This window comes from Camelus dromedarius, chromosome 31, assembly GCF_036321535.1.
Source record: "Camelus dromedarius isolate mCamDro1 chromosome 31, mCamDro1.pat, whole genome shotgun sequence".
In the NCBI taxonomy this organism is placed as follows: domain Eukaryota; kingdom Metazoa; phylum Chordata; class Mammalia; order Artiodactyla; family Camelidae; genus Camelus; species Camelus dromedarius.
In genome coordinates, this window is record NC_087466.1 from 2414569 (window position 1) to 2521348 (window position 106780).

Here is a 106780-nt window from a genome sequence, read left to right on the forward strand (position 1 = left end):
CCTGTGCCAGCTTCTCTTCCAGCAGGGATGCTGAGGTGAGAAGAGGCGTGGCCATGGTGACCGTGTAGGTAGAGAAGCAGGAAGTGAGCTTACCTACTGACTTGATCGGGTCAGAGGTTCTCAGATGCTGCCTCCGCAGGGACTGGTTGACCTGTTCAGTTTCTACTACATCTGCGAGCCCCATCCTCGGAGACCTTTCCCTCTGCTGCAGTTAATTTCCCTCTCACTCCACACTTCTCACTCTCGCCCCACGTTTTACATCTATTTCCAACTTTATCTCCCTAAAACAAAGAAGGTGCTCACTGAAGATTTTGTTTCCCTCCTATTAGTTTGCTACTACAATACTAATAAAATAATGTTCACATCTCCATTATAATTTTCTATACCAAACTCTTTAAAATATCAACTTAACTACTTACTTCTGTCATTGGGTGACCTCTCTGACCCAGGCTCCACTTTGGTGTCCAGAAGCTCTAGTGACGGCTGCGGAGAACGCTGGCCGACCCTGTCTCACTGTGTCTCAGTATTTTAAAGTGTGGTCACGTTCCTAGTGACATTTTCTAATGTAGTTTTCATTCTTTGGCCACCTCTTTTGTAAAATGGCTGCTTTCTTGTCACTTGGGCTGCAAAGCAAATTTCCTTGTTTCCCCTGGATTTCAGAGCATTCTGGAATGCCTTTAGTAAAATTCTGAGTATGATGATCCTTCACTCGGTGGACACTGGTTTCCTCTTACACTTATCTCAGATAAGTCAGTACTATGCAACCCTCTAGACGAGGAGTCACCAAATTTTTCTGTAAAGGTTCAGATAGTAAATATTTTAGGCTTTATAGGACAAGTGAAAAATCAAGAAACATATAAATACTTATCTAACAAGAGAAAATATTTTTTCTGCGTGTTTTTCAAAATAGCGCTGCTGTGAACACTGGGATGCGTGTATCTTTTCAAATTAGAGTTCCTTCCAGATACATGCCCAGGAGTGGGTTTGGTGGGTCATAGGGTAAGTCTATGTTTAGTTTTTTGAGGAATCGCCATACTGTTTTCCATAATGGTGCACCAAACTACAGTCCCACCAACAGAGTAGGAAGGTTCTCTTTCACGAACAAGATTTTAATTTGAGTATACCCATCGTGGGATGGCAGGTAGAATTCTGTTAGATTCTTCTCCTGATGTTTGCCTTTTAGCTGTTGTTACATTGCAGATTCTGTTTTGTTTTGTTTTTGGCAGGGGGAAGGTAATTAGGTTTATTTTTTTTTTAAATGGAGGTTCTGGGATTGAACCCAGGACCTCGACCTCGTATATGCTAGGCATGCCCTCTACCCACTACGCTTTACCCTCCCCCCCCACTCTTAAATGACTACACAAGGGGCAGAGTTTGATTAAAAAACAACTTCACATTTTATTTTATGGAATATGGTCACTTGTGGAGTTGAAGGCGTGAAGTCTAAGAATTGTTCTGACACAGGCTCTGAACAGAAAGCCCTCCTGTGCCCATGTTTAACGTCTAGTTCGTCAGTTTGTACACAAGACATCTTATCCCTCTGAAGATGCTTAATGACATTGGTAACTTGGAAAATTCTGCTGAAAAGCCCTATCTAGACAAAGTATAAGAATTTTACTAAATTGGTGTAGTGTACGCTTAAAAATCACATATTCACAAGAAGAAGTTAGAGAAAGCGAAATTAAAATGCACTTACATACATCTTTTTTGGCCACCTGAGTTCAATTCAGGCGTCCTTTCCCATAGAACGCAGAGAAGACACCCATGAAGCCACCCACTGCTGTTAAACTACTCGATGTCAGAATGTTTCCTCCGAAGGAGAATGCACTTAAGTTAGTAACATGCATAACATGTAAACAACCTTGAGTTAGAAAAGTCACTTTTTGGAAGGCACGGTTTGTCTGCAGCTCGACTGTAGAAATACTGATGTCTTAAGGACCCCACATGGCAAAGCCAAGTTTGTTGGTGTTGTCTTGTCTGGGAGCCCGTCCTATAGCCAAACCCAGCCCCGGCACCTTGGGGTCTCCCCGAGACATGCATCTGGAGGGCAGAGTGTTTTCTCTGACCACGATCATCACAGGCAGATTCTGGAGGGCCCTCAGGTGTTCCTTTGTTCTCTGAGGATGCGAGCAACTTCTGCATGAAGCAGCATCTGTAAGGGGCCCTCCCTGGGAGTGGGAGCAGGGCGAGGACCCAGCGCAAGGTTAGCACAGGCCCCCTGCCCAGGCCTTAGGATAAGGGACATGAGCAGGAACAGAACAAAGCATATGGGGCCCTGTCACAGGCCCGAGATGTGTCTAGAAAAGTGAGGGTCGCGTGGGGAAAAAAAGAGCAGTGACTGGCTCCATCAATCCAACAAAGGACGGGCAGGTACAGAAAATACAGTGCTACTTTGCTTGAAGTCAGTTAAATCACCGATCCCATCTCCCATCATGCGAGAGGAAGGGGACTTTGTGTATTTACCTGAGAATAAACTCAGGTCTGAGGTCTATGGACTAATCTCCACGCCTGCTGATGCTGGAGGGAGGTCAGACAGAACTCAGGCTGCATGGCCTCACCCTTCTGAGCAGCCTTTCTGCTGAAAGCCCCGTGGACTCTAGTGTGGGCTGGGCGTGTGTCTGGAAGTTTTCCTTCTTCTAGTTACTAAGGGAATCATCAGGACGAGGTCATGATTAGCGGATGTGGGCTCCAGTGACCTTCCATCGTGTCTCAGGGATGTGGCTCAGACCCCGAAGCGGCCAGAACTTGACAGAGCTGTGTCTGCCTGGGGAGGCCGTCAGTGTTTACAGGAAGGCCATTCATGCACTGTGGGATGGAACTTTATACCTGAGCTGCTACATACACACTGATGCATTCCTGCAGCCCTTTCAAGGCTTTGCTTCACTGTTAAGGGACTTTGTTTATATGCTACTGAACCAGAGCAGTAAGGCCACGGTGCCAGTGCCAGGTTTCAAGGTGAAAGGCATCGTGACTTCAGTTTCTGACCTAACCTGTCTTATTAAAATCAGTCTTGCTTTCACCATCTGCAAAATATATTAATTTGCTTTTAAAAAAGACTAGGGCCTTGTGGCTTCAACTACACAGTTGGTGGTACCAACACAAAGAAATTCATTTAAGTACAGAAATCAATTTTAATTAGTGCTTTTAAATGATTCTCTTTTTGTAAATTGGGAGGAAAGAACAAGCTGGGCCAGTGGAAATGATAAGGTCTGGGCTTTTTAAAAAAAAAAAAAAGCCAAATCCTCCTACGCAGTCAGCATCTTTTGTGGAGTCCCAGCCCTAGAACTGGGTACCAGAGAACCGAGTGGGGAGTCAAAGCTTGTTGCTAGAAGTGCGAGAGAGAGTGGGTGGGAGTCCGGGACGGGGCCGACCCCAGGCGCTGAATAAACGCTGCCAGACCAGGGGGCCTGGTCACGGTGACCTGAGAGTGGAGAGCTTGGTGGACCATGTCCATGTGATGCTCCAGCCCCACGCACTGCAGGCCCTGGTCCTCAGTCCCCAGTCCTTGGTCTCTGGTCGGCAGCCAGGCAGCCTCAGGCCAGGGGAAAGCCCGTTCCGGACCGTGGACCGAGTCCTGGGTGAGAGTGCAGGGGCCACAGAGCATACCCAGCTCCCTCCACCTTTCCAGGCATCACAGTGACCAGTGCGGGTCTGCACCCCTCCTGCTAAAATAAAGCACGTGCCAAGGACAGAGGCCGGGCACAGAAGAGGTGACCTCTGTCCATGAAATAGCCAAGAATGCCAGCACACTCCATCCTGAACCTAACGCTGTCCTTTCCCAAGGGCTTAGAGAATCACAATGTGCTCAGGGGTAGGGGGGCGGTGGGGAGGAAGGACCTCCACAAACAATCGGTCACATGGCCCTTAGTGCTCTGACCCTGGAAGGCCTGGGGACCAGAAGTAGGGCCGACAGGGAAACGGGCTGGTGGTTCCTGACAACTTCCACCCCTATCCTTCTATCTGCTCCCTCTCCCTCTCCAAGTGAGAAATGCAGGTCCTCTCTCCCACTCCAGCAGGCCATCAGACGCCGGGGCAGGCACATGGGCCAGGCCGCTGGGCTCAGGCTGAAACTCCATGCACTCAGCTCAGAGGACTGAGAAACTGTCGGCCCTGAGAAAAGTGGGACGCGCGTCCTCTCACAACAAAAGCTCTCGAGACCCACTCCACGGTACTGTTTGCAAACACGTGTTAAATCACATACTAAAGTAAGAAACGAAATTCCTCGTGAATCTGGAAGATCTTCCGCATCTTTTCATCACAATGGAGTGGAATCCTCCTCTGTCTTCAAAGCTGCCGAACTTTTTTCTCTGTGCTTTTTATGTTGACATCTAGCTTGTCCACTTTGGTGGTGAGGCGGTCGAGAATGTCGTCCTGCTCCTCGATTTCCGTCTGCATTCCCAGGGCTATGTCCTTCAGCCGGCCCAGGCCCACGGACAGCTCATCTGCAGGAGAGGGGCGCACACATGGGCTGAGCGCTCAGTCACAGCAATGGGACCCGCACCCTCCCCCCCGACAAGGGGCTCCCCAGCACGAGGCTCCTGACTCCTCTTTCTCATATGACAAGCCAGACCCCAGGGCTTTGGTGACTTGTCCCAAAATATGTGCAAATGAAAAGAAAGTAGTAAGGGCTTCATGTGTGAGCCGCTCCTCCTGTTGCCCCCCAACAGTAACCACTTATGGTGGTTTGTCCTTCCAGTATTTTTAAAAATTCAGAAGTCTATATCATTTTCAGTTGCCTTTGAACCTTCAAGTAAGCTCCTGCACACTGCAAAGGCAGGTGGTACCCAGGAAAACAGTACAAAGGGGCCTGGAACACATGTTCTCTTCCTAGACTCCACAGTAAACTCTGGTCATGAACAGCCAGACTGCTGGCCTGTGCTTCCAGAGGGAAAGCCCCGCCAGTGGGCAGAACTCAGCAATGCCTGCTCTCCAGCCTCCCGGCTCCAGCTTCCCTAAGGCTGGATGAATCCCAGGTCCACAGTGGTGAGGATCCCCATCTGGAAACACCTGAGACAGACCTGGAAGCTCTGTCTAACAGGAGCCCCCAGAACAGGCTGCCACCCACCCACCTCTACTCTGCAAGCAGCATGAGAAATGGGGGCTCCGTCCCTGTCTTGTCACCGGGGGTGCCCTCCCAGAAAACACAAGAACTACAGATGCTACCACTGAACCCAGAAGCCATGAAGTCCCCCAGCCTCTGTTATGAAAATTCACACTTTCCCACACTCGTGCATGCCTGGCTACCACTCCCTAGGTGTGCAGACGCATAGATGCTGTGGGTGTTATAGGGGATGATAGACAGCCCCGACCGCCCAAACCAGGCTGGACCATTTCCTTGGTTTACTTTGTGGTTGGGAAGATGGTGGCCTCTGTGCAAGCCGGGGGCACTGGCCCAGCAGCCCAGAGTCACGTCAGGAGAAATAAAGGACAGAAGGTGCTGCCGCCTCGGCTGAGTCCCAGGTAACTGAGTATGCTACTGCGGCAAAGGTCATGTGACTGTCACTGAACTTCAAGTCCAAACGTGAGGAGTGAGAGCCCTCCCTGCACCCAGGGGAGGCGGGAGGGGCAGGCGGGTATACATTTTGACCCCACTCTCAGGTGTGCTCTGCCCGCCCAGGATGGGACCACGGCCACGCTGCGTTCTGCCCATACCACTCAGACCACCTGGGCTGTGGGTCTCAGCCCCACCGAACACCCTCAGCCCTGGGTCAGCAGGACGCATTCTTCTTCCCGCCTCCCGCAAATCCTGGCCCCTCCCCCAGCAGCATGGGGACAGCCTTTCTCTGTGGTGGGGAAACCTCTGGTGGGGATGGATGGCTCCGTAAGCCTGTTTCTCTGTGGTGGTCAGATCCGGCAGTCGCACCTCTGCCTGAGGTCTTTGGCTCCAGAGTCCAGAGGACAGAAGTGAGAGGTGGCCTTTGGGGTTTCCCTGGGCTCTGAGGGCAAAGGCCTGTCAAGTGTGGGGAGGGCTGGGGTGGCCCCCTCCCCGGGGGCTGGGGGCCCTGGCCACACAGGTCTTGTGCTAATGTTTGCCCCAAGGGCGGTGACGGTCACTGTGGGTGGCGGAATACCAATACTATATACATGGTCTTGTTTGTGCCTACTCTCCAAAACCAATGTCTTATTTCTGTGAAGATTTCTTCCAGGGCTCAAAAGGAGACTCTTTTTCCTGACCTTATAATTCCACTTCTAGCAACCTATCCACAAAACATGGCCAGAGGCTTCCTTGCGGGAAACCACCTGAGTGTCTAACAGCAGGGCGTGGAGTTGCAAAGTGGGCTTTTCAGATACATTTTAGGAAAAAAGATTTAGGAAAAGTGGTATAAGTGAAGATACAACAAAAGTGAAAATATAGAAGTGATATACAGTGAAATGATAAAAGATGTAAGTGAAAAAGCAGAATCCAGAAAACTTGACGTCCTGCACACACATCCACGAGACACGGAAGGAGTGACACCAAATCAGTGGTTGCTGTTGGGCAGCAGGATTTTGGTGTCTGTTTCAGAGGCAGGTTCTGTCCCTGTGCCCAGCTCCCAGAGGGGAAGTGGGGGCTCTGTGAGGCCAGGCTGCAGTGTGTGGCTCCCTAGCGATCCCTGTCACCACCCAGATGAGAGGTGAGGGTGGAGACAAGGGGACAGACTCCGGAGAGTGTTGGGGGTGGCGGGGGGGAGCAGGCAGACACTGGGTTTCGTAGTGGCTGGGCTGGGGCGGGGCCTCCCCAGGCTTACCGAGGTTGCTGTCGATCTTCTGGTGGTAGGCCCGAAGGTGCGGGTTCTTTGGGTAAGCCTCGGTACTCATGGCAGAACCAGCCCCACCGGGGACAGAGTCTGCGTTACAAAGAAACACCAGGAGACATGTTCACTGACATCCCTTGAAATGCTGCTTCACAAAATTAACCTTATTCTGATATGAGAGATCCAAATTCTAATTGTACTCCTTTGGTACATTGGCTTTGTAACGGATTGAAGAAAAGGATCTATTGATATTCCTTTATTTGGGTTTATTTAGGCAAATGTAGATATGTGAACACAAAATAGTTAACAAAGCTTTTACCTATAGCTTTAAAATGAAATTAACTTCTCAATATTTTAAATAAAACAACATGTATCCTATCAAATTTATCATTTGAATAAGCTGTAATCATGTTTCTAAATAAATAATCACCTCCTAAAAAAGCCAAACCAACAGAAACCCTTAATCTGGAAAACGGGTGGAAGAGATAAAGCGGTACATCTGAAGCTACCCTGAGAGATGGGTGTGGGAGTGAGGAGCTCCGGGCAGGCTGGTGGGAGAGGGAGGGGCAGCCCCTCGGAGATCAAAGCCCCCCAGTCTGCAGGTCATCTGGGCATACCTGGGCACACAAGCTGGGTTAAGAGACACACGCACCCCTGTACTGGTACTGGTATGGAAGTGGAGCTGCAGCCACGCAGAGCTACACAGGCTCAGGGAAAAGAAATGTTAAATAAGGCGCATTTGCCCCAAGAAACCTTCCTGGAACTTCGGTTTCGAAATGCACACAGAGAAGCCGTGTCGTCCAGCTCACGTCTTCTGGGGAGCATCTCTTTTTCAACCTGGTGTGTTTCCTCCAGCATGACTTACACAAGCCCATACGGTGTCTCGTTTTGTTTTTGTATTTTTCTGAGTTTCTTAAGCTAATACAAGTTAAAACTCCCGTAGTTCCTAAAACTGCCCTTCAGGTGCAGGGCTCCTGCCCCACTTCCTCAGGGGAAGATAAGCTGGGCTGTCTGGCAGGCCTTGTACACTTTAGTTCTCACTTCCCTGGAGGCTTTCGCCTTTGCAGACTGAACTCTGTCCCTCTCTGGTTCCCCGTCCATCAGGCTGGCCCCCCTTGGCCGTGCCAACCAGCAGCAGTGGGCTCCGTGCTCCCCCAGGGCGGCACGATAACCACCTGGTTACTTCTGACATGCCTGGCCTTCTAGGGGGTCTGTCTATATGAGCCCAAGGAGGCCTCAGTTTCTTCCCAGATACAGGATGCGTCTGGGCCTGTCATGTGACAGGAATGGGGTGATGTGACACAAAACACAGTCTGTCCCACCCTCCTGGCCCACGGCCTGTCCGCCCACTTGGGCTCAGCCTGCATCAGCTGCCCCTGTAGCTGGAACAAACTACCACAGATCACCCTTCAGTTCTGCAGGCCAGAAGTCCAACCCGGCCTCCCTGGGCTTTGACCCGGGTGTCTTCCTCCCGGAGGCTCTTAGGGAGAATCCGATTCCCACCTCTCCTGACTCCTGGAGGTCCAGCCTCCGTAGGTGGTCCTCCTCTGTCTCAGGGCGCGCAGGGCAGCACCTTCAGGTCTCTCACTCGGACACTCTCTCCTCTGCCCCCTTTCCACTCACAGTGACTTCACTGGGTCCATGTGCAGGCCCGGGATAATCTCCCCGTCCCAGGTCAGCTGGTCGCCAACTGTAATTCCCTATGACCACGGTTCCCCCGTGCCACATAACCTGATGTATTTCTGGGGTCTGGGATTGGGATGGGGACGTCTCTGGGGGTCATCACCCTACTTATCATAGGTGCTTCCCTGCAAGTGGCTTCTCTCGGCTGGAAGAGCTCAGAGCTGCATGAAGCAGGCTCCCACCCCCTTATCCCTTTCTCCTCGGGGGAAGGAGGGCTGACACCACCATAAAGCATAGCTCTGGCTCCCTGAGAGGTGCTGCGCACCACTCCCGTGGCCAAGTGTCCCCACAGAGCCCCAGTGTGGGCAGGAGCCAGGTCCCCACCGACCTGAGTCGTGCAGCCTCCTGAGGTTTGGGTGGTTGGCCTGGTACTGTGCCTCCTGGTCTTTACTCGAACTTATGGCTTCTTTCAATCTTTGGATAAAAGGCAAGGGAAAAAGAAAACTTTTAGACAGGAGGAACCCTTGCGATGGTGCAGTCAGCCTTCTCCAGCGGTGCCCATGTGAGAAAGTCAAAGGCCTCCTGACCACATGGGGGTCTCACCAGTGCCTCCCAGGAGTCCTGTGGGCCCCCATGAGCTTCTGGGTTAAATAAAAGAAGCAGGCTACAAAGCCAAATGAATACTCGGATTGCAATTATGAAAACACTGAATAAGAGGAACAACCAGAATTTTAAGTTTTCCTGGTACGGCAGGTAAGGTGTGGATTTTCTATAATACGGCTACATTGTTTTTACAGTAAAAACCAGACACTCTGATCTGAGATGAACAGCAGTCATCCATTTCAGCAGAAACTCAATTCTTATCTTTGAACACATAACACCCAAATACCCACAAAATTGCACGTGTGATTTTGTTACTTCTCTAGCCATAACTTGAGGAAAATAATCTCTACCTTTAAAATGATGATCAATGGCTAAACTGGATTAGATATGGAAAAGTTGGACACAGACTTTAAGGCAAAAAGTCTGTGAGGTGAGTTACACCTGTACTGATTTTCAGATCAGCAGAACGTGGAGACTGGAAAGCGACCACACCAACACAACCCAGAGCAGCGGAGAACATTTCTTGTTTCAAATGTTTAAAGACAAACCCCCCCCAGTGAGTAACTTTCAGGGTCCCTGGGTCCCTTCAAGGCCTGAGAGTCTGAGTCACTTGCCCCCAGCCCCACTTTCTGCTCTTCCACATCCGGACGGCTGGGGGCCCGCTCACCTGCTGTTGGGCTGGGGAGCGAGGGTGCCGTTCTGTTGGGGCGGGGTCTCTGCAGGCTTGGCTCTGAAGTAATTGACGAGCCCCCCGAACACGCTCTTGATGCTGCTGATGTGCTTCTGGCTGGCCTTCAGGTCCTGTTCCATCTTGTCCACCATCTTCTCCGTGCGCTCCAGGGCTCCTCGCTGCCGGATGAGCTCCTGGGGAGGAGAGGACGGCATGACTCTTCCGTAATTCCCCACCCAACTGAGGACACCGGCAGGCTCCTGTGAGCCTTCAGCTGGCACACATGCGGACGACGCTGTCACCGGTGAACACGCATCCCTCTGTCTCTCCCTCTCTGCACTACCTGCCTGCTTTCTTTCCTATTTATTCTGGAGTCCCTCTCCCTCTGGCCCATAGAGGCTGGCTCTCCGGACCACGCTAAGATGGATGGGGTCAGAGTGCAGGCCTGGACTGGTGGCAGACTCCCTCCAGCTCCACCCCCCCCTTGTCTCCCCAGCACTGGTGACCCTCCAGTGCTCTGACTTGGGCTGTGGTTCTTGGACTCTCTCTTTCAGATACGAGACTACCACTGGGCCACCTGAGTCACTGGCCCTGGTCAGGTCTTCAAACTCAGAGACTACATTCTGGTGTCCTTTCTGGGCCCTGTTAGTGTGTGATTCCGGCCAATCCACAGTTTCAGCTTTAAAACTGGTCACAAGGGCGACTCTGGCACAGGGCCTTTGCACATCCTACTTGCTCTGCCTGTAAAGCTCCTCACAGTTCTGCTCCTCCCTCATTTGATCTGGGTTTCTGTTCAGAGGTCACTTCCTCAGAGAAGCCTTCCCTGAGCACCTGTCCCAACGGAGAACTCCTCCCTCCCCCTTGCCTGCAGCACATGCTCCCTCAGGCAGGGAAGGACCGGCTCAGCTGGCTAGGCTACCTCCTCCAGTGTCCCCAGGGCGGCCTGGACCTGACTCTTCAAGAGCTGAGGCTTCTGGGTGTGGATGTGAACCCCCCACTACGGCAGTGCGAACGCCTTACTTTATTTGGGCCAAACCTGGTCCAATCCCAATTTCATGCCATTCCAGCCATGTCCCCTCCCTGTGACCCCCCTATTCAGCCACGAGACCCCCAAGCTTCTCTTCTTCTACTCCAAGAGGCTGCTTTCTTTGCATCTCCGAAACCTGAATCTCCCTATGGCTCATCATTACACTAACGATGCAGACAGTCATTAGAGACGCTCAACAAAGTCACAAACAATCTTGAACCAACAGCCTGGATGGAGATTTGAGGATAAACGAATCTACACATAGTGGGTTTGCTGGAGCCCATTTTAGATATAAATGTGTTAACAGAAGGCTTTTAGGGCACTTAGGAACTCAATATATAACTTTAATTCTGAATGTTTAGTGAGTGAAGTTTAAAAATATAACATACAGACACATAGCTACAACGTTGGCTGCACTCTGGTTGGACATACACTTAGGACTGCCAAGCTTTACAGCTTTGGATGTTTAAATGTTTTTCACCAGCTCATGACACAGGTCTGAAGAAACCATCAGGCTTTTCTGAGCAAAAAAGAAAAAAAATTGTCCTTCAATATGTCAAGCAAATCTTGCAAGGGCTAATTTTGAGGAGGGGGAGTAAGAGTTGCTAATTGATCAGAGTTCCAGGTACACGGGTCAACCCCAAGTCTCCGCCCTGAGGGCGTCGCCAGCCTGGCAGGGCAGACGAGGGTGAGAGGACAGGAGATGGCTGAGGCCGGTCTGATTTCTCCCGTGCTGACACCTGGCGGCACTGGGAACCCAGGGGAGGCAGAGGGCCCTTGTGGCACTGAGCCCACGGCCCTGTGGGGAGACAAACACAAGCATCTCACACACACACACACACACACACACACACACAGGCCACACCCCCTGCCAAAGCCAGCCCCCCAGGGATTTCATGTCTGCCTGGGGCAGGGGTCGGGGACTCCCCGATGGGGTGAGAAACTGAAAGTGGAACAGTCAGGAGTCACAGGCCAGGTGGGGCCAGAGCATCCAGGCAGACGGAGCAGCGGGCCAGGGGCAGTGGGTGAGAGGAACTGCGTGGAGAGCAGGATGGGGAGTGGGTGAGGATGCCAGGCGGCAGGGCCACCGGCCCCAACCCACTGCAGAGCCTGGTGTCTCCCAGGGCGTGTGCAGGCTGACCGGCACGGCTGACTCAGCAGGCCTGGGCTGCCCATACCCCGTGTTCCCAGGAAAGGCCTTGTCCAGCTCCTTGCCCTTGGATTATCCTGATAAGAGTGACTTTGCTTCTCTGAATCCTGAGGCCAGCCTGACAGTCTACGTCAGCCATGTGACTTATGATGGGGCCTTGGGCCACATGGCATGACCTCTGCAGGGGCTGGAGAGGACTCGGGTCAGCTGGGCGGGTAGCTGTGCCTCGTGGCTGACCCCCTACTTGGGCGAGCTTCTCTGGTGGACAAGTCCCTGTGTGCTGTCACACATCACCACTGGGAGAAGTATGCATGGCCCACACAACTCCCCGGGAGAGGACGATGGGAGGTCTGTGCTGCTCCCCTGTGCCCTGCCCACCATCCCTGCACCTCGGATGACAAAAATCTGTATCCTTTCACTGTAACAAACCATAACCATGAGTGTAACAGCCCTATCCGGTTCTATAACTCCTTCTAGAATCATTAAACCTGAGGGTGGTCTTGGGGACTCCCGAACATGACCTTTAAACAGCACTCTCACTCTCAGAACCACCGCCTGGAGGCAGATGCTGGAGAACAGACAGCCCCTTGGCCTCCCCAGCACATCATCTGGTCAGGAGAGCATGGTCCCCCTGGACACCATGGTAGCCACGGGTGGACATTTCAGGAAGGAGCAGCAGACGTGGCCAGATGCCACAGGGCCAGGGTGGGATGTCTGACCTGCCTGGACAGTAACAACCCAACCTTGAAAGGCGCCTTGTTACAGCTACAGGGCCAGCAAATGTGATCCCGGAACTTCTCAATAGTTGAATTCAATCACTGATGGTTTACAAAAAACCAAAAAGAATAAATCCAGAGTAGACCTATATCATCCAGAGCCACAAAGCTTGATTCCTTCTCCCACCACATCCCCTGTCCATTTCCAATCAATCCTCTCCTCAACCCCTTCCCTTCCCATGCTGGGTCACTCAGTCACTTGACTCTCCCCATCCCTTCCCTTCCCATCCCAGGTCAGTCAGTCACTTGCCAGCCACTAGAGGAGCACTGTGCTGAGAAGCGCCAGGGCAGAAGGCTGAGCAGGAGACGGCTCCTCCTGCAAAGCTGACTTTTAGAAATCCACCGGGAGTTACTTTATCAAGCAGAGGTCTGCCCACTTCCATCAGCCTTTGCTTCAGGAGAGGTGTGTGCTGAGAACTCTGGCTGCAGCAAACCCAGTGGGCTGCCTTGGAGGGGAGGCTCTGGTCAGTACAGCTGCCACTGGAAAGGGGAAGGCTCTGCCCCAAGACCAGCTGCGCAGAGGACGTCCTCACTGCCCTAACCATGGGGACACCCTACAAAGACGGCTGTGATGGCCTTTGTTCCTGGGTTGGAAAAGGCTCCTCTGAACTGAATGCCCAGAAAGGCTTCAGTGACTGCTGAGTGCTGGAAAGACACCAACGAGGTGAGAGGCCCTGCACGAGGCCACGTGCACGCAAGGCCGAGTCCCTGAGATTCTTTCTGGAGGTGCTGCCGCGCCGGCCGTGCAGGGGCCGGGGCCTGACATTTATTGTCAGCCTCCCTGAACTGAGATCCCAGGCCTCCCAAGACATCCCTGGTGCATGCTCAGCGGCCAGAGGGGATGAGGGGTGCCCTGGGCAGGCAGTCTCTCTGGTTAAGGCAGTGAACGGGGGGCACAAAGACCACATCCTAGTGGGGCACAAACAGGCTCGCCCAGTACATGGGGCCTGGCTGCAGAAATGGAAGCCATCCACTCAGGGAAATGAGATGCAACCATAGAAAAAGAAACAGCGGCACCCTTGCCCCCCCACCCATGTGTTGCTGTGGGATGCTCTCCAATCCCAGCAAGCAACGTGTGTCTGGGAGGTACAGGATGCTTTTGCTTAAGTTAAAGTTAAAAAAGAAAGACTGTCAGTATGTCTTTACACACAGCGGATCTCCACGATGACACTGAAGGAAGGGACGCAGCAGGCTGCAGGGGGTGGGTGGAAGGCCCAAAAAGCCCATGGGGTGGGGGGAGCCTGTACAGCCTGGGGGCGGGGCTGGGGGAGCCTGCACAGCCTTCTGATGTTCTGAATTTTCAACCCTGTGACTGGAGTATCGCTTCACAAAAACTAAACTTTGTGAAAAAGAAGTAACAAGTCACCTGGGAAACAGAAACGGCCAGGCGTGACCTGCTCTGCCCTGACCACCTCTCCTCTGGGCTCTGGGGACAGGACTTGAGGCGAGAGCCTTCCTGAGATGTGAACCTTGCAAGTTTCACTGGAGAAGGGCAGCTCTCGAGTGCTAGAGATGAGGAGACTAAGTAAGACTGCTGCCAAGCTGGGATTTATGGTGACCTTTACGACCTAGTGTTACCTGGGAAGTCCTAATCCTCTATAAAAGCAGGTCCTGTTTTGACACATCTCAGCGCTGGGTATCTGGCGGGCACCTGTCTAGGTTGGGAGGTTAGTTTAGTGGGCGACTTGGGCCTGTCAGGTCCGAACTCACCTGCCCCCACCCCCCAACTCTGAGGGGTGGAGCCAGATGGGTGGGTGTGATGAGATGGATTCAGACAATTTGGAGAGCACAGGGTGGGGTGAGTTGCTGACCATTCCTGCCTTCCCAGGGCCATGGATAATTGAGAAGTGATTCAACCCTGGAAAAATCCAGTGCGTAATTGTGCTGATGACAGTCTGTCACCTGCTCAGCCATAATCATCCCGCACCTTTTAGAGCAACACCTGGCACAGCCATGTCAAGCCTCACGGCCTGAGGTGTCCCTCTGTCTCTGCTCTCCCAGTCCCCACTGCATAGAAGAAGGACTTTTGGGGGCAGCGTGGGGCTTTCACCACAATTTGTATGAAACAATTCCATCTGCCGTGTCTCTGGTGCTCCTGACCATGCTGCGTCCTCCTTCAGGCCCTTTCTGGGAAGGCTTCCTGGGCATCACTTCCTGCTCAGAAGTCTAGGAGCTGTGGCGCTGGGCCAGTGCCTCTGTGTGCCTCCTTTCTTGCCTAGGAACATACCTCCTCCTCCTCTTCCTCACACTTATCTACACCTTAGCCTTAAAAGCCAGATCCCAGTTTCTCCTCTGCCATGATATCCTACTCTATCATTCTCATTTCCTTCTTCGTTTGTTCTGTTTCCAAAGATGTCTTTTCGAAACATTTTTAGTGGGCTTCCTTGGGCCTAGGACCCTTAGCCAAATGAACCCTCCACCTTGGCCCTAAGACCACAGGCAATCCTCCCAAATCTAAGTCAACACCTTCCACTGGGACTCGTAGGAATCTGACAGACACAAGCTAAACTTCCTCAATGAGGCTAAAGACAGAAGATGGGCCAATGATGGATGTTGTAACAGGGAGAGGTGGGGAGGGGGGACAACCCAAGAAAGTGGCAACGGGCAGTACTGAGATCGTCTAAGGATGAAAAGAAGACTAGACAAAGGTGAGCCGGAAAAACAGACTGTCACAGACCGCAGACTTTCTGTCTTGGACATTTTCGTTTGGATTTGGGAAGGAAAGGGAAGGCCCTGGGCCCGACCAGACTCCAGCTCTGGCTCACTCAGCAGCCCTTCAGGCAGACAAGACTTCAACACCCCTTCTGCCGAGGGGGAGAAGCGGTCAATGCCGGGGAAGAACTCAGGGCCCACTTACTTGGAGGCACGCAGTCCCCGCTGGGTCACTCCAGGTGGAGCGGCTGAAGCCCTGGGGCCAGGCTTCCGGCCACTTGATCGTGTAAAATAAACTGACTCTCCACTTCCCAAGTCCGGGTTCTGCTGTCCACAATCTTCACTTACCTGGATAGCACACGGCGTGGGGATGACCTCTGAACCAGGAGTATAAGAAACAACCAGGCAAAGGGACTAACGGCTCGGAGACGGCCGGGGGCAGACGGCCTGTTTCGAGTACTGAAGACCACACTTCTACGTAGCTGACAAAGTATTACAAGCCTTGAAGTCATTAAAGCAAGAGACCCCATCCCGGATTACCGGACGACCCCCCAGGAACCTCGGGGGACGGGCGCGCTCACCTCGGAAGAGGCGACCCCGATCCTCTCGGACTCGTACATGAGGGACAGGGACCTGTCGGTGCTGGAGGCCGTGGCCTCGGCGCGGCGCAGCACCTCCTGCCGCAGGGCCTGCTGCCGGTCGGCGGGCGCGCAGTCGCGGGCGTCAGTCCACGGCGCCGGCCCGGTACCCTCGTCCTCCGCGTCATCGTCGAACGGGTTGAAGCTCCTGGGGTAGGCCGACATGGCGCCGGCGTTCGCCGCGCGCGGGCAGGAGCGTCAGGGGCGCTCTCGGGGCCGCAGGGGAGCCACAGCCGCCGCGCCGAGGCCCTGAGGAAGCGCCCTTCCACCTCTTTCAGTGCCTCGCCGCGCGAGCTCCTTCCGCCCGACGCGCGCCGCGGCCCCGCCCCCGGACCCGACCATCGTGCCCTGCGGCGGGGGGACGCCGGCCCGGGCGCGACCACGGCCGGCCGCACGCCTCCCGGGCCCCCTCCTGCTGTGGAGCCGCCCGCGGCCACGCCCCGTAGCGGAGCGGTCACGTGGCGCGAAGGCTGGCCGCAGCCGCGCCTGCGCCGTGGGCTCCAGCGCCCGCGGGCCGGTTCGGGAAGCCGGCGGGCGGCGCCGCGGCGCGCGATGATGGCGGCGGCGGCGGCCCGGGGAGGAGGAGGAGGAGGCGGCGGCGGCGGCGGCGGCGGCGGCTCTGGCTCGGGCTCCGGCGCCGGCGTCTCGCGCGGCTTCTATTTCAACACGGTCCTGTCGCTGGCCCGCTCGCTGGCCGTACAGAGACCGGCATCCTTGGAGAAGGTAGCTCGGCGGCCAGGCGCGGGCTTACAGGAGGAGGGGCCCGGGGCGCGGCGGCTCGGGAGGGAGGGAGCGGAGCGGCGGGGTCGGGGGCCGGGGTCGGGGCTGAGGGCGGACGTGTGGCGGGAGAGCGCCGGCGGGCGCCTCCCAGCCGCGGGGCCGCCCTGTGACACCGCCCGGTGGGGGCGGCAGCTCGGGGCGTGGGAAGGGCCGGGCAGCGGCGTCGAACCTGCAGTCGGTGCCCCGCGTGCCCTGCCTTTTATTCCGTGACCTTGCAGCGGTGCCTTGCTCGGGAAAGGGGCGCGTTTACGTGCTTTGCTCTTCGAGGTGAAGGCCCGAGGGAGTAGTGTGGAAGCGCTTCTGAAACGCAGATGTGCTGCGCAGCATTTTCTCGAGAGACTCGAGGGGGCGGTAGGCCGCGTAGAGGCAGACGTTTGAAGAAAGTGAGGTGGGCAGGGAATTGACCTCTGGGTCTTCGGAGGAGAAAGGAGAACTCAACGCCGAAGGATTCCTTATCTCGGGCGAAAGGCGAAAGGTAGCTCCATGGCTCTCCGGGGCGGACGGTGGAGACAACAAGGCTTTTAAAGTCAGAGCTATGCTTGGTCTCTGCACTGCCAGTGTGTGTCGTCTTGGACAGGATCCTTCAACCGTCAGAGCCTCTGTTTCCTTAGCTGTGAAATGAAGTGGGTCTTGAGTATTAAATGAGTTGGAGCATAAAGCTCTTGACTCAGAGTTAGGCACAGAGCAGGTGAACAGTAGAGGCCAGCTTGCTTCCCCCGCCAGTGTGCGGGGAGACTGGTTGCAGTGTTAGCCCTGAAGAGTTAGGATTATTTAGGACTATTCTTCTCCACAGCTGGTGGGTGGAAAGAGAACGTGGTCTGATAGGAGCAGAGCAGTTGGAAGTGATTTTGTGGCTCTGGTGAGGGGTGAAGCCAACAGGCTGTGTCACTTTGGCAGAGTGACCTAGGCCTTCTGTGGCTTCATAGGTTCTCAAACTTGCAGGGTGAGTAGGCCCTGGAGACTTCTAATCAAAGGAGTACAATCATCTGGAAAGAATACGGGTTGTAGAGATAGGAACACCTGAATTTAAATCCTGTGTCACTCGCTTATTAGTGTAATTCTTGGCAGATCAGTTCCCCAATCTCCTCCTCTACCTTCTCCTGCAGAATTCAAGGACAGTACTTGATAAGAGTATGTTGACAGATAGAATGACAGGAATAAAAGCAGTCACGTGGGTGCCTAATGAACGATCACGGTTATTACTGGATGAGCCTGATAATGGACCACAGCGCCGGTTTATGAAATCAAATCCACGCCCACTAGTCAGCACATTCCCTTCCTTATAGGAGAACTGAAAAGCCTAGCGGAAGTTTACTTGTTGGACTTGGAGAAGAGGGAGGAGAGTGTAGGGAATTGGATGATCTTTTAGAAGAGGGTCCCAGGCTCTGGCCGTAGTGGGGCCCTTTCCCTCTCAGTAACTGAAAAATGCACCTTAAGCTCAACTTGCTTTCTTTGGCCTGCTTCTCTAATCACAGGACCACTCTTAACTGCAACGTTGTTAGCTTTGCATTTTGTGGTAACTGCTTTGTTGGGGAGGTTACAATATGTTTCACAGTTAACTAATGCGGCTCCCTAACAACATCTTTCACTTTTCTACTTCAGTCCCACTGACCTCACTTACAGAGCACTTCAGGAAAGAGTTAATTGAGCAAGCCTGAGGCTGCTGTCTGCAGAAGGGCTTGCCTGCAAGGTTGGCCCTGCACTTGTGTCAGGAACTTCGTGCTTGAACTGTTCCCTCCATTCCCTGACTGATTGGGGGGGGGGGTCCACTATGTCTAGCCTCTTTGTGCAAACAAGATGGTTTTGTGTTGAACACCTGCTTTCCTTCTGGGAATCAGAGATTTTGATGGTTGCTAGGCAGACAATGCCTGAGTGACCAGCTCTGGGTAAAAGCCGTGGGTGCCGTGTCTCTGATGGACTTCCTGAGGCACAAACATCATTCTCTGTGTTCCTGCTTGTTTGCTGCTGTAAAGAGGAGCGCACACCCTCCCAGGAGGGGCAGATGAGAGGAAGCCCGTGCGTGGATTTCTCTGGATCCCCCCTGTCTTTCTCCCTTGCTCACACCCTTCATTGTCATATCAGTCAGCCGAGGACGACTGTGTCTGTGTGTGTGGTCTTGGGGACCCTGAAACTTTCTCAGAGGAGGCTTCTGTAGGTGGCTGATTCCATCCAACGTATGTAAATTTGTCCTGTCTTCATCTGTGATCTTGAGACGTGATTAGACCAGGGATCGTTGTTACCATTTAATCTGTAATACTGTCTGCTTTCTACATGCCCCTATTTTAAAACAATTGTTGAGAAGCTCTTAGCATTCCTAAGGAAAAGATTTTTGAGATTGTTAAGAGTAAAGGAATTTCTGGGGACCCACCTGAGATAAGAGGTGTGGAGACTTAATCTGGAGAGATGCATGTTGAGCCCCTCCCACCTGCCGCCATTTCTTTGTTTTCGTTTTTTTCTCTTTCCTTTTTTCCAGAGAGAAGGCAGAGGCCGAGTGGGGCCTGGTGCAGATGAGGCTGGCCTGAGGAAGGCTGTTTCTGAACTAGACCTGACACCTTGGCTCCGACACTGGAAGCTCGGGCAGCCTGCCATGCCTCAGTGGCTCGTGGGCATGTTAATGACCTCGCTTTCTCTAGCCGGGCCCTCTGCCACCACAGCTGGGTTGACTTACTCCATGCACCCACTCTGACCCCAGGCTGTGAGGCCAAGTCTGTCACTACTCAGGGCATTTCACTTGTTCTTTAATTCCCTCTTTCATTCAGAAACGTGTATGGAACACCGACCATTAAGTGGCACATGCTAGGTCAGGTGAATAAGAAACAGTCCTGATCTGGTTGCTCAGGTGACTAGTAGTCACATCTGCTGCAGGTCCCCCGTTTACTCTGTTATCCCGCGTCTGGTGGCCAGAGTCCTGCTGTGTTCAGACAGCCATACTCAGAACCCCTGGGCGTCTGTTCTCAGATCCATGTCTGAGCTCTGAACTTTTTCTGCTAGGCTACCCCTAAGACTGGCATCCCAGCCCTGAGGCCCAACCCTGGGATTGCAGCCCACCTCTGAGGACGCCCTCTGGAAGGCCCACTCAGCCCTCAGCCCTCCTCCTGTGGGAGAAAGATGAGAGGAGACAAACTGAGAAGAAAGAGAGCCCTGTCTACCCCGGAATCTCTGCAAATGGTCTGCTCCAGACTGCCTCTCCCTGGTTTCCCTCTGCCCGCCCACCTCTCCCTGTGCTTTTCTGGCTCTTCATGGTCTTCAGAATGTGGCTGAGCTGTCCTTGCTGGGCCTCCTCCTGACTCTGCCTGAGCACCCTCCTCTGTACCCAGGAAATCCGGGGATGGCCCCTGCCTCCTTGGGAGGCTTTGATCAGAGTCCTTTCCCACGTACTTACAACCCTCTTTTCTTCATTTCAAATAGCAGAACCTCCAGGTGTCTTAGCTAGCTGTTGATCCCTTGTTTAAGCAGTGCTGTGGCATTTGGGCTGGCTGGACCCTCCCTGGTAGATGTGCTCTGGAAGAGGAGCTGGGGAACTCTTACCTGTAATCCAGAGGGTGTGTGGCCAGATGCTGGGCAGTGGGCTTTCTGGAGTTCGTGGTGATCCAGCCTGTGCTTCAGAGTGGAAACCATGATACTGGCATTTTTTTCAGCATCAGAAAACTGAAAATTTCCTATCCTGCTCCCATTCTTTTGTGAGGCCATGTGAAAAAAGAAAAAAAAAAAAAACAGAGTGGGAGGAGAGAGAATGAGCTTTGGCATAGGGTAGTCATGTTGCTAGAACCAGTGTTGTTAAATCAAGGCTAAAATATTTCAGGAAGAAACCGGAGAAAGAAAAAAATCTTTACATGTAATCACGCCACATTAACTGAGTTGGTCTGCTAGGGCTGTCATAACAGTGCCAGAGGGCTTTAAATGACAGAAACGTATTTTCTCACAATTTCTCACCAAGAGAACGGTGTCTGCAGGGTTGGTTTCTCTCGAAGCCTCTCTTTGGCTTGTAGATGGTGGTCTTCTCCCTCCTTGTGTCTTCAGTTAGCCTTCCCTCTGTGTCTGTGTCTTAATCACTTCTTCTTAGAAGAACACCAGTCAGTGTAATCCTCTGATTTTAACTTGGTTACCTCTTTAAGGACCCTCTGTCCAAATACAGTCACATTCTGAGGTACCTGGGCGTTAGGACTTCAATAATGAATTTGGGAGGGAGGGACATAATTCAGCCCAGAACATTAACCCGTCAGCACTTTCATTTCTTAGAGCTTCTTTGTAGTTTGTAACCATATATAGCTTATTCACTTGATTGCTTTTTGCAAAAGTAGCCCCTATTTTTACTGTCTGCATGTCATTTTTTTGCATTGACAGACCTTACTGAAGCACTTCTGTTTCCACTTTCTAGTTTTTTCCTTATAAAACGGCATGTTTGTACATCTAGCAATTTGTCTTCTGAATTACATCCTTGTGTTACATTGTCGATGGGTCTTGGTGTTTACTGCCCACCTGTTTCTAAAAGACTACTTAGTCGTGGTCGTCTCAGCAAGTGCCTCGTGCGCATTTATAGCTTCACCACTGTTGGGTTTTGTTTTTTTCTTGCCAACTCAGTAGGCATAAAAGGGTACCTTATTCTTTTGAGCCGAAGATAATATTTGACCATGGTTGGCTGTGTTATATTGTGAGTTAAGGAAATGGCCCACAAAGCAGAAGTGCCAGGATCGTGCGATATTGCCATGTTCTTGTTTTCTGTTATATGGAAACTTCAGTTCGGGGTTCTCATCAAATTTGCAGTCCTGTTGCTTGAGTACTGACTCCTAGCTGTGCCACTCTGAGTAGCTTATTTCGACAGCTGGTTGTACTAGGTGTGCACAGTCCTGACCCCCCGCTAACTCACAAATCAGTAGCTGCAGTAACAGGTGAAGGACTGGCCGGTGTCTGTCCAGAAGGGAGCCGGTCCTGAACTATGTGGCTTTTCAGTAAAACTCCCAGGAAGATATTTAGCTGTTTTGTGCTTTACTGGGGTAGGGGTGGGAAGTGCAGATAATTTTTACTTTGGACCCCAAAGCTGTTCTCGGTGGCTCCTGATAGGTTTGTGGGAAATGTAGTGGAAGGGAAAAAAGTGAAATATGCTGTAAGAAAGTGAAAGTGTCATGGGCACTTGCCGGGAGGTTCTTTTCAGTGGAGATCTTAAATCAGGCCTGCTTGGAAGTAATACAAAGGGTGTTTGCAAGGACTGAGCGTTGGCGATGGGCAAGGGAACAGAGTGGAGCACAGAGGAGAGGCAGTCTGGCGGAAACATAATCTATTTAAAGGCAAGAGTGGCAGTGAGACTGGAGCAGATAGCAAGGGCCCCCTGTGTGGTCGGAGCCTCGGGTCTGGGTTTTATCCGCAAGACCAGGAAGAGCCCTGGAGTGTTCGCGGCCTGGGAGTGATGTACGTAGGGAGGTTACTCGGCTGCAGTGTTTGTATCGCCGCCCAGGGAGTCTCAGTGGACATGTCACTCACTGTTTGCTCCCCAGAGGGCAGAAATGTTCTTTTTCTGGCTCCTTCCTGCAGTCCTCTCTCCTGCTGTCAGTGTTGCCGCTTGCCTCCGTCCCTCCCCAGCAGCTCTTCACTTGCTGCGGTGCTTCCACGTGCTGCACTTTCCCGGTTACTTATCTATATGCTCATTTTTATGTTTGCTTCTCTCATTGGCATTTTGGAAAAAAGCTTGGCCTTTTGTGAACATTGCCAAGCCAGCCAGAACCCTACCTTCACAGGCTTGAGGCAGAACCCCTCAGGTCTCACTTGCATTTATTTGTTGAATCTCGGAGGCTCTATCTCTGCTGCGAAAGCTTCTGTGTGGAGCGTGTCTGGAAGCCTGGATTCGGGACAGCCAAGGGTGTATATACCGTCCTGAGAGCAAGTGGTGGTGACATCCATCCATCCATCCATTCTGTGCTAAACCTTTGAATACCTGCTGTGTGCCAGGCCCTGCAGTGCCCCTTAGGGGGTGAATAAAGAGACATGGCCTTGTTGTCATGGAGTTTACCCTGGAGAGAGACAGACAAGTGTTACACAGAAAACAAGCAAATATGATTTAGAATGGTAACAAGTGCCATGAAGTAAAAGTAAATGGTGTTGGTGAATTTTTATTTCAATTAAAAAAACAGGAGGGGAAACTAAATTCAATACCTTGTAATAGTATGTAGTGAAAAAGAATAGGAAAAAATATGTATACACACATACATGTGTATATATAACTGAATCACTATGCTGTGCACCAAAAATTAACCAATTTAGCATTGTAAATCAACTGTACTTCCAATTTTAAAAAAGGTTAATGAACTTAAATAAATAAATAAATAAAGGTAAGTGAGGAGGAGGGTATAGCCAGTGGTAGAGCACGTGCTTAGCGTGCATGGAGTCCTGTGTTTAATCCCTAGTACCTCCATTAAAAATAATAAATAAATAAACCTATCCCCACAATAAAATTTTTTTTTAAGTTTTGCTTTGAAACATCAATATGAAAAAAAGACTTTAAGAACACATATTAAATCTTTGGTTTGTTATATTTAGTTTGTTGATCTGTTACACTCTGGAGGTGAATTGCAATTTCATATATATGTTTGAAATAAATTTGAGTAGCATCTACTTTAAAAACAAAAAGGTAAAGGGGGAGGGTATAGTTCAAGTGGCAGAGTGCATGCCTAGCATACACGAGATCCTGGGTTCAATCCCCAGTACCTCCTCTAAAAATAAATAAATAAATAAATAAACCTAATTACCTACCCCCTCAAAAAAAATTTTTTTAAAAGGTAAATGATACGAGAAGAGATTAAAAATAGAGTCTCCAGTTACATGGGATCCTCATTCATGCAGGGATCAGGAAAAACCTTAAAACAGCTAAAGGAGGTAGCCAATGATGTATGTACAAAAGAATACTCCTAACAGGGGGTACAGCTTGTGCAAAGGCCTAGAGGTAGGAAAATTGTTGACTCATTTGATGACGTTATAAAGAAGGCTATAGTGGTTACAGCTTAGGGAGATGGGAGGGCACAAAATAGGGTGGGGAGGTGGGCGGGGCATGATCACCCATGACAGGTCATCCAAATGATTGTCAACTTTGTCTTAAGAGCAGTTTAGCAGTTTAATAGCCTTTAGGGGATTGGTGAAGAATTTAAAATATAAATAATAAGTAAAATAAAATACCATTTATGATTAGCATATAAAAGGGGATATTTAAGACCAGTTTAAATAGATTTGTGAAAATTCCATTTAGTATAAATATTAAGTGTTGGTTTTCTAGATGTCTCTTACAAACTAGGAAAATAGTGTGTTAAATCTTTTGGGGGATCTTATTATTACTATAATTGTAATAATATAAGTATAGGATTGTAAGATTTTGACCTTTCTTTTCTAACATAAGCATTTAAAGATATGAATTTCTCTGTAAGTGCTGCTTTAACAGCATTACACAAATTTTATTATGTTGTGTTTTCCTTCATTATGTTCAAAATATTTTATAATTTCCTTATGATTTCTTCTTTGACTCAGAGGTACTTAGAAGCATGTTGTTTAATTTCCAAAAAATTGAGGAATTTTATAATTTTTTTCTGATACTGATTTCTAATTTAGTTCTGTTGCAGTAAGGAAACATACTTTGTTGGATTTCAGTTAAGTGTACTGATCTGTTTAAAGACCCAGTATATGTGAGATGTGTCTTGATGAACTTCCCAGGTGTACAAGAAAAAAATTCTGCTTTTGTTGAGTGGTGTCTCCTATAAATATCTGTAAGGTCAAATACGTTTTTTAGCTCTCCAGTATCTTCACTTATTTCCTATTTGTTCTGTCAGTTCCTGAGAGAGGAATGTTGAGGTCCCCAACCATAATTGTGAATCTGTTGATTTCTCCTTTGAGTTCTGTTGGTTAGTTTTTTTTTTTTTTTTAACATTTTTTGATTGAGTTATAGTCATTTTACAATGTTGTGTCAAATTCCAGTGTAGAGTACAATTTTTCAGTTATACATGAACATATATATATTCATTGTCACATTTTTTTTCGCTGTGAGCTACCACAAGATCTTGTATATATTTCCCTGTGCTATACAGTATAATCTTTTAATCTATTCTACATTTTGAAATACCAGTCTGTCCCTTCCCACCCCCTGCCCCCGAGTTCTCTTAGTTTTTGCTTCATGTATTTTGAAACTTGATTCTGGGGATCATAGGTATTTATATTTATGATAGTTATGTCTTCATCATCAATTGACTGACCTCTTTTTCATCATGAATAGTAATATTCCTTGTTCTGAAATCCACTTTGATATTAACATAGCCACTCCAGCTTTCTTGCTAATGGTGTTTGCATAATATGTATTTTTGCATCCTTTTATTTTTAACCTACGTCTTTACATTTAAAGTGATTTTCTGGTAGATGGCATGTAGCATGCTCTTTTATAATCTGAAAATCTCTGTCTTGTAGTTGGAGTTTTTAGACCATTTACATTTAATGTAATTATTAATATGGTTGGATTTAAATCTACCATCTTGATACTTGTTTATTTGTTCCATTTGGTTTTTGTTCTTTTTTTCTTTTCTTGCCTTCCTTTGGATTAATTCATCATTTCTTAATATTCCATTTTATCTCCACTACTGGCTTATCAGTTATAGTGCTCTCTCTCTTTTTAAGTGGCTGTTCTAGGATTGAAATATGCCTCTCTTTAATGTATCATAGTCTACCTTCAAGTAACGTTATACCACTTTACTGTAGTGTAATAACCTTACAACTGTAATTTCATCTGACCCCTTCCTTTTTTGGTGATTGCTGTTACAGATTTTTAATTCTGTATTATAAACTCCATAATACATTGTTATAACATTTAAATAATGATAAAAGTATGAAAACATAAACATTTGTATGTACATGGTTTTTGGTTCTCTTCATTCCTTTATGTAAATTTATGTTTACACCTTACTGATTGTAACATTTCTCATAGTGCAGGTCTGCTAGTGTGATTAATTCTCTTAGCTTTGGTTTGTCTGAAAAAAATTTTTTTCAGCTTCATTTCTGCTGACTCTAGAATTCTGGAGTGACAGGTGTTTTTATTCTAGCATTGGTTTCTGTCTTTCCTTATCCTAGTACACTGTCTTGATTACTGGAGCTTTGTAGGAAGTTTTAAAATTGGGAAGAGTGAGTCCCCTGACTTTATTCTTACTTTTCAAGATTGCCTTGGCTATTTCTGGGTCCCTTGAATTTCCCTGTGAATTTACAATCAGCTTGTCAATCTCTGCAAAGACATCCCCTGGGACTTTCATGGGGATTGTGTTGAATTTGTAAGTCAATTTAGAATGTAATTGCCATTTTAATATTAAGTTTTAATTATACATGAATATGGGATGTCTTTCCATTTATGTTTAGGTCTTTACTTCTTCAACAATGTTTTGTAGTTTTTAAGAGCATGAGTTTTGTACTTCCTTTGTTAAATTTTTTCCTAATTATTTTGTTCTTTTGATGTTACTGTAAGTTGAATTATTTTTTAAATTAAGGTCAAATTCACATGATGTTATATTCACTGTAGAATAGTTTCTGAATATCATTTTTAGTTTGTTCATTGCTGCTGTACAGAAATACAAGTGATTTTTCCCCCAATTTTTTTTATTGTGGTAAAATATACATAACCTAAAATCTGCTATTTTAATCATTTTAAGTGTACAGTTTGTGACATTAAATACAATCATAATAGTTTACTCTGGTCACCGCCATCCATCTCCAGAATTCTTTTCGTCTTGTAAAGCTGAAACTCTTAATTACAGTTGATTTTTGAATATTGATCTTGTATTTTGCAACCTTGTTGAACTTATTTGTTAAGTCTAGTGCTTTTTTGGCAGATTCTTCAGGATTTTCTATAAAAAAGATTATGTCACCTGTAAATAGGGATAGTTTTGCCTCTTTCCAATCTGGATGGTTTTTATTTCATTTTCTTGTCGAATTGCCCTGGCCCTCTAGTAAAGTACTGGCTATAAGTGGTGAGAATGAAGACTCTTCTCTTGTTCCTGTTCCATGTCCAGGATGTGTCTCGGGCAGAAAGCCAGGGCAGTTGTAGGGCTCACCTTGTTTCCTCTTCCCCAGGTGTCACTGTCCTGTGCTCCGGGTCCAGTGTAGAAACCAGTGGTTTCTTGTATTTATCCACTTTTCTGTTGTTTTATGGCAGGAAGATAAATCCAGACCTTGCTATTCCCTCATGGCTGTAGATGGAAGTTCAGGATTTTGTTGTTACAACAGACATTGCGAAAATCTATCTGATCGTCCTTTTATATATGACAAAGCTGACATTTAAGGGAGGTGATTTGCCGATTTGCCAAAATTGGCATCGTTCTAAGACACACGCATCATGTCACAATCACCTTGGTTTATTGTGATAGCTCTGGGTCACTTCGAAAATGTTGACTTATGTTCAGTATTGTCCAAGGGGGGCAGTAAATTAGAGGAAAACAATTGAAAAATGGAGTTAACAAACAAACAAAAAAATACCCTGGTACTTAAAGCTTAGTCTTCAGTTCTCAGGGAATTTTGTTTCTCCAGAAAGAGTATTCTCAGAGGTTTCAGATAACAAAGTTGTATTCTTTTAGAAAAACGTCTGGCCTGCCAGCTTACAATGCTATTAATGTAGCTTTATTTTGACCTAAATACCTGACCTGTATTCCCTCTCAGGGTGGGTTCTCTTCTGCAGTTTTCTGCCCAGTCACGCAGACTTGAGAGTGCATCTTATTTTCTCAGACTTGGTTTGGCGTTTCCTTACTTTGGCAGCAAGTCTGCCTCACGGCCTCTCTCCTGTCTCTGCCGTCTTTGTGCTGACCCATCTCCCTACTTTCACTCTCGTCCTCCAAAATCCATTCTTCATGCTGCAACCAGAGGGATTCTTTTAAACCCGTTCTAAACTCCAGTCATGGAGGCCTCCGCATGTGCCCCAGCGGTGCTAGCTTCCCGTGGCCATTAGAGTCTAGCTCTGCACCTGCCTGTGGGGCCCTGTGGGGTCCTTCCTGCCTTCACGTGGACTTCTGGGCATCCCTGCTTCCCCTTTCCCGCTGGGCTGCTGCTCCGCTGGCCTCTCCCGGAGTGATCTTTCCTGGTTTGTCCTGGCTGGCTCCTTCTCAGTCATATTCCAATTAACTGGTGCCTTCTTAGAGAGGCCTTCTCTGATTACCCCTCCTAAGTAGTCCTGCAGGCACTATTGCTGGGGAAATATAATTTGAAAAGATCTCTCAACCCAGAAACCCTCTCCGCAGAGGTGGAAGAGAGAGAAAACACATTTCTTACTGAATAAACATTCAACAGGAATGTGGTATCCCAGGTAGTCGGTTAAGGGATTATAAAGACAGAAAGAAGTTGCACCCTTTTATAGAGCCAAGCAGACACAACCCGTTACAAGGTTAACCATAACTAGGCCTTGGGTAAGAGGGCTCACCAGCACCATTTGTCATGCATTTGTAGTTCTTCCTGACTTTATTGGTGATTGGAGTGACAGCTGTGTCAGCTAATTGGTTTTATCCAGAGGAGAAACGGGTGCGTCCTGTCTGTCAGGACGTTGCTCTGCAGCTTGGAGCCCGGGGCTGGGCGACAGGACGCCCTCCCTCCACGTGCCGTCCCATTCCTCTCGTGAGCTTACAGAACATTTCGAGCGTTGTTCGTTGTCGTTGCTTAGTCTTAGAAACACCACTTTTTAAGCCTGCACCATTAGGCTGAACTTCACGAAGCGCTGTTTTCATAGGTCTAAAGTGGTTGAAGATTGGCAGATTCTTGGGGTCGACCCAGTAGTTGATCAAGTGGTTGAATCATGATTCCGCTCCTAATGTTACGTCTTTGGGTTGTTTCAGATCTCCCATTACCATACACAACACTGGGATGAGGATGTTTTTTGTAATCTTTGCCCATTTCTGATTATTCCTTTACAATCATTCCTGAAGGAAATTTGCTGGGACAAAGATTGTTGCCGCCTTCGGGTTAGAAGGCATTTCTCTCAGGTCTGTGTTTGCCCTTTTAAATCTAAGCAAACAACAGCAATTTTGCTCTCTTCTAAAAATTTCAGTGGTAATTGGTGCATTTCAGGGCAAATGCCAAGCGCTTATTCGATTTCCTTTGTCATCAAACCACCCGCCCGACCACATGAGTGTCAGTGAGTGCCCTCCCACAGGGCCACGGACAGCGGGGTCGGGGCCTCCTGGTTGTCTTACCTGAGGCTCCGTTCAGAACGTCCCCTGTAGAGACTTTCAAGATTGGCATCCACCTGTTTCCTGCTCATACAAAATCTTGATGTTTGGTTCCTTTATGACAGTCACTTACTAGTGTTTCCATCACTTAGTAAACTGCTGCCTTTGGCCTGCCTGCCCTCTGCTGGCCACCACGGCGTGTCTGATAACAGTAGGTGTTTTTTTGAGCACAGACTGGGTGCTCTGCACAGTCCTAAGTGCTCTACACGCGTTTCGTGTTTAAGGGAGAGGCCTGGTGACTGTAAGGGGTTTGCATAACCTGCTCATAGGCACCCCTGGGAAGTGGAGCCTCTGTCCTGTCCTGACACGAATGTGCAGATGGGAGGCTTCATGGACACGGCGTTGCAGCCCTTGGGCCAGATTCCTCAGGGGGCACAGTCCCCTCATTTCAGAGGCTGGAGACATCCTTTCCATGATCTTTTGATTGAAAAAAAATGACTCATTGGTTGTATAGACTCACTGGGCTTTTATGGTACTGATGCATTCTGAATGGGGTGTCTATGTTTTTAATCTATGGGTTTGGGCTTTTTGTCTCATTTATAGGTCCAGAAGCTGCTCTGTATGTGCCCCGTGGATTTCCACGGGGTCTTCCAGTTAGATGAAAGGCGGAGAGATGCGGTGATTGCGTTGGGCATTTTCCTCATTGAATCTGACCTACAGGTAAGACTTCCCTAGATTGAAAGTTTCTTCAGGCGCAGGAGGGCACGGTTAGGGTTTACATGTGCGCCTGTTTTATTTACCTCAGTCAGCACCCCAGGAATGCGCACGACCTGGTCCAGTGCTCAGCTGTGGGCGAGAAGGGGTTGGGGCGGGAGGGATGAGGCTTCTTTCCGGGCCCCTCCTCGGGACAATGTGTTCTCTGGACCATGTGAATATACTGTGTTACTTTTTAGAAGTTTGGGGGTTTTTTGGTTTGTTTTTTGCCTTTGTTTTTGCCAGGAAGTTAGTTACCATGCTTTGTGAAGTCATTGTGTGGCTTCCAGAGTAGACTTGATTTTCAACCTCAGGTAACACACTTGTTAATCAGACTCAGAATAACCATTTCTTTTCCTTCTGAAATGATAGTACTCTTTGAGATAATTTTGTAATACTGTCTTTTTCAAAACCATGTTTGATGTAAGTTAAGTTTTAGAGCCCACGGCCACGGAGGGTGGCCAGTGCACCAGAAGCAGGTCACCAAGGTGGCCCAGTGCCCAGGGCAGGTGGATTCCACACCACCTTTCAGTGAAAGTAGTGTCATAGAATTTGCAGCCCTGTTTTCAAAACTACCGAGGTTTTTTCAGCATTTCCGAGCATCAGGTAGCAACCCCGTCTCAGCACAGGCTCATCTGGTCCTTCTTGGAGCAGCAGCTAGGTGGGGAAACTCACGAAAGAGGCGGGTGGTGTGCCTTATGTGCCAGCTGGCTGGTTTGGAAGGAGATGACAGTCATGTTGCTGTTGGCTAACACTGGCTGTGAGCCTAGTGTCCTAGCAGCGCCGGGCGCGGGGAGAAGAAGTAGACGTGAGGAAGGACCCGTGGGGAAAGGAGGGAGAGCTCAGGGCCGTGGATGACGGGGCACTGCCGAGTGTGGGAGCCCGGGGCCAGGAGCTTCTGTCCAGTCCTGAGAGTCTGGGGACTTGAACCCCTCTCAGTAGGCAGCCCTGAGAGTGTGCAAGTGCCTTCTCGTGGAGGCCGGAGCCCGGCCAGACACTCAGCGGCGGGAGGGCAGGCATCTGCCGTCTGGTTATGCAGCCTCTGCCGCCCGCCCGCCGTGTGGAGCCGGGAGGGTGCGACACCGGGCGAGCTCCCTTCTCCAAGGTGAGGCGGCTCAGTCTGTGCTGAAAGGCCACCAGTCATGTATTTCATCAAGTGTCTTTTTTTTTTTTTTTTAGCACAAAGGCTCTGTGGTTCCTTACCTTCTTCGACTTCTTAAAGGTCTCCCGAAAGTGTATTGGGTAGAAGAAAGCACAGCTCGGAAAGGCAGAGGTAACTTTGCGCACTGTTTTCCCAGAACGTGGGGAATCGCACGTGTGTGCGTTGACCGCGTGTGAGCATTGGGGTTCGGTTGCCCTGACACCCCAGTTGCAGCACTTCTGCCAGATCTGCCCCAGCTGTGCTCTCACTGTGGTCCTGAGCCCTGTGGGGCCGGCGCGGCTGAGCAGGGACCTCTGCTCATGTCTCCTTGGCCGGAACTGGGTCCCCTGCTGTCCCTGAACCAGTGTATGGCCCTGGGGTGGAGAGGCTCAGCCTGCAGTGAGCTCAGTTCTCCAGCTGTGTTGCTGCTGCTCAGAAACTGGGGGGAGATCTGGGTGTTTGGGACTCAACTGCGAGGTTCGTTGTGAATAGTTCCACGGCTTCATTGATGTTCCTGAGTTTCCATTGAACTTTGCACCTTAAGAAATGGAATAAATTCATGTGTAACTTTTTAACTTGTATTTTATTTAGGTCTCTCTAAGGTCAAAGGGAAGGTTAGATCATCTTCTCCCTTCTTCCCTCCTCTGCCCGCCCCTCCTTGCTTCCTTCCTCCCCACCCTTCGAATGTATTCACGTAGGTCCACCGTACACCAGGCACTGTGCTAAGCACTTACAACGCTGATGATCTTGTGTACGGGTTTCCCAAGACTCCGCAATCTGCTTGGAAGACCACTGACATCTCAGAGTCCATGACCCATGAGACTGAGGCCTGAGGCTCCCTTCCTGTCACGTGGGGGTTGGTGCCTCGAAGGAGGCCCTTGTCCTTTCCATGGGTGGCACGATCTTAATTTGTTAGATGGGCTCAGTCTGCTGGAGAGTTTGCTTTTCCCATGAATGGCCCACTTGGGCCTGTCTGTGTTTTCATCATTTCTGCTGACTTACTGTGCTTAAAATGACAGACCCCAAATTATGCGTGGATGCTGGAATTTGAAGGACTACAGACTAAATAGAGCAGAACTAAAAAGTCTGACATCTGTGTCCACCGTTGTTACCTAATTTGGGGGGAAGTGGAATACTAGAAGATGTTGGTCCTATCTTATTTAATTTTGTTTCAAAACAAGTGTTACTCTGTATGCATGGACTCATCAGAATAAAAGTTTCAGCATTATTAAACACTGTTAGAGGTCTATAAATTTCCAGTGTTGGGTGACACTTCAGTCCCCTCTATTTTATTGAGGCAGTACCACCTACGCCTTTACACTCTAGAGCGGTAGTGCCACCCCTGGACCGGCCCCTCAGCACCCCTGGGAACTTGTTGTGAGGCAGATTCCCAGCCCCACGTTGGAGCTACTGAATTAGAAACTCAGGGGCTGGGAAGCAGGCAGTCCCGGAGGACCTGGAGCTGCGCCGTAGAATCACAGGCGTGGATGTAGAAATGCACGGTCATCTGCTGCTACTCTGTGTGTGTCTTTGACTGCATATTCAGTGTTGGAAGTGAATTAAATACTAGTGGTGATTGGACACACCCAGCAGCATTCTATGTTCTGAAGGTGCACACGGTAGGAGTGCTGGGTCCCTTTTGCTCTTGGGTGCAAGTGCTCCCTCCACCCGGAGGCCGTGCTCCTGAGAACCTCCCTGCTGGCAGGCTGAGTCAGAGAAGGGCTAAAAAAACTAGGAGGGATAGAGCAGACCTCTAGCAGCTCTTATTAGGATTGTTTCCCTTGTAAAAAGGAAGCAGAGAAGGAAATAGAAATGTTAATTCAGTTTAAAGTGGTAGCAGTTGGCATTTGACGCATGGCTTCCATGTAGAGTCTCTCACTCTCTCATCGAGATTGACTTCTCACTTTTGTTCAGATCAGGATAAAAAATGGAATCTAGCATGTTGTGAAGCCACGTAACCTCAAACTATAAGTTGGCTCAAGAAGCATTTAAATTTCTTGAACCAAAACATTTGATTAAAAGAAAGGTGGGGGTATGTCTCAGCGGACACGTGGGGCCCCCCTCTGGAAGAGGGCAGCCTTCACGAGACGGGCCGTGTGCGGGCCTAGCTGGTGGGGTGGCCGATCTGGTTTGTGACTCTACTTCTGTCTCTTGGCCTCCAGGCTCCCTTCCTGTCGCCGAGAGCTTCAGCTTCTGCCTTGTGACCCTGCTGTCTGACGTGGCTCACAGGGACCCTTCACTCCGGGATGAGGTCAGTGCGTGGTGAGCCAACTGCGTGTCTGTGAGATCACAGGGTCCCAAAGCGGTGACAAGAGTTAAACAACCCAGTCACTTCAATTTTTTTATGTTGACTTTCTTCACACCATTAACAACACTCCCAGGAGAGGCTTGCGTCCTGCGCACAGACCTGAGCTTGCCCACTGGGCGCTGGCATCCCCCTCACTCCGCTTCCCCATCTGCCCCACGAGGTGCAGCGCACGCAGACACGGCTCATCTTCCTGCCTCTCTGCTGGGGAGAGGATTTTCTAGAAAGCTGGAACTATTCTTTTCAGTGCTCCACAGTTATTTTAGTTTTAGTTTGTTTTGTTGGAAATGTTACTAAATGCATTTCATGCTTCCCTTAAATGAAGAATAGGATCATAATTTAAGCTTTTTCTTAACCAGATTTATTATTTTGAAAATCAGTTCTCACACGCTTCTAACATCAGGTCTGTCCCGGGCGTGCCTGGTTTCTGGCCTGATGCTAAATGCCCCCAGCTGGCTACACTTTTTGAGTTCTTGATTCTGTTTTAAAACTTTAAATCTCTTCCCTTAATGTCAAACTGTCAGTTCTGTTGTGACTGTTTCTTCTTAGCTTAGGTTCTTTATTTCCTTGGAGGCTGGCTAAAGAGACAACTAGATACGTTAGCGTCACGTGTTATTATTTAAAAGGTTAACAGGGCTTTTCTGTCAATAACATCTGTCCAAACGGAGAGAGAGGTCGCCGCGAAAGATAGTGCTTTAGCACACTGGGGAGAAATGTCGCTTTTCAAGTCCTCACAGTGCCCTCAGCATCAGTGACAAAGTGTGAGAATTTCAGCTTGGGGGCGAGCAGGTCGTGTCAGGCCAGCCCTGGTCCTCTGCCTGGACCCCAGAGACTGGAAGCCAGGGAACAGAGAGGCATTCGGTCCAGCCACTCTTCCTCGGCGCCGGGCCCACACCACTCCTGACGTCCAGAATCGCTGACGGGGCCGAGGGCAGGTCAGTTGGGAGGGTCTGTAGAGTCCCCTGAAGGACCCCCAAGGGGGCCTGGCCCGAGCCTGCGGGAAACAGAGCCATGGGACAGCGGGACCACGAGTGAAGACCCGGAGAGCCAGCTGACCTCATCTGCAGATGGAACTCAAGCTAACACCATGGGCTTTTGCAGGGACCACTAGAGGCAGAAAACACCAGCCACACGGTGTGGCAGGGGTGGGGCACGGCCGAGGCAGGCGGGTGGAAATATTCTGTGTGCTGTTTACCTGTGAGCTCGTTAGGCCAGTGGCAGGAAGTGCTGCTGCAAAGCTTATGCCATGGACGTGGAGAACCTGTGCTGAGGGTGGAGACTGCTCAGGGTGGGTCCCCACATCCCTGGAATACTGGTGTATTTTGTCCTGAGCAGCACAGTCGGAGGCGGTTTCTGATGCCTGGACTGTGGCCAAGTCATGGGGGCTGTCAGTGTCTGAAGGACTAAACCACGGGGAGTGGAGGAAACAGGGTGTTGAGCTGTGAAGAGAGCTTGGGGGCCGATCCCTGTTTCCAGAAGATGAAGGAAGCAGTGCCTGAGGGTCAGGGGTCTCTGAACCAGCCACAGTGGGAAGGAAGGTCATCTGCCTGGCCCCTCGGCAAGGCCAGCCCACGGGAGTCATGTGTCAAGTCTGAGGTTGCACAGAGAACGTCTGAAGCTCCTCTGGTTCTGAGTCGTTTTGTGGTGATTTTCTGACTTTGTTGATAAATTTGTGTCCTGTTTCTTTGGTTATTCCAGATTTTAGAAGCACTCCTGCAGGTTTTACATGTTCTTTTGGGAATGTGCCAGGCCTTGGAGATTCAAGAAAAAGGTAATTATTCTGAACGGTTTTGTGATCGTTCTTTCCCTTGCTTTTCCCAGCCTTCAGTTTCTATTCCTTGTGACTCTGTGCCCGGTGGGTGGCGCCCTCTGCTGCGTGGGGCGTGGGCCCAGACCTGCTGCCTGAAAGCTGGGCTGCTCTCCCTGCAGGGTGTGGGTCTGAGCACAGGGCTGCCGGTTGCCCCCAGAGGGGATAGGTGTGTTGTGGACGCGCATGACTTGCTGAGTGAGTGACTTGGAAGCGACCGGAGGTGGGTAAGACCTCCGGCAAGAGTGGAATGTGTGTCAGAGGACAGATGGGAAGTACTGTGGGTCAGTGCTTGGGGTTGGGCCTGCCTAGCCCTCAGATCTGGGGGTGAGGTCACAGGTCCCTGTCTGGTCTGTCACGGCCTCTCTGTCTTCCAGAATACCTCTGCAAGTACGCAGTTCCCTGCCTGATAGGGATCTCGCGGGCATTCGGCCGTTGCAGCAACACGGAGGAGTCGCTCCTGTCCAGGCTCTTCCCCAGAGCCCCACCTCGTTCCCTGCGGGTCCCTGAGGAGCTGGCGGGCGTGCGGAGACGCTCCTTCAATGACTTCCGCTCCATCCTCCCCAGCAGCCTGCTAACCGTGTGTCCGGAGGGCGCCCTGAAGAGGAAGACCAGCAGCGTGTCCAGCCTCTCCCAGGTGGGGCCGGGCTCCCGGGCAGCGCAGGGCGCGGGGGCTTGTCTGATGCCTGGGCCGAGGAAAGCCCAGGCCTGCCGTGTACTCCAGGGAAACTTAGGAAACGTGAAAGTTCTCAGAGCACGCTCCTTAGTACAGAGGCTCGCCTTGTCCTTTTTGAGCTTTATAAGTGATTTCCCCCACTCCTCCCGGGCATGACACATTTCTCCGAGCTGCCAGGTGCTGGCCCTGCTCTGAGCAAGAGACGGTTAGTGCCAGTGGGAAATGAAACTGACTTGTGGACAAAGACAGACACACAAAAACCCAGTAGTCAAGTGTAGGATATGCGGCCAGACATGGAGAACTTGACGTTCTGGAGCGTAGTGGAGAACCCAGAGTGTGGTGGGCTTCAGGGAGGAGGTGGGGCAGAGAGAGCCTTGTCTGAGGCAGTCTGACCTGCCTGTGTGGTTGTGTGTTTCAGGTCAGCCCTGAGCGAGGGGCACCCCCTCCCAGCTCCCCTGGAGGATCCGCCTTGCACTACTTCGAAGGTGGGCTTCCCTTTCTGCTGGGAACCTGACCTTGCGCTCACCTGCCAGCCCGCCCATCCAGTTTCTGGGACGTCCTGTGCATGAGGACGCTCACAGGCTCTCTTTTGTCCTGCATCGAGGGTCAAGCTTTTAGAAAACATTTCTTTTCTATTTTTGTTTAAACTTCTTAACCTAAGAATATTTCAAACTTAGAGAAAAGCGCAGGAAATTACCTGCAGGATGCCAGGCGCCTGCCCTCAGTTTTAGCGTGTGAACCTGGGAAAGCATTGGTTTTCAGGTGGAGAGTCTAATGAAGGGTACTTCCCTTGTTTCTTTTTTCTAAGGTCACTAAGTGTGTAGATGAAGTAGTCACATTACTGTGAGCAATACCTTTTATAGCGCTTTGCTGGTCACAGAGGACTTTCCCATAATTTACGAATTTGATTCACATGGCAGCCCTGTGTGGTGTCTGACACGTGTGAGAATAGCCCACCTTCTCCTTGAGGGAGGTGAGTTGTGGGTTAGGTGATGGGGAATAGAGAAGCCAGAATCCCGTGCCCCACAACGCCCTCTGCTCCGTTACTGGATGACACTGATTCTCAGGGAGCCTTTCTCCAGAGGATCTTAAAGATGTGAGGAAATTAAAAAAAACAAAAAAAACCCAAAAAACAAAGGAGAGGTATCTCTGTCCTCAAGTCAGTGTGGACGGCTTGGGTACAGTACCTCTTGGCTGTGCAAGAACATACCGTGTGACAGTCTATGTGTGTTCGAATGCAAGGCTAAGTCCACCCCCACATAATCCCAGTGTGTTACTCCAGGCCTCATACCCCGTCCCCGCCCCAGGGGCACCCAGGAGCTGAGCCGTGTCCTGGAGGGCTCACTCTCCCTGGTGGCGGCACCTCTGCGCCTGCACTTATGGTGCGTACCCAGGGTCAGTGCACTGTGCGGGCTGAGCCTCCCCTCAACCCACGGCGCCTCCCACCCCCAACTTTCCTTACTCGCCCTTTGCTCCTTCCAGTCCCTCCACAGGACTGCATGAATCTAGTTTTAGGAATGATTTTTTAAAAGCACAGATCTGATCATCTCCTGCTCAGAAATTTTCAGTGGCAAACCCTGCGTAAACCCCAAATCTTAGATCCGTGGTCCCTGCAGTTGCTGCCTTTTGCCCCCATCAGCGCCCACCACACGTGGGGCTTCGTCCTCGTTTCAGGGTGACTGTCCAGGAGATGCCCGCTGACCACAGACGTGCTCTGTGACTGACAGCGTGATGTTTGGTGCATGTGTGCGTGGTGAGGTGATTGCTCCAGTCACGCCGTTAACCTGTCCTCCTCCTCCCGTGGGTACTGGGGTGTGTGTGGTTGGAGCACCTGAAATCTCAGCGTGTTTTCAGTGTCTAGTGGGGGTGTAATTAACATGGTCGTCAGGTTGTAACCAGCTGTCTGGACTCAGCCTTCAGAACCGCTGCTGTATGCCCTGAGACGGCACCTCCCCATCCCCTGACCCCACCACCCACCTCGTGATGACACCGCCCTGGCCCCTGGCCCATCCCCCCAACCTGTGCCCCGCCTTTGACTTCTTTAGATTCCGTGTATAAGTGAGTTCATGCAGCTTTTAATTTCTGTGACTGGCTTGCTGCATTCAGCATATGCCCTCCAGGAATAGTGCTCAGCCTGAAAAAGGGAGAGCCTACTGTCTATGGCAATGTGGACGAACCTGGACTTGGTGCTGAGTGGAATTAGCCAGTTACATGTGTCCGTACGGTGGAGTGAATGCGTGTGGTACCTGTGGGTTCACACGCATGCACCCTCCCCGCCGCTCCCTGTGAACCAGCCTCGTCCCCTCCCTCCTCACTGGGTGGGCTTCCAGCACCTCTGCCCCTCCTGGTGTTACCGCCCCCTCCCCTCTGTTATAAGTGGCCTCAGACTTTCACATCTCTGTTTCTAAAAAGGTGTCATTCTTTTTTTTCTTTATTCTTCTCATTTGTTAAATTTATCCTGTTTGGGTTGAAAATCCTAGGAATGATTCTCTCCAGCTTTTCCCCAACCACCCGAGTGATAGGCGCCCCTCCCTGAGGGTCTGCAGTCCAGCCTTTGCTTGCTGATCACAGAACGGACTTGGAGTATCAGCAAGAGCTGAATGTGTGGGTGTATTGGGAGCGCCCTGTCCCGTGTGCCTGGGGCTGACCGCCTGGCCTTCCTCCTGGCAGCCTCCTGCTTGCCCGATGGGGGCGCCCCAGAGCCCGAGTACTACTTCTCCACTGTCAGCTCCAGCTTCTCCGTGTCTCCTCTCTTCAGCGGCGTCACCTGTAAGGAGTTCACCGTCCCCCTGGAGTTGCTCCGGGAGCTCTTAAACCTGGTAAGCGGAGTGCTGGCGGGTGAGTGGACATGCGTGTATCCAGCAGGACTGCTGTGATTTAAAGGGAAGCTGGGCGTCTGGGCATTGCAGAGCACAGCTTAGTAGTCGTAAGGTTGCAGGTTGAAGAAGGAAGGAAGGGGACGCTCTCATTTCGTCCTTGCAGCAGCCGTGTGGGAGAGGTGGCCACGCATCTCCACACCTGAGGGGAGGAGGTCCGTCTGAGTCCACAGTGGGTGGAGGGCAGGGCCCAGGCTCGGCCCAGGAATCTGACCCCAAGCCCCATTTCTCTTGCATCTGACACCCACTCAGGGGCTGCCCTGTTTGGATGAATACAAAGTGGACTTTTCATACTTGGATACCTTTGCCTGACCTCTGAGGTCATGTCAGAGACCCGATTGTCTGAGTCTGAGTGGACAGGCCTGTGGCCCTGACTCTCAAGTGGCTGTGATTGAGCTGGGATGCCACACGGGGGCTTCAGGGGGTTGGATGGACTCTGAAGGTGGAAGAGAGACGGGGAAGGCCGGGGGGGAGGCTTGTGCTGGAGGAGCAGCCCTCTGCCTGCGAGGGGCCAGGGCAGAAGTCGCTCTGTGCGGCTTTGGGTGAAGGTGCAAGGACACGTCGTGGCATCCCCCCACAGGGTGCAGCTGCCGTGAACTGCTTGGTGGCCGTGGATGTTCTAGAAGTGCCCTGAAACTGCCCCCACCTTCAGTGTCCTGGCAGGGTCCCGGCTCAGACATCCCCACAGAAGGCTCAGTGTTTTGGGTCCTTTAAGGGAATTTTTTTCCCCAGTATATTTTAACTTCTGAAGATTAGATTTTTTTTTCTCAGCCGTTTTTCAATTTCTTCTTCTGGCATGTGGTTTATCATGATCTATACATTTTGAAACTGATCTTCTTGCAGCACTATAATGGGGGTGGGGGCAGCAGTGTCAGGTGGTCCTGCCATGGATAGAACAGTGCAACCCTGTCCTGAGTGCTGGTACAGGGAGCAGCTGGGAAGAAAGGCGTCTGTGAGAAAGTTCAGGTGTGCCCTGTGGTTTGAGTGTGCCCCGGGCGGGGGCGGGGGCGGGGGTTGTCGGTGCTGAGGACCAGCTGGGAGGGGTTTGGGCACACAGTCAGTGACGCCTGGAGTCCGGATGCTTCCTCTTCCTGGAAATGGAAACCTGCATCCCAGGATTTGAGGCTCTTTTTGTTTTCATTCTTGTCTGGGATAAGGTGAGAAATTGCAGGGATGGCGGAATGCGGGGCGGTGTGTCCACCGGAGCTGCAGCCACGTGTGTGTGTGTGTGGTGTGTGTATGTGTTTATGTGTGTGTTGCTGGCCTCTTTCCCTCACGTTTTCTCCTCCAGCCTGTGATGTGGTTTATGCGTCAGCGTGCTGTGTTCCTCAGGAGCTGGGCCCCATCTTGCCATCTGTCAGGCACTCATGGGGTCTGACTTCCCCTCAGGTGAAGAAGATCGTTGAGGAGCCCGTTCTCAAATCCTTGGACGCAGTTGTCGCCAGCGTGACAGAGGTATGTCCTCTGAGGGTGTCATGCTGGGGTCACCTGCCGGGCACACCTGCATGGGTAAGACTAGGGGCGAGTGGAAGGATGGCCCTGGGGCCTTGGCCCAGGCTCCCTGGTCCAGTGATGACAGCACACCTGCCCCTGAGGGCTTGTGTTACCTGCGTCCCCTCCTGGGGCCTCCGAGCAGTGGTCGGACAGGTCTGGGGGTCTGACACGTGCTCACAGCCCATGGTCAGTGCAGAGCCAGCTCCTATCCAGGCCCGTGGCTCTGCATCCAAGCTCCTTCCTCGTCCTTGCCCCCGAGGCGCTCCCAGAGCCACTGCTGAGGCTTGGCACACACCCTCCGTCTTCCAGGCTCAGGCAGTCCCTGACTTAGGAGTGTGAGGGGCACATACTAGGCAGCGGCCGCTTTAGCATGATTGCAACCAAGGCCCAACTGCGTTATTTATAAAATCATTGAGTGTCAGTGCTGAGAGGTCTGAAAGTCCCAGGAATGTTTGGGCTGTCCCCTTCCAAAGGTTGCTGTGGCCGAGTGCTGGGCCCAGGTTCCTCATTAGGATTATAAGACACACAGCACCTGTTACCCCTGAGCTCAGTTACAAAGCAGGGAGGGACCACTGGAGCCCCTCCTGAGCTGCGGCTGCATCTCGCCCTGCGCTGTCCGGCTGTCTGCGGGCGTTGGGTGCATGTGCCAGTGTCTGCCCTGCGGGGGCTTGGTCTCAGTGTCGCGCACTTCCTGGCTCGTCTGCAGGGCATTGTCCTGCTGAGGGCCTGAGCTCTCGCTGTGTACTCTCAGGGGCCCTTGGTGTCCGTCATGGGTGCGGGGTCGTTGGCCCAGGGCAGACCAGGACCCAGGGTGGGGAGCCGGCCCACACTCCATCTGGGATGAGGAGTCAGCCTGCTTCCAGAGTTGAGGCTCTCTTGTCTCCTCTTTCAGGGCTTGTCTTCCAGGTGGAGGTGGGGCTGGGGATGTGGGCTCTGTGACCCTTCTCCCTATGGAACTGAACAGAGCAGTTTCTCAGGTTTTTGTTTTATAATTTGGATTTTAGTATAAATTTCCATTTGAAGAAATGGTTTTGTATATAAAAAAAAAAAGAGCTTGAAACCCTAGACTCACTGCAGTGGTACTACCGTCATTGGCCGTCACTGGCTATCACTGCGTGCTTATCCCATGCCAGACGCTGCAGTGGGGCAAGATGTGTGGCGTGGGAGCTGCAGCACTCTGCTCATGGGTGATGGAGCCGGGCTGTGCACCTGGACCCCTCCTCCAACTCCCCACTCCTCATGCCCCCCGTTCAAGGACGGCCAGAGGGGGTGGGCTTTCAGCAGGAGCAGGTGGTCCTTCGTTTAGGCGCCCCTGGGGCCCCCCCCCCCCGCAGGTGTCTGGGCAGCGTGAGTGCCTGTGTCCTGCTGTTGCATCAGGAGCAGAGTGATCACACAGGTGGACGGTTCCCCTGCTGGGACGGTTCTTTGGGGTCATGAGCCTCTGTCTGCAGGTCAACCCCAGCGCCGACCTCTACTACAGCACGTTCAGCGACCCCCTCTATGTGGCCATGTTCAAGATGCTGCGGGACACCCTGCACTACATGAAAGGTGAGGACAGGGCCGGCCCGCACAACCTCGGGCTTCCCTGCTGCCGCTTCCTAGCACTACGGGTGACATGGCCCGGTCCTGGGAAAAGCAGTAATAGAGGACCCTGCCTGTGGCCCTGCCTGCAGCCCTACTCCTGCCAATGGGCCTCTTTGGTGGGTGTGTTTCCTCAGAAGTTTTCTAAAGTGGACATGTTGTCTTGTATTGATCAGCTTGTCACGAATACAGTTCCACGTATCTATCTGAGACATCTTAAAACATTGAAAATGAGGAAACGAGGCACTTGCAATTTTCCCCGGCTGGTCACGGCTCAGGCTCTCCTGAGCTGTCCAGGCCCCGAGGACGAGAGCTTGAAAAGGCTATGAGCACTGGGCACTGCCGTGGGGGAGGTCCTCTTCCTCGGGTGCCTACGGCTTTGCCCTTTGTCTGATCACCGACCCCCTTTGTAGAGAATATCACAGGGGTATTTCTTGCTAAATGGACTGTTCCCATGCAGACACACCCTATACAGTGCAATGGGCCACACGTGTGCTGGGGCCACATGTACAGGGGGCCAGCCATGCAGGCCCATCCCTGCTCTTCCCAGTGGGCCTTCTCAGAGGCAGGTTTGCCAGCAGCGGATGCCCTCTTCCTGGCGTCAGCCATTCGCAGCCTGGCTCTGGCCTCCCCACAGACCTCCCCACCTCCTTTGTGAAGGAGGTCCATGACTTTGTGCTGGAGCAGTTCAACACCAGCCAGGGGGAGCTCCAGAAGATTCTGCACGATGCAGACCGGACCCACAGCGAGCTGAGCCCCCTGAAGCTGCGCTGCCAGGCGAGCGCGGCCTGTGTGGACCTGATGGTGTGGGCCGTGAAGGATGAGCAGGGTGAGCGGGGAGCTCGGGCAGAGAGGAGGGCTGTGCGCAGGACTCGGGGGTTGGGGCTCGGGCGGCAGTGGGGAAAGCCACCTGTGGGACGGTGTCGTCACAGCAGCAGGAGACGACCGGATGCGGGTCCGGCTGACAACGCCTGCACTGCCATGTTCCCGTGGAAAGTCAGTCCCCAGGGTTTAGTGATGTCGTTGAGCAAGTCTCGTGGCTGCTGGCCTTTTTAAAGATTCACAGCCTCCTCTGGTTCTGACTCAGGCGCAGAAAACCTGTGTGCCAGGCTGTCTGAGAAGCTGCAATCCAAGACGTCCAGCAAAGTCATCATCGCGCACTTGCCCCTGCTCATCTGCTGCCTGCAGGTCAGTCTTGGGACCTGGGTGCTCTTGTCGTCTGGGCTGTGGTTGGCACCAGCAGCGGGTCTGAGCTGCTGTCTCTCGGAAGTTGATGAGAGCCACTATTGACAGCCAACCGGCTTTCTCTCAGGGGGCTTCACGTATGGCTGGGTCCTGGTTTGTGGACCCTGCCCCTTGTCTGCCGGGTGTCCCCACGGCTGTGGACGTGTCATCTCTGGTGTCAGCTCTGCCAAGACCTTGTCATGACCCAGAGACTCCACACCCACCCTTGTCTAAAAATCGTGTTTTGGGGGAGGGTACAGCTCAGTGGTAGCGTGCATGCCTAGCATGCACAAAGTCCCGGGTTCAATCCCCAATGCCTCCGTTAAAGGTAAATAAATAAAAACCCAATTACTCCCCCCCCCCCAAAAAATTGTGTTTTGAGCCCTTTTCTTTTGGAAGCAAAAAAAAGGGGCGCACTTAAACAGTGACCCTCCCCTTTGGGTGGGAGAGTCCCGACCACCTCTTTCCTGTCTTTTTGCCCCGTGGCCAGGTGGCCCTGGGAGCTTTGCTCCTGGACATCTCCAGTGGGCGCCTCCCCTGAGGCTGCCTGACGGCTCCGCTGTGCATTGCAGGGTCTGGGCCGCCTATGCGAGAGGTTCCCGGTGGTGGTGCACTCCGTGACACCGTCTCTGCGCGACTTCCTGGTGGTCCCATCCCCTGTGCTGGTGAAGCTGTACAAGTGCCACAGTCAGTACCACACAGGTAACACCTGTCCTGGGCTCGTCCTGCCTGCTGTTTCCCCAGCTTTCCCTGCACGAGCCCCTCGGGGCGCCAGGCCTTCCTCTCTCCGCTGTCCTGGCGTGTGCTCCCGCCACCACTCAAGGCCCTGCTCCCCTCCTCCCTTTTTGGTACTTCCTGTCCCTGGGGAGCTCTCCCCGCACCCTGACTGTCCAGCCCCACCCCATGAGGGTGTCCTTACCTGACTCCAGGTGAGGATGCGGCCGTGAGCACGTCTGGTGACCTGCAATGACTGACGTTGATTAAAACACTTGCTGTGGGCCCGGGTGCTAGTGTAGACCCACCTCACTGCCTGTAGTCCCACCAAGGTGGGCATTTTAGCCTCTCCCGTCAGGTGCAGAGACCCAGACTCCTGCCTTCCCAAGTGAGGAGGGTCTGCCTCTGAGGCCCCCAGGCTTCCCAGCTTCTTGCACGTTAGCTGCATGCTCTCGGGGCCGGGGCCTTGCCTGAGTGCCTGGGCGTCCTGACTCCTGAACCATTCCTTGAAGGGTTGCTGTTTTACATGTTCGTCACCTTGTGACCAAGGTGACCTTCCTTTTGGTTTATACATTTGTTTCCTTCTTTCTGTCCTCAGACACCTTGTGTTCTGAAATGCCTGGTGAAATCTTTTTGGAGTGATTGCTTTTATAGCTGAAAGTGATCATGTTGTTTTGGTTTTGAGTTTCGGACAAGGGTGTGGAAAGTGTAGACTTAACCAGACACATATTTGAATTTTTCCATTCAGTTGCTGGGAATGATATAAAAATCAGTGTCACAAATGAACATTCTGAGTCGACCCTGAATGTCATGTCAGGAAAGAAGAGCCAGCCTTCCATGTACGAGCAGCTGCGGGATGTGGCCATCGACAACATCTGCAGGTGTGGAGGAGGGGGAGGGAGAGAGGAGGGGAGGGTGGGGGAGGGGAGGGAGGGGGAGGAGGGGAGGGAGAGAGGAAGGGGTTAGGGGCTTCAGACAGAGTCAGAGACCTTGATTCAGCAAGGCTTCTTTCTGATTATTCTAACTCTATGCTTGATCTGAAAAGAAAAATTATCACATACTTAAAAAAATAAAGCGTCCTGCTTTTCCTTATCATAAACACGATAAAAACTAGAAAAAACCTGTGATGTATAAAATAGTAGAAAGTAAAGAATTGTCTGTTATTCCCTCACCAGAGTAATGATGCATTGTCATGTTTTATCTTCTTTTATTTCTGTGTAATTTCTGGTGTAAATGAGCGGTTTTCCAGGCCCGTGTCCCTTCTGCGCAGGCTTCTGCTGTGTGAACCGTTGTTCTGCAAACTCGGAAACTAAATACATTCTGATTTCAAGGAGCGTCTCTCTCTTTCTCTGTCCTGGCTCTGTGCTCTGGGGGCCACAGTGGGACATACCTGGCCCCTCTTTGTCATTCTCTTCTCTGACCTTGTGGCCCGGAAGCCAGGCATGTGGGGAGTGGAGACACCTGTAAAGGTTGATGTACTTTGGGGCTTTTAAGTCTCCCTTTTTCTCTAGAACATGAGCATTTCTCTGTACTACTGAAATCTCAATAGTAATTTTAATATTCCCTCAGCCCCCTTGGGACCCTCAGTCTTGTAAATCAGTTACTGTGACTTTTGTTCAGGAACCGGGAATTTAAATTTGGTGTTAGGATGAGTATGATGTTCTGAAGGAGAATGTTTTGGGCAAGGTAACGAAGCTCCTGTTTCCCAATGAGATGCTTATTGGGTGGGTGGGTCTGCGGCAGTCTTCTGCTTTCATCCTGTGTGACGACGTCCTTTCCCATTTCTGGGCAAAGAGTACCTGGCAGTTCTTTAAACCTTGTCCCCCCGAGACCGGAAGACTATAGCACAGGCCAACACCAAAGGCTCACCTGGTGGTTCTGATGCTGGGTGCTGTGTGGCTTTCTCCCTGCTCAGGTGCCTGAAGGCCGGCTTGACAGTGGACGCGGTCATCGTGGAGGCCTTCCTGGCCAGCCTCTCCAACCGGCTCTACATCTCCCAGGAGAGCGACAAGTGCGTCCCGCCCCACCCCACCCTGGCCCCGAGGGGCCGCCCGCTCTGCACAGGCTCATGGGGACATGTGCAGGTCTGGCGAAGCCCACCTTGGAACGTGCCCGAGACACCACCTGGGAGTAGAGACCTCTGCCTTCCCACGTGGTGCCGGGGACTTTGTGTTTCTGCCGGTGGTCAGAGGACGTTTCCTCGAGAGACTGGTGGTGCTGGGGTCCGGGTCCCTACCTCTGTGTGCTGAGCTCTGTTCTTCCTTCCCTAGGGACGCTCACCTGATTCCCGACCACACCATCCGTGCCCTGGGACACATCGCGGTGGCCTTGAGGGACACCCCAAAGGTCATGGAGCCCATTCTGCAGATCCTGCAGCAGAAATTCTGCCAGCCCCCCTCGCCCCTGGACGTGCTCATCATCGACCAGCTGGGCTGTCTGGTCATCACTGGGAATGTAAGGAGGCGGGCGGGCCCTCTTCAGCCCCTCTGACCACCAAGGGCGTGAAAATACAGATTAAACTTGTCCTGCACTTCAGTGACGTGCTCCCTGCACGTGAGTGACGTGCTCCCAGCTGGCTCAGCGCTGAGCGCTGCTGAGGTTTTTTCCAGATGAAGGCAAATGTTTCTGAGAGTGTTCGGGGGAAGGAGGTTTAAACTGGTTTCTCACTGATGTTAAAGGAATTGAAATCCAAACTGTTTCTGAGTTGGTGCTGAAGTTGAGGTTTGTCTGAAGCCTTAGGAAGGGGCGGCCTTGATGCTCTTCTGGCCCTTGTGGTCCGTGGTTCCGGGAGCGTCCCCACTGGGTGCTGTGCTGACTGTGTCCCTCACTCTCCCACAGCAATACATCTACCAGGAGGTGTGGAACCTCTTCCAGCAGATCAGCGTGAAGGCCAGCTCCGTTGTGTACTCAGCCACCAAAGACTACAAAGACCACGGCTACAGGTAGTTCTTCCCAAACTCACCGTCGTTGTACGTCCTGACCGTCTCGTCGAACTCCTTGTGAAAATGTCACATTTGGGGAGTTGTCTTTTAAATAAACGTCTCTTCTTGCAAAAGTACTACGTGCTAGAAATCCGCACCCTGGGAGGGAGTGAGCACCTCCCCGCGGCCGCCCCCACTGGCACCGTCCCACGGGCCCAGCGCCCACGGTGACACTTTCTTACAGACTAGCCCCCCCCAACACGTCTGCAGATCTCCTTGGGTGTCTGTGTGTGTCTGTCGGGGGCAGCGCTGTGGTCTTTCTGACCAGCGCTTGCTTGCATGTTAGGTAGTTGTCCGGTTTTTCTGCTGCTCGGTGCTGCGTGTCTGTGAGGTCTCTGATGCTCTCCCTGGGATGGATTCAGAGACAGGTCAGGGGGTCAAGGGGAGGAGGTGGTTACAGTCTCCAGTGGTCGGTGTTCATGTCAGTCTTGCTTCCTGTGTGATCCTCGCCCTCCCCGGGGAGGCCCTGGGACCAGGACACACTCTGTGTTTGGAGCTCCCCTAGGACTGGGCAGATCCGGGGAACGGGAGGGATGGGAGTGAAGTCAGGAGGATGGGATGGGCAGGCAGGACTGTCTCTCTCCTCTCCTGAGCACTCCATCCAGGGGACTCTCCTGCCTCGAGGCCATTTCTGGCGTTGCCCCCAGGATGACTTGTCCCCTCCCGCTGGGGGAGGCACCCTGCTATGTGTGTGCCCTTCCCTCTGGGGTTTTTGGGAAGGGTGCTGTGATTTCTGGGACCAATGTGCTCAGTGCTTCATGGGGAGTGTTCGGTTCCTCCCACACCTCACTGGGAGGAAATTGTTACCATTATTTGATGCAAGAAGAAACTGGGGCTTAAAGACCTGAGCTGCTCAGTGCGGGGTCCAATGGCCCCGGAGCCTGGAGCCCGGCCGCCCTGTGGGTTCGTGGCGTCAGCTTCTATTCAGGTGTACTTGGGGCAGCAAGACCCCTGAGCGCTCCCTGCATGTGTGACATGAGCTGACCCTAGCCTCGGCCCCCAGGGGAGGAAGTGGGGTGTTAGGCAGAAGTGGGGTGGTAAAGACCAAGCGTGACTATTGTGGGAGGGACCAGAGTCCCCTGGAAGCCAGCACGTCTGTCCTCAGCCCTGGTTGTTCTGGGCCCTTGGAAGGAAAAGTCCTGAGACCTTCCCAGTCCTTGCATGCAGGCTCCTGTAAGCTGTGCAGCCCCTGGCCGCCAGCTCGTCTCAGGGGTGTGTTTGTTCACAGCTCCTGGGCCCGGGGAGGCAGAGAGGCCCTGCGCTGTGGCCGCGTCCCTTCTCTCCCACAGGCACTGCTCGTTGGCGGTGATCAACGCCCTGGCCAACATCGCAGCCAACATCCAGGACGAGCACCTGGTGGACGAGCTGCTCATGAACCTGCTGGAGCTATTTGTGCAGCTGGGGCTGGAGGGCAAGCGGGCCAGCGAGCGGGCCAGTGAGAAGGGGCCTGCCCTGAAGGTAGGGCTGTCTCCACGCCTCCTGGTTCCTTCCCAGCGTGCTGGCGGGGTCAGGGGAGGGGGCGGCTTCCCCATCAGACCTTACCGGCCACCTCCGCCAGGCCCCTCCCTGTGTGGCTATCACGAAGCTGGGGGAGTGGGTGGCGCGGCTGTCATCACAGCATATTGACAGCAGGAGAGGGGCCTCATCTCTGGCCATCCAAGAGAGACGTATCCACGGGGACAGACAGAATGTCAGGTCTTGAACTCCAAAGGGATAGATTGGGGAGGTTGAGGCAGGTTCAGCCTCACCCCATCGCCTCCCCTTGGACATGTCGTGTGGGTCCATGTCTCTGCCTCCTTCCTGTCTTCCCCTCACACTCCCCCACCCCAGACTTGCAGCTTCCCTACTACATGAACACCAGGGGCTCTGTGGGCCTGCTCAGCTCTGCCTGGGAATAAACAAGCAGGTGGTGGTCGGACCTGCCCCGGCCCTGACCCCAGCTTCCACAGTCTTCCTCCAGGGCTAAGAACAAAAGCTCAGGGAGGTGACCAGAGACAAGGCGCAGCCCCTGCAGACTCGGTGGGAGGGGGCAGTGGGCATAGAACAGGGCAGTGTGGCAAGGGGCATCCGGTGGTCCAGAGGCCTCTGGGGAGGTGACATGTAAGGTGGAACCATCAGCGTGGAGGACTCCGTGGCGAGGGTGTGGCTGGTGCAGGCAGGGCCCGAAGACCCTTGGCCCCACTTCAGCCCTGGTCTGCCAGCCCTTACCGCCCTCTGGGCGACTGGCTTCTCACAGTCTGGCCTTCCTGGCACAGTGGATAAGGGGCTCCAGCCTCAGGAGAGGGCTCTTAGCGCCAAAGGAAGCAGAGGCTGTATCTGTCTGAGGGTCCCAGGAGCTGTGGCAAGGACACCTCCGGGCCCCAGGGCCACTCCCTCTGCCACTCTCTGTACCTCCCATCCCGTCTCAGCCCCGCGTGGCCACATCTGTGTGTCTGGACTACGGTTTACTTAGCGATTTTTAAGTAGCCATCAGATTTTCCTAAACTTGGAAAGAATCTGTGTATGTTGTAGGAAAGGTACGGAAACGTATAAATGATTAAGTGAAAAGCACCCAAATCGCTCCCCTCAGGTATGATCATCGTTAACATCTTTGCAGACTTCCTCCTAGACGTTTAGCGTAAACGTCTCTGTTTCGCGTGGTGGGTTCTGTGTGGGAGCGGACGCTCAGGCCGTCTTCTTCCGCTTACCGCCGGCGGTGGGCGCCTTCCCAGGAGACGCCGTGCGGCGTCCACGCAGAGATGCCGGGTCTGTGCCGTCACCTGCTGCTGGGCGTTCTCTCCCTGCCGCTACACACCCGACTCGTCGTTTCTTTCAGAGGAAGGCGTCCAGTTCTCGTAACTGCGCCAGGCGGCCTTCTCGTGCGGACGCACACGCCCGCGGGTGACCCTGTCCTGCTCTCTTCCAGGCCTCCAGCAGCGCGGGAAACCTGGGCGTCCTCATCCCGGTGATCGCTGTGGTGAGTGTCTCCGGTCAGCGTGTCGGAGCCCAGGGCACTGCCCGGTGTTATCAGCAGGCCATGGGGACCCGGCTGTCGGGACTGTCCAGTGGGCCTGTGCCTGCTGTGGCCCCGCCACCTCGTGCCTTCCTGTGTCCTCCGTGCCCGTCCCAACCCCCTCGGCCGGCTGACCGGGGCTTCACGTCCCTCGGGCGTGGCTCCCAGGTTCGTGGTCGGACTCGGGCTCACCATGCTCCTCCCGCCCACCCTGGGGCCTCTGACTCGGGCCGGGCGGCACCACATCCCTCCCCTCCCTGCACCCCGCCTTGGTGGCCGAGAGCCTGTCTCCATCTTGTCCTGTCTCGGCCTGCGCCTCTCCTCCCGGGGCTGCCTGCCACTTCTCCCTGGCCTGGCGTCCCCGGCTGCCAGTCCTGAGCCAGGCCGTGTCATGTTTAGTTTTCTTCCACGATCCTCAAACATCCACTTAACTTGCCTTCTGGTTGAGCCTCCAGTGCCCACCTCGTCGGCTTCCCAAACACTTTCGTGTGTCCCACACGTAGAGCTTTAGAGCAGCTGATCCCCAGGCCGCAGGTTGACCCAGGGGCGGGGAGGCCGGGCAGGTGGATGGAGAGCCCTCTCCTGTCCCAGCAGTGGTTTTGGCACCCACTCTGGTGGGCATTCATCACCTGAATCTGGGCACTGATGGGGCCCTGGTATAGCCGGCCGAGGCCAGGGGAAAGAGGTAGCTGACTGGCTCCTCATTGAGACGTTGTGTGCTATGTCGGGGGAGTGTTCCACCTCTGGCCTGCCCGCACCTGGGAGTGCCTGACCCTGACCAGGCGTCGGACAGCGTCCTCTTCCTGAGTGTGTATGGGGGTGGGCCTGCCACGTGCCCCCCACGCTTCCCTGGGAGCCCCCCACCTTGCCCCTGTGGTAAGGGCCCCCACAGTCCTTGGAGAGTCTGAGGGCTCCTGGGACTCTGAGGGTTCTTGTCAACACCCTGCTGGGTGATTTATAAACACGCAGATGTTTCCATGTCACGGTTGATGTTGGTTCTTGCACAGTGGGCTTGAGATGCGCTGTCGCACGCAGACCCTGTGTTGGCCTGGAGGAAGGGTGGGGGGCACAGAATCCTCAGCCCGGGGCGGGCTCCACAGAGAGCAGGTTCTGGGAGATGGGAGCATACTTGAGGGGCACTCAAGGTCGTGAGTTTCAGTATCTTTGAACTTGGGTTTTAGGGTCACGGGGTGGGTTGAGCCTCTCCACACCTGCTCCACCGGCAAAGCTTTTGGAAAAGTGGGGGTGACCCTGAGACGCCAGCTGGGTGGGGCAGGGGCATTGTTAGCAGCAATAGGCCGGAAGGTACTTAAAACACGGTGTTCCCCCCCCCCCCCCGCGGCGACCTTTTTTACAGAACGGGGTGAGTGTGTCATGTCAGCAAAAGTTAATGGTTAAGTCGTAGGGGAGGAAGCAAACATTTGACCCTGTTGCCCAACCGAGAGCAGAGATCATGGGTTCCATCCCATCCTCCTCGGACCTCCTGGAAGGGACCAACTGCTGGGGCTCTTTGCTTGTTTGTTTTAATGTTTTACACTTTGTTCTTTTTCGTACTTTTTTTTTTTTCCTTCTAAAAGAAGAGGGATCTGTTTTGGATCTTTTGATGACATGGTGTCTCGAATTACTTTGTTTTGGGTACATGCCAGTGGGTCTGGGGTAGGAGCTTGGGTTCCTTTATCAGTGACCTTGGGGCCCTTCCTGAGCGAGGGGTTAGGGGCTGGGTCACGTGACCCAGTGGCTCCTTCCTGCCTAGGCTGGGTGGTCTTTGTCAGAGACTGTGGCTGACTCTGTTGCTTCTCTGGGTGTCCACCCACTGGTTCACTAAGCTTCTTAGAGATGCAGTTGCCCCACCATCACCGAGTGCAGGGAGTGCCCACACGGTCCGCTCAGAGCCGCTCACCTGGGCCACTCGCAGCTTTTGTGCCCCTGGACAGGCTGCTTGTTCCCTCCGTGCCTGTAAAGGAGGCTTGTGGACTAACACTCGTAGGTCCTAGACCCCTTTGGAGCTGTGTCCTCTTCTTTGTGGGGGTGGCATCTGATCACAAGTGTGTAAGGAAGAGAGACGGGAGAAAGCCAGCCCGCCCCCGTTAGGAGCCCTTGGCTGGATGCGCTTGCAGGGGGAGGTGGCCACAAGAAGCCTCTCCCCAGCTCTTGGTGAGCCCCAGGCCGTGATCTGAACCCTTCCAGGCAGCAACTCGCTTAGCCCTTAGCACAGCCCTGCGAGGTGGGTACTGTTCTCCTCGCTTTACAGGCAGGGAGACTGAGGCACAGACTTGCCTCCAAGTGTCAGAACCTGGCATGGAACCCTGGCAGCCAGCTCAGGCCTGGGCTCCGAGAGGACACTGTGCTGCCCGGGGCCAGGGGTTGGCTGTTTCTGAAGAGACCGAGGGCAGGCTGAGTGGACCAGGTGGATGTCAGGGTGGAGGGCCTGGCTGGCTGCGCACGGGGCCACGTGCCTTCTGCATGGGAGACGTGGGAAGGGCTGAGGGCAGAACTCTGAGGTGTGCGTGGAGGGGTGGAGGGGCCTGGAAAGCAGCGGCAGGACCAGACCCTACCAGCACAGTGCTGACGATGTGGAGGAGGGCTTCCGAGGGGGTCGGCAAGCCCAGGACTCCCGGGAGCTCGAGGCGGGTGACCTGGTGCAAGAAGCAGGGGGTGGGGGAAAGGGTTAGCGGTGGACTCGGGCCTGGGAAGACCTCGTTCCCTACACGTTCTCCTTGTTTCTCCAGCTGTGAGAAGGAGGTGGTAACAGTTGACTGCCTGGGGTTGGCATGAGGCCCAGTGATGACCTGCAGGCACCCCCGGCCCCCACTTTGGGGATCACTCAGTGCGCCCCTTGGGGGCCCTGTGACTGAGCAGGTCTCACCGGGTCAGCAGCCCTCTGTGGGGTCAGGCCGGCCTGCACTTGGACCCTGGAGTCAGGGCCGCGGGGTCACAGTCAGATGGCGTGTACGCAGAGCTTGTGGTGTCCCTGGCCTGCGGCCCCCGTGCTCCTCTGTCCTGAGCAGCCTCTTTGAACTCCACTGGTCTTACCCTGGAATTAGGGTCTAAAAATACAGGCCTCGGTGTCGCCTTTCTCCTCGAACCAGACCTATCACAGTATGTCAGAGGGTCTCCCCGCATCCAGGGTGGACGCTGAAGCACGTGCCCTGCGTGGAGACTGGCATTCCCAGGGCCACCCCAGACCCAGCGACACTCGCACATCCGATGCCAAAAACCTGTCTGCTGTGGGTCACTCTGTCAGCCTCCATCACCCCTGGGTTGCCTGCTGTTTTGAATTTGGCCTTTCTTAGTTATTTGAGCTTGAAAAAGATAGAATCGTACACAGTGAAAGTGGCCACATTTATCTCTAGGGTGGAAGGCATGGCTACATGTGCATGTTGTCCCCGGGGGGCTGCTAGGTGACAGCAGGTGCAGAGACATTTTAGCATCAGTTCAGGAAGCTGGGCCTCAACAGGACTGAGCGCGCGGCCCAGGGCTCCCCTTCAGTGTCAGGGGCCCCTTCCCTCCGGACAGCGGGGAGGGGCTCAGTCACCCCTCTGATCTGTGTTCCGTGTTCAGCCAAGGAGCCCTGGCTGAGAAGGGCTTTGAGTAGCGGAGCCAGACGTGCAGGGTTGGGGCCCTGGGGATGGGCTTTGCTGAGAGAGTCGGTCAGAGCGGGCTGTGTTGCCAACACCGTCCAGGTGCACCCACTCCCAGGAGCTGCTAGCACTGGGCACGGAGCAGAACTGACCCCAATCCCAGCAAGCTGCCTGGTCTCTGTCAGAGTTGCCTCTGGGAAGGGGAGCAGCAGCCCAGGGTGACGGCGCCAGAGCACATCTCCTCGTCGGGGGGCAGCCATGGGCCCAGACCCCACCTTTAGGACTTGGCAGGGTTGGCAACCCTGCCCATGAAGAGCAGGCAGCCGGTGCGCTGCTCATAGACGAGGAACAGGAAGGGCCGGTCGACACTGAAGCGGGCCTGGGTGGACAGCGGCATGAAGCCCACAGTGGTCACGGCTGCAGCCTGTGTGCCCTCCTCGTTCACTGTGATGGTGCCCTGGTGCTTGAACTGTGCCATGGGGAGAGGGGAGCGTCAGGTCGAGCACAGAGGGACAGAGGGGCAGCGGGGACAGTGATATCTCAACTCCTTCAGGGAAAGGGTGGGGAGACCCTCTGGGAGGCACAGGCCGCAGCTCGTCAGAGGACCCTTGAAACCCTGTGCTCACCCGGCAGCTAAGGGGAGGCTGTGCTGTGTGAACAGCTGTCTTTCCCCTGCTCCATGGCCCCCAGGGGCTGTGCACCGTGCATGTCTTGTGAGCAAGACCGTGGCCAGGGACCCCCCACCTGCTCACGCTCTGGGGCTGCTGCCAGAGAAACACAGGCCAGAGTCTGCATGTCCCTGGGCCAGGCTGCTCTCCCGTGTGCTGGGTGCCATCGCCAGCCAGGCTGGGAGTGGCTATGTCACAGACTGGGGCACCTGCTCTCCCTCTGGTGTCACCAGGAGGGACGGACCCCAAGGCTGCACGCTCGGCCGGGGCGGGGGGCCCTACTGGGGGCAGACCCAGGACAGGGTAGGGGGCAGGGATGGGTGCAGAGGGCAGGCCTTACCAGGTCAATGGTGACCCTCTGGTCCGAGATCCCCGTCATGTTGCTGTTCCTGTCAAATAGCGCTGTGACCCCTGCGGACCGCAGGGCCTCCACCAGGTTGTAGTCCTTCTCCAGCTTGAACTTGGGCAGGAGCACCTCTCGCGTCCTGGTCAGGGAAGGAATGGGCCTGGCTGACTGAAGTACAGGTTCTGGAGGCATCATTCTGCCCTCCGGGAGTGGCAGAGCTTTCATTGGCTCATAGGTCAAAGGCATCTGATGTGATTCGCTAGTTCGGGTCCCTGCTTTCAGGCATTTCTTATTTTATCAGTTATGGAGTTGGAGTGCAGGTCAGTGCACTTATTAAAGAACGCTCCATTCCCTGGACAGCGCTGAGCACTGTCAGAGCCTGCCTGCACAGACAGCAGCTGTAGCGCCCAGCAGCCCCGGGGTAAAGATGCCGAACGCACCTCCTTCCCAAGAGTTTGCTCTCCCTCTGGGGAGTCAAGATGCCCAAGTGTGAAGCAGCAAGATGAAAAGACGGTCCTTTAACGCCTAAGTGATGAACCGTCCAGGAGGAGGGGTTCATGTGCCTGGGGGACAAGGCCGGGGTAGGGGGCTGAGGCTGTGGGCTGGCTGGAGCGCAGGGGCTCCAGGGAAGGGAGGCAAGGAGGGGGAGCAGAGCAGGACTGCACCCTGTAGGCCGGGGTCCACAGTCCACAGGCAGAGGGAGCTTGAGGCGCTGTCCGGCGGAGCAGGTGGGCTGAGCAGTGGGTAGGTGGGCTGGGTAGGCCCCTGAGTCAGGGCTAAGGTTGTGGGCAGTGAGGTTGGGAGGGAGGCAGGTACAGAGGGACATTTTTAGGGACAGAGTGACAGGGCTTGATGGCTGAGTGTCTACTGGGCTGACCTGCATCCTGGAGCCTGTTTCTGTCTTGGTCACATTTCTCTGTGTTCTTGCCCCAGAATGAGACCTAAGCCTGCTTCACTTGCTAACCCGGGCCTGGCCAGATCTGGTCAGACCTGCCCCGGCCCAGCCACGACCTTGGTACACGGGAACACCTGCGGTTCTCACACCGGTGTGAGAACTAACGGGGACACCATGAATGTCACGCCTGTCCCCTCGGGGTTGAGAGGATGGGGCGGTGAGGGGTTCTGTTTCTTCCCACAGTGAGCGGCCCTGGGGAGCCCGGGCAGGTGGGCAGGTGTGTGGCGGAGCTGGGGGTCCCTGCCCCTCTTCTGAGCTGTCTCGGAGAGCAGGCGTGGGGAGTCTGGGCAGAGTTAGTCCCTTTCCCTAGAGTGACCGGCCACCCCCAGGTACCTGTTTGTCATGCTCTTCTGCCATCTCTCCACCACCTGGGGCGTCAGCTGGGCCTCGAGGGCCTTCATCCCAGACAGCTTGTGCGGGACCACGACCAGCATGCTTATGCCCCCCACATACTCCAGCCGCAGGATGTCACAGTCCAGCTCCTGGTCGCTAGCCACCAGGAAGGCCCCCTTGGTCTGCATCATAGGCACCTTGACCACCTCTCGCTCATTCAGGCGAAAGTTGTGGTTGTGTGTCATCTCCACGGGGAATTTATTCACCCAGGATCCTGTAAAGTCAGCAGGAACGGGCTTTTATTCACACACTCTCCTGGAGGGCTAGCAGCCTGCACGGCCCACCCCCACAGTCTGGTCCCTCAGGTGGGGTTTAGACCAGGACTTTGTGTTTCTAACCAGTTCCCTGGTGCTACTGAGGCTGCCGTCCAAGAGCCACACGTTGAGAACACATTTTTAGAGGCTTGTAGGAAGAGTGTGGACAGACCGGCACAAGTTCTGAGTTAGATCCTGACACTAGCACGTTGATGCTGGCAGGTCACTGCCCTGCCTGGGCCTCTCCTTCCCCACTGTGGGACGAGTGGCTTTGCACTCCTGCTGGCCTGGACTGGGTTTAGTCCCTCACTCTGTGACTCTAGGGTGACGGGCGGGATGCTGCCCTCACCACCTTCACTCTGGATTCGGGGGCAGCGCTTTGTCCACGGAAGCAGGTGCGTCTGACGAGGGATGAGAACGCCACCTGTGAGGACTGGATTTGTCGGTGGTTGGGATGGATTTGTCTTTGTGGGGGTGTCCTGTGCCTGTGGGGTGTCCCTCAACCCTGGCCTACCCGTCCCCCAGGTCACAATGACCCCGAATGTCTCCTGATGCCCGCCCAGGGCAGAGGGGCAGACGCCCCCTTCCCTCCTTCCCCACGCACTCTGGGCTCTCCCCTTCTGACGTCTTCTGTTTCCCTGTGCTTTACAGGGTTGTCGTAACATCTGAAATTAAAATGAAAGTGATGACAAATTTGGGAGCTAGAGCTTAAAATTGCATCTCTTTTGATGAGTGTCTGGGCTTGCCCGGCTGCTGCTGGCTGTTCATCCCCGACTGCTGGCACCACTCCAGTGCCCCTCCCCTCTGGTGTGGCCCTGGCTCCCGGATTATAAACTGCACAGGTGGCTTGCTGCCAGGTCCCTGCCTGCTCTGAACACCCAACCTGAGGCAGAGGCCCTTGGAGTTGGGGTGTCCCCAGGCTGGTAGGGCTAAGGGCTTCAGTGCTGCCCAGATGTCTTCCCTGACCGTCATGGTCATCCCTGAACGGGGCTTAATTGCTCATAAGTGCCACCGGCCACATCAGACCTACTTAGCCTGTAGCATCTGGCCTTGTGCCATGCTGCACCGAGCGATGCACCGCCCTGGGTGGTGGTGCTGCCCAGCCCCGTCAGGGCAGCTGCTGTTGCCCCACAACAGAGGTGAGAACCCGGGTCAGACTGATGAGGCCAGTTCTCAACCCAGTTTTCATTCCCACACTTGTCTCACCAGCCAGTGATAAAGGACACGTGTGTGTTGACCGAGTACTTCACGTGTGTCTGGCACAGGCCTGTTGGAGCCTCCGCCTTGGGCCTGCCCACGGCTGGCCTTCTGCCTGGTGTTGGGGGGACCCTGGGGTCCAGCTCAGCCTGCACCCTACTCTAGCCTTCTTGCCTTCTAACCCTGCATTGACTAGAGGCAGCATTATGGCACCAGGGCCCTCGGCTAAGGCACAGAGTGGTGTTCTGGCAGATGGAGGCTGTGGCCCAGAGCAGGTGTCCTGGCAGGTGGGGGCTCTGGCCTCGCCACCCCACAGCCACCTCCAGGAACTGGCCTCTAGGCCACTGTACATGGCACTGGAGCGGACCTGCAGGGAAGTGTGGCCTCCCAGGCCTCAGGACTGACCTGGTCAGTGCCCAGTAGTGCTTGGTGGCAGAGGACAGTGGTTGCCCGTCACCAGGCCTGGTGTGCTGTGACCCACTCCTCGTGGCTGCCCTCAACGGTCTGGGCATGTAGAGTGAGGTGAAGATCTCTCCTAGCTCAGGTCCCGCTGAGGGCTCCTTAAAAGTGAGGTCTGGTTTCTACAAATCCACATCTGTTTATTTCTGGCATCCTAGGGGCCCTGCATGCATGTGTGTTGTTGCAGGGAAGTCCTCCTTAAGATGTGCCATGGTGCCTGGCCCAGAACAGTTGCTCTAGAAGTAGGAGTTGGTTTCCCCACCCCCACCTGCAGAGACAGGATGGGGTGGGGTTGGTGCCAGTTCCTTGAGCTGAGCTTGTTTCTAGCCTTTTGTTCTTACTCCAGCGATCAGTAAAGTCACTGGGAAAGAAAACGAAAAAACCTCAACTCCAAGCTGGCCCAACGCTGAGACGGATTCTGAGTTATCCTAAGTCACCAGGGTGCTGGACACGCCTGCCTGGGCGAGCTTGGCCCTGCCCCTTCCCAGCATCTCCGTTTCCCTGGTGTTTGCAGGACGTGGTACGGATGACACTGCTTGCCTCACAAGGCTGTGCTGAAGACTCATATGAGTGAAAAGTGCGGAATTTTTGAGTGTCAGCTTCTCCTGTCCCCTCACCGAGATCTTCCCTGTCCCTGTGAGCTGACCCGGTATCTTGGTTTCCTGAGTAAATTGAGGTAGAATGTTGGGTGTGCCTGTGTGCCGAGAGCGGTGCCGCGAGCTCGCGCTGAGGCCGTGACGTCGGTTCTTACCTTTGAAGTAGATGCAGTTTAGGACCATCATCTGGGTGGCGGGGTCTATGTTCTCCAGGGCATCTCTGATGAGGCCTTTGGTGAGCTTGGAAATGTGGTGGTTGGTCTTCGAGATGAAGGCCGGATCCGAGAAGTCGGCCACCTGTACCTCGGCAAAGTAGTACTGCCTGACTTGGGTTCTGAAGTCGTCCCGGACGGGAAACTGCCGCTGGACGTACAGATCGTTGACAGAGCGCAGCGTGTACCCGAAGTTCCTCCTGAAGAGGCGGTGGGTCAGCTTCCGGAAGAGGTTGTGGACGGTGGCCGGCTCGTACTTGCTGCTGGCGTTGACGAAGTCAGTGAAGTGCAGGGCAGCGTGCACCTGCTCGTGGGTCTGCCCCCGCAGGCCCAGGGAGATCATGCCCATGGCCACCGAGATGCCCACAGGCGCCAGGAAGACGTTGTCTGCGGCACTGGTCTGCTCCTTCAGTGCCCGGTACAGGTCGAAGGCAAACTGGGCGTTGAGGACGTTCAGCCTCTGGATGCGGCTCTTGCCTGGGAAGAGCAGGAGGGCGCTGGCAGCGCTGGCGGCGGGGTCAGTGGGTGGGGCTGCGTCCACGATGTCGATGTAGTCGTCGTCCTCCCCCAGGATCTTCTCCAGGTCCAGGTAGTCCTCATCCTCCTCCCCGTCCGCGATCCAGTCATTGGTGACTGTGTTCTCCCTGTGGAAGTCAGCGGGGAGGACGGGCTGGCTCAAGTTTTTGCCCTTCAGCTGCCCCCACTGGGGGGCCTCTCCTCCGTCATCAAGCTGGTGCCCCAGGCTGTGGCTCCTGTACACGGATGCCAGGAGGAGAGACACAAAGAGGGGGTGCAGCAGGCGCAGCATTTCAGCAGAGCTGGAGTGGAGGGAGGACAGGACATGGTGAGAGGCAGCCTGGCAGACCCCCTACCTCTGCCAGGTCCCCAGCGGTGGCCCAGGAGGGTGCCTCAGGCACCAGTCCCTCACCACTTCAGGATCTGGTGAAGAGAAACGGGCGCCTGCCTGAAGGACCCTGGGCCCCAGCTCAGAACCCTTTCTTGAAAGCTGTGCAGAACTGTAGCCATCCGGAATCCCGAGGCTCAGGGGTCCTGGGGAGTCTTTTCAGTCATTCACCCAACCCTGTCTCTCTTCTGCACACAGCATACTAGGCCTGGAGGCACTCGGGGCCCTCCAGCTGTCTGGGGGCTGGTGTGCAGTGAAGCGTGGCTTGTGAGGACACTGGCCAGGCGGGTGGGGCCTGAAACTGGGCTGGGCTCGCCTTCTGTGCTGGGAGCAGCCCCTTCTGATCACCCCCCAAAGAGGAGAGTGTCTTGTTGAGTTTTTTGTTTGTGTGACCCTCTCCTGTTAGACCTTTGAGGCCCAGAATACCTGCTTCCCTTCCAGGCCAGGTCAGAGTTCCTGGCCCCTGTTAGGTAAATATTTGACTTGTTCGGCCTGAAGGTGGGCTGACTGCACAGATACCCCCTGGAACTGCTCTCAGTGGCTGTTGACGGCAGTGACTCGGCAGGGCCTCTGCTGAGCACCAGGCGCTGGACGAGGAATTTTTTGCAACTTAACTTCCTCCTCCCAGTGTTTTTACACCCCAGGCGCTGTGCCCGTGGCTGGATGGGAACTGGGTGAGCCCCTCCCCACGTGAGGGCTCTGCCTGTTTGCCCCGGAGCACCAGCCCCTGCTGTACCCGTAAGACACTCAGCTCTAACATGGCCCTCATCACCGAGAGAGACTTGTGCGCATTTTGGAGAAAGTCATGTGGCTCCTGACTTTGAAGTGTCTGTTGTCTTGTCCTGCCCCGTTCCCCCTGCTCCCCCAGCATGTGACTGAGACAGGTTCTCAGGTGCGTGGCTGCAAGTGGAAGTGGGCAGGTTCCTAGTGAACTGGGCTCAGGAGCTTCGGGAAGACAGCTGAGGAAGCCAGGCAGGAGGAAAGCAGGCAGCTTGATGCGAGTGTCCCTCTCAGAGAAAAGGAGGTTGCGAACCCCCAACCTGAGTGAGTGAGTGTCAGGAGAAGGGAGTCTGGGACCAGGTCGGGAGGCGGAGGGGACACTTTGATGCTTTTTTTCTGTGTTCAGACGGTGAATTTGAAGCTTCTAGTACCCTGTTCCTTCATTAGATGATGAAAAGCCCAAAATAGTTTTCATTTTACCCTCATCAGGGGAAGCTGAATGCACTCCCCATATTTCCTGTGGTTTAAAATTAGGGATCCGAGCAGTGACTCTTCCTGTGGTTCTGTCACTTAGTATGGCAGGAATCAAGTGAGACTTTAAAATTACTGCTAGGCTGTTTAAGTCCACACTGCTGTCTTTGCAGAGAAGCAGCAATTCTTAAAGGTAAACGGTTCAGGGTTTTGTTTTCCTGGTTGTTTGCCGTGGCACTTTGTCGTGCTGGTTGCACGGAGCAGGGCTGGGCCGTTAGGCCCCTCCTGCCTGCTGTCTCTAGGCCCAGACAGAGCAGGTGTGACAAGAGAGAAGCTGGGAGAGCTTTTTAGGTAGAAGTAACTTCAAACTCGCAGAAGAGTTGACAGAGGAGCATGGAGAGCAGCCCCCAACCCGCTTCTCCAGGTTCACCAGGTCCCTGCACGTGTACATATGCATGTGTGTGGTCTTCCCAAGCCATATGAGTTCCCCCAGAAAAGGATATCCTCACACTCATCCGGCACTGTTGTCCCGTCCACATCCTGTACCGGAGCCTGGCGCTTCTCTCCCGGGTCTGCCTCCTGCCCCACCCGTGTAGCCAACAGAACACTACTACCAGCAGGTTAAAAAGAAAACCATGTTCCCTTTCTAACATAACACAGAAAGCATTTGAATGTGCAGTCTGATGGAGATACAAACCAGTCACCCACCCCTAACCACTGCAAATAGGAATTCTCAATCAGCAGAAACGTTAGAAACCGACTCACCTCTGGGCTCCTGAGAAGCGGTTTTGCAGGGCTGGAATCGGCTGAGGTCGTGGGGGCTGCAGCGTGAACTTTGGTGCTGGACTGTGTTTTCCAAAGTAAATACGTCCCAGATCAAACAGCGCTCAGCCAGTTTCGTCAGCACAAAGCCCTGCTGTGTCTTTGATCACTGCTGGGTGACTTGTGTTGGAGTCATGTTGTTGTCAGTCATGTTGGTACTGGAGGCGTGACCATCCCCCCCGTCAGCTCTGGGGCCCAACTATATCGGGGTGGCGGCTCTCATGCTCCCCTGGGAGTGGAGTCCTCTCTTCCCCTAAGTGGTCGCAGCTTCTGACCTGGCCCAGGGCATCATCCCGTGAGCCTGTTCCTCTGTGGGCAGAGGCAGAGACAGCACGGGGGTCACTGTGTCCCGGGTGGTGCTTCCCACCCTCACATCCACCCCAGCAGGTCTTCACGGGGGCCCAGGCCCGGGCCGTCCACACGCGGGGGTCATCATGTCCTGGGCGGTGCTTCCCACCCTCACGTCTGCTCCGACAGGTCTTCTTGGGGGCCAAGGCCTGGGCTGCCCGCATGGGGGGTGTCTCTGTGTCCCGGACAGTGCTTCCCACCCACACGTCTGCCCCAGCAGGTCTTCACAGGGGCCTGGGGGCTGGAATCATTTTCAGTTTCAGTTTGTTTTTGGCCTCATGATTTAAGCATTGCTATCAGAACACCCTGGCTTGTGGGGGAGCACTGCATCGCACAGCTGCCTCCTGACCTCTATTCCTCAGCATGTCTGGCAGGGTTGTCCCCAGAGACCTTCTGAAATGAGAGCGGGCCTTGGGGGGGGGTCTGCAGGTGTGTCACATGGAGGGGCCTGGGGAGTCTGGCATGTCAGGGCGGTCATCGTGTTCAGGGAAGCGTGGCTGTGGGGCTGGTTTAGCACCCAGGAGCTCTGGTCGTGGGTATGCAGTCTTCAGCGCTGATGCCCTTGTGCCCGTGTGACCTCCCTGCATCCTGGCTTCTGGGGGCACTGCCCACCGCTCCCCGATCTCCATCTTGTTCCCTCGGACCTGGGTGCCCCGACCCCTCTCCCCGCATCCGCTCGTGTTCTTCCTGGATGGAGGGCAGGGCTACACCCCTGGCAGAGGTGCCTGTGACAGTTACAGAGACCCAGCCAGTGAGAGGCAGTGACCTGGCGCCTGCACCCCAGAGCCGGGCCCCTAGCCCTTCTCCCCAGCCCCGCTGTCCTGGGCCCACTGACAGGCCGGGAGCTCCGGGCTTCTCCCCCGCCCCGCGCTCCTCCCCGTCCTCGGCACCTGCCCACGGCTCCCTGCGCCCCAGCCTCCACTGGCCTCCCTGTGATCGCAGGTCTGCAGCAGGACCCTCGAATGCGCAGACAGCCTCCAGGAAGAAGCTGGAAAGTCCTGCCACCCCAGCCACCCAGAAATAATCGTGAACACGTGGCAGTTTTTCCTCCTCCTTTTTCTATGTGTGTGTAAATCTATATGGTATTCATATATTTTACATTTTTTTCACTTAACACGTTATGAACTTTACTTGTGTTACCAAATATTCTTTAAAGAAATGATTTTTAATATGCTTTATTTAAATGTCCTTTTCAGGTAGACTTACAGTGTTTTCTGTTTATATTGCTATTATCACAGATGTTATATTTTTGTGCCTAAATCAGGTACTTTTCTGATAGATTCCTGGAGATGGCACTTTAGGTAAAATGTTGGGGATATTTAGTTTTTGGATGCACATTTCCAAACTGCTCTCCAGAAAGCATTGTATTGATTTATAGCCCTACCTGCCCACCCGGCTCTGCCCGCCCCTCCCGCAGCCATAGGCATCCCCTGGCCCCCTGGCCCTAGCCAGACATGCTTGGCACTCATGGATCCTAAGTGTCTGAACTGCAAAGCCCGTCACACAGGTTGGTTATCACTGTGGGGCTTGACTTCCACCAGGGGCTCTAGTGAGGGTCCACTCGTCCTGCCGGGTCTCCCCTGTCACACGGGCGGGACATGGTCCGGGCAGGGACGCAGGGACTCCAGCCCTTACCCCCACCCCCAGGTGACACTGTTTTCACCTGCTTCACACTTTAGGGTCCCGCCCAAGGTCACTGCAGCCACTTCTCCACTCGCACGTTCCTCAGACCTCCTGTCTCTTCCTGCCTCAGCCTTTGCCCCACAGTCCTGGGGAACATCCAGACCAGGGAGCCCTGGGATGGTGGCCTGCCTGCCTCCTGCCCTGACGAGGCAGCCAGGCTTCTCCCCCCAGCACGGCGCCTGCTGTGCACACTGGACGCTCAATGGACTTTTCCTTCTGAAGGAGTGTGAACGGGAAGCTTGCCCGAGGGCTGGTCCCTGCGCAGCCGGCCCAACGGCTTCCTTGAGAGGCAACTTGGAGAAGCCTCGGTCTCACGGCTCCAGGTTTCAGAGTTTCATATACAAATAAGGTCCTTTTTTCCACCTCTCCTCGGCTGGTCAGCTCACCCGACGGTTGCCGCCCATCAAGGAGGCGAAGCCGCGGCTGCAGAAGCTCTTCCGGGACTTCTGGCTGTACTCTGTGCTGATGGGGTTCGCCGTGGAGGGATCAGGTAGGGGAAGACTGGGCAGAGTGCGATGGAGGTGACTGGTGGTAGCTGTGCCCAGGTGTCTGCAGTGTTCCTGGAGTGGGTTAGGGCTCTGAGGACACCACCTGCCTTAGGAAATCCTGCCTAGGGTAGGAGACAGGATGATGTCTGCACCCCATTCTGGGGACAGTTACCTCAAGCAAAGGGCCCCCGACTCCAGAACCTGTGAGCTGGAGGCAGCCCACGAGCTGTGCTCTCTTGCAGGACTCTGGCCAGAGGAGTGGTACGAGGGTGTCTGTGAAATAGCCACCAAGTCCCCCCTGCTCACCTTTCCCAGCAAAGAGCCTCTGCGGTCTGTCCTCCAGTACAACTCGGCCATGAAGAATGACACAGTCACCCCTGTAAGGACCTCGTCTGCCGGGACGGGTGGTGCAGGGCAGGGTCTCCTGAGCAGTGAGAGCCAGGCCTGCCAAGTGCTTGCTCACGCGCCTGGCCCTGGGGTTCGTGTCCCAGGGGGCTGCCCCTGCCCTGGCCCATGTGAGCCCCACGTTCGCCCTGCAGGCCGAGCTGAGCGAGCTCCGTGCCACCGTGGTCAACCTGCTGGACCCAGCCCCCGAGGTGACCGCCCTCATCAGCAAGCTGGACTTCGCCATGTCCACCTACCTGCTGTCCGTGTACCGACTGGAGTGCATGAGGTGGTGGCCCCTCCTCCCCTGCGCTCGGGCTTCTCTTACAGCTGCGCACCTTGCACGGGTGGGGCCCTGCTCAGGTCCTCCCCAGACACGCACACTGGGCACAGGGAGCACTGCCTCTCAGGTTGGCGGCTGCCTGTTGTAGGCTCCCGTCGCTGGACACTCAGCTGATGCTGTTGGAACCCGCGAGACCTGTGGTCAGCGGGGGACGGCTGGGATGTAGGCGTAGGACCGTCTGTCCTCGTGGCCTCGCCAGCCTGCCTGGGCAGGAGCATGTCTGGTGGGAGGGCCTGGGGCCTCACCTTTCCTCGGGGCTGTTTTCTTGCCAGGGTTCTGCGCTCCACAGATCCCGATCGCTTCCAGGTGATGTTCTGCTATTTTGAGGATAAAGCCATTCAGAAGGACAAGTCTGGTGAGTGGACGGCGTGCGCCCTTGTGAGCGAGCTTTCCCACTGTGGGAAGGGCTGCTGCTCCCGATTTTCTCTCTCTGTGGACACAGCACTGTTATGAAGCTTTGTCCCACCCTGGGAAGATCAGGATAAAAACGCATAATCTTAAAAAGTCCTCTTTCTGGCTCTACCTCTGCTGCGGGGGGCCCTGCATCTGTGCACAGATTCCCTGTAGCCCCTGATTTCAGTCCCTTGTGCTGTTCTCTGCTGGACAGGCCCTGGGCGTCTTCATGACCAAGGCCCTGCCCTTCTTTTCCAATGTCTACAGCTGGGGAACTGAGAACCAGGCTTCAGGGCTCCCAGCAGACAGATGGCCATAATACGCACATGGGCGCAGTATTTTTTATTATTTTGCTTAAAAGAAGGGAAAATATCTTAGAACATATATATCTAAATACACTGGGAGATACATTTCTGTATCTCATATGTGCGTTTTATGTTTATACACGCACACACGTATGCAGTGTTTTCTCCTGTATTTGTGGAGATGTGTAGCTGTTTCTCTCATGTAAAGAGGGAACAGCAGGAAAGAGCCATACGTCCAGGGAGAGGCCAGGTGCCCACCATTAGGTCTCAGCGCCCAGGCAGGAAGGGCACCCAGCAGGTGCAGAGGTGTCTGTGCAGCAGCCAGTGGTGCTGGTTAGCCGAGAGCAGAGAGCTCGCTGTGGGGCACCGCCCCGTTCCTCATTGTGGGGGCTCCCTCCTGCTGGCCACGAGGAGACCCCACCTCCTTCCCACCCACATTTCCATCAGGCCAGGCCAGCAGGTCAGGACCTGGGGGCCACATCCTCCTTTTCTGGGAAAGTTTCGAAATACAAAAAAAGTCTGTGTGAAACACAAAGACTCGCAAGTCCCCAGCTGCAAATGTCCTCAGACCCTGAGCTCACAGGGCCTCTGGGGGACCTGTCACAAGGACCACGCTCAGGACAGAAAGACCATTAAACTCTCATATGGTTTCAAAATGTTACTGTTACAGTAACCCTAGTGAGGCAAACCCAAGATAAGATTTGGAATAAAAACATGCAGGAATGTTAAAATGGAGGCAGTGAAAAAGGAACGTTAAATGCACTGTGCAGGCACCATTTGCCCATTTTAGCACAAGGACACTGGTGAGGTTCGGTGTCATTGTGTCGGGGTGTGTGCTGATTTATAAGGTACTTAAAAACTGAAGAGACTCTGAAATGTTAGGCCTATGCTTTAATTAAATGCTTAGAAGACTTGTGACTAAGTTTATAATTGTGCTTAAATATTTGAGGAAATTTAGTGTGCTTGATCCACAGATTTTTAAATGTATTTCACTTTAATAATGCATTTATTCCAACAAACAGTATTAGCAATCATTTCAGGTTTTCTTACGGTAGAGGGGGAGGGTATAGCTCAGTGGTAGAGCACATGCCTAGCATGCACGAGGTCATGGGTTCTATCCCCAGTACCTCCATTAAATAAAACATAATAATAATAAATAAACTTAATTACCTCCCGCCCCCCCCCCCAAAAACTTAAGAAACTAGTTCCTAAAATGTTAAGGGAATTATTCACAAAATTGTTACTCTTTTTAAACAAATAACTGTTTTTATTGATGGCAAAAAGAGTTGGCTTTTCAGATTCAGCGGGACAGTGTGTTTACTGTTCTTGAAGGCATGTTTTGGAGTCACGCCTTCTGGAATGTCCTGGCCTTGATGCACTTGTTCCTACAGACACTCCCCGTCTGAACAGCTTTGTTGTTTTTACACAGTTCGCTCATCTGTCCTCTAAGGGCCTGTGGATGAAGGGTTTTTTTTTGTTTTTTTTTTTTTAACAAACTTTGCTGATTTGCTGGGTCCGTGAATGCTGATTAGCGGTGTGGGTAAATATTTCGAGGACTGCTGCGTGCTAATTCCGAGATGAGTACGTTCAGATGAATATAAGCGCTGTGGGCCGCGGGGAGTCCGTCCTCGCCAGAGAAGCTCGTCCCCGCCAGCGAGGGACCAACCCCCAGATCCTTATTGGACTCTCTTCCCCTTCAGTGGAAAAATCAATTCTTGGAGAAGCCATTTGAGAAATCAGCTGAGGGACTGTGAGCGGCTGCTTCCCTAGAGGCCTGCCCGGGTTCCTGGGCTCTCCTGCGGGGAGATTCCCGCGGGGCCGGGCAGGCCGACCACGGGCGGGGGCTCCGGAGCGCCCTCTGCTGGTCACTCGCCACCCTCGCTGAGGACGTGTTTCTTTCGGTTCTTTCGACCGCACCGAGGTTCTCACTGTGCTGTGGCTTCTTCAAGTTGGCTCTGTGCCCCGGGGGCCGCGCGTATGCCCCGTTCCTAGATCTTATTTCCAGAGAGAGTACAGGATGAGTGCGGGGCACCCTCAGTGCTGGACAGTAGGGTCGTGCCAGTCAGACGAGGAAAGAGCATACGTGGTTGTCACAGGTCACAGGAGCCAGCCTGAGAACAGCCAAGTAAATAGTGAGGATTTACAAACCCTACTCACCCGACTGTCGGCCTCAGGGACAGACCCTCCTTGCAGGACTCCGCTTGCCACACCAGAGCCCATTGCCCCAGCTCAGTGAATTTTAGGAGATGGGGTATCTGCACAACCTCCGAGGGTCTACTGGTCACGGTTGGTTTCCACCTGCGTCCGCAGATTCTCTCCAGGAGGTGCTGCTCCCGGCCTCTGCCTGGAGCTGGGGCTGGACTCGAGGCCTGGCTTCTAAGGGTGGAGTCAGGGAGGGGACAGCAGGAACTTGGGAGGTATCCCGGCACTGCGTGCCCAGGGCCGGGAGGTACTGACTGCACTCCGACAACGTGCGACTGGAAGGGCATGTTGCTGAAATACCGCGAGCTTGGTCCACACAGGAGCCAGCACCACACAGGCCCCAGTGGGGGACTTCGGTACAAAGTGCCTGTGCTCCTCAGAAGAGGCCGGAAAGACCAGAACAGCTGGAGACATCAATGCAGACCTGGCAGGGGGGTGGCGAGGAGGCGCTGAGCCAATGCCACCTGGTGTCCTGGGCTGGGTCCTGGGACAGAAGGGGACTTAGTGGGAGACGGGGGATCCAGAGAAAGGCTGGAGTCCAGGTGGCAGTGCAGTGTCACTGCAGATGACATGTGACGTTGGGGAGGCTGGGGCGACATGTGGGACCCCGTGCTCACTCTGTAAACCTAGAGAGCAGCCAGGGTGGGTCCCTGCCCGCTGACAGCCGGCCTCCCATTTCAGGGATGATGCAGTGTGTGATCGCTGTTGCGGACAAAGTGTTCGACGCCTTCCTGAACATGATGGCAGATAAAGTAAGCCTTGTGGGAGCCCTGCGTGTCTGCCAGCACCTCGGGGTGCCTGCTACCTGTCTCTTCCCAATGCAGGCCAAGACCAAGGAGAACGAGGAGGAGCTGGAGCGGCATGCCCAGTTCCTGCTGGTGAACTTCAACCACATCCACAAGAGGATCCGGAGGGTAGCTGACAAGTACCTGTCTGGTCTGGTAGACAAGTGAGCCCTCTTCCCTGCTGCTGCTGCTATGTGTGTGCGCATGTGTGCACATGTGCATATGTAGACCTGGGCCGCAGGGGTTGTGTCCTCCTTGCGTTCTCAGTACAGAGAAAAGTGGAGCCAGTTACGGCCCTCCAAGGGCAGTGCAGCCTCCACAGGGTGCCAGCCAGTGAGGGTTCAGTGGCCCAAAATGTTCCCTGTTCTGAGCCGTCAGTGTTACTTACATTGGGTGTTGAGTCTCCCACTGTCCCAGCCCAGAGCCTGGCCAGAGGCCCCCAGGGGAACGGGTATCTCCCAGGCCCCTCGGGAGGAGGCGAGCCCACCCTGAGCCAGCTCCACACTGGCTCTCCTTGCTGCACCGGAGCAACGGCAGACTCACGGGATGTCCCCCACGGATGCCGGCCCTCAAAGTGGGCTGGGCAGCCTCCTGGCAGCGTGAAAGCCAGAGGCTGTTGGGCCTACCCACAGCTCTCCAGGGTGTCCCTGGAGCTGCAGACACACACACAGCGTGTCTGAGCTGCGCCTCCGAGCTGGGGCCACAGCGTGTCCCAGCCATGCGGCCTGCTCCCCTTGGCCTGGGGCCACCATGCTCCGAGCAGCTTCTTCTCTGTACCCCAGGTGTCCTGCAGATATAGGTGACCCTTGAACAATGTGGGGTGTTATCAGTGGTAAATACTGCAGTGGTTCCCGACCCGCGGGTGTGGAACCGCAGAAACGGCGGCCAACTGTAAGTTATACTTGGGCTGTATGAGCGGGGGTTGGTGCCCCCACCCGTGTTGTTCAGGGGTCACCTGTACTGCTGTTTTCCTCAGGAGCTTTGATGTGAGGGCCGGAGAAGCCCTGCTTGGGGATGAGGGAGGGGCCTGGCCCGTGTGTGACCAGGACAGCAGGGTTGGGCTGGAGTGGTCACTTGGGGCTGTGTCTGCCATGAGGAGGGCCTGGCAGGGCCTGGGGAGCGCTTCCCACTGGGCACCCACCTGGGGGCCTCCTGGCTTCCGACCCTTGCTGGGCAGCGGGAGGCGGGGTTTAAGGAGCACAGTTCCTCGGGGAACGGGCTCCTGGGCCCTAAGTAGGGGCTCTGGGTGCAGGTTCCCCCACTTGCTCTGGAGTGGGACGGTGCTGAAGACCATGCTGGACATCCTGCAGACACTGTCCCTGTCACTGAATGCCGTGAGTGTCAGGCTAATTCCTGCCACAAGCAGGGGTGGGGGTGGGGGTACAGGTCCCCGTGGGGCATTTCCCAGTCAGCGTCTGCAGCGGGTTTGGGAGGCAGGCCCTGCTCACAGAACGGCTCCAGGAGGGCAGTTGGAAGATGGACTTGTGCTTGCAGGACATTCACAAGGACCAGCCCTACTACGACATCCCCGATGCCCCGTACCGCATCACCGTCCCTGACACCTACGAGGCCCGGGAGGTAGGCAACCCCCCCACCGCCACTTGGTCTGTCCGCTCGCTTCCTGGTTTGGCTGCCAGGCAGTTCTCAGCTGCCTTGCGGTTTATGGTGTCTCAAAGTTGTGTGAGTGTCCAGTGCTTGGCCGCTCAGAGGTGCTCTGGCTGCTGCTGTGCTGGGCAGGCCCCACGACTTGGGCTTTGTGCTGCATGTGGGTCTCAGCCAAGCAGACAGCCCCAGGGAAGGAGGATGTGCTGAGTGGGTCTGACACAGAGCCCTCACTGTGGCAGATTGAATCTAGGCTCAGACCACAGCCTAGGGCTGGCCCACATCCCAGCCTTGGCACCTCCCCTCCCCACAGGAGCCCTGGTGACAACGGTCACAATGTTAGCCTGCTGGGCCACTGTGGCCAAGGTCCTCAGCGTGATGGATGAAACAGCAAAGGTCTAGCCCCTCCTCGTCCTGAAGGCTGGAGGTCTGAGGTCAAGGTGTTGGCAGGGCTGGTTCCTCCAGAGGCCCCTCTCTGTGGTCTGTTGATGGCGCCCTGTCCTGTACCCCCATGTGGTGGTCCCTCTGTGCAGGACTGTGTCCTAATCACGTCCTCTTGTAAGGCTACCTGTCACGTTGATCAGGGCCACTCTCACGACCCCACTTGACCGTAATCACGTCTTTAAAGATTCTTTGTTCTTTAAACACAGTCATGATTTGAGATGCTGGGGTTAGAGCTTCAGCACGGCTCCAGGGACACAACTCAGCCCTCGGGGTAACTGACCCCAGGGGTAGCTGGCTGGTGGCAGTTGGGAGGCACTGACAGGTAGGCCATGTCTCTTGCAGAGCATCGTCAAGGACTTCGCTGCCCGCTGTGGAATGATCCTCCAGGAGGCCATGAAGTGGGCGCCCACGGCCACCAAGTCCCACCTCCAGGTATCTGCCTAACGTCACCCAGGGGCAGCCTCAGTGAGCTCCTCCCAGAGGGCTTCACACAGACAGCCTGCTCGAAACACACACCACACTGCCATGGGAGAACAAACCAGAAACGTGGGTCCAGGGCCTGCGGGGTAATAGCACCTGTGAGTGAGCAGTGAGCGTGCAGGTCGGGGCAGGAGAGCAGGTGCCGGGGTCCAGGGTGGGTGGCCTGGGGAGCTGACCACCACAGCAGATGAGGTGCCGGGTTTGGGGCAGTGCCAGGTTTGGGGCAGGGCCTGGGGCTGCCTGCAGGCTGGGTGCCCAGGGGCTCACATGCCAGCGGGAGCGGTGTTTCCAAGGGGTGCCCTGCAGCCCCTAAGCCCAGGGCTGAGGGAGGCCAGCACAGTGGGGGCAGAGTCCAGGAGACGTGTAGCTGCGTGTGAGGCCTTCCAGACTGGCCGTAAGTTCACATGACTGCCCAGTGAGCCATCATTGAGGTGGTCAAGCAGACACACAAAAATGCCGCCATGTGGGAGAGCAGGGGGGTCCCTTCGAAGGGATCAAAGACGAGAAAGGCCACTAGGAGCAATGTGGTTGGACCACAGCAGGTGTGTTGAGGGGGCTTGTAAAATTGACCTCGGGAACTGGTCAGGATAGAGCTGGTGTGAATCTGGGATGGGCAGGGCCGGGGCTCCCAGCGCCTGCAAGGACCTGGGGTGTGCCCAGGGGACCCGAGGCTGCCCCTCCACAAAGACGTAGGAGCTGGGAGGATGCAGCCCTTGGGGACAAGCAGCTGTGACTTGGTGGTGGCCATCCACCACACAAGGTGGCATTCTCCCGAGTGCTTGCTTTTCAGACGGTCCATGTTCCTTAGGCTCATGTGGAGGACAGGGCCCAGCTCTGTGGCTATGGTCTCAGGCGGGAAGCCCCCTTTCATTCCTAGACGGGGTCAGCGGGAGGCCTGGCCCAAGAGGGAAGAGCATGATGCGCTTGAAAGAGCCTTGCCACTCCCCCAGACACCCCCATGTGGCCCAGGCCCTCCGTCCCCCACCCCCTGGGGTCAGAGGGGCTTCAACCCAGCCAGGCAGCAGGGCTGACCCCATGTTGGAGCCAGGGTGTACTTTGGTATCCCGCACCTATTTCATGGAGGCTTGTTTTCACCTTTAAAATCAAATGGCATGTCCCCTGTCTCAGGAATATCTGAACAAGCACCAGAACTGGGTGTCTGGACTGTCGCAGCACACGGGGCTAGCCATGGCCACCGAGAGCATCCTGCACTATGCTGGCTACAACAAGCAGAACACGACTCTCGGGGTACGTCATCCTAGGAGCCCCGCACAGGGAGACCAGGGCAGAAACAGAGATTTTCTCAAGAGCCCGGGCCTCTGTCTGCAGCAGACCCTAGACCCAGAGGGGAGCGCACGCGGGGACGGGTGTTCCTGCACAGAGTGTGTGACGAGGGCTAAGCTTGGTTTGTTAGCGAGGTCAGGTGTGGGTTTTTGTGTGTCCATGAGAAGTGTTCTGTGGGACATGGTCAGGCTGACCTGGATGCCTGAGGACCCCCTCGTCGCCTTCAGCTACATCCCCCTATCCTCAGCTTCATCTCGAGGTTAATTTAGGGGCCTGCACTGGGTGGTCCTTTCAGGGCCAGATCAGAGCTTTACCTCGAAGCCGGTGGTTGATAATGGTGACCGACCGGACGGGCAGTGCTGTGTTGGCATCTCCCAGCCTGGGATCCGTCGGAGCTGAGGTGGCTGTGTGCACGCCTCTGCTGCCCACTCTGGGGTGGGTGGCGGCTGGCCCCCCAGTCAGGAAGGGAGGAGCCCATTAGGCAGGCTGGGCGCATCAGGGCCTATGCGGTCACCTGGGGTCACTGTGCTTTCTTTGAGGACACAGGCATCCTGCACACGGCCCACAGGGCCAGGCTCAGGCAGGGTCTGTGGATTGACGCTGCCCCATCTTTGGGCTCTGCGGGGCCAGGCAGTTCACCCTGGGTCTCTCCAGATTCTGAGGACACAGGCAGAGATGGGGCAGGGTTCAGATAAGCTGGTGTGTAGGAAGTGTGCTGGAGGGACATGAGGCAGGTGGAGTGGGTGGGTCCTACCGGGGTGGGGACAGGAGCACCAAGGCCCCGAGTCTTGGGGGACAGGAGGCAGGCATGAGGCTGAAGCGGAGGAACAGGGCTGGTGTGATCCTTTGGCCCGTCTGTCCCCCATGGTCTGCCTTCTCACTCGGGAGTGTGGGCAGCCAGGGGTGTGCCAGCCCCACTGGCCACCGCACTCGCCTTGGCCACCTTCCCCGTCTTTGGGCACGGTTACCAGCACGTGCCACCTTGGAGGCCAGGGCTCCCCAGGACCCCATGCAGTTTCTGTGGGAAGAGCTGTTCTCCTGTCACTGGGCAACAGCAGCCAGGATGCACTGGGGGCTGCAGTCAGCCTGCCTTCTGGAGGGATGCTTGGAATAGAACCTTGAAAATCCTCCGTGCAGCCTGCAGAGCAGAGGGCGTTCAGAAGTGTTTTATTTTAACAACCGGGTCTGGACTTGATGTCCTACCTGGGGCTTAGACCTCAGAGTAGCCCGGCAGACATGCCTGGGTGCCCGGTAACCGTCAGTGTCTGTCTGCAGGCAACCCAGCTGACGGAGCGGCCAGCCTGCGTGAAGAAGGACTACTCCAACTTCATGGCATCCCTCAACCTGCGCAACCGCTATGCTGGCGAGGTACCCCGCCTGGCGGGAACGGCTGGTGTCTAAAGGACAGGCTGTAGGGAGGCTGTGTGCAGGGGGGCGAGCCTGTCACTCTGTGGAGATGGGATGGGGGTGCCTGCATAGGTGGGGCGGCCAAGCCTGGCCCAGGGCCCCTCCGCTGATGGCACGCTCCCTGCAGGTATGTGGGATGATTCGGTTCTCAGACGCCACTGGCCAGACATCCGACCTGAACAAGATGATGGTTCAGGAGCTGAACGCAGCGCTGGACCGGGGTGACCCCCAGCACTACACACAGGCCATGTTCAAACTGACGGCCATGCTCATCAGCAGCAAAGGTAACCCTGGGCTGGTCCGTAAACGGCAATGCCCCGCCAGCCCAGGGAGCCAGCGCTCCCCAGCCTAGGGAGCCGGCGCCCCCCAGGGCAAGATCTCTGGGCATCTCGCTCGGTGGGAGCAAACAGAAGGCTGTTGCCCCGCTGGTGCCGACTACTCTGCTGACTCGGGGAGGCCGTGGGCTGGGCCACAGACGGAACCTCTGAAGGGCGTGTATTTGGTTGCAGACTGTGACCCACAGCTGCTTCGTCATCTGTGCTGGGGCCCACTCCGGATGTTCAACGAGCATGGCATGGAGACTGCCCTGGCCTGCTGGGAGTGGCTGCTGGCCGGCAAGGACGGGGTGGAGGTGCCGGTAAGGCCCTGGTGTGGCCAGCTCAGCTCTAGGGGGTGGGCTGAACAGACAGAGAGCAGACCCTGGCCCTCAGCGGACAAGCTTGGAGACCCTGGGCAAGCCCCTCCCCTGCAGGGCCTGGAGTCAGACCAGGACAGTGACACCTAGCTGCAGGACTGTGGGGACAGAGGGCATGTGTGTGAAAGGACCAGTGGTGCTGGGGGCTGTCGTTTGTCTGGAGCACGGCAGGGGGAGCCATTTCTCTGAGAGCGGATGTGGTCGCGGTGCTGTTGGTCCGCAGGACGGTGTCTCAGCCTGCTACCTCAGGGAGGGGGGCCTCCTGGGTCTGTATTTCTAGAGTTGCTCGGGGGACCACAGGGAAGGTCACAGACGCCCTTTCAGCTGATTGGGTGAACACCAAAGGACTGAATTATTTTTCAAAGATCCTGTTAATTTCCAAGGTAACAGGAAATTTGACACTTTTTTGACTTGTTTCTTAAGATAAGTTGAGATAAGTGGTCAAAGGGGGCATTTTATGTGTTTTGCCCCCCGAGGGACATTGGATAAGTTCCAAGGAAGAAATTGGGGTGCCCCAGGCAGTGTGGTGGCAGCAGTCTTGATACCCCTCGTTTGCCAGGCATGTTACGACTGCCCCTAGTTTGTGTCTGGCACACCCTGCAGAGCCTGAGGCGATGGGAGAGGCCCCTCTCAGGAGGGGAGTCGTCTGGGCCCCGGGCTCTGGGCGCGGCCAGCTCTGCAGTTGCCAGGGGCACAGGGCTCTGGTCTGCAGGGTGTGGTGATGACGGGCTCCCCGCAGTCTTAGTGCGGAGACCACAAGCTGGTCTGGCGCCTGGCAGGCTTGGTGCTGGCTCACTGGGCTGCAGGGCGTGCTGCCGCGTGGCCATCGTCACTGTGGGGAGGGGGCCCCCTCCTGGCCCCACAGTCATGGCTGGACCCCCTTCGAGCTCTGTTCTTGCCTGTTTCACGCTGCGTGAGTCACTCTCCTCGTAATGGGGCTGTGTGTGTCCTTAAGGGGAAAACCTTTCAGCGAAGTCAGGAGGATGCTTTAAGCTGTGTTCACGTAGCAGCTAGTTGTCTCCATCCCTCACGCGCTTCTGTAAACTCCCCGTGTCCCCACCCCACCAGGAGCGCCCCAGCAGACTCCCGCCCAGCCCGCCTCCATCTCACGCAGGAGGCGCTTCTCCTGGGTCCGCCATCCTGGGGCCTGAGTGGACGGTTCTGTGGGTTGGTTGCCTTTGGCACCTTACATATGTCTGTTGTCTGCTGGCTTGTGTTGTTTCCGGGAAAAAATCAGCAAATTATCATCATTTCTCAATATGTGCCATAATTGGGGTTTTTTAAAGCTACTTTTAGGGTATTTCTCTTTGACTTTTAATAGTTTTAAGTATGATGTGCCTGGGTGCAGTTTTCTGCGTATTTTATGTTTGCATTCACTGAACTTCTTAAATTTAGAGATTTCAGGTTTGTCATCAAACTTGGAAAATTTCACGCTACTAGTTTATAAAAGACACTTTTTGCCCCATTCACCTTTTTTTCTCACTTGGGTTCCAGGGACACTTGTGTTGGTGACCTTGTGACAGCAGCATTGTCCACAGGTCACAACCTTCAGTTGTTTTGGCTCATTTTAACTGGCCTGCCTTCCACGTCCCTGGTACATTCTCCTGCCTTAGTCATTCTGTTATCAAACCATATTTTATTTATTTCATTTGAGATAACAATTCTCAGATAAAGGATTTGTTTTTTCACACTTCATATTTCTTTGCTGAGACTCTGTGTCTCCACTTTTTCTATCTTTTTCAATAAATCTTAGGACATATTTATAATAATTACTTAAAATGCTCATCTAGTCAGTCACTTCCAGTATCAGGGTCATCAGTGAGTCAGTTTCTGTTCATTTTTTCTTTACTGTGTTGATGTCTGTGCCGGTGGACCTGCCACTGTGTGGGGCCGAGCGCGGAGGCGCAGGACCCTGCGCTTTGTTTTCTTGGGGAGGAGGGTCTTCTCGTGTCTGGCAGCTGAAATGAGGCTCACACCCCGAGGGACTAGTCTTGGCCAGAAGGGTGTGTTCCTCCTGCCGCACCCCGACCTTCGCATCCCTTTTATCTTTTTTCCAGCAAAATTAGGAGAGGGGTCGTGGAAGGATTTTTATGCCAAGCAAATTGCTCTCATTTGGGGTCTTCCAGATTGTCCCCCGCCCCTGCCGTCAGCCGTTGCTCAGCCCTCAGCAGTCCTGCCCACCTACTCGTCCAGACCCAGCGTGCCCCTAGCCCTGAGCTGCTGGCTCCCTGCTCCCCAGGGAGAGATCTCTGGAAGCCGGTCCTGGTGGCTCTCCTCCCCTGCCACAGACACGTGTGGGTCTTACGTTACCTACGTCTCACTTCCTCTGACCCCCCACCTCTGTGAGGACCCGCTGTCCAGGCCCAGCTGCGCGCAGCCCTAGAGTGAGGCTGTTCCACCTCTGTGTCTTCAAAATCTCTGGATTTGGGTTTCTTCTTTCTTTGTTATGTGGTAACACGTGCTTGTCAGGGAGAAGGCAGAAGGCACGAGTTCATTGAGAACAGCAGCCACCCAGGGCCCTGATTTCAGCGGCAGGCTTGCTGCGTCCTGTGGGGAGTCAAAGCGTGAGCAAGCCTACCGATCTGGTCCAGGGAAGGCCTGGGCTGTGGTTCCACGGAGATCCCTGGTTCGGGGCTCAAGTCTGTGCCCTGAAACAAATGAACCAGGCTGCTGGCTCTGTGACACCCACAGTCCCCATGGCATCTCTTAGCCCCTTTCATATGCCCCGCAGTGATCCTCACAGATGGTTTAAAGTATGTCCAGAGTCTGTCCCCAGCCCAGCCTCCCGTCTCCCCTCTCCTGGCCCCTCCACCTTCCCCACACGTGGAGGGAGTCCAGAAAACACAGGTCTGATAGGGGCCCTCCAGCGCCCACCCCTTCCAAATTGCTGCACAGCACACTCACTCTTCCCAGTCCCTACGGCTGCTCGCCCTGGCAGACAGCAGCGTCCACTCTGTGGGTGGCTTCTCACCGCCGTGGACGGGGTTGTGTGGGGGGCCTCATTCACACTCGTGCCTGGAGCCGGAGGGCAGTCTGGGGTCGAGGTGGCGACCAGGTCATGGGAGGAAGGGCGGGTGAGCAACCTCTGCGGGTTGTCCCTTGCCCTCCACACGTGACACGTGTGGCTGCAGGGCCTTGACCTCCTCTGAGCATGAACTGTCCTCCCTTCAGGGCCCCCCGGTGGCCTCTGTCTCCAGGCAGGAAGGCGGGCAGAGGGCACCACCTGCCCCACTCTCTTCCTCAGGGCTCCCCTGCTGTCTTCCTCGTGGCACTGCTGAGCGCCGTAGCTCCCCCGCCATCAGGGAGCTGGGCCAGGGTACCTGTGATGGGGAAAGCTCTGTGGTCACCTCCCCGCAGGCGGTCTGGATACCCTTGAAGGAGCTGCCAGTGTTGTCAGGCCAGCGAAGTTGGTCCCCTGCGAAGCCCTCAGCCAGGCTGCTGGGGTCATGAAGTCCATGTTGGGTGGAGAAGAGGCACTGGGTCCCGGAGCCAGGGTCCGGTGCTGCCCCCACCAGCCCAGAGGCCCTGGGCAGGTGACCTCCTCTCTGGGAGCAGAGGAGCTTCCAGGACCATCAGGCAGGCTCAGCCAGGTGTGCTGTCACAGGTGGTCTGAGGGACACGGAATGCGGCCTGGCCCTGGTTCCAGAGTGGGCTTTTTGGTGTTAAAAAAAAAAAAAAAAAAAAGCCTGGGAAGCGGGCTCATCAGAAGACCTTGGGTGATCTTTTCCTTCTTGTGCTTCCCTGGGTCCTCCAGATCGCGCTCTAGAGCACAGGGCCCTTCTACAGCGAACACGCAGTGCCCCCCGCCCTGCCCCACCCCACTGCTAGTGGGTGCTCACCCTCCTGACCTTGCAGTTTCTGCGGGAGATGGCTGGGGCCTGGCAGATGACGGTGGAGCAGAAGTTCGGCCTGTTTTCTGCGGAGATAAAGGAAGCAGACCCCCTGGCAGCGTCTGAAGCGAGTCAGCCCAAACCCTGTGCTCCTGAAGTGACCCCGCACTACATCTGGATCGACGTATGTGCCCCTCCCCGTGCTCCACACGCTCAGCCTGGGTCTGGGTTTAAGACTGCCTTCCCGGGCTGGGGGGGTCCACTTCTCTCAGGCTCTGCCAGCCTCCTCCCCTTCCCACCCGCCCTCCTGTGGGCTGGAGCCCCTCAGGGGCAGGCCCCGCTGACTCGGGGGCGGGCGGCTGGCCCCACGGTATCTCAGCCCACCACAGCGCGCCCCTCCTGCTCAGTTCCTGGTGCAGCGGTTCGAGATTGCCAAGTACTGCAGCTCCGACCAGGTGGAGATCTTCTCCAGCCTGTTGCAGCGCTCCATGTCGCTGAGCATCGGGGGCTCCGCAGGGAGCATGAACCGGCACGTGGCCGCCATCGGGCCCCGATTCAAGTAAGGGACTCTCGGGGGTGGGGTCTGAGCTGCTGGCACCGTGGGCCCACTCCCCCAGGGTTTCCCATGGTTGGTTATTCCTTCACTGGAGACTGAGCCCCCAGTACATGCAGGGCCCCCGGCGATGAGGTCTGCACGTGATGACCTCCTGGGACTGGGGATGGGGGCCAAGTGCTGACCTGTCAGCACAGGGGCACTGCAGGGAGGCGCTTCGCTCTGGGACCTCAGGGACTGGCCGGCTGGCTGGTGGGCAGCCTTTCTACATCGGTTGGGGGTGGGTGGCAGCAGCAGGACTCTGGTGACACAGTGGAGAGTGGAAAGCAGACGGCCGTGTGGCAGAGCCCGGTATGACAGCTCAGGCCAGGGGCCGGGGCACGTTACCCTCCAAGACGCAGACAGAAAACGTCCAACAGTGTCACGCCCTGTGCACGACACCGGCTGCACAGGAGAGGGCACTCAGCCTCCAGGGGACGTGTGACCCAGGGTCCTGAGATCGGGTGCCCTGGTCAGAGGCACTGTGGACACAGTAGGGAGGGGCCGGCCTGGTGTGGGGAGGGGTCTGCAGGTATCTGGAGGGTCGGAGGGAAGGAGGGCAAGGGGCCCCTGTTGGGAGGGGTGCCGCTCCCCCTGCCTGCGCCCCTGCCTGAGCTCTGGACCTTGTTCCTGCAGCCTGCTGGGAGCCGGCTGGCCATGCTTCTCAAACCACAGAGGAGTGCACGTTCTCTGCCCTAATTTGCAGCCTGTCACAGAGCTATACTTTTACAAAATGTAATGGGAACGGGTTAGTGGAAGAGGGTGGGCACTGGATGGCCACGGCCAGGTGAGGTTGCCATGGGAACGAGCAGGGGGCCTCTCAGACCCCAGACCAACACGTCTGCAGGCTGTAGAGTAGCTCTATCTTGCAGAAACCAGGTAAATTGTCTTCCTTTGAGCGTGAATTAAATGTCTACCTTTGTAGCACCAGTAGGTGACTGCACCCCAGGGAGTGGTTTACAGGTAGTTTGTGAGACTGAAGCTTGCGGCCAAGGCACGTTCACACACGCGTCATTTTCCCCCACAAAAGTGAAGGTTTAAACCTTTTCCTAAGACATCGGGTACAACAGTCTGAGCAGTGGTCACCCGGCTGATGCCCCCGCCCTGGCAGGAGAGTCTGCCATGCAGACACGGGCCCTGAGCGCTGGGAGAGCCCGGCCCCCAGACTCACCTGGCCTCCCTCGCAGGCTGCTGACCCTCGGGCTGTCCCTCCTGCATGCGGACGTGCTCCCCAATGCCACCACCCGCAACGTGCTCCGGGAAAAGGTCTACTCCACCGCCTTCGACTACTTCAGGTGCCTGGCCCCCCGCAGCCCGGCGCCCCCATGAGACCGGTCACGTTTCCCCATGGCTCAGCTGACTCCAGAGAACAGACCGGAGGCGGCACAGGGGACCCCGCATCCCTGCCGCCAAGCAGGGGCAGCTGAGAGCTGTGGATGAGGGGTCACCAGAGGGCCCAGAAACTCCCCCTTTCCTGGGCAGGTCACTGAGACAGGGGTTGCTGACTACCCCTCCTGTATTAGGGGACCCCACGTGCCACCTCCCATGGCTTTCTGCCGTGCCTGGCCCCGGGCACACACCTCTTGTCCTCTGGTTGTCTGCAGTTGTCCCCCGAAGTTCCCTACCCAGGGAGAGAAGAGGCTGCGTGAAGACATCAGCATAATGATTAAGTTCTGGACTGCCATGTTCTCGGACAAGAAGTACCTGACCGCTAGTCAGCTCGTTCCCCCAGGTGAGCGCTGTCCTCAGGTGGTGGGGCGAGGCAGGGCGCCCTAAAGGAGCCGGGAGGGCCCTACTGAGTTCCCGGCTTAGCCAGAGGCCCGTGCCTGGCTGGTTGCCTCTCCTCTGGCCCCACTGAGGAGCACAAATGTGCATGGGACTCCGAGCAGATGCCCCCGGCGTGACTTCCCCAGCACCAGCTCATGGCACAGGCACCCCCTGTATGCCCGACAGCTGGCACCAGGTGGAGGCCCAAGTGCCGGCAGGAGTAAGGCATGGTCCACTGTCACCAGGTGGGGGCCAGTCTAGTCCGCTGGTGATTCCAACGTGGAGGGTCACGAGAGCATCCTTTGGCTTGCCTGCAGGGGTAGGGAATGAGGGACAGTTTTCTAGAGGTAGTGACGTGTGAGCTGCATCCCCGAGACTGAAGGGTGGACAGGGTCAGTGAGCAGGCCACAGTCCTCCTGAAGGAAGCCACATTCTCGTTTCTCCAAGCACAGAACTGGTCAGGCATCCAAGTTAGAGGTGCCAAGTGGGGTCTCTGCAGGCAGACCACCAGCAGACAGCCTGACCCCCAGGAAAGGAAAGAAGCAGACACAGTGACTTCCTGAGTCAGCCTCCTGGCTCCACTTGGAACCGGGCAGCCCTTACTCCGGCCCCCGTGGGCCCCAAGTGAGCGCCAAGTTGGAGGACATCTGGGGCCGGCAGTGCCACGGTTCAGGGCAGTGCCTCAGTCTTGCTCTGCTGCGGGGCTCGGCAGACTGTAAGGAACCTTAGAAAGCTTCCATCTGGAACGGTTCATGAGGAACTTGCAAGACACCTGGCTTGTCCCTGGAAGCCGTCACCAGCCATCTCAGTGGCCCTGCTCCCCCATGGCTGCCTTGCCTGAGTCAGAGTCCAGGAGCCTCATTCCAGAACACCGTGTCTGCCTGCAGATAACCAGGACACCCGGAGCAACCTGGACATAGCGGTCGGCTCTCGCCAGCAGGCCACGCAGGGCTGGATCAACACCTACCCGCTGTCCAGCGGCATGTCCACCATCTCCAAGAAGTCAGGTTGGTGGCAGTTTGCTGCTGGGCCCCTTGGGTCCGGTCGCGGACGTCAGGCCGAGGCGGGCAGACGGCATCCTCTGGGTTCTGGAAGGGCTCCAAGGGCGACACTGTGCCCTCCCACCCAGGCATGTCCAAGAAGACCAACCGGGGCTCCCAGCTGCACAAGTACTACATGAAGCGCCGGACCCTGCTGCTGTCTCTGCTGGTGAGCCCGCCGGCCACGTGCACCAGGAGGGCGGGGCGGGGCAGCTCACGGGCCACCAGAGGCCATTGGCGTTTGTCTCGCCTCGCCAGGCCACCGAGATCGAGCGCCTCATCACGTGGTACAACCCACTGTCGGCCCCAGAGCTAGAGCTGGACCAGGCCGGAGAGAACAGTGTGGCCAACTGGAGGTCCAAGTACATCAGCCTGAGCGAGAAGCAATGGAAAGACAACGTGAACCTTGCCTGGAGCATCTCCCCTTACCTGGCTGTGCAACTCCCAGCCAGGTGGGCCCCGGGCACGCCTGCCTGATGAGGGCCTGGCCAGGGTCCGGTGCAGGTGCCTGGGGTGGGAAGAGGGTGACGTGACACCCCCAAGGATGATCAAGGCAGCCATCTTTTAACTCTGGACCTTTGCCCAGTCCTTCTGTGCAGTGGGGGGGCCATCGGCCAGGGGCCCAGCATCCCGGAGCCCGAGGAGGTAATGTCAGGGCACACTCGGGGCCTCCATCTTACTCGTTGAGGAAAGGACAACCCAGGAGGCCATCCCTCCAGGAGGCAGGCCTGGGGAAGCTTTGAGTTAGTTCCTGGTTGTCGTCTTTAAGCAGGGGGCTCCTTCGAGGGGGCGGCAGGCAGCGGAGTGTTCCATGAGCTCTCCTGTGGCAGCTCTTGCAGGGACAGAACTCAGACTGATGGTTGCTGAGGGGCCCCTGTGCTAAATCCCACCAGAGAGACTGTGTCCACCCCGTGTGAATGCGTCCAGGGTGGCCCTTCTTCCCTGTGAGCCCACTCTGCCTACGTAGTCCTAAGTCTGTCCCCTGGACAGGACCGCGGCCTGCCAGGGGTTACCCAGCACCTACCTGGTCTTAGCCTGGACAGTAACACGTGACAGCTCGCACCCACCCTCCCTCCTGCTGAGGTGCCTCTGGCCCACAGGCTGCCACGCTGTGGTGTGGCGCTTTGGGGGCAAGGCCGAGGAGGAGTTCCAGGGAGTTGTGGCTTTGTTATAGCTGAGCACAGTAAACTCTCATGTTCGGGTGACCCGTGTCCATAGCTAGAGTGTCACCTGGTACTGATCTGCATCTCTCAGTTCAGGGCTTCCCTGGTGCCCTGTCTTCCGTGGAGGCAGTGGGCGAGCCGTGTCTGTGCCTGCAGGTTCAAGAACACAGAGGCCATTGGCAACGAGGTGACCCGCCTGGTCCGCTTGGACCCTGGAGCTGTCAGTGATGTCCCCGAAGCCATCAAGGTAACATGGCAGGTGGTGCGCGGGCCTGGCCCTGGGCGCTCAGGCACAGAATGCCTTTGGGGACGCCTGGAAGGCGGCTGAAGCTGCCAACCCCAGTGCTTCCATGAGCCCCAGTTTCCCAGGCCATCCGCTCCTCACTTGAACGTTGACTCCGTTCACTATAGAAAAGCGCTGAACGTACCTCTCAGCTCTTGAAGTCACACTGTTGTACGTGATGTGTCAGAAGCCATCACGAGGGCTTTCTCGTCATCCCTCCTTGGGGCCATCCTACGAGGCAGGGGGGCCGGGGACCGCCCGCCCCAGCCTGTCCCGCTTCCTCCCAGTTCCTGGTCACCTGGCACACCATCGACGCCGATGCACCTGAGCTCAGCCACGTGCTGTGCTGGGCGCCCGCCGACCCGCCCACCGGCCTGTCCTACTTCTCCAGCATGTACCCGCCGCACCCGCTGACCGCGCAGTACGGGGTCAAGGTCCTGCGCTCCTTCCCGCCGGTGAGCTGCCTGCCGGGTGGGCCTGGGGGCTGCTCCCCACGCAGAACTCAGTCCCTCTCAGAGCACCCCTTCACCCCCATGTCTTCAGGGAGTCAGGGAAGGTGGACTTAGTTCTGATTCAGACGTGTTTAGCTTCAGCTAGGGGTCTGGGTTTAGAAGGGGAGTTTACTTGAGTTTGGTTCAGTGGGGGGTGTGGGCACATGGCCCAGGGACCCCATGTAGCAGCCATAGGTTCTAGGACATCCTGAGGTCTGGGTTGGGCTGGTCTCACAAGCAGTCTGCAGTACCCTCCACCCTGACTCCGCAAGCCCGGCAGTGAGCACCCGGGCCCCCTGCTCCTGGTGGGCGTGAGGGAGCCCGCCCCTCCCACTTTTCCCACCAATCCTGTGCTCCAGTCTGTTAGCTGTTTTCCTGGCCATCCTGGGGCTTTTCCCCACTTCTCAGTCCCCCATGGGCAGAGTGACAGCAGGGCCATTCCGATGGGGTGGGTCCCGAGACCTCCGTCCATAGAGCTGTTCTTGCCTCTCCTGGAGTCACAGCCGCTCCCCCTCCTCCCTGCAGGATGCCATCCTGTTCTACATCCCCCAGATTGTGCAGGCCCTCCGCTACGACAAGGTAAGCTGTGCTTGGGAGGCAGGAGAGGTGGGAGGGGCGGGGCCACCCTGTGTCCTGGCTGAGCCTCCATGTGTTCCCTAGCCTGGAGGCTCTGCACTGCAGGCTGAATGTTCGTGGTTCATCTTTAGATCTATTTGCTGGGTTAGAACTGGGTTATTTGAAGCTTGACGAGTATGGGAAGCCCACCCACCCAGGTTGAGGGCCTCTGTCCAAGGGCTGCTCTACCAAGTGGGCCCACAAACCACTGAGGGGAGGGAGAGGCTACCCCCGCAGGAGTCTTCCAGAAAGGACAGCTGCCTTTTTAACCTGGGACATGGGAGTTCAAGAAGTCAGGAGTGGCAGCAAAGAGGTCCTCAGGGGCTGGAGCTGTGCCCCCAGCAGGGAAGTGGGGTTTTCTGGAAGCCACCCCCTCACTCTGCAGTGTCTCTCACAGCAGCTCACAGACGAGCATCCGGGGCCCACCTGCCCCTCCTGAGGCTTGACAACAGCAGAAATCAGTTAGGGTTAGGGGAGAGGACTGAGGAAGCAGAGTTGGCAGATGCCTGCGTTAACACAGACCCCACGGCCAGAAGCCGCTGGGCCCCTGAGCGCCAGGAGTCAGTGCCTGCAGCAGTCAGTGACCCCACCTGGCAGAGCGTGGCCGGGGCTGGGCCAGCCATGACCTTGCCCACCTGCAGATGGGCTACGTGCGGGAGTACATCCTGTGGGCAGCGTCACAGTCGCAGCTCCTGGCACACCAGTTCATCTGGAACATGAAGACCAACATCTACGTGGATGAAGAGGGACACCAGAAAGACGGTGAGCACTCTCCCTCCGTGGTCCCCCACCTTTAACCCCGTCCCAGGTTGCCCGTGGTCCCTCCGCCTTGCGTAACGGGTGCAGGGCAGCCCTGCAGACACCTTGTCTGGCCCCGTGCCCCTGCGGCTCCGTCCAGCAGCTCCTGGCCAGTCACCCCTTGCCTGACCCTGCCGTCCGCGTTGGGACAAGACGGCCCAGGACCCCTCATGCCCTTAAAAAGCACGGAGACCCTCAAAGAGCTTGGGTTTCTGTGCATTTTGTCTGTCTGGGCCCATGAATGTTAGCAATTAAAACTGAGACATTTGAGGGAGAGGAGGATGTAGCTCAGTGGTAGAGGGCATGCTTAGCCCTCAATCTCTAGTCCCTCCTCTTAAAAAAAAATACGTTTAAAAACATAAACCCATTACACGTAAACATCAATAATACACTTTTTTTTAATAAAAATTTAACTTTTAAAGAAATTAGCAAGAGAGGTGGCATGACGGCCTTCTGGTTTGGCAGGCCCATGAGCATCTGCAGGAGACGACAGGGGCCTCCCTCTCTCCTGCGGTCCATCAGCCGGAACACAATGTGGCTGCGGTGACCACAGGAGACTGGGCCTCGCAGATGTGTAGCTGGAGGAGGGAGAGGCACTCTGGTGGTGCCGGGTGCTCCCTGCGGGCACCTGCCAGGACCCTAGCACCCCAACATGCAGGGAAGGGGCTGTGCCCATCCTGTGTCCACATGGCTCACGACCCAGACTTTAAGGTCATGTCTGCAGAGCCCTGGAAGTGTCCCCGACAGAAATGCTTCTAGGTGTTGGGAAACTGTCGGGCAGTCTGTCAAGTGTTCCAAGATTGTGCGGTTGTTTCCTGAAGTGGCAGATTGATTTAGTTCATTTTCAAGAGAGCACATGCTGTGTGCCAAGTGTGAGGTTGGTGCCCCCCTGGTCGTTCTTCTAGGGGAGGTGCTGCTCCCCTGGCAGGGGGCAGGGCACACCAGGGGCGTTCCCGGTGCTTCACTCAGAGCAGTGAAAAAACGCCGGTGGTGTTAGTAAGCTTCAAGGACATGCTTCAGCAGCACCGACTTTTGTCCTCACTGAGAGCAGAGCCAAGAGCGTCCGGGACTCGGGTGACAGGCATCAGCACAGTGAGGAAGGCGGATGAGCTCGGGGCGGGGCCCCTGGGGGTGCCAGCAGCCACCCCGGGGAAGGCTGGGTCAGCAGGGGCCCTGGACCGGGGATCAGCCTCCGTTTCTCTGCAGCTGACATTGGCGACCTTCTGGAGCAGCTGGTGGAGGAGATCACAGGCTCCCTGTCCGGCCCCGCCAAGGACTTCTACCAGCGGGAATTCGATTTCTTTAACAAGATCACCAACGTGTCGGCCATCATCAAGTACGTGGCATTTCCCCCATCCTGACTCATGGGAACTGGCTGGGGAGCTTTACAGACCGGGGCCCAGACCCTGCCGTGGCTGCTTCTGAGGGCCAGCAGGACCCAGGGCTCCTGAGAGCAGACAGACGCACCACATCCAAGCTCCTCACCGGTCTGGTCCCAGCCTGAGGCCACTCTGCCCTCCAGGTTCCCAGGGTCCCAGTGGTGTGAGGAAAACCCGCCTCTTCTGCAGCCCCCACGGTCCCTCCACTGAGTCACCTCCTGCCCCCCACCCATGTGGAGCTGACACTGTTCTTGGACGCCTTGGCCCTGGGTCACCCTCCTCCAGGAGCCTGGTCCCCTGCATTGTCCCCAGTATTCAGGCCTCTCGCACCTTGGTCACCACGGGGCTCCGTCATGTCCAAGCAGAGTGGTGATACAGCAGCAGAGGGAGGGTAGGGGGTGGCGTCCATCACAGGGGAGAGACAATTCCATGTCACCACTCCTCATCCGGGCGTGCAAGGTCTGGGGCACTTGACATCATGAGCCAGGGAGCGCCTCCAGGCCAGGCGGCCAGCTACCCACGAGGACAGGGGTCTGTCGGACAGGAGGGCCTGGCCGACCCACAGAAGCCTGGAGGCCAGCATCCTGTCCCGTTTCTCAGGCCCTACCCTAAAGGCGATGAGAGGAAGAGGGCGTGCCTATCAGCTCTGTCTGAGGTCAAGGTGCAGCCTGGTGAGTGCGGCTCGGGCCCGGGGTGCGGGGGCAGCCAGGGCCTGTGCACCTGTGTCCAGAACCACCCCCAGCCAGTGGTCACTCTGGGTCCTCCCGCCTACTGCTGTTTCTCTAAAGAGGACAGATCCCCTGAGGCCCCAGCGCAGCCCCGTCTGCAGGGAAGGCCTGTGTGAGGGTGGACCCTTGCCACACTTGGGCCCCTACATGTCCCCTCTGTCCCTCACAGGCTGCTACCTGCCCAGCAACCCCGAGGCCATCGTGCTGGACATCGACTATAAGTCCGGGACGCCCATGCAGAGGTGAGGCCCCCTGGAGCCTGTCACTTGGGCTCCCATTCCGTGTCCCCCGCGCCACCTTCTCTTTGCTGTCTTCCAGTGCTGCCAAAGCCCCATATCTGGCCAAGTTCAAGGTGAAGCGATGCGGAGTCAGCGAACTTGAGAAGGAGGGTCAGTGGGCCCATCTGGGGTGTGGTGTTGCCCCCTAGCATGTCCAGGATGTCAGCAGCTCCCCGGCGAGGATGATGACCTCCACTCACTCAGTCTGATCCTTTGCGGGTGGCAGGCCCGTGTGCAGTGCTGGAGGCCCCAGGGGAAAACTGGTTTGCTCGGCCACAGTGCCAGTGACTGCAGGCTGCATAGCTTCTGCAGCAGCAGCAGACTCCTGCCCAGTCACAGAGGCCCAGGTGTCAGCAGGGCCACCCCCTCCAAGCGCATGGGGTCAGGGTCCTTCCAGCCTCTGTGTGGCGGGCGGTGCTTGGTTCCTCAGCTCGTGGCTGTTATCACCCTAGCCTCTGCCTGCATCTGAATTCCGGTTCTCCGATAAGGGCTGGTCACTGCAGCAGGGCCCACCCGCCCCAGCGTGGCTTTGGTTGTGGTCATCTTGTGCAGTTTGGGTGGGCGTGACTGGGGAGGGCAGCAGTCCAGGGGGTGTTGCCCCGGTCCTCCTGGGCATCCCAGGGTGCAGACACGCCGTTGCCCCCCAACAGTGCCCAGGCACACCTGGGTCCTCGCTCCAGTGAGAAGGGGCTCTGTCCCTGACTGTCCTCAGGAAGAGACCGTGGCCCTGCGGCTCCACCCACTGACCCAAGCATTTGCTGAGCCCTCACTGGCCTCGTTGGGGCTTTGCAGAGACGATCCCTAAAGGTCCCTGGGCCCCCTTCAGGCAAATGAGCAGGGCTCGTCCCCGGCCCCCTCACCACCCCCAAAGCTAACGGGCAGCCTCTCCCTGCAGGTCTGCGGTGCCGCCCAGACTCCGAAGATGAGGGCCACGCGCAGGAGGCCGACGGCCAGATCTCCTGGCAGGCGGCCATCTTCAAAGTGGGCGACGACTGCCGACAGGTAGGGGGACAGGGGTAGGGGCTCACTGAGGGGGGCAAGCTGGGGGGGCTGCCCATCTCTCTACGAGGCTCCGGGCGCACTTCTCACTTGAATCTCATGCAGAAACAGGAATCTTTGATCCCATTTGGTTCAGGTGCCTCAGAGTAAATCAGGGCTTTCTGGCAAACCTTCAAAGGCCTCTCTTGTGGGCCCTGCAGCCTCCTGCTCACTGGGGCCTCCCCCTTCCTCCCTACTCGGTGGTCAGGGCTGTGGGGGCTGGGTGAGCCGGCTGACCACCACCCCCAGCGTCTCCTTGGTTCCCAGGACATGCTGGCCCTGCAGATCATCGACCTCTTCAAAAACATCTTCCAGCTGGTCGGCCTAGACCTCTTTGTCTTCCCGTACCGGGTGGTGGCCACTGCCCCCGGGGTAAGTCCCCCCAGCAGGAGCCCAGGCGCTGCTCCTCGGCCCCCAGCCAGGCAGTCCGCCCACAGACTGGCCTCGGCCCTTCCTCCCTAGTGTGGAGTGATTGAGTGCATCCCCGACTGCACGTCCCGGGACCAGCTGGGCCGCCAGACCGACTTCGGCATGTACGACTACTTCACGCGCCAGTACGGGGACGAGTCCACCCTGGCCTTCCAGCAGGTGGGCAGCCCCGTAGACCTGGGGGACCCCCAGCTAATTTGCGAGGGTGGGAGGGGCCCCTGCACCCCCAGGTGCACCCACTTATCACTCCACTATCGAGGTCCAGCTTGCTGACGGGGGTGCAGGCCTGGGGCGCCCTGAGCACCCGCCCTCTCCCCCCACAGGCGCGCTACAACTTCATCCGGAGCATGGCCGCCTACAGCCTCCTGCTCTTCCTGCTGCAGATCAAGGACCGGCACAATGGCAACATCATGCTGGACAAGCAGGGCCACATCATCCACATCGGTCCGCCCTGCCCTCCCCCCAGAGTCCCCTGTCCTCTCCCCGTCGCTGCTCCCATCCAGCCCCCTCCTCTCCCTCTGTCCTCCCCCGGGGCCCCTGCTTTCTCCTCCTGCTGCACTGCCAGCTGACCCCCGCACGGTGGCCCTTTGGGGTTTTGCAGACTTCGGCTTCATGTTTGAGAGCTCGCCAGGCGGCAACCTGGGCTGGGAGCCAGACATCAAACTGACAGATGAGATGGTGATGATCATGGGGGGCAAGATGGAGGCCACGCCCTTCAAGTGGTTCATGGAGATGTGTGTCCGTGGCTACCTGGCTGTGCGGTGAGCCGTCCGTCCACTCTTCCAGCAAGGCCCGCCCACCTGCCCCTCAGAACCCTTGGGGGTCACGCCAGGCCCTTGGGGGACGAGGACATGGGAGGCCACCCGAGGGCTCGCCTTCCTGCCGCATCTCTGTGCCTGTGCATGTGCCAGGCTAGGCCTTGCCTGCCAATACCTCAGGCCTCTCTGGGCACCCACCTGGCCCCTTGCCCCAGCCTGAGCCCCTGCAGCCCCAGGCTGCACGCCAGGGCCTCCAGTCCCAGCCTAAGGATGTCACATGGCACCTGGACTCAACTGGAGTTTGCTGGAGCCCGCGAGGTGCCCACATGGTTCCCTGCAAGTAGTGGGTCACCTCAGCTGGGGCCGAAGGCTGGACCACACAGCCTGTGCAGGGGGTCTGCGCCGAAATCCAAAGGTTCCCAGAGCCACATGTAAGCACACGCTGCACGGACGGCAGGCAGGACCACCTGCTCAGGCAGCCTCTCCCCTCCCCAGGCCCTACATGGACGCTGTCGTCTCTCTGGTCACCCTCATGTTGGACACGGGCCTGCCCTGCTTTCGCGGCCAGACAATCAAGCTCTTGAAGTAAGTACTGGGCCAGCCCGCAGGCCACTTGGGGGCAGCTGTCCCCTCGAGACGCCAGTCTCTCAAGCACTGGTAACGGTGACTGGGGGCTGTCCTTGGGGCCTGGCACAGACGGGCCTGGGTGAGGTGCTGTCACCAGGCCTCCTACTTGTGAGGTGCCTGGGCTTCTGCACCACGGCTGCAGCCCTACCCTAGAGCCCCACGTTTCTCAGGGAAGCAGTGTCTGTGTCTGGGCCACTCGGCCTGGGGGAGCTGAGAAGGGGCTGGAGCCCTCTAGGCCAGCTGGGCACAGCATTCCCACCAGCAGCCAAGCCTGGCCCTCACAACACTGAGCCCAGAGGGCGCCCTCCCAGGGCCTGACCCTCAGCTGAACAAATTCCTGCAGAGTGCAGCCCACAGGCCAGACCACGTCCCTCAGAAAGGGCAGCCTGGAGGGACCCCTGGGTGGAGGGGGTGAGGGGGTCCTGACATGGCCCTTCCCCGCCAGGCACAGGTTCAGCCCCAACATGACGGAGCGAGAGGCTGCGAACTTCATCTTGAAGGTCATTCAGAGCTGCTTCCTCAGCAACAGGCAAGTCACCCGCCCCGTCCTCCGTTCCCGTTACCTGCTTTCACCAGGGCCACACCTGGGCTGGGTGACAGGGTGCTGCTGCCCCGCGAGTACTTGGACTAAGTGCCCTGAAGGGAGTCCCACAGAGCCGCAGGGTGCTGGCCTAGAGGGGGCTGAGGCCTGAGTCCAGGAACAGTGCCCTCCCTGCTGAGCTGGGAGGCCCAGGGTCCCCTGCCCGCTTCAGCTGCTGCAGGGAGGACAGCAGGACAGCCCCCGTTCTGAGTGCCGAGGGGGACCTGGAGTTTTCAAGGATGAAAAACTGGGGAGATGTGATTCTAGCAGGTGGGCAAGGGAGGCCGCCCTCATGGGAGTCAAGGCCCTGGGAGGTGCAGCGGCTCCCGGCCTGCACCCTGGGGACCGGCACTGGCCCTGCTAGGAGGGCTCAAGAGGCCAGCCTCCCCGGATGGTTCTGCTGGTGAAGGGAGGCAGGCGTGTGGCAGGGTGGAGGGGCACAGTGACTAGGGGGTAGGGGGTCCTACAGAGGGGCCCCAGGACCAAGGGGGAAGACCGCCCACCTGTGGGGCCCACTGAGCGAGCAGGAGACAGGGCAGCCATGGGTGAGGGAGCGTCCCCGAGAGAGGAGGGCTGGCAGGGTGGACAAAGGTCTGTGATTCTGCCCTTGGCCCCCAGGGAGGGCAGCGGGGAGACACCCAAGGCCCAGGAGTGAGGGGCCACAGGCCGGCCCCTGCCCCTTACAGCCCTGTTCCCTCCCCGCCTCCCAGGAGCCGCACCTACGACATGATCCAGTACTATCAGAACGACATCCCCTACTGAGCCCCCAGACCGGGCGCCACGCGCAGCTGGCCTCCCAGCCTGGGACACGCGGGACCATGCCCCGCAGAGCCTGGTGGCCCGCCGCCTCCCCCGGTGTCGCCCACGCGTGGCCGGGACGACAATCAGGGCCAGGCTCTGCTTGGATGTGATGATTTTTGCACTGGACACATTCCCTGCCGGTTTCATTTCAAAGGTACATGAAGTATTTTCTTGTGTATAAAAAACAAAAATTATATTCAACTTAAGATTCAACCAACGTGAATGAAATAAAAACAAAAAACCTGCTGCGTTTTGTGTCGACTCCTCAATGCACATCCAGCCAAGGGGTGATTCCTGGACAGGCTGCGGGCAGTGGGTCGGGGCCAGGACGACTCGGCCTGGCCCAAGGGGCCCAGAGTACGTGCGTCTTCCCTGAACATGCTCAGGCTCCGTCCGCCCGTCTCCTCTCCTCCAAGTCGGCTCCAGGTTCCCACCCACCGCCACCAGCCAAGGACCCAGAGCTAAAGACGCGATGACACAGAACATCTAGCAGTGAGGCACCCGGAGTCGGGTCAACAGCAGGTGTGACGCAGGTGAGGAGGAAGCGAGTCAGTGAAGGTCTGAACCAAGAGCCAAGTGTGAAGGAGAGGAAGGTGAGTGAGACGCTCCAGGCACCTGGTGGGGCTCCAGAGTCGGCGACAGACACACTCAGCTTCCGCAAGTGCAGCGTGTATAAACATAAAGAAGCTTCTGCACCAGAAAGGACACCGTGGGCAAAATGAAAAGATGGCCTGTGGAACAGGAGACGGTATCTGCACCCCTGCGCCTGCGAGGGCCTCACTTCCAGAGCGTGGCAACAGCTCAGTAACAAAAACCCAACCAAAAAGCGGGCAGAACACCTAAACCGACACGTCTCCAAACAAGACATACAGGTGGCCAGTAGGCACGTGAAAAAATGCTCAGTATCACTAATTATCAGAGAAATGCAAATCATAACTACAGTCACCGCACACCAGGCGGGGATCACACGCGTGGGTGAGCAGTGAGACTGAGCTGTACGCCGAGCACAGAGATGCACTTGTGGGGAGGTGGAGCTCCGTGGTTAGAGCGTGAGCTGGGCGTGGACAGGGTCCTGGGTTCAAGCCCCAGTACTGCCTCTTTAAAATAAATAAATCTAGCTCTCCTCCCACCAAATAAATAAATGTGTTCCTTTAAAAAAAAAAAAGAGAGAGAGAGAGATGCACTTTTATTTAAATAAGAGACCTGAGATGAAAAGAAAAGAGTCACTGTCATCACGTGATTGCACATTTATGAAGCAGAACCTGGCAGAATTCAGGCGGAAAGGCCCTAGGGGCTGGTCCAAGTCAAACGCTCTAGGTCATTTGCGGGGGTGGGGTGGTCAAGTAGAAAGGAAACCGCAACACTGCGTAGCTTCCAGGAGAAAGAGCCGACAGGTGGAAGGGGAGGAGCGGAAGGCGTGCAGGACAGACACGGCATAGAACAGTACAAATGATTCACACCCAGCAGAACTGATTTCGGAGACTTGGACAGGAAGCTTGTCAAATTGGCTCTAAAATGAAACTCAGTCAAATGCCACATGCAAGGTTCCGGCAACGTGGCAAATCACACACCCTGAAAAGTGGGAAATGCTACTTACTCTCCTGGGGAGAAAGTCTAAACCCATGAGCTGACAAGAAAATGAGGTCTCTTTAGAGACTCAAAACAAAATGAAGTTTAAACTCTCAAAAAAAAAAAAAACCAGCTCCTCTTTCGGTGACACAGGAGACAAAAAGACCAACCCAAGAGCCTGGCACCTCTGAGGGGTTTTGGGGAAGTGCGGTCCACGCTCGGGACAAGGGTTCCCGAAATGAAGCTGGTCTGAGAGCAGGCACCTCCCTGACGTGAGCGTCTGATGCTCAGAGGTGACACTGACACTGACAGCTGTCCCCCAGACAAGGCGGTGTATCTGTCATGGCTGCTGTTCAGCTTTCGGCACTGGAGGGCCCGGCCAGTCAGGCTGTGAAAGGAAACAGCTTAAGAGTCTGGAGGAGAAATAAAGCTGGGAAATGGCACTTGTGTGCATGAAAATCCAAAGTGACCTATGAATGTACTCTGTGGTGGAGGTCCAGGGTAAAGGCTAATATACAAAAGTCAGTCGTGCATGTGTGTACATGTATCTCGTAACCCAAAAAACGAAATGGAAACAGTACCATTTACAACTGCATCCCACAGCATCAAACACCAGACGTAAATCTAATGAAAGATTCATAAGAAATACTGAAAACTGCACAGGCTTAGAGAAAGAACATCTAAACAAACAGTAAAGTATTCGCAGACTGGAAGACTCAACATTATACAGATGTTTGCTCTCCCCAAACTGACCTGTAGTTTCACTGCAAACGCCAATCAAAATCCCAGAAAGTTTTGGAGTGGAAATTGGCAAGTCTAAAATCTGTATGGGAACACAAAGGTCAAAATATAGCTATGTGGATCTTAAAAGACCCACAAACCTGTGTATCAAGACTTGTCCTTAAACTACAGTAGTTTAGACAATGTGATGTGTTGGCTCAGGGGAGGACAAAGGGACAGTGGAGGAGGTGACATCCAGGGGACACACTGACATACACGCAGATGCTGCAGGGCAGTCGGGGAAAGATGGTCTTTGCAATAATGGTATTGTATTGAGTACAGACAAATAACTTAATCATACGGTCTGCCTCACACGAGACATAAAAATCAACTCCAGGTGGACTGTTGAAGGTAAACTTTAAAAGCTTTTAAAAGAAAGTACAGAAGAGAATGTCTTGATGACCTCGGGATACACAAAGACTTCTTGAGCAGAACCAAAAAAGGCACTAATTATAAAGGGGAAAAAATTAACTTGAACTATATGAAAAGGCATGCCACAGACCTGGGAGGATATTTGCAATGATATATATCTGTTCAAAGGACTTATATCCAGAATACACAAAGAACTACTAAAAATCAGACACAATCGAATAGAAAAATGAACAAAAGACCTGAACAAACATTTCACAAAGGAGATTGTCCAAACAGCCAATAAACATAACAAAAGGTGTTCAACTTCATTAGTCATCAGGGAAATGCAAATTAAAACCACAGTGTGATACCTACCCACCCACATGTGTGCCTGAAATATAAAGTCAGATGACATCGAGTGTTGGGAGGAAGCGGAGCACCCGGAACTCTGACGCTGCTGCTGGTGTGCCCGCTGCTCCAACCACTTCAGAAACTCAAGTGTCCGGGAAGGCCGAGCATCTCATCCCCAGCAGTTCCACTCCCACACGTGTACCCAGCAGAAGTACGAAATCCGTGCCCCAGGACACACGAACAGGGATGTCCTGAGGTCACTACTCCTAACAAACAAAACCTGTAAATGACCAAAATGTCCCTGGACGAGAGGTCAATCATCGTGGTTGCTCATGCGGAAGAGAACTAGGCAGTAATGGACATAAAGGAGCAAGTACAGCAGACAATGAGGTCGACCCCTCTGATGCTTGGCTGGAGAGCCAGACACAAAAGGTCCTCCCTGTGTAATGGCATCTGAAGTCCAGGAAGAGGCACACTTACTTGCTGGTATTCGAACCCAGGACAGTTTCGAAGGAGGGAGGCACTGGGAAGGAGGGGGGAACCGAGGCGCTGGCACCCTTCTTACTCTACGAGAATTCACTGAGCCGCGCACACTGACCACTCCTGCGTCTTTCTGTGCTAAAAAAAAAATTACTAAGGTGTCATTTTTTTCATCATAAAGCCAAAATGGGTATAAATGTATAAGGAAGAAATAATGCCAACATTACACAGAAAAGAGGGGAGCGAGCACACTTCCCAGTTCATTTTTCACGAGGGCAGCAAAGCCCTGATATTAAGACAAGGATGTTCCAAGAAAATGAAACGATAGAGCAGTATCCCTCTCACGAACACAGATGCAGAAATCTTTAACTAAAAATGAGCAAACTGAGCTCGATGTACGAAAAGGACATCGTGACCGAGTGGGCCTCATCCCAGCAATGCAAGGTTGACTTAAGATGCAGTTGGTGTCCTTCACATGAACAGACTTGAGAAGGAAAACCAAAAGGCCATTTCAGGGGGAAGAAAAAGCACTGGACAAAATCCAACACCCATCCATAATGATTTTAAAAAAAAGTCAGCAAACTAGAAATAAGAGGACACCTCGATCTGATAAACATCTCTAAGAAAAACTCACAGTTAACATCTTCGTGATGAAATACCAACGGTGTCCCCTCTAAGATCCCGAGCAAGATGAGGGTGCCCATTCTCACCACTTCTAATCAGCATTGTACTGGGTGTGGCCAGGGATACCCAGACTGGGAGGAAGGAGAGAGACTGCCCTGCTTCACAGATGATAAGATTGTGTATAAAATCCCAAGGAAACTACAGAGAAGTTAAAAGAGCTAATAAGGGAGTAATTCAGCAATATCACAGTTTACACAGTCAATGTAAGGCAATGGGTTATATTTCTATGCACACAGAACAGTTGGAAAATAAAACAAAAAAAACCTATACCACATGTAATAAGGCTCAGAACATAAAATCCCTAAGGATAAATTGAAAGTCGCACTAGACCTCTGCACTAGAAACACACAACACTGAGAGAAATTAACATCGGAGAGAGACATGTCCTAGACGTTTCTCTACAAACTGATCTTTAAATTCAGTGTGATCCCAACCAAAATCCCAGGCTTTTTGTGGCAATTGACAAGCCAAATGTAAAATGACCACAGAAATGCAAAAGATCCTCCCAGTACAAACCCTGCTAAGTCCCTGAGTCCGCAGCAGAGCAGAGGCTGGGACTCGTTAGTAACCCACAAATGGGGGACACTTCCCCCCCAAATCCAGGATCCACATAGGAAAGTGAGTTGTTGCCCAACGTGTGGACGGCAAAAGAGCACCAGGAACAGAGAGACACACCCGGGACTACTCTCGCCACAGATCTCAAAGCTCAAGTGGCTCCTGGAAAAGAGCTTTGAAAAAACTGAGGAGCCCCTGCGAGCCTACATGTTTAAGAGGAGCAAATAGTCTACAGCAAAGAAAATGCACCTGGCCCTCAGATACCAAAAATATTCTCAACTTTGGTCATAAATGTAACTGGAAGGCAGCTATGCTCACCACTGTACCAACGACTTCTCATAAATGTAAATGAAAACTACCCTGATGTCCTTTTTCCCCATCAGACGGACCACACACACCATAGGCAATGCTCTGGGGAGGGGGAGGGCCCCATGAGGGCGGGAATGCCACAGGGAAACCCAGAAATGAGGGGGGATCTCACACTATCATGCGTGTGGTCACCCTTGCCTCACAGTCCCACTCTGAGGCTTGGAGCTCAAAGATCTCTGGCAAAATACAAAAAGACGTTTGCAAAAGGCTCCACGCAGAGGTAGCAGGGGACCACCCCCATCACTATGGTGACTGGTGTATGACACGACCACCCCTCAACGCTGCCTGAAGGAGTTGTTGCAAGACGCTCAAGAAGCCTGAGTGCGGCGGCGCTGTGCTGGCGGGAAAGGGGAGGGTGACTGTACACAGTTGAATTATTAAGGGAAAAAAAGAGTCCTGAAAAAAAAAATCAAGTGTTTGTCCAAGAGAATGGGGGCAACAGGGTCGAGGGCACGGAAAAAAAGCTAGGCTTCCCGAAGATATCTTGTTTTATGGATTGACTTTGTAATTATAAATTAGAAAAATTAGAGAATACAATGTGTAAAACTTGAAAGTGAAAAAAAAATCACACTCATTAGGATGGCTATTATTAAAAAAGAAAGAAAAAAAGACAGAAAACAGCTAATGTCGTGGAGGATGTCCAGACGCTGGGTGACGCCTTATGGAAATTCCTTTTAAAAAATAAGCAGGATTATCATATAATCCAGCATTTCCACTTATGGATATATATATACCCCAAAAGAAGTAAATGCAGGGACTCATATTTCTACACCCATGTTCACTGCAGCATTATTCCAAAAAGTGGAAACAACCCAAATGCCCATCTATGGATGAATCCATAAGCAAAATGTTATAATGACCAGACAAACTAAATGTTTACACCAATGAAAAGTATCTAGAGTATGAGACTATCTTTATGACTTCCAGGCAAGAATGGATTTTCTTAGGACACAACGCACAATTCTTAAATGTGATAAAACTGATACAAAGCCCATAAAGTTAACCCAAAAATGACTAAAGAACACGTAGAAATCAATAAGAAAACTATTTCATAAAGGCCAGAGCAAAACCCCATGTATCTGTGCACCAGATTCACCCAGAGCAAGTTCACCACGAAAAAGGTAAATAATGAAAGCAGAGCACCGTCTGCATCAAAGTGAAACTAGGTCCATCTCCCTTAAGCGGTACACTTCACCGAAAGACAACGATGCCCGCGAAGACCGAGGCGGTGAGCGCGCACGACGACGGGAGGACGCCGGCGGCCCGGCACCGGGGAACAACGAGAGGCGCCTCGAGACCCAGAACCACCATGCGGACTTTCGCGGGGACCCGCCGGCCAGCGCCGCGGGCTCGGCTCGCCTCGCCTCGCCAGCGGGAGACCAGGTTTAGTAGCGATTCGGCCCCCTTCCGAGTGGGCGGCGGGGCTACGGGAGACGAGGGTTCGGCAGCCTCTAGAGACCAAGGTCCGCTGGACGGGGGGCGTCGCCCACTCGGCCCGAGACACACCACACCCCCGCCCCGGCGTCTCGAGTCTCTCTCGCAGCCGCCCCTCCCCTCTTTCCCTCCGGCGTCTCCCAACTACCACCCCCGCGTCTCCCCGCCTCCACCAGCCCGACCTCTCCCCCGACAACCTCTTCCCCTTCTCCCCACAAATCTCCCCGCGCCTGCGCCCAAAAAACACGCGGGAGACTGGGTGCAGGCGGCCGCGGCCGGCGTGATGTGCTAGGCAGGCAGCAGTCCGCGCGGGCGCAGCTCCAGCAGCGGGGCTAGCGTGTAGCGCAGGCGGCGCAGGGCGGCGTCCGAGCCAGGGCGCGCGAGCCCGCGGCGGAGGGCGGACGGGTTCACCAGCGCCAGGTAGAGGAGCGGCAGTGCCAGGACGCCCAGCGGGAGCAGCAGCAGCGTCTGCAGCGCGCCGAGCGCCCACAGCCTGCGGACCGAAGACGCACCGGCAGACGGGACGTGACGGGGCACGGGACGCGCCCCAGACCCCAGGCCCGCGCCCCGTGCCCGCCGCTGGCTCACCTGATGCCTGTCGCTCCCGCGCCGCCGAACAGCCGGTTCTCCTGCGGGGAAAAGGGAGCGGCGTCCAACCCAGCGCGGAGGCTGGGGCATGACGCCGTTGGATCTGGGCCCGTGAAGGGGCGGGCTTCATCTGTGCGTGGCTCAGCGCGGCGTGGTACTGTGGGGGCGTGGCCCGCGTGGTGGGTGGTCCCACGGGGCAGATCCCGGAGCCAGCCCGCCCCCGCCTGGGCCCGCGCTCACGCAGTCCGCCTTGGCCACCTCCTCCATAAGCGACCCCGCGCAGTCTTGCCCCCGGCGAGGCTGTGAGTCGCACCTGCACGGACAGACATCGGAATGGGCTCTCTGTCCGGCCCCCACATTCACCCCACCACACCCGGCAGTCCTAACCCCCTTACTGCTCCAGGCCGCCCCGTGAGGCGTCCAGCGCAGCCGCCGCCTCCATCACCTTCCCCTGCAGCTCCTGGAAGAGGGGGAGTGAGGCCTCACACCGAGGAAGACCTCGGTGGGGCCGGGGCGGGCTGCCTCAGCTCCGGGGAGGAAATGGGTGGAGGCCCCAGTGGGGTCTGAGGTGAGCGGCTCTCAGAGCGGACGGGGGCGGCACCTGCAGGACTCCGCTCTGCTCCTGGAAGCTGGCCCAGGCCTCCTCCATTCGCCGTGCGCTCTGATGCGGGGAGCCCTGATTAGACTCATCCCTCTCCACCCTCCTGCACCTGCCCAGACCCGGCCTCGGCTCCGCCCGCACCTGCCGCAGGGCCTCCGCCTGCATGGCGTGCTTGGCCTCCACCAGCTCCAGTTGTTTCTTCCGGAGTATCCAGTGATGTCAGGAGCCCGGCACTCACTGCACCCACCGCGCCCCAACCCACCTCGAGCCCTCAGGACCCCGCCCCGGCGCCGCGTCAAGGTGTTCATGGCCCTGCCCACGCCCCGCCCGCGTGCCCAGGCCCCGCCCCCAGTCTGTCAAAGCCCTGCCCACGCCACTGCTCCGGCCCTCGGGGCCCCGCCCAAGCACCTGCAACGCCACCATTTGGGTCCCGAGCTGCTGTTCTGCGCGCTGCTGACTCAGCTGTTCTCCTCCGTAGTAGAAGAGCTGGGGGTGGCGCTTGTGAGGGCGGGGCCTTGGCTGGGGGAGGGACCGATCCTGGGAGGTAGAGGTGGGAAAGGGGCGGGGCTTCCCAGGGGAAGCAAGAGATTGTACCTGACTTGACAGCTCCTCCCACTGCTCCTGCAGCTGCAGGTTTTGTTGCTCCTGCGGGCAGGATCGAGGGGGCGGTCCGGGCCTCTCCGAGGTCCCCGCCCCCTCGACAGGCCCCGCCCAATCCAAGGCCCGCCCTCTCACCAGGCCACACCCCTCGTGGCCCGCCCACTCGGCAAGTCCCTGCCCTGCGAGAGGCCCCTCCCGTTTTACAGGCCCCGCCCCACCACAGCCAGGGCCCCTCCCCCACCAGGTCCCGCTTGCGCTGCTCCACCGCCTCCAGCCGACCGCGAACCCGCTCCGCGCGCTCCCGTGCCGCTTCCCGCGCCTCCCCGCACAGGGCCCGCGCCGCCTGGCTCCGCCGCCGCTGCAGGCTGCAGAGGGAAAACTGAGGTCCCGCGGCCCTGGAACTGGGTGGAGTCGAGAAGCCCCCTGGGGCCACGCCCGGAAGCCGGCCGCTCCCTCCCGGTGCCCGGAGGCGGCCGAGCAGCCGTGCACCTGCGCTCGCGCTCGCTCAGGTCCTGCAGGCGCGCGGTGAGGCTCTCGCTCTCCGCCTCGAGCCCGCGCACCAGCTCCTCCAGCTCCTGCTTCCTCAGGCGCCCGTCGCGGTTGTCCTTCTGCAGCTGCAGTAGCAGCTCCTGCGCCTCGGCCATGGCCCGGCTCTGCCCGCCCCGCCGCCCGGGCCCCCCGGCCGCGTCACAAAGGGCGCACACGGGCCGGCGGAACGCGGGGCCACTTCAGAACCGCCGCACAAGTGCCACGGCCGGACCACGCAGGGCTAGTGGGTACTCACCTCTGAAGCAGGAAGGTGAGGCGGGCTTGTTCCCCGGCGCTGCGGGGGCACTGCCAACTGATCGTCTCTCTTGTGGAAAGGAGATCAGAATCTGTAACATATTCACGTCTTTTGACCCAGTGATCCACTTCTGGGCACTTATTCCTGGAAGAAAATTTTAAAAACCACAGTGCATTAAGTGGTTCATTGAAATGGTTAGTTACAGTCATCACCAAAAGGAAACAACAGTAATTATTTAAATGAGGTATTCTAGTATTATGTGGCATGCAAAGACATGCTGATGTCTAGTGAAAAAAAGAATATGATTTAGCATTTATGCTAAAATAACTAAGATTGTAAAGCACATGGGGAAGATCTTTAAAGGAAACAAGAGAAAGACAAGCTATTTCATTGTTTGGTGAAATTGTAGGTAAACTTGTCCTTTTAAAATCTACCTATCTTTGGCCGATTTCAATTATAAAGCTGGATGCAAAAATCCTAAATAATTAGCTAACCAAATCCAAAGGGGTATAAAAAAAAAAGGTACATGGAAACCAGGCAGTTTCTTCCAGAGACTGTTCAAACTCAGAAATTTGATGTCATTCACCACGTGGACAAAAGAGACAGGACACCATCATTTCAGTTGTGCATTTCAACAGATGTGGAACACGTGGCTGAGCTCCACATCTGTGGATAGTTCAAAGAGGGAGAGTAAGGGACTCAGACCTGATGAAGGCTACCTGGTAAAGATGTACAGCAAACATTACAGCAAGGAGGAAGTATAGCAGCCTTCCCTTTAAGGTTTTTTTTTTAATCTAAATTTTTTTCCTTAACTGTTTTTGGGGGGGTGTAATTAGGTTTGTTTGTTTGTTTGTTTATTAGTGTAGGTACTGGGGATTGAACCCAGGACCTTGTGCATGCTAAGCACATGGTCTACCACTGAACTATACCCTCTCCCCTCCTTTAAGGTTTTAAAAAAAGAGAATGACCCTCTGGCTAAAGGCTAACAGTGCTGGTGGACCTACAATGAAGCAGGAAGCAGAAATAGGAAAATCTGAAGAGTATGCAGATACAGTTGGTCTCCTACCCTAAAGCTACCTGCTCCCGTTCCTTCTTGCCAGAACAAGCCCCTTAGTGTTCTCCTTCCCAAAGGCTTGCTCTTGTCAGGTGCCAGGCCTGGCCTATCCTAGCCCCAGGTGTAAAGCAGGGCTTGGTCTAAAGCCACTATGGTGTTTGTCTTGCTGCCTCATAGGATTCTGCCTGTGAAAGTCAGGAGAGGAAGTCCACTGGGTGGGAGTTTCTGGGAGGTCTGCCTCAATATAAAAAGATGGGGGGAGGGGATATTAGCTTTATTGCCTACCTGATTTGTCTGCATGTGATGGCTGGAACTGCTGCAGCCACCTTGTAAACATGAGGGTCCTAAAAGAGGAAGTCAATTAGCACACTCACAGGTGTCTCTTTAGATGTTCCCTCACCTCTCATGAGCCAGAACTAGGGCACACACTCATTCCTAAAGCAAATAGGAATGCAACCAAGACAAAGGTGGGTGTTGAGATGGGAAGAAACTGGGGTACCACTGTGCTGCCAGGCTAGCTGCCACCCTACCCACAGTCCTGGCTGCTGTTCCTGGTGCTAAGCCTGGGATGGTGGAGGCCTGGCCCGGGCAGGTAGGAGGAGGGGCAAATGTAAGTGCAAAGCTCCCCACAGTTCTGTGCCTTGAGGCTGGGCTCCAGCCTCTGTGCCTCAATTTCTTCACCTGTAAAGTGGGGTTATTACCAGACTCTCCCTCGTAGGGCTGAGGCGGCCCATGGTTCGCATGGCTAGGGCACTGAGCACCGAGCCCGGCACCACTGCTGACTCCAGTGCTGGGCACTCCCTCTTCACTGCTGGATGTACAGCCCTGGACCATGGCACTAAGCACCTGAGTCCCGAGTCCAGATTGAGATGTGGCCCCACAAAGAACCATCTCATTGATAATTTTTATATCAATTACATATTGAAGTATTTTGAGTATACTGGGCTGGATGAAACATTCAAATCTGTTTCACTCATTTCCTTTTACATTTTCATGTGGCTCCTAGAGAGAGTATTTGCTGACAACTCTACTGGAGGCACTTTGATCAGTCGTGTTGGGCAGCCCTGTGCCCTTGGAGTCCCCCACAGCCACTTCCCACTGCCTTGTCATGTCCCCACGACCCCCACCACCCACGCTGGGTAGGTATCATGATCCCATTTTATGGTTAGGGAAACTGAGGCTCAGCAATGACAGCTAGCCAGGCAGGGGCAGCCTCCACCCTGTCTGAGTTGGAGAGAGAAGCTGGGCACCCCCTCTGGGGTTACTGCAGCTGTGGAGAATGAGCTGAGGGGCCCTTTGACCCCTCCCCACCCACTTGGTCCCCTAATGAAGCCCGGGGGCCAGGCCGGGTGTGGGCAACAGGAACCATGGAAACAGACCCCCTGGCTGCAGTGCCTCTGCCCTTTGCTCTCAGTGACCCGCCAGAAGCAGCTGCCTGTCTTCCCACTGGTACATCTCTGCCCCTCCCCCAGGACTCAGGTTCAAGGTCCTTCTCTCTGCGGGCCCCACTCCCCTAAGCTGGGTAGGAGCAGCCTTCCAGGGTATCCACCAGGGCAACACCATGAGGGCGGGGGGACAGGGCACAGCCTAGGAAGGGCTCACCCACCACCCTGCACCGCCCTGCCCTAAACTTCTGCGTCCTTTGGTACTTTTGAAATTTTGGTTGATTATCAACAGCCCAGCATGTGTAGGCTACATTTTTCCCCAACATTTCTGAATGTTCAGGCTTTGTGAAATTTATGAACTTGTGAACATTTTCAAACATATAAAACAGCTGAGAGAATTTTCAAGCAACCCGCATAACGCCAGTGCGCACACTCCTCAGCTGCCGGCTGTGTGAGCGCCCTGCCTGGAGGGGCAGCTCTGCGAGTGCCACCGCCTGCGTCACCAGGCCTGGGTGCGGGAGTTTCCCATTCTGTGCACAGTCTCATGAGAATATCCATGTGGGGCTAGGCGCTCAATAAATGTCCCAGTCAGAGACAGAACAATGATAAAATCTGTGCCTGTGGTGCAGAGCCCTGTTTTTTGGATTTGAAACATTTTTTCCCGGATCACAGAAAACAGATTTAAGTAAACTGAGAGGTGTCAAATAGCAGCACAGGGTCCTGCACATGTGGGCCCTGCCCACCAGCCATCACTCTCCAGTCCAGACACCCCAAACCCGCCTCAGTCCATTAAACAGACCATGTGCTTTCATGGCTCCAAACTCTGCATATGCTGTTGCCTACACATGCAGCAGTATCCCCGAGTGCTTGGTTTCCGGGGTCCTGTCTGACACGGCTCTCTGTGCACCTAACAGTTAGACATCCCGTCACTGGGACAGATAGATGACGAGCTTTCTTTCTCTCTCTCTCTCTCTTTTTTTTTTTAATGGAGGTACTGGGGATTGAACCCAGGACCTCATGCATGCTCAGCATGCGCTCTGCTACTGAGCTATACCCTCCCGCCACCAAGAGCTTTCTTATTTGCTCCTTTTTGCAAACCTAGGGATGTTTTGTTTTTTCCCAGTCGACATCTGTTGCTTTGGTAAGAAAAATAAATAGTTGTAATTGGAGGAAGGATGCCAGGAAGGTGAAACTACCCCCAAATGACGGCATCTGGACAAGGACCCCTCAGCCCGAGGGCGGCCATCCCAGCAGCAAGCGGAGACTCCCTGTTGGTCTCCAGCACAGGAGGGTCCAGTCTCAGGTGGCACTTTTGGAAGATGGGCCCCCGGCCACCTATGTGACCAGTGCCAACCAGCTCCCAGCTTGCCCTGTGGGGAGGCCCCGGGGCTCGCCTGAAGCCGGGCCCCCTGGACAGAGGTGAGGTGGCCCCCGATCCCCAGGGTTCACCCAAAGGAGGCAGACCTCGGCCTCCTGGTTAAAGACCCTTGTCTGCACCGGGAGACGAGGGGAGAGAGCCAGCATTCCAGCTTTGCTTCCTCGAGTCACAGCCCCTCAGAGAAACAGCCACTTCTTGGTTTTCCCTGAGACACCTGCTGGCTGCAGTCCGCCGGGTGACCCATGCTCTCCTTTCTGTCCCCTTGGGCCCCGGGCTGTTCCCCACCTGCAGATCTCACCCAGGGTCCTGGGGTTCAGTCTCTCCGAACCCCACCTCAAGTGGGGACTCCCTGCCCATGCAGCCCCCTGGAGCCCCATCAGGGGCTCCTGACACCCCGCACGGCCGCTATGGCCCATCAGTTAGTCCTGCCCCCTAAGCTGTTGCCCTGGAAACCTTGATGCCCCCTTGCACCCTTTCTCCGGCCGGTGCCCACACCTGGGACTCTTCCATCGCCCATCCCTGCCCTACCTGTCCCTCCACTTCCAAGCTTGTAAATGGAGATGTCACCTACCCTGCCAGGACTGTCTCCAAGAGTAAGCAAGCTGCTGTCTGCAGAGCACTTGAGACGTTACTGGTACACATACAGCAAGTGACACAGAAGTACTTGCTAAATAGGTTTAAATACAAAACGAAGTCTCCAACTTCCAACCTCTTCGGGCCAGGCCATTGCTCTGGACTGGATCATTGCAGCACCCCCAAATAGCCTACTCTCGCCCTGTATCCGCACAGCAGCCCAAGGACCAGCCCGGCTCCCAGGGCACAAATCCAAATCCCCACATGACCTCCCTGGCTGGGCACAGCCCGGAACCTGCCTCCTGCTGCTCCTCAGACACGCCTGCCACAGGGCCTTTCCACCTGCTCCTCCCCCTGCCTGGCCTCTCCCCTCAATTCCTTCAGGCCTCATCCCAACCCCAACGTCAGCTTCCCGGGGACACACTCCCTGGCAACATCCCACCCTGAAACTCCCTCCCGGCAGTGTGGTTCTCAAGCTGCCGGGATGCATTTTCCAACTGTCTCCATCACCTTCTTCACTGTGAAAGGAGCCTGGCTGGGACGGGGCCTCGCACATCGCCTCCTACCAGGGACAGAGGTGGTCGGCGGCTCCCTCACGCTGCTCTTGAAGGCTGTGGTCTGCGTCCCTGACAGTGGACAGGCTTTGTGGGGACACAGGAAGACCAGCTCTAAGGGCTCGTGCTGACAGCCCACTGGCACGACAGAGAAGGGGGATCGGGGACAGCACTGCCCACTTCCCCAAGGCCCAGGGACCACTGCCTGTAGAATCCCAACATGGGCAGGTTTTAGGGCCCCCTGGCCAGGTCCGGTGTCTCCTGCGCCCAAGATGGAAACACTGTCATCTTCCCAACCCCTCCACAGTTACCACAGGCTCCTGGTGGCCACGACCCACTGCACCATGCACCTCTGCTGCGGCTTGTGGCCAAGGCAGCAGCAGTGTGGACATGTGATAAGAGACGTCGTGGAAGGACGCACTTTGCAAAATGGTCCCCATGTTAAGTCCAGTTAACATCCTAAACCACAGGAACCAAAAAAACCTGCCCTGAGCAAACTCTGTAATGTCCCCAGGTGCCCCTTGAGGCAGGGGTGGCCTCTCGGAACCAGCAGCAGTAACATTCGATGGCACTGAGACCTTTAAGAACATGCCTGGCACCCCCGGGTTTGGGAAGGAGCCAGCCACCTGCTTCCTTTACATTTAAATTCAGAAAAGGTCCTTGCAGAAGGCCCATGGGAAACATTTCCCAAAATACACAGCTTTGGGGACACCCCCTCAGGCGTGAAGACGGGCCAGTCTCTGGCTCACTCTCCCTAGCCTTTCCTCCGCATCTTTCCCTTTTTCTTGGGACTGAGGGAGCTCTTTTCCTACCCCACCCCTTTTGTTGGCTCAAACCTCCCCACCCCCCACCCTTCCCCCAGCACAAGACTGAGAACCACCGGGGTCAGATAGTTTTTGGAAAGAGTAATGTTTTAAACAAAACATGTTAGAAAACAGCAGTCCCTACCACTCAAACCCCCATCCTTGACCTCCACTCACAGAATGACTCCCTGACCAGGCCTGACTTACTCAGCCGTGTGGGACACTGTCTCCTTCCCTCCATCACACCTGCTAGGTGAGTTTGACGAAACCCACACACCTTAGGGAATGGTTGGATTGGTTCCAAGCAGCTTTTTAGGGCCTCATCCTGATAGGAACAAACTGCCAAGGTCACCCAGCATTTGAGGAAAGCATTTAAACTTAAAGACTAGGATAAAAACAAACCAAAAGTGGATCCAAAAGGCATCTAGATACAATGCAAGAAACAGAAGAAACTGTCCAAAAATTACAATTTCCTTAGCAATCACAGCCATGAAAAGAGAACAAAATGCAACAATGAAGGAAGAAAGAAAATTAAAAATAACTACTGAGAAGCTTTAAAAATTGGTAAGCATTTGCTCACAACACGCCCAGCCCAACATACAGACAAACAGTCTCAAAGTGGAGAGACCACACCAGAAGCTTCCAGGGAGGAAGTCTGGTCACGTACTAAGGGGGCTGGAGGTCTTGTTTTGTGAGAAGGTAGGAGCCAGTGGAGCAACCCCTTTAATACTCAGCAGGAAAGTGAAATCCAACTGACAATTCTATACCCAGCCCAACTATCAACTACGTGACACCTAAAAGCATTTTCAACATTTTACATCTCAAAAAAGCTACCTTCTGTGTGTTCTTTTCTCAGCATGGTACCGCAGGAAATATGCCACTGAAGCATCCAAGAAAAGAGGCAGAAAGGCA

At 55.2% G+C, this 106780-nt stretch overlaps 4 protein-coding genes across 5 annotated transcripts; 1 reads left to right on the top strand and 3 right to left on the bottom strand.

Moving 5' to 3' along the window:
- Positions 1 to 1373: 1373 nt before the first annotated feature.
- On the bottom strand, positions 1374 to 16171 carry SNAP29 (synaptosome associated protein 29). The gene is made up of 5 exons (XM_010987336.3): positions 15817 to 16171; positions 9628 to 9824; positions 8746 to 8831; positions 6729 to 6827; positions 1374 to 4442 (listed from the first exon to the last, which is right to left on the bottom strand). The coding sequence occupies exons 1-5, from the start codon at positions 16036 to 16038 to the stop codon at positions 4285 to 4287; spliced, it is 762 nt and encodes a 253-aa protein (XP_010985638.3). The 5' UTR covers positions 16039 to 16171; the 3' UTR covers positions 1374 to 4284.
- Positions 16172 to 16389: 218 nt separating this feature from the next.
- Positions 16390 to 91221, top strand: PI4KA (phosphatidylinositol 4-kinase alpha). Its single transcript, XM_031443173.2, has 55 exons — positions 16390 to 16596; positions 29418 to 29534; positions 30747 to 30840; positions 32871 to 32959; positions 34712 to 34784; positions 35198 to 35457; positions 35915 to 35981; positions 38167 to 38315; positions 39762 to 39827; positions 41318 to 41414; positions 42085 to 42276; positions 42535 to 42635; positions 43244 to 43373; positions 44134 to 44266; positions 45301 to 45396; positions 45656 to 45839; positions 46224 to 46327; positions 47656 to 47824; positions 49272 to 49322; positions 63349 to 63457; positions 63698 to 63834; positions 63995 to 64128; positions 64455 to 64537; positions 67764 to 67834; positions 67907 to 68031; positions 69120 to 69201; positions 69362 to 69445; positions 70256 to 70345; positions 71522 to 71641; positions 72953 to 73045; positions 73212 to 73368; positions 73594 to 73721; positions 77634 to 77792; positions 78016 to 78167; positions 79388 to 79495; positions 79805 to 79932; positions 80855 to 80974; positions 81097 to 81176; positions 81266 to 81459; positions 82327 to 82417; positions 82741 to 82908; positions 83470 to 83523; positions 84201 to 84321; positions 85564 to 85693; positions 86337 to 86407; positions 86634 to 86706; positions 86783 to 86853; positions 87638 to 87744; positions 88048 to 88152; positions 88243 to 88368; positions 88533 to 88653; positions 88811 to 88970; positions 89463 to 89552; positions 90040 to 90123; positions 90885 to 91221. The coding sequence occupies exons 1-55, from the start codon at positions 16426 to 16428 to the stop codon at positions 90934 to 90936; spliced, it is 6321 nt and encodes a 2106-aa protein (XP_031299033.2). The 5' UTR covers positions 16390 to 16425; the 3' UTR covers positions 90937 to 91221.
- Positions 52682 to 61045, bottom strand: SERPIND1 (serpin family D member 1). The gene is made up of 5 exons (XM_010987334.3): positions 60880 to 61045; positions 57963 to 58837; positions 55242 to 55515; positions 53948 to 54092; positions 52682 to 53408 (listed from the first exon to the last, which is right to left on the bottom strand). Exons 2-5 carry the CDS (start codon positions 58825 to 58827, stop codon positions 53217 to 53219), a joined length of 1476 nt encoding a protein of 491 aa, XP_010985636.1. The 5' UTR covers positions 58828 to 58837; positions 60880 to 61045; the 3' UTR covers positions 52682 to 53216.
- Positions 91222 to 91367: 146 nt separating the features above from the next.
- Positions 91368 to 100069, bottom strand: TMEM191C (transmembrane protein 191C). 2 transcript variants are annotated; one of them, XM_064481002.1, is made up of 10 exons: positions 99827 to 100069; positions 99579 to 99702; positions 99332 to 99382; positions 99146 to 99223; positions 98879 to 98935; positions 98738 to 98797; positions 98532 to 98596; positions 98377 to 98449; positions 98137 to 98177; positions 97758 to 98041 (listed from the first exon to the last, which is right to left on the bottom strand). In XM_064481002.1, the coding sequence occupies exons 1-10, from the start codon at positions 99979 to 99981 to the stop codon at positions 97837 to 97839; spliced, it is 909 nt and encodes a 302-aa protein (XP_064337072.1). In that variant the 5' UTR covers positions 99982 to 100069; the 3' UTR covers positions 97758 to 97836. The 2 variants fall into 2 exon arrangements, with proteins under 2 accessions (XP_064337071.1, XP_064337072.1); XM_064481001.1 differs by lacking the exons at positions 98532 to 98596; positions 98738 to 98797; positions 98879 to 98935; positions 99827 to 100069 and having other exon boundaries at positions 91368 to 98041; positions 99146 to 99668.
- Positions 100070 to 106780: the final 6711 nt, after the last annotated feature.

Bases quoted from the DNA above. Each gene is read 5' to 3' on its own strand.
- SNAP29 (XM_010987336.3), bottom strand. From the start codon at position 16,038: ATGTCGGCCTACCCCAGGAGCTTCAACCCGTTCGACGATGACGCGGAG. The intron at 9,825-15,816 runs GTGAGCGCGCCC...TCTCCTCCCCAG, and splicing joins TCGGGGTCGCCTCTTCCGAG to GAGCTCATCCGGCAGCGAGG. The intron at 8,832-9,627 runs GTGAGCGGGCCC...TTTTATCCAAAG, and splicing joins GCTCCCCAGCCCAACAGCAG to ATTGAAAGAAGCCATAAGTT.
- TMEM191C (XM_064481002.1), bottom strand. From the start codon at position 99,981: ATGGCCGAGGCGCAGGAGCTGCTACTGCAGCTGCAGAAGGACAACCGC. The intron at 99,383-99,578 runs GTGGGGGAGGGG...TCCTGCCCGCAG, and splicing joins AGCAGCGCAAGCGGGACCTG to GAGCAACAAAACCTGCAGCT. The intron at 98,597-98,737 runs GTGCCGCCCCCG...CCCCTCTTCCAG, and splicing joins AGCAGAGCGGAGTCCTGCAG to GAGCTGCAGGGGAAGGTGAT.
- SERPIND1 (XM_010987334.3), bottom strand. From the start codon at position 58,827: ATGCTGCGCCTGCTGCACCCCCTCTTTGTGTCTCTCCTCCTGGCATCC. The intron at 55,516-57,962 runs GTAAGAACCGAC...CTGACTTTACAG, and splicing joins AAACTGCATCTACTTCAAAG to GATCCTGGGTGAATAAATTC. The intron at 53,409-53,947 runs GTAAGGCCTGCC...CCCATGGCACAG, and splicing joins AGAGGGTCACCATTGACCTG to TTCAAGCACCAGGGCACCAT.
- PI4KA (XM_031443173.2), top strand. From the start codon at position 16,426: ATGATGGCGGCGGCGGCGGCCCGGGGAGGAGGAGGAGGAGGCGGCGGC. The intron at 80,975-81,096 runs GTTGGTGGCAGT...CCTCCCACCCAG, and splicing joins CACCATCTCCAAGAAGTCAG to GCATGTCCAAGAAGACCAAC. The intron at 85,694-86,336 runs GTACGTGGCATT...CCCGTTTCTCAG, and splicing joins AACGTGTCGGCCATCATCAA to GCCCTACCCTAAAGGCGATG.